This window comes from Arachis stenosperma, chromosome 4 (assembly GCF_014773155.1).
Source record: "Arachis stenosperma cultivar V10309 chromosome 4, arast.V10309.gnm1.PFL2, whole genome shotgun sequence".
NCBI classification, from domain to species: Eukaryota; Viridiplantae; Streptophyta; class Magnoliopsida; order Fabales; family Fabaceae; genus Arachis; species Arachis stenosperma.
Genome location: NC_080380.1, coordinates 148,972,427 through 149,097,074, shown reverse-complemented (window position 1 = coordinate 149,097,074; position 124,648 = coordinate 148,972,427). Strand labels below are relative to the sequence as shown.

At 31.7% G+C, this 124,648-nt stretch overlaps 21 protein-coding genes and 1 pseudogene across 31 annotated transcripts; 7 read left to right on the top strand and 15 right to left on the bottom strand.

Annotated features, from left to right (window-relative positions):
- Positions 1-3,478: 3,478 nt before the first annotated feature.
- LOC130972988 (putative glutaredoxin-C14) lies at positions 3,479-3,909 on the bottom strand. The gene has a single exon (XM_057897349.1). The coding sequence runs from the start codon at positions 3,897-3,899 to the stop codon at positions 3,498-3,500; it is 402 nt and encodes a 133-aa protein (XP_057753332.1). The 5' UTR covers positions 3,900-3,909; the 3' UTR covers positions 3,479-3,497.
- Positions 3,910-10,421: 6,512 nt separating this feature from the next.
- On the top strand, positions 10,422-11,926 carry LOC130975939 (BAG family molecular chaperone regulator 5, mitochondrial-like). The gene is made up of 2 exons (XM_057900654.1): positions 10,422-11,171; positions 11,849-11,926. The coding sequence occupies exons 1-2, from the start codon at positions 10,422-10,424 to the stop codon at positions 11,924-11,926; spliced, it is 828 nt and encodes a 275-aa protein (XP_057756637.1).
- Positions 11,806-14,384, bottom strand: LOC130976090 (uncharacterized). 3 transcript variants are annotated; one of them, XM_057900853.1, is made up of 10 exons: positions 14,175-14,384; positions 13,849-13,917; positions 13,606-13,747; positions 13,385-13,484; positions 13,230-13,283; positions 12,927-13,004; positions 12,714-12,811; positions 12,569-12,626; positions 12,329-12,450; positions 11,806-12,206 (listed from the first exon to the last, which is right to left on the bottom strand). In XM_057900853.1, exons 3-10 carry the CDS (start codon positions 13,680-13,682, stop codon positions 12,053-12,055), a joined length of 741 nt encoding a protein of 246 aa, XP_057756836.1. In that variant the 5' UTR covers positions 13,683-13,747; positions 13,849-13,917; positions 14,175-14,384; the 3' UTR covers positions 11,806-12,052. The 3 variants fall into 3 exon arrangements, with proteins under 3 accessions (XP_057756836.1, XP_057756834.1, XP_057756835.1); XM_057900851.1 differs by having other exon boundaries at positions 13,606-13,685; positions 14,175-14,378; XM_057900852.1 differs by lacking the exon at positions 13,849-13,917 and having other exon boundaries at positions 13,606-13,787; positions 14,175-14,376.
- Positions 14,385-16,202: 1,818 nt separating this feature from the next.
- LOC130973261 (ACT domain-containing protein ACR4-like) lies at positions 16,203-20,588 on the bottom strand. 3 transcript variants are annotated; one of them, XM_057897709.1, is made up of 7 exons: positions 19,876-20,588; positions 19,748-19,793; positions 19,525-19,639; positions 19,369-19,436; positions 17,860-18,492; positions 16,935-17,039; positions 16,203-16,846 (listed from the first exon to the last, which is right to left on the bottom strand). In XM_057897709.1, the coding sequence occupies exons 1-7, from the start codon at positions 19,947-19,949 to the stop codon at positions 16,466-16,468; spliced, it is 1,422 nt and encodes a 473-aa protein (XP_057753692.1). In that variant the 5' UTR covers positions 19,950-20,588; the 3' UTR covers positions 16,203-16,465. The 3 variants fall into 3 exon arrangements, with proteins under 3 accessions (XP_057753692.1, XP_057753694.1, XP_057753693.1); XM_057897711.1 differs by lacking the exon at positions 19,369-19,436; XM_057897710.1 differs by lacking the exon at positions 19,369-19,436 and having other exon boundaries at positions 17,860-18,476.
- Positions 20,589-21,341: 753 nt separating this feature from the next.
- Positions 21,342-25,183, bottom strand: LOC130973260 (glucose-6-phosphate 1-dehydrogenase 2, chloroplastic). 2 transcript variants are annotated; one of them, XR_009084094.1, is made up of 11 exons: positions 24,700-25,183; positions 24,048-24,277; positions 23,854-23,948; positions 23,615-23,729; positions 23,251-23,456; positions 23,017-23,166; positions 22,819-22,939; positions 22,500-22,729; positions 22,195-22,395; positions 21,577-21,902; positions 21,342-21,408 (listed from the first exon to the last, which is right to left on the bottom strand). XR_009084094.1 is itself a non-coding variant. In XM_057897708.1 (10 exons), exons 1-10 carry the CDS (start codon positions 24,905-24,907, stop codon positions 21,647-21,649), a joined length of 1,812 nt encoding a protein of 603 aa, XP_057753691.1. In that variant the 5' UTR covers positions 24,908-25,183; the 3' UTR covers positions 21,373-21,646. The 2 variants fall into 2 exon arrangements, 1 of the variants encoding a protein (XP_057753691.1); XM_057897708.1 differs by having other exon boundaries at positions 21,373-21,902.
- Positions 25,184-26,159: 976 nt separating this feature from the next.
- Positions 26,160-28,934, bottom strand: LOC130976317 (uncharacterized). The gene is made up of 4 exons (XM_057901154.1): positions 28,031-28,934; positions 27,474-27,714; positions 26,826-26,943; positions 26,160-26,710 (listed from the first exon to the last, which is right to left on the bottom strand). The coding sequence occupies exons 1-4, from the start codon at positions 28,699-28,701 to the stop codon at positions 26,619-26,621; spliced, it is 1,122 nt and encodes a 373-aa protein (XP_057757137.1). The 5' UTR covers positions 28,702-28,934; the 3' UTR covers positions 26,160-26,618.
- A 7,511-nt stretch (positions 28,935-36,445) lies between these two features.
- On the bottom strand, positions 36,446-40,711 carry LOC130977095 (protein LAZY 1-like). 3 transcript variants are annotated; one of them, XM_057902103.1, is made up of 5 exons: positions 40,573-40,711; positions 40,405-40,474; positions 39,071-39,969; positions 38,101-38,299; positions 36,446-36,792 (listed from the first exon to the last, which is right to left on the bottom strand). In XM_057902103.1, the coding sequence occupies exons 1-5, from the start codon at positions 40,576-40,578 to the stop codon at positions 36,773-36,775; spliced, it is 1,194 nt and encodes a 397-aa protein (XP_057758086.1). In that variant the 5' UTR covers positions 40,579-40,711; the 3' UTR covers positions 36,446-36,772. The 3 variants fall into 3 exon arrangements, with proteins under 3 accessions (XP_057758086.1, XP_057758087.1, XP_057758088.1); XM_057902104.1 differs by having other exon boundaries at positions 39,071-39,945; XM_057902105.1 differs by lacking the exon at positions 40,405-40,474 and having other exon boundaries at positions 39,071-39,945; positions 40,573-40,666.
- Positions 40,712-50,926: 10,215 nt separating this feature from the next.
- Positions 50,927-52,692, top strand: LOC130973149 (40S ribosomal protein S19-1). The gene is made up of 4 exons (XM_057897570.1): positions 50,927-51,176; positions 51,821-51,911; positions 52,048-52,231; positions 52,347-52,692. Exons 1-4 carry the CDS (start codon positions 51,093-51,095, stop codon positions 52,417-52,419), a joined length of 432 nt encoding a protein of 143 aa, XP_057753553.1. The 5' UTR covers positions 50,927-51,092; the 3' UTR covers positions 52,420-52,692.
- A 1,188-nt stretch (positions 52,693-53,880) lies between these two features.
- Positions 53,881-59,739, bottom strand: LOC130974836 (sphingosine-1-phosphate lyase). The gene is made up of 15 exons (XM_057899681.1): positions 59,413-59,739; positions 59,190-59,235; positions 58,028-58,179; positions 57,841-57,900; positions 57,187-57,411; positions 56,967-57,108; positions 56,763-56,813; positions 56,561-56,652; positions 55,961-56,087; positions 55,511-55,526; positions 55,051-55,158; positions 54,890-54,944; positions 54,655-54,801; positions 54,428-54,506; positions 53,881-54,166 (listed from the first exon to the last, which is right to left on the bottom strand). The coding sequence occupies exons 1-15, from the start codon at positions 59,733-59,735 to the stop codon at positions 54,044-54,046; spliced, it is 1,746 nt and encodes a 581-aa protein (XP_057755664.1). The 5' UTR covers positions 59,736-59,739; the 3' UTR covers positions 53,881-54,043.
- A 559-nt stretch (positions 59,740-60,298) lies between these two features.
- Positions 60,299-65,930, top strand: LOC130973396 (uncharacterized). The gene is made up of 14 exons (XM_057897894.1): positions 60,299-60,662; positions 60,900-60,973; positions 61,213-61,290; positions 61,972-62,047; positions 62,134-62,198; positions 62,902-63,003; positions 63,478-63,567; positions 63,641-63,715; positions 63,797-63,829; positions 63,942-63,995; positions 64,184-64,246; positions 64,450-64,512; positions 64,917-64,985; positions 65,373-65,930. The coding sequence occupies exons 1-14, from the start codon at positions 60,620-60,622 to the stop codon at positions 65,568-65,570; spliced, it is 1,083 nt and encodes a 360-aa protein (XP_057753877.1). The 5' UTR covers positions 60,299-60,619; the 3' UTR covers positions 65,571-65,930.
- A 1,433-nt stretch (positions 65,931-67,363) lies between these two features.
- LOC130973395 (disease resistance protein RPP13-like) lies at positions 67,364-71,943 on the top strand. Its single transcript, XM_057897892.1, has 2 exons — positions 67,364-68,176; positions 68,772-71,943. The coding sequence occupies exons 1-2, from the start codon at positions 67,563-67,565 to the stop codon at positions 71,098-71,100; spliced, it is 2,943 nt and encodes a 980-aa protein (XP_057753875.1). The 5' UTR covers positions 67,364-67,562; the 3' UTR covers positions 71,101-71,943.
- A 2,253-nt stretch (positions 71,944-74,196) lies between these two features.
- Positions 74,197-80,838, top strand: LOC130976803 (fanconi-associated nuclease 1 homolog). Its single transcript, XM_057901728.1, has 15 exons — positions 74,197-74,425; positions 74,663-74,852; positions 74,955-75,394; positions 75,603-75,707; positions 75,833-76,073; positions 76,155-76,217; positions 76,788-76,862; positions 76,972-77,090; positions 77,447-77,517; positions 77,592-77,679; positions 77,762-77,902; positions 77,976-78,196; positions 78,599-78,872; positions 79,001-79,234; positions 79,484-80,838. Exons 1-15 carry the CDS (start codon positions 74,324-74,326, stop codon positions 79,916-79,918), a joined length of 2,799 nt encoding a protein of 932 aa, XP_057757711.1. The 5' UTR covers positions 74,197-74,323; the 3' UTR covers positions 79,919-80,838.
- A 1,345-nt stretch (positions 80,839-82,183) lies between these two features.
- On the top strand, positions 82,184-86,632 carry LOC130976452 (uncharacterized WD repeat-containing protein C2A9.03-like). Of its 2 annotated transcripts, none has more exons than XM_057901324.1 (10): positions 82,184-82,291; positions 83,187-83,369; positions 83,523-83,681; positions 83,798-83,884; positions 84,451-84,585; positions 84,693-84,803; positions 85,143-85,234; positions 85,315-85,420; positions 85,643-85,729; positions 85,973-86,632. In XM_057901324.1, exons 1-10 carry the CDS (start codon positions 82,199-82,201, stop codon positions 86,384-86,386), a joined length of 1,467 nt encoding a protein of 488 aa, XP_057757307.1. In that variant the 5' UTR covers positions 82,184-82,198; the 3' UTR covers positions 86,387-86,632. The 2 variants fall into 2 exon arrangements, with proteins under 2 accessions (XP_057757307.1, XP_057757306.1); XM_057901323.1 differs by having other exon boundaries at positions 83,523-83,690.
- Positions 86,633-87,271: 639 nt separating this feature from the next.
- Positions 87,272-89,186, bottom strand: LOC130975938 (protein NSP-INTERACTING KINASE 1-like). The gene is made up of 8 exons (XM_057900653.1): positions 88,886-89,186; positions 88,651-88,783; positions 88,451-88,522; positions 88,191-88,334; positions 88,017-88,088; positions 87,843-87,902; positions 87,629-87,723; positions 87,272-87,498 (listed from the first exon to the last, which is right to left on the bottom strand). Exons 1-8 carry the CDS (start codon positions 89,046-89,048, stop codon positions 87,272-87,274), a joined length of 966 nt encoding a protein of 321 aa, XP_057756636.1. The 5' UTR covers positions 89,049-89,186.
- A 2,436-nt stretch (positions 89,187-91,622) lies between these two features.
- On the bottom strand, positions 91,623-95,355 carry LOC130973611 (disease resistance protein RPP13-like). Of its 3 annotated transcripts, none has more exons than XM_057898230.1 (3): positions 94,779-95,355; positions 92,317-94,526; positions 91,623-92,226 (listed from the first exon to the last, which is right to left on the bottom strand). In XM_057898230.1, exons 1-3 carry the CDS (start codon positions 95,273-95,275, stop codon positions 91,922-91,924), a joined length of 3,012 nt encoding a protein of 1,003 aa, XP_057754213.1. In that variant the 5' UTR covers positions 95,276-95,355; the 3' UTR covers positions 91,623-91,921. The 3 variants fall into 3 exon arrangements, with proteins under 3 accessions (XP_057754213.1, XP_057754214.1, XP_057754212.1); XM_057898231.1 differs by having other exon boundaries at positions 91,623-94,526; positions 94,779-95,126; positions 95,223-95,355; XM_057898229.1 differs by having other exon boundaries at positions 91,623-94,526.
- Positions 95,356-96,041: 686 nt separating this feature from the next.
- Positions 96,042-100,211, bottom strand: LOC130973118 (disease resistance protein RPP13-like). The gene is made up of 2 exons (XM_057897529.1): positions 99,609-100,211; positions 96,042-99,001 (listed from the first exon to the last, which is right to left on the bottom strand). The coding sequence occupies exons 1-2, from the start codon at positions 100,070-100,072 to the stop codon at positions 96,379-96,381; spliced, it is 3,087 nt and encodes a 1,028-aa protein (XP_057753512.1). The 5' UTR covers positions 100,073-100,211; the 3' UTR covers positions 96,042-96,378.
- A 2,506-nt stretch (positions 100,212-102,717) lies between these two features.
- Positions 102,718-105,387, bottom strand: LOC130975937 (disease resistance protein RPP13-like). Its single transcript, XM_057900652.1, has one exon. The coding sequence runs from the start codon at positions 105,385-105,387 to the stop codon at positions 102,718-102,720; it is 2,670 nt and encodes an 889-aa protein (XP_057756635.1).
- Positions 105,388-106,314: 927 nt separating this feature from the next.
- Positions 106,315-106,820, bottom strand: LOC130975936 (TMV resistance protein N-like). The gene is made up of 2 exons (XM_057900651.1): positions 106,755-106,820; positions 106,315-106,665 (listed from the first exon to the last, which is right to left on the bottom strand). The coding sequence occupies exons 1-2, from the start codon at positions 106,818-106,820 to the stop codon at positions 106,315-106,317; spliced, it is 417 nt and encodes a 138-aa protein (XP_057756634.1).
- Positions 106,821-107,515: 695 nt separating this feature from the next.
- Positions 107,516-116,333, bottom strand: LOC130973241 (toMV resistance protein Tm-2(GCR236)-like). Its single transcript, XM_057897684.1, has 2 exons — positions 116,243-116,333; positions 107,516-109,235 (listed from the first exon to the last, which is right to left on the bottom strand). Exon 2 carries the CDS (start codon positions 108,846-108,848, stop codon positions 107,559-107,561), a length of 1,290 nt encoding a protein of 429 aa, XP_057753667.1. The 5' UTR covers positions 108,849-109,235; positions 116,243-116,333; the 3' UTR covers positions 107,516-107,558.
- Positions 110,069-115,799, bottom strand: LOC130975935 (uncharacterized; annotated as a pseudogene).
- A 2,295-nt stretch (positions 116,334-118,628) lies between the features above and the next one.
- On the top strand, positions 118,629-120,191 carry LOC130976211 (40S ribosomal protein S21-2). The gene is made up of 4 exons (XM_057901002.1): positions 118,629-118,781; positions 119,152-119,211; positions 119,319-119,451; positions 119,965-120,191. The coding sequence occupies exons 2-4, from the start codon at positions 119,162-119,164 to the stop codon at positions 120,025-120,027; spliced, it is 246 nt and encodes an 81-aa protein (XP_057756985.1). The 5' UTR covers positions 118,629-118,781; positions 119,152-119,161; the 3' UTR covers positions 120,028-120,191.
- A 398-nt stretch (positions 120,192-120,589) lies between these two features.
- LOC130975934 (disease resistance protein RPV1-like) lies at positions 120,590-121,375 on the bottom strand. Its single transcript, XM_057900650.1, has one exon. The coding sequence runs from the start codon at positions 121,373-121,375 to the stop codon at positions 120,590-120,592; it is 786 nt and encodes a 261-aa protein (XP_057756633.1).
- Positions 121,376-124,648: the final 3,273 nt, after the last annotated feature.

Sequence of the window (124,648 nt, the reverse complement as noted above, 5' to 3'; positions counted from 1 at the left end):
TTCCCTTTTTGGCTAAGAAAACATCATCAAATAGTTCCATGGGGTGCACATGGTGTTGCTCTATTCATAGTCTTATTCTTTGCTCTATTCTCTTGTTGTGTTACTTGTGTTCCTCATTTCATCAAAAGGTTCAATAATAGGGGCAAGATTGCACCATCTACTTCTTCTTCTGATACTATTGTTGCTCATCATCATCATCAACAACAACAACAACATCATCAGCTTGTAGCCATGGTTTGATCTTGATGTTTCATATCATCATCATCATAATGCATATAATTGTTCAAACTTTAATATTATGAAGCTAAGACTCATTCATGGTTTGTGTATTTGACTATTTGTGACTGAATAAGCTAAGCTATATCTATTATATATTTATATATCGTTATTGCTAAGTTTACTTATTTTTATGATGTAATTTTGAAAAATATATCAATATAGTATAGAGTTTAATTATGATATATTTCAAAATTATCATATATAGTTCATGATATATATAAGAGGTTTTTTTTTTGTATTATTCTTACTTTAGCCTTGGACGAATTTTATTATTTATAATTTTTTTTACTGAAAATAGGGATACTCGAATCTGCAATCTCTTAGATGAGTATGGAGAGACTATGCTATTTGAGTTATAACTCGTTAGCGACGAGTTTTATTATCTTACATAAATAATTTTGAAAAATATATCTATATACTATACAGTATACAGTATAGAGTTTAATTATGATATATTTCAAAAATTATCATATATAGTTCATGATATATAAGATTTTTTTTTTGTTATATTATTCTTATTTTGGCCTTGGACGAGTTTTATTATCTTACCTCATGCATTATTTGAACAATTTATTTTGTTTTTGGTTAAGAAGGAACATGCCCAACTACTTGTACCCGTGACCCAAAAAAAAAAAAACTTTTCTCGTATCACTTTAGAGATAGAATTCTCTGAAAAGATTAAGAATAAACTATTTTGTAGTCAACAATAAATTAACATTTTTATTTTTCCTTCTTAATTAATATCTTGATTATCCACTACTTTATTGATGACGAATTGTATATAAGTTCATCATTATTAGTTATCCAATTATTTATACATAATAGCTAATAACTAATGTATAAGTGACTAAATTCATCGGTCTAAACATGGTATAATTTAACTTGAAGTAAGCCTTAAATTCAAACCGTAAAATAATTAAGTGAGCCACAACATTAAAATTTAGATAGAAAAATATATTAGCATTGCTGTAATTATCCTCGATTCGGATATAATTTTTTATTAAAATAATTCATATAAAATACATACTAAAATATAAAAATATATTAAAATATATAAATAACATATATAAATATAAAAATATATAGTGACTGATTTTTATAATTATTTATATATATATATTGTCACATAGTTATTGAAATTGAATCGGTAATCAAATTGGTTAGACGACTGAATTACTGATTCAATATGTGGGGTTACTAGTTTAACCGATTAATCTAGTCTTACATAAATAAAATTATAAAATAGTCAAAAACTTAAAATAAAAATTTAAAATACATATCTTTACGAACATTTTAACAAAAATTAAGTCTCAAATTCTAAAACTAACTAATACGAAAATAAATATAAAATTTGTTAGTATTATTATATTAGTATCTTTATTTGATAGAATAAAAATAACAATCTATAAATTATATCCAAAAAATAATTTTAAAGTTTTAGTATCTTTTTTATTTGACAGATATAAAATTATATCCTAATTAGTTTTATTTTTATTTGTATTTTTCACATAATTTTTATTATTAGATCGCTTAAAAGAAAACATTTCATGCATGTTAGATTTGGTAAAAACAAATGTAGCACCTGTCTAGCCTAAAAAATAGAGCACTTAAAAAAAGAAAATTAATAGTCACTCAAATTAAGAGAATACAATTTGGTATCATATATAACTGGCCTAAACTGTGTCATTTCAACTCTATATATAAATATTATACTCAACTCTTTAATAGGATATCAAGCCACATACATACATAAACTAGTACTAGTAGAATATATACATAACTTTTCATCCAAACCTTTGGTGAAATGAAATACTAATATACTAATATACTTACCCCTCAATAGTAGCCAAAAGTTATATATAATAAAAATGTAATGTTATAGTTTTAATTGAACGAATCTTCATTAATTTCATTTTTAATTCACCAATCAACATTATAAAAGATATATTATGAATGCAGTCCCAAGGTCACACACACACATATTTATATAAACAGATATGTGTGTATTCTCATCATTTTCTACCAAAGATAAGAACAAAAATAATTTCTTCTCCATTCTTTTCCTTCTAGAGGGAAGAAAAAAAAATAGAAAAGAAAAAAGAGAGAGAGAAAGAAGAATAGTGATGTTGAATAGCAGAGGAAAATCAGCAATTCTAGCAGTGTTACTTTTCTTCAGTACGATCTTGTCATGTTTATGTCTAATCCTAGTGTTCCATTTCATAAAGGAATTGGTAGCTACAACAAAGAACAAAGCTAGCACTACTAGTAATTATAGGAATCATAAACAGCAACAAGAAATTCTTTGGGCAGGGTTTAGTTTTGCTTTGATCATAGTTTTTGCATTTACTTTTGTTGTGATTGCCATATTTTCTGGTTGTGGTATGATTCAAGAAATTGATACTTGTAACAACAAGATTGCACCTGCACCCATCACAGATCATGATCATCACCATCATCATCCACCCACTGTTTAGCATATATATAACACTTCATTTATGCAAATTATTATTATTATTATTATTATTATTATTATTATTATTATTATTATTAATTCATGGGCCTATTAACAAAATTCTTGTCATTCTTACCGATTCTACAATGCAGAATTATTATTATTATTATTATTAGGTGAAAATTCAGGTTCAGTCGACTTCATGTGAAGTTGATAACACTGTAAATGAGATATACAAACGTTCACCTGTCTTATCTTGTTTACATGCAAAATTATATTGTTTATAGTGTAAACGAGATAAGAGAAGGATATTTATTTTGGTAAATATTTTTTAAATTATTTATTTTGGTAATTATTATAATTAATTTATTTATTAAAATAAAAAATCCCTTTCTTGGATACGTAGAGAAAAATAGTTTCAATATAATATGAACAACTTTCAATATTGGTGCAATGTCCATGTAATAAAACTGTTCCAAATATATAAATTATGTATATGCAAAAGAAATTATTATTCTATATTCAAATTGCTCGAATTGCATTATTGGCACCTTGTTAATTAAATTCCCATTCAAATAAAATAAAGAAAGAGTTTCAGTAATTGTTAAATAAAAGCTCATTAATTTTCATTTCCAAGTTTCGCATACATTAATTTTTTGCATGTTTATACAAGGCTAAGGCAAATTAAACTACAAAACAAAATCAAAGCATAATAATAATAATAATAAGGAAATTAAATTAATGAAAGATGATTAATTATTATTAATTAAAGCCACAAGGCACCAGCTTGTTTGAGAAGAGGAACAAGAGTGCCATTGATGTGAAAAGCCAAGACCCGATCCATGGAGCCAACAAGCTTGCCGCCAATGAAGACAACAGGGACGACGGCGCCGCCACTGATTCCGAGAAGAGACATCAGAGCACGCTCGATTTGTTTGCCGTTGGGGAGAAGGTCAAGATCGTGGACCATAGGGTTGACTCCCATGCCGCAGAAGAGAGTTTTCATTGCATGGCACATGCAGCAGCTGCTTATGGTGAAGATCACGACGGCGCTCTCTGACGCCAGCCTCCCCACCCTCTCCATCGTCATCTCCTCCTCCGCCACACGGTGACGGTTACTTCTCATGCTCATGTAGTAGCTCCATGACGATGATTGTTGGTACTGCATTATCAAACTATAGCTCTCTATGTTTTTCAGATTCTTGATGAGTAGTTTTCTTGTGTTGTGACAAATCGTGAAGCCATGACATCATTTATATAAGGAAACTCTTCTGCCTACGTGGATTTTTTTTCTAAATTTAGGATAGAGATTTGAATAAAAAATCTTTAGGTGAGAATGGAAAATTATACTATTTGAACTATAGTTCATTGACTATTTTTTATTTTTTAATATTTTATGAATAAATTTAAATTTTTTAAATTTTAAATTTTACTTTAAAGAGTAAAGTATAATTTATTATTATTTATTTTATAGGTAGAATTAAAAAAAAATATGAGAAATAAAACATTTAATGGTGAGAGATTTAACTTTATCTTCTAAATAAAAAATCTAAATTCTTTAATAATATGTAACACTATATTTTCAGCTGACAATAACTAATTCGTGGTTAATGCGAGTTTCATTTAAAAGTTTAATATTTGTTAATGAATTGTTGTGTGAATAAGATGAGATTTAAACTCTCCGTACTTATTTAAATATATGAATGAATTGACTACTCGATCAATTCAAATTGATTACATAAATACAATGATTAATTCTTTGGATGTGGTTTATTCATTTAAGGACAAACTAGTTTAAAATTGCTATCAAAATTAGTTATTACGTATTTATGTATAAATATATATATTATTTAATTAATTTTTAATATATATTTTATATTCTAATATATATTTTATGCTAGTACTTCATTTTAGTGTTAATTTCAGTCTACACTTATTATAATTATTACTAAATGTTTTATCTATATTTAAAAAGAAACGATTAGTTATTAATTTTTGTTTACTGCTAGATTCAAACTCTTCTCAACTTGTTAATTAAGAGACTAGGTAATTAATTAACTATCAATTACTTTATTTTTTATTTTTCCAATAGAAAAAATATATACTCCCAATAAATTGGAGGAATTCATTCACTATTTCTTTATTTTTTATTTTCTATCCTCTGAATAACAAAACTATATAATAAATTTCAAGCAATTAGTCTGCATAATTAAAATTGTAATGAAATGAAAATAAAAAGGTAAGAGAGAGTGATGCAATTGATGGGGCAGAGAGGGTGGCTTTTTTGTCTGTTGCTGTCGCAGCGCGTGTGATGATGATCTGACTTTAATGTTTTGTTGAGATTCATTGTTGTCACTCACTTGTCTCTCTTCTCTTCTTGTGCTCTGCCTTATTTACCTCCAGCTATTATGCTACATCCATGCAATTCCAACATCATAATTTACTTAAGATTATTAGGATATTATAATAAAATAACAAAACTTTCTACTAGACATAAGTCAGATCATTTGTGAGCTATGCAACAGTAAAGCTGGTGGCAAACAACCCGGGGAGTTTGTCCAACAAAAAAGAAATTCATATTAAGTAGATAAAAAATATTAAAAAAATAAACTATTAGAATAATTTATTATATATTTATGTATAAATATATTTATTATTTAATTTATTTTAATATATATTTTATATTATAAAAATTAATTATAGTATACATATAGAATGATAAAAATATATTAAAAATTAATAATAAAATTAATTGTTAATATATATTTTGTATTTAATAATATTTTTTATGAGTGATTGATTTGAATGTTAATTTTTAGTATATAAAAAATATAATTATATTTAAAAATATTAGAAAATTAATATTTTCGTTTGTATTTGTCTTGTACTTAATTTAGTATTAAATTACTAACCGATTTTGTTCACTAAAAATATTAATTCCCTAATATTTTTCTTCTGAAGTTACAATCTTAAGATTACATACCTTTTTTGTTTTATAATATCAAAGTTGTGTGTTATTACAAGATGGGATTAATGGTGGCTATCTAAATGTCCAAGAAAGAGCGAAAGAATGGATTCAAGTATTAAACAGACACAAGAATCAGGCTTTTAATTTTTAATAATTAATTTTAGTGAGAAAAGTGAAAAAAAAAATAGATGGTAACTAGGTAGCAATAGGTACACTACATAGTATATACATACAGGAAGAGTTTTAAGTATACCAAGAACACCGATATTTCAATTGTTTTAACTGTTTATCTAAATTATAAAAAATATATATAATATATATTAATTGAAATCAACGGTTAAAATAACTACCGATGTTATTGGTACATTTGAAAGTTTTCCCATACATACATACTCCATAGAGAGAGGGAGTAGTGTTCTCTTTTATGTCTTCTCACGTGACCCATGTATGGATATCCTCTTCTTTCTCCTCTATTCTTTATTACTAAAACAACATTCATCATAAATAAATAAAAATATATATAAATATATAGAGTAGTAATATCCTAAAACTAAGCTTCAAACCAAATTTGATACCTGAATAATATTTTCCTTGAAAAATGGAAGTGACGAGTCAAAGTTGTATTTCTTTAGTTTATTGAAATATGATGCTCACATACTCACACATGCATTATTATATCTATGTACCTTTTTTATAATGATTATTATTAATTTTTTTTGGTATTGTTATAATGATTATTTTTGTCTGGAATTATTACTATTCATGCATGCTATGTATGTGCGTACTTGTCCAAGTCCAACTGTGTTAGATCACAATCTATCATCATTCATTCATCATATGCATATATAATCACACAAAAGTATGCTCACTTTGCAAAAGTAAACGCTTTATTATTACTTGAAAACGACTATACTCTAAGCTATATAAACACAACACATTGCGTTTGATTTTGGGAAGAAGAGGAGAAGATAAAATATAAAAAATAAAAATATAAAATTAGTATTTTTATATTTTATTTAATAATAAATTAAATATAAATTAGATTAAATAATAAAAAGTTTAATTAATTTTATTTTTTTATATAAAATTTAAAATAAAAATATAATTATTAAAAGTTAAATAATAATAATAAAATAAAAAATAAATTGTGTTTTAGTTACGTATTTATCTATTTTTTTAAATATAAAATACATTAATTTAATATTTTAGAATATAATATTACTGTTTATATCTTATTTATTAAATATAATTTTGTGTTTTTTGCAGTTGTATAATTTTTTAGTTGTTACGGTATTCTTCGATTCGATAAGTCGAAAACTAATCCGTAACGAATTTAAGTTTTATTTGCCAATGAGTTGTTAAAAATATAGGATACGGTAGAATTTAAACTTCTAACACTTATTTAAATGAATGAGTGAATTGACCACTCGAATAACTCAATTTGTATATACTAACGTAACAATAAGCACACTAGTATAAAAATGAGGAAAAGAAAAAAAAGAGAAAAAGAATGAATAATAAAAAATAAAAATGGAATAATGTATGTCTGACATGCAAGAAGCTGCTTTAAATTGTAATAGGCATTAGCCAATGGCAGTACAAAATAAAACTGCCAGCGTGCTTGCTGCTGCCAGCAGAGTCGGCGTGATCAATTCTGGCTAATATATATAACATATAATTACTTTTAATTTAAATATAATAATTGATTTTACACTGAATATCCAGGTTTAACACATCACTTTGGAAAGAACATTATTAGTTCTGAGTTTTTTTAAATTGTTCTAAATTAGCCTACTCTTTTTGTGTCTCATAATTCTACTATAACATAGAATGTGGAATCTATTTTATATTAATTTATTATACCAATAACATATATGTTAATTCAATAATGTACGAAATTTAGAATATACAATGAGATAAAGTATTAACATGGTAGCTAAAAGTTGATCATATTGCTAACCAAAAATTTAAAAATATAATAAAAATAACAAAATATAATTTATTTTATAAATATGAAATAAATTTTATATTAATTAAATAATTCATGTAGGATAACTTTTTAGAACGTGCATGCAAAAGAATTGGAGAAAAAGTCAATATCTAAATATTTTTTGTTTTTAAAAATATTTTGGGCTACTCACGACAAAAAATTATAAACTTATTAAATTTAAAAGATGAAAATATTTTTTTTTTAATTATATTTGCAAAAACTCTTTTAAAAAATATATATCTAATTATTTTTGTCATTTTTTAAATACTTTTATCAACAATATAATTTTTTTGTATATATTTTGATAATTTACCCTATACAATAATATGAAATTAGGTTGTGAATCTAAGATAAAGAGTAATGGGATTGAAGTTGAATAAATGAAAAAAAAAAAAAAGAGAAGAATTAATTGTATGTATGGAATATAGGGGGTATAGGGATATAATATGTTCACCTAAAGAAGTGACAAAGTGGCAGTTCGATGTTGTCTAAATAAGAGAAACCGCGTGGTCTGCCCCCCTGTCTCTGCTGATATGGGCGGCGCAACCCTTCTTCACTACTTCATTATTTTCTTCCAAATTTTTTCTATGCATTGGAAATCACAAGAAAGTAAAAAGCTACTAACACATACATCGTTCCATGCATGTCTTAACTCATCATATATTCCATCAACCCTCTCAATGCTAAATATATATAGGGGTGTCTCCTCTTCAAACCTTGCTCTATCTAATTTGTTGCTTTCCAAAAAGAAGAGAAAGACATGCTCTATCTTTTTATTATACTAATAGTCAAAAGAAAAAGAGTCAATCGTCAACAAAATTTTCTACCCCTATATATGTAGGCATTGCATGACTTTAGTATTCGAGTGTATATAAGGCTATGTTTGTTTTGAAATATAGATACAGAGATATAAAATCGTGTTTCACAGATGAGATATAAATAAAGATATTATGTCTAAAGATATTGAATTAGTATATTTTTATGTTTATCACGATAGAAAGGTCATAGAGATATTTATTTTTTATTTTTTTATTATTTTTATTAATTTTTTATAATTATATTCTTTTATTATTATGTTTTTTCTAATTAAATATAAAATATATATTAAATATAAAATATATAAATAATATATAAATATACATAAATACATCATGATTAAATTTTAGTATGTACAAAATATTTTGTAATTATTTATGTCTCAAATGCATGTTGAAACTTAAAACACAAGTGATTACTCTATTAATGTTAACTTTACTATATTGACATGTGCTCGCCATTTGAAAAAAGTACAAAATTTAATTTATAAAGCTATTCTATGCAATTTTACATAAAACTATAATAGACCAACAATAACGATAGTAAAATAGTATTATTTTTTCATTGGATTGTAAAGTGAAAATGACTTTGAATTGTAATGCTCATATATAAAAGAGGAATGAGTCCTCTCAATTTTTTGTGTGCATGACGAAATTGTTCACAAGTAAAACTGGAACTTTTTTTTTTGGGTAATAAAAACTGGAGCTATTTTGTCCTTACGCACTATTGTTTTGGCTGGACTATTTATGCAATCTAAGCGGGCCAATTCACGTGGCAATTTAAATGGGCCCAAAGAATAGGGATAATACCAACCAAAAATGGTTATGGGCTGATGATCTTTAGGCCCAACAACAAACAAAATCGCAAATTTCTTTGTTTTTGTTTTCACATGGCAACACAGTTGAATTTAGCCCATCATAGTATGTAAAAAAATAATACTGAAATGTAATTCCACATGATACTCAAGAACAAATTTCATAGGATCAAAAAAAAAAAAAAACAACACATTTCTGATTTCTCAATTAAGAAAGATTTAGCTCATTTAAAATATAAATTACATTTAATTGAATAAAATTTAGATTACAAGAATAGTAATTCACATCTTATATCTTAATCTTAGTTGACTTTTTTGTGTGTGACTATCTTAGTAAATATTTGAAAACATTTATTTAGCGCAAAATTTAAATTTTTAATTCTCATTTCAAAATGTGAATACTTGATATTCTCATATCAAGTGAACAAAAATTGACAAAAAAATTATTTTACGTTTTAATTTTTATTATTAAAAAAACTCTCTTTTTTATTTTAAACATATTTAACAATTTATAATACAATATAAAAACAAATATTTAATACGAAAATGCTAATATCCAAATATAATATATTAAAAAACACAATTTTTTAGAATATATTTTTTAATCCAGTAACAGTCTCCCAAATTAAATTTCAAACCACAAGAGTTAATCTGTTAAAAAGAAGTCAAATATTCATAAAACATAAACGTTGACCAAAAACCAAAATTAATAATAACTAACTTCGTGGAATACGTTATGGATATTTTTGGAAAGCAAGTCAGATTCTGAGATTCAAGAAGATTCGACAGTTATCTAGAACGAAGAGATATTATTGGCCACCCAGAACGTGTTTATTTTATTAACTTAAAATATTTTTTATTTTAATAAGCCACGTCAGCAAAGACATAACCCAGCTTCTATTCCTTTCTTTCTTCTTCTTCTTCGTTTTTCTCAGAGAAACCTCAAACTCTCCCGAAACTTCTCGAAACTTTTCACATTCTCCAATATAAATTCCTCCATAACCTTAAACCTTAAAATCATCACACTAAAAAACAAACACACAAAAAAGAAAAAAGATATCTAAACTCAAACTTCGCATCAAATCAGAGAAGCACACGAAGAATGATGAACATGAAGAACATCATCAACAACAACAACGTAGTACCCTCGTATAGGGGCATTCCTTCACAGAGGACACCCTCTAAGGTTAGAACTATTCCCATTCACTTCGTGGGTTCAGAACGTAGTAGAGAGAATTCTGCCATCAAGATCCAGAAGGTTCTGAGAGGGTTTTTTGTGAGGAATGCGTTGAAGAGGATCATGGGGTTACGTGTTGAGTTGCAGAGTGTTGAGGCTAAGGTTTATGCTTCAATGGAGGTGATTAAGAGGGACCAGAGGGAGAGAGTGAGGGTCAGCGAGACCATCATGAACTTGCTTTTGAAGCTTGATTCGGTTAGGGTGCTGAGTTCTTGGTATGGGGTTAGGGAATGTAGGAAGAGTGTGATTAAGAAGGCTATTGCATTGCAAGAGATGGTTGAATCAGAATCTGCTTGTGTTGTTGAAGAAAATGGGGTGGAGGAGAATGATGCTATGGTGCAGGAAGAGGAGAAGGTGGTTGAAGTTTCTGAAGAGAAAGAGGAGGAGAAGATGGAGGTTATGGATGATGATTCTGGAGCAGATATTAAGTGTGTTTCAGAATCATGCATGAATTCTTGTGTAGAAGAGAAAGAAGAGGAGAAAATGGAAGATTCTGGAGTTGATATTCAATGTGTTTCAGAATCATACAAGATAGAAGAGGAAGAGGAGGGTGATGGGGAGAGAGAAGAGAGTGTAGGAACAAGTTTGGTTGAGGAGAATGAGAATAATTGTGTGGTGAAGAATGAAGAAGAGGAGGAGGAGGAGGAAGAAGGGAATGGTGATGAAGAAAGAAGAGAAGGGAAGCATAGGGAGATGTTGGAGAAGATGATGGAGGATAATGAGAGAATGATGAAGATGATGGCCAAGTTATGTGAGAAGAATGAGATGCAGACTCAGCTTCTTACTTCTCTGTCTAAGAGAGTGGAGCAACTTGAAAGAGCATTTGCTTGTGACAAGATGAGGAGGAACAAGAGAAGAAATTGTAGTGATGCCAAACACAAACAAAACATGAACAAATAATGCTTCCATCTCAGTCAATTGGGAACCTCTTACTATTTCTTTTGTTTTTTAATTAATTTGTTTGGTCTTTGAAGTTTCATTTTTTCTGCAAATCTAATGTAATACTCCTTTCTTATTGATGTTCTACAATGAAGTGGCTTGCCAATGAGTTTTGGAAATATGTTGCCTCTCAATTCTTCTGAATCTCTCTTGGTTCTATAATGTTAGTACTTTTTGCATGTACAACTTGCAATTCACTACTTTCCTGTGTGATTAAATTTTGGGTGACTATTTTCCGTAACAATTTAGTCAAATATATCAAATCAATCTAGCGATTTTCACTTATAATCTTCTATAAAGACGGCAACTATGATCACTTAAACTAAATAATTTTGAAGCTTTTGGATTTTCAGCAAATTTTGCAGAACACCATTGAGCCTTATTACAAGTTAGCATACATAGTATTCAGAATAGGACTAGGTGATGATTAAGGAGGACATATGCTTGAATTGTTACAATTGTATATATTAAATTCAACACAGAATTGCATATATAAACTCCAATCTAGATGAAAAATTTTGCTTAGAAGCAACAATAGTTTTCTATTATTCCAACTTTTAAGATGCTGAGTGGCTTTGGAACAGTTGTGTGGCTGTTTTCCCCATGATCCACTCCAAATCAGATGGAGAAAGAGATGCCTTATTGGCAATTAGATTGACAGCTTCTTTGGCCTCTTTGTAACCACATTCAGGAACAACAAATGGAAAATCACTGCAGAAAGAGTGATTTGAGATTTGTCATATGATTTGGTTACATGGATAAAACCCCATCATGAATTTGCCAATTCTGGTTAGTTTTTTTTTACAAAGTTCAATGGTTTTAAGGTAGTTTACCTGCCCCACATTACACGGTTAGCACCAAAGCTAGAGACAATTTGAGATGAGATAGTTGACAAATCCAGATAAGGATGTTTCTCTCTTGAAACTCTGAAAAGGGCACTAAATTTCACATACATCTGTTCAAAATAAAAGGATTAGAAGATTCATTTCCAAAATCTTATATTGTCAATATTTAAATTTCTTCTTATGTAAAAGGTGGGGATTATGTTCATGAAGAAACTATCAGGCACTTACTTGAGGGAATCTAGATAGATTTAAGAGCCTAGAAAAGATAAGCTGTTCTTGATCAGTTCTGCAATGTGATATTCACTAAATTCATAAATAAGATTCCATTTTCTCTGTCATTTCAAGTGTGATTATACTATATTAAATATCTCACAGTGGTGGTTTGCAGAAGGCCAAGTGATCAAGTATCACAATTGTTGAGGGAAATTCTGTGCACAGTTGTTCAATTTCTGAAATATGCAAATCAAGCCCCTGAAGTTGTTGAACCATAGTCTTTTAGTTTCATCAAATTAATCATTGGTGACAACTGAAAATACTTCTAGATTATAGTTTTGTGTCAATGATACAAGGAAATAGTGAAACACACCTTCATACACATTATGCTCACTGGTACTTTGAGTTCTCCAGCCTTTTGAAACATTGCCTTTCCAACTTCATTTGTCATCTATACTAACATTATTCAAATAAAAGAAAATTCATTCTTAGTTTTGATGCAATACAGCATATGAGCATAACATATTAACATCTTTTCTTTCTTGATCCGCCTATTGATCTGCTTTTTCATTTCCCTTTCCTGCTTTACTTTACATTGCATGTGTGTGTGTGCGAGCGCGCCTATGCGCTTATACATATATGATTTCCTTAAAAGAAATAAAAAGGGGTTGCCTACCTTCTCGCCAGATGGCCACAAATAAGGGTTAAACCGCACGACGCGATAACCATCCTACCATGAACAAAGAGAAAACTTCATTTGCTACGTCTGAATAAATCAAAGAAAAGAAAATAAACCATATGAATGATAGAAAGAAGAAATATCCATTAGACCTTCAAAACAAGATCTTCAAACTGCTTAAGCCCACTGCCATCATCAGCTGGATTAGCAAGGCAGCACCCAACAAATTTGGTTGGATATTTCTTCAAAACACTGACCAATAAACAAGAATAAGTATATGGTAACAGCTATCAGATCAAGCATAGCTCAGAAATTCATGAAATCAAGCATGTTATAGATAATATTTAAGAAAATATTTGACCTTTGATTATACCTTGTGACATAATTATGATCAAATTTATGATTAATTGGCTGCACAATGAGTGCACTATCTACTCCTGCTTCCTCCATACACTGAGCATCTCAGAATGTGTGCACAAACACAAATCCAGTCACCATCATCAGTTCCCATGTAACTAACATGAAGCAGTTACGAATTTCTTGAAATATCACCAACTATATAAACATGAAAAGAGAGATAACATAAGAAATTAAATTGAAGCATGTATATATAAACCTGAAGTAAAAAATCAGCATGTCCTGCTAAAGTGGGCTCTTGTCCAGGATGGTAAGGGAATTTAGCAGCCTTCATTTCAAAGTTAACAATAAATAAATAAGTAAAATAAAAAGTTTGCATGTAATATATAAAATCAGTGATATATGGCATGAACAAGTTTATCAAAAGATAGGGCAAAATTAGCTGAAGTTCAGTGAAATTCAACTTGATTCCTTTCTATAAGTATGCATTAATTTCCTCTAAGATTTAAGAGTCACCAAAACATGTATGATGTTTATTTATTTTTCCTAATTATAAAGAGTAGTGCGTATAAATTTAACAAAAACCTCATGAGGAGAAGCCCACACATGGAGATGAGAATCCAAGATGACTTTGGAAGCTGAAGCAGTTTCAGTGATTGATGCCATTCTGATTCTGAAGGGTAACCTTGGTTTCCTCGAATAATAACAATAATGTCTTGTTGGACATAAACCTGAAAGTGAAACCAGGGTGTTAAGCCTCAACAGTGCCACCATTTTCATGTGCAAGTGCAATTTCTTATTTTATTATTATTATTTTTTAATTTCTTATTTTTATTGCTTTGTGCAGCTTCCAAAATATTGCCACGTGTATAGATAAAACACTCAGCCTTATTGCATGAATTCTTCAAAGCATAGTTAGCAGAACCGGACCGGACCGGCCGGTTCGACCGGAAAACCGATGAACCGGACCTAGTACCGGTCCGGTTTGATATTTAGACCGTACAAGGTATAAAACCGGAACGAACCGGTCAAATTCGGAGTAAACCGGTGAGAACCGGTCAAACTCGGTAAAACCGGTCTGACCGAACCGTTTGAAAGGCAAATTATCCAAAATGTGTGATATGGGGTTCGAACCCCTATCTACTAGAAGATCAAAACCTCTCCTTGCCGCTGAGCTGTGTTGATTTTTATTAATATATATGCAAATTATAATATATATAGATATCTTTCATCAAATAGTTTACTTTTATTTATTTTATTTTAATTTTAGTTATAAACTCACTCATTTTTAAATTAATTATTTTTATTTAACAATAATTATAAACTCACTTATTTTTTCTTTTTATAATTATATAATATATTAATATTATTTTTAATGAATACATATAGCAATTTTTTATTTTACTTATATTCAATTAATTTTAATTTTAAAGTCACTCATTTTTAAATCAATTATATTTTATTTAACTATAAATTTTATTAATATATATATATATATATATATATATATATATATTAAAAGGATAAAAAAATTATTAACCATAATTTATTTTTTCTTTTTATGATTATATGATATCTATTAATATTATTTTTTCAATAAATAATTGTAGCATATAATAATAGGTAAAGACTCACATGCAGTTATCTTCATATGAAGTTAATAATTGAAAATTGTTAGATGATATTTAGTTAAACTTGTCAAATCATCTAACTGTTTTTAAATATCAACTTCACATGAAAATTAACTGTACGTAAGTTTTTATTTATAATAATACAATAATACAATAAATATAAATTAATTAATAAAGTATTAAAATTTAAAAATAATTATTATTTTTATAAAAACAAAATAAAAGTACTTATAATAAAGAAAAAATAATTAAATTTTACATAATTACTTAATTATACCGGGTTAACCGGTTCGACCAGTGACCCACCGGTTGAACCAGTAACCCAGTGACCCAGTGACCTCACCGGTTCGATCACCGGTTCGGTTCTGACAACTATGCTTCAAAGAGTAAATAAATTACCTTAATTGTAGTAAAAATTAACTCTTTACGTATAATATATATATAAATAATCACTAAATTTTTGTACAAATAATTATTCTATTAGTCTCTATAGTTTTAATAAATTTTTAATTAGGTCTCCATTTTTTTTTCAATTGAATTCCTACACTATTTTTAATTTTGTAATTACGTTATTTTCATATTAAAAATGTTAAAATTAACATAATATTTTTACCAAAATACATGCGTCAAAGATTTTATTAAGTTTTTAATTATAAATACCTTCAATTTGCGAAAAAATATTCAATTAAATCTAATATTTTTTACACTAGTAAAAACTTAATTACAAAATTAAAACAGTATAGGGATCTAATTAAAAGGAAAAAAATATAAGAATCTAATTAAAAATTTGGTGAAAATATAACAATCAACAGAGTAATTAAACCTATATATTATTAATTTATTTTTAATATCCATTCTATATTTTAATATATAATTTATATAAATGACAATTTTTATGATTAATTTTTTAATATATATATATAACATGATCGAAAATAATTAAAAAAAAAAAGAAAATGACAGATTTATTAAATATGCTACAAATAAATATGCCTACTACATACACCAAGCTCTATAATCTGACAAATTGATTACAACTTTATACTAATAACAAAGATCCAAAGAGATCAACCACAAATCATTACAATAACAAATAGAATAGAATCAATTTTCTATTTTCTATTTTCTTTCTTTCCCTTTTTTTTCCCTCCTAAGTGTACATAAAATACTCACCAGAAAAGTGAATATCACACACATACACACACACATCTTATGAAATTACAACATATAATAATATGAAATAGTTCAAGAAAAAGACCCCATGAAGCTTTTGCAGAAGAACTTGACAGACCTCATTTTAAAAAGATTAGACAAAGAAAATGTTCCACTCTCTTGGGGTGTTGTATCCTTTGATGATGAGAATGCATTCATTACATTGTTATTGTTATTGTTATCATTATTCTTGACATGAAGTATGGTGAAGCCAATTTCTTTTCTAACAGCTTCAATTGTTTCAGTCTTAACAGGAGCACCATATGCATCAGCAACATAGAACACATTCATGGCTTTACAATCTCTTGTTGTAACTTCAGCACGAATTACTGAAAATCCATTCTCTCTAAATATTCGAGTTACATCTGACAGAAGTCCAACTCTATCTTCACAACAAAATTCTAGTTGTATGCCCTGTAATAATTAATCAAGTATTAATTAATTAATATGTATCAATTATAACAAAAAGGTTATATTAGAAATTTAGAATCTATTATAGTACTTCAGAAGTTCTTCTTTTAATAGCAGCTTCCAAGCAATGAATCACTCTTTGTCTTTCTGCTTCAGAGCTGATGGGATATCCATCTATATGCCTTATATAATATTCCTGTTACAAAAGAAGAAAAAAAAAACAAAAAAAAAAGCAAAATCCTTTTATTAGTGAAGGTTAATTGTATATCCAAGAGAGATTGTTGCATGAATACGAAATCTAACACAATATTTAGGAGTAAAGGTTTAATTGAACTTGCATGCAAACGAATTTATATGTCAAATGGGTTAGTTCGACCCGTTTAGGCCTAGCTAGTCTAAGTTCATTAGTTATACAGGATGATTCGTTTATTTTTTACATGCTGACATATTACTAAGAACTAAAATTATTTGCGAAATATAAACAATTTAGTGACTAAATACGGATAAAACAACAAAACCATACAAACTATTAGGCTGTGTTTGGAAACACGACGGAGGCTGAGAGACTGAGATTGGGAGATGAAAACTGAGAGATAAAAACTAAATTAAGTCTCTATATTGTGTTTGGTATAAAATATGTTAGACTGAATTATGTCTCAATTATATTTAATTTAAGATAAATATGGAGAATTGGAGATTGAATGGTAGATTTAGAATTTGAAAAGTTAAATAAAAGTATTTTTGAAAAAAAATGTTATTAAAATTTTAGTTTTCGCCCCCAAAACTTCCAATCTCCAGTATCCTTACTTTCTAAAGGTAATGAAATTTTGAATTTTGAATCCCGAGACACAATACTAAATCCCAGTCTTCCAGTCTCTAAAAACAAATGCTACCTCAGTGAATTGGAACTTTTATGTAAACATGAAAACAATAAAGTCTATGTTGGTATGATAGAATTAGCAGGTAGAAAACTACTAAAGTATTTATCAATTCCATATAAATATGAATTCAGAAACCTGATATGCCTCTGGTCCTTCAGCAATGGCAGTTCCATGGTAAACAACATACTGCATATCAGTGAGAGTGCAAACAGCATCAAAGAGCAACTTTGGCCTATCTAGGCACCTCAAGTTCACAACAGTGTATACTTTATCAGCACAATAATCAACAGTCACAATTGGTTTCTTCTTGTTACTCTCATCACTTGTTGATCCATTACAATCCTCATCACACGTGTCGTAATCTCGATTAGCATACATCATCTGGTGCAGCCTCCTTTCCTTGTGAGTTGATCCAACAGAGACAACAGCAGTGTTGGCATCAACACCACCACTCTTGTTTTCTATGTCCCCTCTAAGAATATAGAACAAGAGCTGCTTGATCTTTGCAAGATGTTCAGGATTGTTGATTGGCAACTTTGTTGCCTCATCAGTTATGTAAAGAACTGATGCCATTCTTGAATTGTGTGTCCATACTTCTGCTGCCAACACATTGCATTTAAGGTCTGCGAGGATGGCGAAAATCTCCGAGAGTAGTCCCGGCCGGTCTTTTCCGGTTAATTCAATTGTTGTGTGTTCTAAAATGGATTCAACTTCAACTCCAATGGATCTCCTAAGAGCTTGGAAACCAAAGGCTGCTGGACCAAGTGACTAAGATGAGTCAAGAGGGGAAACAAAGATATCAGTATATGACTTATGGTTTTAAATTGTGATTAGAGTTCTAAATAGTATACAGTTTATGCAGTCTAAAACTATTTAGCTAATTCAAGTTTGAGAACTAATTACTAAAGTGGAAACTCATATGCAATTATTTTCATGTAAAGTTGTTAGTTGAGATTGTTAGATAACAATTTAGCCAAACATATCAAATCATCTAACGATTCTTAATTAAAAAATTCACATGAAGACAACTGCTAGTGAATTTTCACTTATTACTAATTAGTGCTTCTTGTATTGTTGGGTTCATTTTCAATATATTTGTGATCTAATATGCTATAAATTGTTCATAAACAGAACTATATCCTTTTTCCCTTGTATCCCATTTCTCATTTTGTACAAAAGACAAAGATTAGGAGCTTAATGGTAGGACTAGTGGTATTCAAGGTATTGCATCCATGTTCCATGATGATGATGATGATACACATATTATATGTACACCAAATATTAACTAACAATTAGTCACTATGTATTTTTTTCCAAAGATAAGGAGTCTGGAGTCTGCGATCTCTAGGAGAGTATGGAAAGACTATGTCATTTGAGCAATAACTCGTCTATAAAAATATGTATTTGATATCTAATCATTTTCTTTTAGTTATACTATTGTAAACAAGTTTGATTATTTTAGTAGCTAATTATTTAGTTGTAAAAATATGCAAATCACAAAACATGTAAGCAAAATAAGAAAATTATTAGATGGGCTCACGGCCCAAGCCTGCTCAAACCCGAAACACCATCTTTTAACAGTTTGGTGGGTCAAGTGTGGCCCAGTTTTCTATCTCAACAAAAAAGTTGGTTATTCAAATGTACCTGTTGAATTCTGTCGGCTAAATTATCTTCAAGAAGCTTATTCCCATTTTGATCCGTACAATGAAACACTGGATTGTGCATAGTGGTAGTTGAAGCCCAAAAAAAAAGGACAAAAAATATATAAAAAAAAAGGGAGAGAATTTAGAAGCTTATTACCATCCATGAACCATTCTCCATCAGAGGAAATGTAAGCTCTATTTATAATGATGTTCATATCAATCAGAGTTTGAACCATCTTCAATAATATCCCACGCCTATTTGCACCATCAACCTTCAAAAAATTCAGAATTTCAATTAAATTCAGAGTTTTTTGATGACCCTTTTGCAATGCTAAAAGGATAAACCCAAAATTTTCAAACAAGGATTCAAAATTTGAAACCTTTATCAATGTGTCTGTTTTGCTAGAACTGTTGTCCACAGTTACTCTGGAAAAAAAAAAAAGCTCAGATTAAAGAACAAGAATATAAACTTAAGGAAAATCTTAAAAAATTGATGTTTTATTTTGACCTTGGAGGATTCATCCGAATGAGAAGCTTCTCAAATTCATCGTCCGTAGGCATAGAAAAGTACCGAAAATCCATTTTGGGGTGTGGCTACGGAACAGAGCACAACAGAAGTACAGAACAGAACACAGTACGAGGTGTGTTGTGTTGTGATAACGATAACAGAGAGAGAGAGAGAGAGAGAGAGAGAGAGAGAGAGGTATACTCTGTTTATTTTGTGTCTTTTTCTTTTTTTTTTTCTTTGGTTTTGTGTGTGTATTTATATTTGCTGTTTGGCTTTTGAGATTATTATTTATATATTAGCAGAAATTATGAAAAAATTCATATCATAATGAGTAATTATATGTATATAAAAAGACTATATGTTGATAATTTTTTTTTTATTTTTATTGGTTGATATTATAAAATAACTTTATACTATATTTGATTACATTTGAGAATTAAATAAGAGGATTTAGTTGGATGATGAAGTGGTGGCTGTCTCCTAAGTAAATTTTATTATTATATTTATCTTAAATTGATGTGATGTTAAAAGAGAAAGTTATTAATTCAGTCAAATATTTGTTATGAGAATTTTGATTACTAAGTATAGATGTGTGGAATTCAAAATTTTATTTCATTTTCTTAAAAAAAATGAATAATAACACTATGGCAACAAAAATAAAGGAAAGACTTGTAAAATGAATATGACGTTATGAATAGTCCAATGTGGCATTTAATATTTCCGTGGTATATTTGGTAAATTTCTAATAACATTTCTAGAAGAAAAAACTTAGGATGTGTGGTTGGAACCCAATTTCTCTAACATGTTTTTTGTCAAAAGATTATGAAACAACGTAGGATGAGTTGGCATACATTACAAATATATTAATGCAAATGCAAATATGGAATTAATATGATTTTCTCGTGTCCTTCTTAATCCTCTCGTGCCCTTGAATTCCTGTCACAAGTAATTCATAATATTTGTAATGCATAAGAAGCATTACATAATATATGTAATTCATAATATCACATGTTATATTACTTATAATTATTTCACATTAGCGGTTATTTCTCAAATGAAAAATAACTTGCTATTAATTGTATGAAATAATTGTGTTTGCAAATCTACCAAAATTCTCTTGAAATGTAACACATTTTGAAGTTGTAGAGAAGATTCAAAACTAATTAATAAGTTGTATATAAACCAAAAGGACAAATAGTGAATTATACTATTAAAACAAATATTATAATATGCCATAAGATATTAGTTTTGTTCAACATTATTTGTTCTCTAATATTATTATATTAAGTAGATTTCTAAAATGAGTATGATTTTAGTACGTTATAAAAACGTTATTTTTATTTAAAAGCGTTACTGATTCTTTTAAACTGTTATTTTCTCTCATAAATCACACTTTTAAAATGTAGTTAAACAAATATTCTGATAAAAAATTATTTTTGACATCTTTACTAAAGTAGGCACCTGCATTAAATAGCTAAATTGATTGGGAACTACATCTGCATGAAACATCTTTGAACTCCTATTTCTTGCACCCTAAAAAACAGATAATCCAAAAAACAAAAAGAATTTAAAATCTAACGTTTTATTCTTCTGCTTTGATGCTTTACATGAATTCATGTATGCCTCAAACCTATCTGCTAGGGAAGCAACAATGATAATAATAGTATGAGACAAGCTGCACTTCAAGAAGAAACCACAAACCAGACATTTGCATTGTAGCTAACATCCAGAGGCTGATCGCGGACTGCGACAAATGAAAAAAATGTCACGATCATTGATCCGTGTCTATCCCAAGGTCACCCCACCGGACATTGTATCGGGCGGCAAGATAGTGAGCGCCAACCGGACCCCGACTACCATAAGGATAGTACTCTGGAACTACCCGTTTCTCTTCTAGTTCCTTCAATACAGGTGTAAAGAGTGACCATGCAGCATCAAGCTCATCGCTGCGTATAAAGAGTCTTCTTTCTCCTTCGATGGCATCCAGAAGTAGCCTCTCATATGCATCTGGAATCTCCTTAGAATATCTGAAATAAATAAAAGGAAAAGGTTGGCTTAAATGATCAAAGAAAATGACCATTAGAAATAGAGTCTGAAATTTCATAAGTGAGGCAACAAATAAGTTGGAAATCATAGAATCATGAATAGTGTGTAAAATATTAATGTTGACATTAGATCAATGTGACATTAAAATTTTTCCATGACCATGTAAGATGGTAACATTAATAAGGTGTCCAGGTATAATATAAAGTTATAAACACGGATGAAATTCAGGGGTCACAAACTATTTTTTTTTTTTTTCAAGTAAAAAGAAAATACCTTGCTGCATAGTGCAGATTCAGATGACTGCGGTCCAATTTCATTCCTAGACCTGGAACTTTGTTGTTGATCTTCAAATAAATAGCTTCATCAGGCTGTACTCTTATAACAAGTTCATTCGTGGCCCGATCAAGATCAGTCCCAAAAGTCCGATTGTACAAGTTGCCTGGCACATGCCTGAACTGTACCCGTATCTCAGCTCTGAACTCAAGACAAAAATTACTTAAATATTTTTAAAGAAAAAAAGTATAATTAAAGAATAGAGGTGGCATCCAACAAACACAAGATCTATTTCTTCCACTAACCCCTTTTTGTGTAATGCTTTCCCAGCCTTCATCAGAAAAGGCACTCCGTCCCATCTTGCGTTATCTATGAAAAGGGCAGCTGCAGCAAATGTTGGAGTTAAGCTGCCCTTCGGTACAGTTTTGTCATCCGTGTATGCTGGATATGTAACACCTCCTTTGGTGTGACTCTTGTACTGCCCTATAACCATAGTCCCAAGTTCCAATGGTCTCATTGAACGAAGAACTTTAACCTGACATCCATTAACCAGTGGAAACACTGGTGATGAGAAAATTTAACATTGTTTTAAACAACTCAAAGCAAGATGTATAACGATGAGACCTTTTCATTTCTAATATCCTCTGCATCCAAACTAACAGGGGTTTCCATTGCAAAGAGGGCTAGTATTTGAAGTAAGTGATTCTGCATAATATCTCTTATTATACCATAATTGTCGAAGTACCTGCACAGATAAGTAAACAAATGAGAATCCCTTCTATAGATTAGAAAGTGTGAATGAAGCTAAGGAAGAAACATTACCCTCCACGCCCTTCAGTGCCAAAATCTTCTGAGAATATAAACTGTACATTTCTTATGTACTGCCTTGACCATAATGGTTCAAAAATGAGATTTGAAAATCTGAGAACAGAGAGATTTTCCACAAGCTCTTTCCCCAGATAGTGGTCAATCCTGTATATGATTCTCCATGATTTTAAGTAGTGAAACTTACAGTCTGTAAAGTAGCAGATTACATAATCGGTTTAGGTAGAAAACCTGAAAATTTGATCCTCACGAAGATACTGCTTGAGCGATTTTGTTAAAGCAGCTGAAGATTCTGAATCTCGACCAAAAGGCTTCTCAACAATGACTCTTGTCCAACCATTACCAGAAGATGCTGATGAACTGGCACATTTTACAGCATCTATGAATATGTTTGGAGGAATTGATAGATAGAACAGGCGATTAGACGCTTTCCCATTCTACAAAAGCAAAAACCAGATGGCTAAATTAAGATCAGAAAGAAAAGCTTAGAAGAGCATACATAGAATGAAAAGAAAAGGATAAGTTCATCCATCCTTCATATGTTGATTTTGAGTTCTTGACATAAATTAAAATGATACGCCATAATTAAAATTACCTCATGTTCCTTAAGCTTCTTGTCCAGCGCTGCAAAGTTTTCCTGAGAGTCATACTGACCAGAATGGTAGAAGCATCTCTTAAGAAATTCATCCATCTTTTCACCGCAGTTCTCTCTGAAAATCAATAGAATAAATTTTTCATACATTTAACATGTTTCTTAAGCATGAAAAATAAGGAAATTAAGTTAAATAATACCAGCGTAAATGACTATAAACAATTGGTAGGTATAATGTCTACCTCTTATCAATTCTACAAGTGAGAGTCTTGCTAACCATGGTTCTCAGTTCAGCATCAGTCATCTTACTTCGAGCATAACCAAAGATGGTGAAGTGCTACCATAACCATAAAACGAACATTTACTTCTCAACCATGCAAATAGAACCAAATATTTCAAAAACTACGTCAGAAGCCATGATAAAAAAAATTCCAACCTTAGGAAGACAATCCTCATAGTAAAGTGCAAAGAGAGCCGGAAATATCTTCTTCTTAGCAAGGTCTCCAGAGGCTCCAACGACAGTAATACTAACAGACTCGTTCTCATTGTTGTAAAAGCTGGCTTCAGCTTGAGACTCCTCCGCCGAGGTAAATGACAATAATTCAGATTTCAAAAGCTTCTGAGTAGTGTCAATATCAACAGGGACTGCGGCAGCTGTGGCAGCACCTACATTCATGTGCTATTTGCATATTAAGACTAAGGATTCTCCAAACCACATAATACAACTAAAATCACAAATTCCCAACCTATCATGTATCATCTCATGAAATTGTTGCTATTAGTATTTCGTCTAAGTTTCTTAGAATCATTGCATTACCGTGTTCAATTTGGATATGAATACACACTCCTAACTTAACCATCTAGGTTAAAAACGTAACTTCAGGGGAGAAAACTAATTAAGTAAATAAACATTCAGCTAAAAGAGATAATGAAAAGCGTTGTGGCATGCTGAAAAAAGAAACAAACAGCAAAGATTCGAAATCGGAATCAACAAACAAAAGGGTATCAGAAAATGACAAACTTTCAAGAATACAAGCTAAGTCAAAGGAAATTGCAGTAGATAGCGTCAAAACCGATGAGGAACGAACCATCGCTTTGTTGTGGCTGGTGGGTGTGAACGGCAACCTGGTTGGAATCTGACTGAGATTTCAGGGACACCTTAGCTGCAAGGAACCGCTTCGATGCGGAAGACGACAGGGTCACGTGCTGCGGCACGTGACCGAGCTTAGACGATGGCGAAGAAACAGTTTGCAGCGAAGGGTATGAGCGGCAATGCGTCGAACAGATGGTAGCCATGAAATAGCGTTGAGCTGTTGCGTGCTTTCGAAGAAGTGTTTGTGTTTGCGTCAAAGGTTAAGAGAGATAGAGAGTTAATAAGAAGGCTTCGGAGAAAACGAGGGACACCTTAGGAGGGGAAAGTGTGTGAGGGAAGGGGTTAAGGATTAAGGAAGGTTAAGATTAAGGTTAAGGCCCTTGAGATCTCCGAAAGGGTGCTTTCAGCGTTGTCCCTTTTGCAGAGTTGGAAGAGAACAATGCGCTTTTTTGTTCCTCTGATTCGGTAGTTAGGTTGGCCCAAACGAAAGGGAGACACCATAAATACACGTTTTTAATTTTTATTGAGGTTTGCAATTTGCTATCTCTACCACCCTTCGAACATCAATTTGATTTGTCAATGGTCTCAACTTTTGTGATTTTGTTGACCCTGAACTTTTCTTCAAGTGATTTTTGGTCAATTAAAAATAAAAAAATAAAACACTGTTATGTATTACCTTTGGTTTCCCCCCCCCCTTTTTTTTATCTCTTATATAGTTATATATTTGTTTTATGCTTGTTATTATCATCTACTAGTATTATATTTACACTAGTTTAAGAGTTAATTGCATGGCATAATTTTGTTTAGACTATTATCTAATTATATATTGTCATATTAGCTACTATAGTTGACTATCTTGTCTTATTTAGAATGGGTTGGTTTAATTTAAACTTATCACCTATTATTTGTTGTTTTTATCAAAAACTTAAATTGCATCAACTAGCTATGAAGCCATCAACTTTTGTTTTCATTCAGTTACGCCAGCATTACTATTTATTTGTGTAGTCCTTTTCGCAGGTTTATATGTACAAGTACAAATACAATTGACAATAGTGCACTATTCGGGAGAAAAAAGAATGAAGGCTTTTATGGTATTGAGTTGTACCACAATGTTTTGTTCTTTTCTTTCCTGAGAACTAAATTTAATGGGTCTAACCAATCAGTGCTTCCAAAGATCAAGAAAGAAATTATTCTGGACAATAAGGACCAAGGCTTTCAGAGTATTATTCAATGAATTACTCTAAGAACCATTCTTTCCACTCCTTAATCAGTGCTTTAATGGCACAACTCCTTTATTCCTGAAGTAATAAGAAATGATTATGTTGTCAAAATGCACTTCCCTTGGTTTGCGACACAAACATCACCATCAATTGCTGGCACTGTTGATTTCATTCAATTCAAGAAATCCACTCGGATGTGACATTCTCTGCTGGATTGAAACTTTGAACTAAAAAGTAAAAAATGACTATGATGGCCAGAAAAGAAGCCACTTCATTAAATTGGTGAAAATATAAAAAAAAACTCAGATACAATTCTTCCGTTTTGAACAACACACTACCTAGAAGGTACACCTCTAATCCACTGAACTCAACAACATGAACAACAAAAAAAACAGAAGCCGGTGAAAAACTAGGGAAAATTACTCTAGGGGTAGTAGCTCAAACTCTGCAGGGCAAAACCTGCTAAGTCAACAAATGTCACAAGAGTCAAAGATGATTGATTCTAAATGTCAGCAACAAAATGATGAATGCCTAGGCAAAATGAGATCCTCCTTGAGGCCAGGAATAGTACTATCAGGAGAACCAGAGAGATGGCAGGCCAAACATTTTTCAAGAGGCGCCATAATAAATAGGGCAAAGGAATTCTACTTCTAAACTCATTTGTCTACTCCACAAAATTGCAGGCCCTGAAGCCTCACAGTACAACAGCAACCTTTTCTTGCGAAACAAAGGCAGATGGATGTGCAATAAGGGGCTCATAATGGTCAGCTCCAGCGCCACACCAACCTGCAATAAGGGGAATTACTTAGAAATTTCATTAGGAAACAAACACCATGGGAAGAAAAACACGAAAGGGAAAGCATGAGCAAAAATAGTTATGTACAATCTTGTTCTGCATTACCTGTTCCTTTCATGAAAAGGAAGAAGGGAAGCTCTGTAACTTGGCTCCTTGGACGGTGGGGAAGGAAGAAAACACAATTTTCTTCATCAACCATGGCATCAGAACCATGTGCTTGCACCTGAAGATGATAACAAATTCAGATGGAGAGTTTGTTGATGGATAACCACTCACAAACATGTACATAAAGTTATATTCCTGTTCATATAATTGATCCTTCGGTACATGTCTATATCATTTGCTACAATATCAGGAGCATGCAACAAATACACGATGACAAACGTGGGAAAATAAGAAATTAGGATCTCCACAAATACACCATTATAAGGGTCGTTAAGCAATGATATCAGGTCACAATCAAACCTGTAAAGAGGAGAAGTACAAAATTCAACAAGCAACAAATAATTAGATGTGTTACATTTTACACAGGTCTAACACAATAATATCCACAGTAGCAGGCCAAGACTCCAGTTACATGCTATTAAATTCAACTATGCAGTGATTCATCAAATTATAATACTATAAAAAATAATGCAACAACTTGCATCAACAAAATAGTTAGAAACAACACACATATTCACACAAGAACCTCTAAAACATGGCAACATCGTTGTGGAATATCAATCCAAAAGCTCCCCATATTTTTCTTACCACATAAATCTCACGCTTGAACTCAGTTGCAAGGCACTCAATAGCAATATCATCACCGAAAGCTGCAGCATGACCTTCTCTGTTCTCATCTACAGATAACAAACCTTCCTCAGTATATTGCAAAGTGATGATATCATATTCATCATCAGCAGAACCAGAGATCAACATGTATTTGGCCCAACTTGGACCATCATTCACCGGAATACACCTCTCTTTGTAAATAGACTCTGCCGCCATTTCTCTTCAATCATAAAACCAAAAAACACCACAAAATAAAAATCACACAGCGGAAAAAAAAAAACCACCACCACAATTGAAATTTATAATTCAACAATCTTCAAAACAAAATATTCGGAAACGATTTCATTTTTTATTTTCAAACTCAAAAAATAAAATGTAACAATAGAGATTGTGCAGAATAGTTTCACCGATGCAAAATCCAGAGTAGGCTTTTTTTTTTCTTATTTATTCAATGTGTTTTTCTACAGATTTTTCTTCAGCTACTCGAAATCGATTTCCAAGAACGAGCGAATCGTTAAGAAAGAAAGAAGCGATACCTTTGCATGCCGAGGTGAACGAGCTCTTCGATGGCCGAATCGAGGGCGAACCTGTCCTCTTTCTTGGCCAACAACTTCACCTCTTGAACGACGTGAATCCCCCAACCGTTCTTCAGATCCGGCGAGTACATGTGCCGGATCGCGTCGTCTATCGCTTCTCTCTCCTCAAATCCCGCAGATCCAAGATCCTCCAGAAACCTTGCTACCGTCCTCCGCCGCAGCTCCCGCACGTCGAATCCTCCGTCGTCGTCGCCTCCTAACATCGCTTTCCGCGACGCCGTGAAGAGGCAGTTACCGTCGGAGGAGACCTCGCCGCCGTGAGAGAGGCGGAAGACGACGGATCTGAGAGAAGATGACGACGGCGAGGAGGAGGAAGACGAAGAAGAATCGTCATCGTCTTCCTCATCCTCCGGCGGTGGCTTCCACAGTACGCCTTTAGCGTGCAGCCTCTGCAAGTGGCGCCGCTGCTGGTCCTCCAGACCTATAACGTCCTCCCAACCGCCGCCGACGCCTCCAGCGGCGGCAACGTTGGTCGGAGCGACGAGATCTACAGCTCCGATGGCGTCCATCGGCGCGGTAGATTTCGGATCCCGCCAAGGAAGAGCCGGCGATGGCGAACCTTGGAACGGTTCGGCGGCGACGGTGGTGGAATCGCAGAGAAGCTTCCCCATTGTTGCAGAGATTCAATGTGTGTGGAATAACGGTTTTTCTTTTTGTCTTTTTTTTTTCTTTTTCAAATTTTTTTTCGGTTTTCTTGGTTTGTGTGGTTTCAAAGGTGGGAAGAGTTGCAGAAGAGAGAGAGAGAGACAGAGAGAGAGAGAGGAAGAGAGAGAGTTAGGTTAACGGATAGATGGACGGAGCGGGAGAATGAGACACGTGGATAAATCTGAACGTTAACGTTATTCTGTCCTTTCTGACTGTTCCTCCTCACTCCGAATATTCTATTTATATTTTTTTCTTAATTACCGTTACCATTATTAATATAACATAAGATAAATTATTATTATTGTTACAAAAAATCTAACAAATCCCTAATGAAAAGTTTTTGTCTAATATACTTATTATTAGTTCCCCATCAAAAAAAAATTATTATTAGTTATAGTTATTAGTTTATAATAAAATTATAAAAGAATAAGAAAAAAAATAGAAAGAAATTTTATTGATTGATGTTGATTGATTGAATTATAAATGTAAAATTAAATATATATATATAGAGAGTATTGTATACGAAGATAAAAGTAAAGATAAGATAATAAAGATTAAAATGATAATTGAATTTATTTATTTTATTGGGTTAAATTTATGAGTTATGAAAAAAAATTTTATTGTTGCCATGAATTAAGGTGAAAGAATGATTTAATAGTTTATATTTAATTGTCTTTTTCTCTTACTAAAATTATTAATTAAATATTGACGATAATACTAACCAAAAAAGAAAAATCTAAAAGGAAAAATAGTAAATTGCCTATGAAAGAAAATAATGGGTGAAAAATAATTTAAAATTCTAAAAATGGTGATATGAATTACTAAGTTAAAACTCTTAATTATGCTGATATTCAAAGAATTAGTTTTAAATTATGATACCTTTCTAAATACATTTTATTATTATAATAAACGTGAAAAAAATTAAACTATTATGTATATATATTAAAAATAGTTTTAAAATATATAAAATAATAAATAAAGTGATTAATTAATTTGATAGCTGATACATAAACATTTTTAAAAAAAAATTAGTAAGTTCAGTTAACAAAACAGTGGTATGAAAGATGAGGCTGAAAAATACAGAATAATATTAATATGAAATAAGTAGTAATATTTTGGAAATAGTTGGGTTATAATATTGGCCACGAAACGTGGTTGTTGGGGTGGCATATGCTCAATGCTTCATTGGTGGACCAACGATGATTGGAGGCTGCAACACCATCAACCATACCCCATATGTTTTTTATTATATTGCATTTCGACAACTCATTTTTCTCATGCTTCATCATAACCCCACTCTGTTTCCTTCAACCTCAACGAGAGAAAAGAAGCTATTAATAAATTGTGTGTTTGAAATAGTAGTAGAATAAGATAGTCATTAGTTTTTTATGGGGCACAATATGGTTGAAACTTGAAAATAGGAATAATTTAACTTTGTGATCAATTTTTTTACAAAAAGGTATCTATAGAACCGAAATAAATCAATTTGATCAAAGGGGAATGATTAGGCAAATAATATATTTAACTCAAACTCAAGATCTGAACCATATCCATTATTATATTTTATTATTATTATCGAAGTTAATTGTGACGTGATAGAGAATTTTTTACTGTAAAAATTTACGTATATTTATTTTTTATGTAAAATTGATAGTTAAAAATTATTAGATAATAATTTAGTTAAATTTATTAAATAATTTAACAATTATTGATTATTAATTTCATATAAAAAAACTGCTATCCCAATTCATAAGGCTTCAATTCGATATTATTTCATGTAGGTATCTCCATGAGTTCTGGATAAAATTCCATCATTTTTTTTTACATGAAAATTTATTTTGTATATACAGATATAAATAAATTAGTTTTTGGTTGTTTATAGTATTTTTTAACCTGATAAATCAAAGACTAATCCATCAGACATCACAGATCTAAACTCTATTTAAGGATCTGTCGTTGGCCAATGGAAATACGGGAGAAATAAATTAGTTTTGATATAATCCCATGTGCATATTGGTAAGTTTGAAAAAATTTCTTTAAAAAATTTACAAAAAATTGATTGGACACAACTTAGCCCACAGTCTAATCTTTTTGGATTAGGCCCAAATGTGTATTTAAAAAGTAAAACATAATTAAATGAATACATTGCTAACCAAAGAAAAAAACAACAACAAAAACAACAAATGGACATATTTCTTTGTAGGAGAAATTGCTAAGAAAACTTTTAGTAATTTAACATCTTGAACGTCTTAAATATTATATTTTATATCAATGTAAATATCTAGTTGCACAATCTAGTATTCTTATATTTGGATGTAGCCCTCCATTTTAATGTTTAAACTTTAAACATTCTATTTTCGTCAATTTCTTTAAGATTTTAATAAGGTTCATTTTTAAATACTTCTTATAAGATCGAATAGTATATTCTTTAATCTTTGCTAATTAGACAAAATTTTAACTCTCTATTTTGTTATATTTTATCTAAATTGTTAAGATTTAAAATGATAACTTGTTTAATCAAGTTAACCGTATTTTTTTTTTAAAGAAAAAATTAAATGAGATACATGTTATTTTTAAAAAAGAATAAAGCCTGTGATATGCTATTTATTTAGTATCTCTAATTACAAGTTACTATCCAAGAATTATTTTACTTCCTAAAACACATTAGCATTGCCTTAGTAAATACAAGGTTTAATTATTATGTTACTCTTTATAAATTTGTTAAATTTGTAATTAGGTCTTTATTTTTTTTTCAATTAGATTCCTATTAGGAATGTTCACGGGTTTGATGAAACCAGGTTTAATGTGACCTAGATCCGACCCAAAATATATACCGATCCTATTTGTTAGATCCGAATTCGGTCCTAGACCAGATGAAACTTATATATTTTCGGCTGACGATTATATTGGTAAAAATTGGGTGAAAATCGGGCCGTTAACATTACGTTACCTTGATACGTTTTTGTAAGCTAGTATGTGAAAATATCCAAATTTCCAATACTTCAACCATTATTTGATATGGTAAAATTTACTTAGAAAAATATAACAAGAACTAACCCTTCTCTAAAATTAAAGCATAACCATAATCAATACTAATATTGTCTAATAACACCAAATATTTAAATCAATACAAATAATACAATATTATACATTACTCTAAAATATTATGCATTTTAAACTTAAAACATTAATTTATAGTCTTATAATGACTAATAACACAAATTATTAAAGTTTACAATACTTAAATTTCACATAAGAATAGTCATCATCCATCACTAATAATACAAAATATTAATTGTGTATGATGACCGGGCCAACGGACCGAATTCGGGTGACCGGAGCTATGGTCCGGTCCGACCCGAAATAACGACTTAGTATAATTTTGAAATCTTATCCGGCCCTAAACTCAGTAAAATCACACTAAATTAGTCCCTAAAATTTTTGGGACTGGACCTGGTCTTCGAATCGGACCAGACCATACACACCTCTAATTTCTACACTGCTTTTAATGTTATAATTAGGTCCTTCTTAATATAAAAAATATTTGAATTAATTGAATATTTTTTCGTCAATTAAAAGTATTTATAAATTAATATATAATTAGATATTTGACTATATGTATTTAGGAAAAAATATTGGGTTAATTTTAATTTTTTGACATAAAAAATATCAAATAACAAAATTAAAAATAATGATAAGAATTCAATTAAAAAAAAAGTATAAAAACCTAACTGAAAATTTAATAAAACGGCTATAAAACTAACAGAATAATTGAACCTAAATACAAACACTCTTATATGTTCAAATATCATAGTTATATTAAGAATCCATAAATATTATTATTTCTTATAATCCGTAAACTATATAGAATCGCTAAAACTAAAGTAAAACATATGAAAAAATATGAAATAAAAATGTATGGTTAGAATGTAGAAACCTCTATGAAAAAAAAAAAAAAAACACATATCTACATGCATACAGAATCTAACACAGTACATAAAATTCTTTAGACCACAAAATTATATCCTTTTGTGTAAAGTATGTGCAAAATAATTTAACATGTTTGTGTCTCCTGAGGTATAAGAACATGTTACATAGTATACGAACATCACACTTATACTTAGAAGGATTTTTTCTTGTCAGTGGTTGCCTAGGAAACTTGGTGTGTATTATTATGTGACAAAGGTAAAGGGAAACACATTATGCCTAGGAATCTATTAAGTACCTTTTTAGTAATTGTATTAAGATTTTTTTCTATAAAAATAAATATCTCTTTGAAGGAAAATTATTATGGAACATAAACATTGAATGACAAGACAAAAGCATAAACAAGTAAAACATTTTTATTTTAATGTAAAATGCATCTAATTTTTTATTCAATCTAATAAGAGTTTAATTTTAATATACTGACATGATAAAGAATTTTATATAATAATTTAATAATTAGACTCATAAATATACTTAAATTACTTTTAAAATAATGAATTTAAAAATTAGTCATTTTTACAAATATGATAATATATAATTAGTTATCTTTGTAGAATTCTTTTACACAGTGTATGTATAAAAATTAAATTTACCAAATAGTACCAAAAAATATAAATAAAAAGAAAAACACAATTTTTCTTATTTTTGTCTCAATAATTCTGTAACATCCTCTGAAAATACTTACTAGATGGTAAATACCATGCTTAGAGTAGTCTTTTAAGATTTTTATTTTAATTTTTAGGAGCATTATTATTTTATTGAATGGTTGGTTCTTGTGTAAAAGCTAAGCATGTAATATTAAAAGGATTTAAGTGCTTACCCTTAAATAGCATTGATGTTAAATCAATTGTAACTTTCTAACAACCGGTTTGTCACATTATGGACATTTTTAGAATAGTGCTCTTAGGTAGCGTTTGGTGGAGAGATAGAGATAGAAAGACTGAGATTAAAAGATAGGGATTGAAACAAATTTCAGTATTCTGTTTGGTGTAAAATGTGAGACAGGAATTGAAATAAGAATGAAACTCTAATTTAATTTGCACAAAAGATAAAATTGAAATTAATTAATTGAAATGAAAGTATTTTAGGTATAAAATGTTATTAAACTTTCAGTCTCCATCTCTAAAAATTTCAGTCTCCTGTGTCCCTATTTTTTGGAGGTACTGAAATACTGAAATTTTGGAGATAGAGACAAAAATTTTAGTACCAATCTCTGAACTAACAAACACGATATTGAGTCTCAGTCTCTCAGTCTCTGTCTCAATACCTGAAACAAACGCTACCTTATTGTCATTGGTACGATTATTTTTATTGGTCAATCATTTTTGGATATAATTGAAATAATAATAGAGATTGAAACCACATTTAATTGTCTATTGTTGATGAATCTGTTCGGAAAATTAAAAAATATACAGTAATTTTAGAAATCAAGTCTTTTACATAACCAAACTTAAAAAAGTCACGATATATACGTATTCTTTCGTTCGCTACTTTCATCTTTTCTTTCTTTTTCTTTTTCCTTTTTATTCATTTTTTATTTTTCAATTAATTTCTTCTTCTTTTTTTCTTTTTCTTTTTTCATCATCATCATCATCATCATCATTTTATTTTTCTTTTTTTTTAATTTTTTATTTGTATTTTTTTTTAATTTTACAAAAAATAAAAATAAAAACAGAATACAAAAAATAATAATAATAATAATAATGATGACCACGATGAAACAAAAAATGATATTAAAATTTTTTATATAAAATACAAAAATAAAATAGAAATGAAGAAGAAGATATGTTAGGAAAAATTTTAGTGTCATAATTAAAAATTTTCAATAATATTTTTCAAAAGTTTTGATATTATTTATTTTTTATAACTTTTAATTCGTTGAGAAATTTTCTATATTACTATTAAAAAATTTGGCTGTCAAAATTTAGAAATTTTTTGTATCAAGTTAAAAAAATTTTGATATTATTTTTTATCATCGTCATTATTTTATTTTTCATTATGGTCATTTTCTTCTTCATCTTCTCTTTCTTATTTCACTTTTTTATAATTTTGTTGTTTTTATCTTCTTAAAAAAATATCAAAAAAATTACAATAATATCAAAAGAAAAAGGAGAAGAAATAAAAAAAAATGCTTCAACATCAGTAATAAAAAAAGAGAAGGAAAAGAAAACACCCAAAAAAAAATACACAAAGAAAAAGTGTATAATTTACGCATATTTTGTGTGAATGCTTTTTGTTGGGTTGGATTAACTTTACTTATTAATTAATAAAAATACTTGGTTGTTTAGCGAAACTAAAAAATATAGCTAAAATTGCTACTTTTAACATGCAGGTGTATTTAGAGTGGTTACTGCCCCCTAATAGTTTAAACATTATTATTAGAGAGGAGTTCTACTCTTTTTTTTAGGTTTTTTTTTTATGTTATTTTCAATCACAAAAAAATTTCATTACCTTAGTATATCCAAAAAATCAGTTATCATATTAGCTATTGGCATAACTAAAAAATAAAATATTAAAAATAAATCATAATTACACAAATATATAATTACTGATTTAGTAGTTAATTTTTTTATGTGTACTTAATATTTTTGTACTCGTTATATATACAACATTATCTTATTTTATTATGATTATATTATTTTAACCTTTATTAATAAAAGGATAAAGCATTATTTTGGCCTCTTATATTTGGGCTAAATCTTAATTTAGTCGCTAATATTTTAAATGTCTTATTTTAGTTCTCAAAAATTTTATATAGATTTATTGTTATACCACCTTTAAATTTGATATGATTCAGTGATGTGAATATTAATAACAATTTTAATTAAGTCATTTTTTTATTTTTAGATATTAAAAAAATATAACTAATTTTTTTTAATATTTCATCTTTTTATTTTTTTTTTCTTATATAACCTTAAATCCTAACAATTAATTATTAATACTCTAAAATCAAAGAAAAATTATTTATAATAGGGATTGTTATTAAATAGTCGATTTAATTTTATTTACCTACTATAATATTATTGCATCTTAAATATATTAAATGTTCGTATTAGATTTAATAATAGAATGATATTAAATCTGTTTAAAATTTTTTGAGGTTAAAATTAGACGTTTAAAATGTTAAGACCAAACAAATAAAAAATTGTAAAAACTAAGGAGAGATAAAAAAAGATATGTATATATATACGTCAAATTGTCATCAACGATATTTTAATTTAGGTAGATCATTGAAATAAATAAAAAATAAGGTCATATCATCGTCCCTCAAATGAATAATTATAATTGAGTTCTAAATCTAATTAAAGCTAAATTCCAAATCATTAATTAGTTCCAAATCAAGAAATTAAACTTGAGATATTTAGTGAATAATAAATCAATAATTTTTTTATGATATCTGATAAAAATGTGAAAGAATAAGAAAAGAAAAGAATGCGAATTTTTATTGATTGATTAAATGCATGATTGAATTGTATTGAAGTGTGTTGTAAATTATGAGGGTAAAACTAAATATATATAGAGCATTATTTTATGAAAGATAAAAGTAAATAAAGATAAGATAAAAATAATTAAAGAGAATATAAAGATAAAATAATAAAGACTAAAATTATAATTGAATTTATGTATTTTATTGTGCTAAATTTATGAGTTACAAAATTTTTTTATTATTGTCATGGATTAAAGTAGAAAAATAATTTAATAGTATCCAAACATCATGTGATTGTATAGATAAATTCATGATTACAAGAGAAATCCTTACAGTTTCACATTGACCACCACTATGAGGTAGACAATGAAGATGTGATCATGACTACCTCAATTATTAACTTAATCATCCCAATTAAGTTGCTTTTTCTTCTATATATGATAATAACAACAACAATAACAAATAAATAAGTTCAATAATGTATGTTACAACTTATTACAAGCACTGATCATGATAAAAAATAATAATCATAGTAATAAGAACATACATATATAACATTTCCTCATCACTATCGATAGAGGGTATAACATCTTAGAAACCAGCTCAAATTCCACCTTTCCCTTTCAGAGCTCTAGAACTAAGTCTGCATTGCACACAAAATTAAATTAAAAAATGTTAAAAATAAATTTTATATGGTACATGTATATTCATTATTATAGTCAAAATTAAGAGTGTGTTTGGTTTTTATTTTGTATTTTTAATTTTTAATTTTATTATCTTTTATTTCTAAAATTTTGTAAATAAAAATTAAATTTTATTTTTTTTATTATTTTCTCTTTTTTATATGAAATTCCAAAAGCATAAAATATTAAAAAAAAACAGATTCTAATTTTTTTAACCAACAATTCACTAGAAAAATAGTAAATGAATAAAGATTTAAGAGAAGCAATTAAAAAAATGCTAGTTGTCCTTTAATTTTCAGTTTTTATTTAACATTTTTAAAGATTTATTATTGTTTTAATTAATTTAAATATTTACTTTTTACGTATTAAGTATTCAAAAAATCAGGAGAATTATTTATTTTTTATTTTCTTTTTTTTAAATTAAATAAAAAATAATATTTAAAAAATACTTAATTGCACTGAAGAATTAATAGAAAAATAAAAATGAATTAATAGAGAAAGATATTCGAGTTAGGTTCGAATTTCAATAGTGTGAAAAATGAAGTGTTAGGAGAGTTTTGAACCCTAGTGTTTGACCAGACTTGATCTCCAAATATTAGTGGTTGATATGAAAGTGGGGATCGAAAAAGAACAATTGACTAACCAACAATATTATCTGGGACCAGCATATATATAAAACCTTTTAAGACTTTAAGATTGCAATGATGAAGTTTCAGTTTTTTACCACATGCTTGCACATCCAATAATGTTTCAACTTGAAACAACAACAAATTAAAAGTCATGTTGTAAAATCATGTTAAGTAGTGCATGTGACTCATCAGAAGGTTAAACCAACAGCAACCTTACAAATTAAACTTATGGTGCTTTTATCAAGATGAAAATTCAGGTGCAGTCGATTTTACGTGAAGTTGATAATTGATAGTCGTTAGATGAAAATTTAGTTAAATCAGTCAAATCATCTAATAGTTCTCAATTATCAACTTCACATGAAGTCGACTGCACCTGAATTTCTACCTTTTATCAATCAAAATACTGTAAATTAATTTGTACCGAAATATATCAATAATATTTAAAAAACAATAAAAAAAAATTCATCCGAACAGTTTTAAATTGTCTTCTTTAATATTTATTAGTTATTACTAAAAATAAATGTGATGTCAAATGTTATGTGTATAAAATAATTTTAAATATTATTTCTTTAATATTACCGAAATATTTCTTTAATTATTTCGAAATGAAGAGAAAAGTGTATTAAATTTGATACTTACAATCTGCATCTGTTTTGATCCAGTGCTCCCTGTTGATGAATGAATCTTCATTTTCATCATAATCTGGATGAACCATTTCACTACCTTTGATGTCACTCATAATCTTCTTCTTGTTCTCATTTTTTCGGTGTTGTTTAGAATATTTATGTGCAGCTGTTGAGCTTTCTGGATGAACTTTCTTGCGAAACATATGCAGAATCTACATATATACATGCCAGAGTTATAGTTATATATATGCATTATATTTATGTAAAAAAAATTATATTTTACACATAAAATAATATTTATATAATTTTTGTGTATATTTTAATATATACAAAAAATGTAAAAATATTATTTTTTAACCTTTTATAAAATTTATTATAAAAGGTAAATAGTATATACTCTTACATTAAAAAGATATCATAAAAAATTATTATAATTTACTTAAATTTACAAAATAGTAAATTTCTTAATAAAAATTCTTTTAAAATTGACTAATATTATACATAATGATTATAATATCTCTTAGATGACTTATTATGTATACAATAAAATTGTCAATATATATAATATATTATAATAATACAAAATACAAGAATTTGGTCAAAAAGCATGCAACACATTATTCCTTCTAATGAAGATATCATTATTTGTTACTGTTTTAATACAATAATATTAAAAGTACATATAATAGGATATGATAAGTTATAAAACATGAATAATAATAATAGATGCATATTATGGTACCTATATATATTTAATTAATTTATTAAAAAAAATAAAAATTAATATTTAATTTAAAATATATATAAATAAATAATTTTTAAATATTTAAAATTTATCATAAAAAATAAATTCGACAATTTCAACATCAAATATATAAACACCAAAAAATTTGTCATAATAATAATAATGTGCATTATAAAAAATTCAACCTATTTTTCTATTAGTCATGAATACATATATATATACAACTTTTGATATCTACCTTATTGAGTTTTGTCTCAGCAGCACAGGAAGAAGAATCATTCATTGATGTGGAGTTCCTTGAAGAAGCATGATGAAGGATCCTTTTCTTCAGCTTCTCTTTCACCATATTCATGGCAGACTTATCACCTTCTCTTTTCTCTTCCTTATTTTCATTATTGTTATTATTCTTTGCGCACTCTTCAGCCAACTTGCTTCTCTGAAACAATTCTCCAAGTGAAGTTCTGTGCTCTTTCTTTGTCGTCATCGTTGTCGCTGCTGCTGTTATAGTCGAAGAAGAAGAAGAGGAGGTTCTTGTTGTCTCGGACAACTCAATCGCTGTTCCAAAGAGATAACCCTGGAGTGGACAAACAGAACCACCATTATTGTTGTTGTGAGTTTCTGTTATCGGTTTTCCACTAAGAGTGATTATGCTGACATGGCTACTCCGTCCAGTGCTGACATGGCTATTCCGCCCAGTGCTGACGTGGCTGTTCCTTCCGGAAGAATAATAATCAATGCTGACATCATCATTTGTTTCAGCCCCGAGAACTTTTTCAAGCTCATCGTTAATGAGCTTGAGATCGTTCTCGGTGACTTCGTCTTCTTTCTGAGTGATACTTTCGACAGAAATGGCGAAAGTCGGAGTGGATGTCGGGTCGGAAACAACCTGATCCGAGGAAGATCCAAGTGTTCCTATTGCTAAGAACCCAGGGAAGAGATCATCATCACACATTGAAGATGGTTCAATATAATAGTCTTCAGTTTCTTTTGTTGAATCTATGCCTGCAAAGGATTTTCTCATAACCTTTTGATTCATCATCATGTTCTTGAAAAGCTTGACACCATGGTTGTTTGGTTTGAGATAGTTTTGTTCATCATCAAGTGGTGATTGCCCTGAAAGACAATTGCAAGAGTTCCCTGTGACACAAAAAAAAAAAAAATGTATATATGGGAATGTTTGAATTTGTGAAATTGACTTATTTTTCTTATAGTAATAATCCTAAAGTTTATAAAATACAAAAATTTTCATTATAAAAAAAAATTAAAGAAAAGAAAAATTCGTCACAAATCCCAATTTAAACTATTTTTCTTTTTCTTCTGTTTAATACGAAAAATGATATTTATACTATTTTTTTATACGTCTTTTTTATATATTATTTATGGTATAAAAAATCAATATGTTATATTCTCTTATTTGTTACTTCTTATCTAAAATTAAAAAAAATGTATAAGAAAAAAATAAAAAGAAAAATGCATATAACATTCATCTTCTTTGGTTCATGCTATACAACAGCTAAATAATATGATGATGTTTTAGAAGAAATATGTATATATAAAATATCTTATTATTACCTATGACCAAGTCTTTGAATGGTTCACTACTATTATTCTGGCGAAATTTCCTATGCATCCAGCCAAGTAACTGTATATACAGCAAAGAAATAATGTAGAAACAAACTTAGAAAAAAGGGTATAAATTAAACTTGAATTTGCTTCTACTATAGGCAAAATTGATCTTACCTTCATCTTTTGGTGATGATGGTATTCAAGAGAAAAATCTTTGCTTCAATTCGCCAACTTGTATGTGTGAGGATTATTAGTTGAAGAAAGAAACTACTCTTTTTATCAAAGCTTAATATGATTGTAGTTTATAATAATAATAGAATATATAAGAAGAAATTGATGAAGAGGAGTAGTGATGTCTTATACATTATATTTGAGAAAAAAACAGAGAGATACTTACAAATATTATTTGCTGTTATTTCTCAACATTAAATCAGCAAGTGGGTCCTAAACATTGCCATGCAAAGGTCGAATTCATAGTATAAGGCTTATAATTTTTTTTATGCATTTGTAGTGTGTGAAATTATATTTAATTTATTTGTTAATTCTGGAGTCCATAATAATTATTTTTTCATTTTTGTCATATACACAAGTTGTCTCATATCTTATGTGTTATATATATTTTCAGCAAGCATATTGTTCAGTATTGGGAAAATATAATAATTAATTAGATTTATTTAAGTTATTATTATATATTGATAAATTAATCATTAAAAAAAACTCTAACACTAAAATTAAGTCAAAAAAATGTTCTGAAAATTTTAAAATTACAGCTATATATAAGAGTAGGTACAAGATATTTTAGTTCTGAGAGATGGAATTAAAAATACTTCATAGAACATAAATTTGTAAGATCTAAAATGTAATACTCACTCGTCAAAACACATCATGTTAGAGACAAGTATCCACACCCTTATAAGACATGTTTCGTTTCCTCTCCAATCAATGTGGAATCTTACATAAGATTGGAATACAAGATTGACACAAATTTTTTTATTTCGGGTCAACATCTCTACAAGAATAGGAGTGTATTAGTAAGATATATTTGTAAGAGATTCCGACGCTCATGTCAAAAGAGTTTTTGAGTAAAAATAATAATAATATTATGAAATTATGAATGTATATATTGTGGGATGTGAGAACTGCATATCTAAATAATTCTCCTATTTATATTTGTTGTCTCTAAAAAAATGATGAATTCAGTTAATATTTTTTATATTTTTAAAAAAGTTTAGATAAAATAAAAAATATCTCTTTAAATATAAAAATACAATTCAAATATAAAGATATGAACTCATATTTAGAATAATGTTACAAAAAATACCACTCTTTTTAATGTATTGTATGCAAAACTCTAATGCAGATCTAATTCATTGAAACGATATCACTACAGATCTTTGGTATTCTCTTTATGTCTAGCTCATTTGGTTCTTTTCCATTATGAGGAAACATTAGATATATGTAACAATATCTCACACATAAACAATTATCTCTCTTTAATAATGCACATACATTTTAATTTTATTATTCTTCCTTAACATAAAGATAGTATGTCCTAATGGTCCCTCTGTCTTATAATATTCATTACATCCCCAATTTGGAAAAACATAGTATGTAGTGTACTATGAAGTAATAGACTAAGCTTTTTTTTCATATGAAAAGGAAAAAAAAGTCTATATTTCAAAGTCGTTAATAATTTAATATTATAATGCTTTAATAATATTTTTTCTCTTATAAAATTTTTTATAATTTTTTAAATATCTCTAATCATTATTTTAATTTTTGATATTTAAAATAATTTCATTTTAGTTCTAATATTAATTCTAAAATAATATTTATATTCTAAAATCAGTCATTATATTTTTATTGTGTATAAATATATACATATATAACATATTTTTAATGTATATTTTAATATATATTTTATTTTGATGACTGATTTTGATATAACTACCACTCTCTCACCAACAATATTTTTCACTCTAACTATTAAGCTGCATTGAGTACATGACAAAGATAAAATATTGAGAATAAGACATAAAGATTAGGGATATAAAATTTTGTGTTTTGTATTATATTTGGTGATAAATTAAAATAAATTAGGGGAAAATAATTTATTTTTATTTTTTTCATCTAAAAAGTTTGAGAAGAAAAATATAATAATAAAAATATATAATTATAAAAATTTAACAAGAATAATAAAAAAATAAAAAATAAATTGTGTTTCTTATTAGTGTCTTTGTATCTTTTCTGTTAGGATAGATACAAAATATACTAATTTAATATCTCTAGACATAATATTTTTATACGGGATCCTCTCCCCTTTGATCTATTCAGCTTTGTTGCCTCTTTCAAAAAAATAGATGTAAATAGCCGACTTCGATGACTTTTCTTCAATCGGGCCTAGTTAGAAGTTAGAACTCTAATTATCACTTCTTATTTATCTAAAGCATTTATTTTATAGAACGACTTGCCCTAAACAAAATAATCTCTCTAACGATGAGAAATTGAATCTTCAATGTCCTATCCTTATAAACAAATGCAACCTATATAACAAAGTTATTATTTTTTTTTACTTTTACTCTTAATTCATGAAAGTAAATTATTTTCCAAATGTGATTCTGCATAATCTAGAAGCCTCATATATAATGAAAAGGTATAATATAAGAACTGTTAATGTCTTGATGGTTAGTATTTCTATTCTTGATTGCCTTATGAATCTCGTATGACTAATACCTAAAGAAAAGTCATATAAAATAAACATCTGAAAATTTTATTTTATAATGAATTATTATTCTTCCGTGATAATAATTTATAATAGTTAATTTTTGTTGTGATGATTTTCCTAAAATAAATCATTTGAACAGGAGGAAGAAAGAGAAGGAGAGCAGTGATAGTAATAATAATGATAATGTTGCGCTGGTGTATTATTGACAATCATGATAATAATAATAATAATAAAGAATAATAATGCCTTGAAAAAATAAATTAAAAAACAAAAATAATTAGCTAATTGGTTCACTATAAAACAAAGAACTTAACAAATATAATTAACACGATTCAAATATGAGAAACACAATTTAATCAAAGCAAAGTTTAATAATATTTAAAAATTTTAGGGACAAAAATATCTAATAATATGCTGTCATGCATCATGTGTAGAATTCGTGGTACATTTTCTATTAATTAACTTGTCAAACATTATTATTATTATTCCATTATTGAAAGTAATTATATAAAGATAGCAACAAGAAATGACTTATATATATATATATATATATATATATATATATATATATAGTGATTAATTAACATGGTGTCATGTCATCATGTGTGTAGAATTCGTGGGACGTTCTATTAATAAACTTCTCAACATTCGATTATTGAAGCTAAATTAAAGGTAGCAAGAAATGACTTATAACTTACAAGTTACAAGACATAAAGTGTTTAATAATTAAGTGATTAATCTAGTATATATATCTAATAAGAGCACAATAATGAACTTTGTTGTGCCACGTAGAATATATGCAAACCTTTCAAAACATGCTGGAGAGTTCAGGGTTTAGTGATGTTCAGCCATTGATGATTGGATAATAAAAATTAAATAATTGAGACATACAATAGGAGTATATTTATATGGATGCCTATATATATGTCAACATGTTAAAATATAATTCACAATTAATTAATTCATTATGAGAGGAGGCAAAAAAATATAATATTAAAATGAAAAATAACATTGTTTAAAGACTTTTTACCGTGCCTTTTTTATTAACCTAAATTAATTATGTTCTTAATAATAAAATATTTAATTATTCTATCGATCTATATAATTTTATTAAATTTATAATTAGATTCTTATATTTTTTTAATTAGATCTTTATATTATTTTTAGTTTTGTAATTATATTTTTTTATGTCAAAAATATTAGTAACAGAATATTTTTTTTTAAAAATATGTGATTAAAGATTTAATTATGTTCTTAATTATAAATACTTTTAATTTATAGAAAAATATTTAATTATCTTTAATATTTTTTATATTAGAAAGAATCTAATTAAAAAATTAAAATAAGTGTAAGGATCAAATAAAAAAATTATAAAATTTAAATACAAATTTACTAAAATTATAGAAATTATCAGAATAATTAAACTATAATAAAATTTAAATAATAAATTCATAATCAATTGTATGGATGTGTGTAAAAAGAAACAACATTCTTATATCTATAAATTCTAAATGATTGTAAACCAAAAAAAATGTAGTCACGCATATTTAAAAATATAGTGATACCTTTAAAAAAATAATAGAAGTAAATTAAATAGTAGTATATCTTATCTTAAAATCTCATTTTTTATTACTATTTGTAGGTATATGATGAACCATATTTTTGATGAAGAAGGCAGGAAGTCAGAGTAGTCAACATCATATATAGTTGAGGCCACTTCCTAGTTCCTAGTGATTCATCATTCATCAATGCCCAATTTGCATTGCAACTTGTGTTATTTTCGTTTATTATAGGGTGAATTCTATGATGCCTTATAATTTAGTGTCTAATTTTTGTTTAATTTATTTTTATAATAATTTTTAAATATTTAATAATTATTATTTTTTATATTTTTAAAATTAAATATTAATTTTTAACTCTTTTTTAATAAATTAGACAAACACTTTTAGACGCCATAACAATTATCTTATTATATATTGCCGTGTGCTTTTGAAGCTATGTGCTTCTCTTCTGGTATTGTAACTCGTAACAAAGTTTTGACAAGTAGCGATCAGGGATGTTTGCGTTGCCATTTGAATAGTACAAAATTTATTATATTCAAATACTAATTTTATTTAGAGTGTAATTTAGATCGGATGATTTTTTTTTTTAAAAGAATTTGATTTGATTTGATCTAATTTTAAACTATTTAAATTGAATTTGATTTGAAGTTTTATAAATTAAAAAATTAAATATATATAAAAATTTTAATATTAAATTTTAAATAACTAATACTGATATAATAAGTCTTAATAATATCTTAAAAATTAATAATAATATAACAATAAAAATAAAATTATAAGTTAGTTAAAATAAATAAATAAATAAATAATATTTTAAATATAAAATATTTATTAAATAATAATATAAATAATAAAAAACATATAATAAATTATACATATTATAAATATAATTATAAATATAATAATAAAATAATATTATCCAAGTATTATGTGATTTGAATTAAATTGATTACAAAGGTAAATCTGATATCTGATCCGATCTAATAATTTACAAAAGATAAAATTTAATTAAATTTAAATTAATGTGATTTTAATCGATTTTTAATTTGCATTTGATTGATTAGTGATTTTTATTCGAAACGAATTTTTTAACGATTGACTAATCTGTTTAGATAAGATCTATTTAATTTTTTTATCCTATTATCTATTTTGATTACGTTTTAAGTTTATTAAAAAATTAATATATTTAGATAATCTATCGTCTATATATGTTGATATTATTTAAATACATTAATTTTTTAATAAATTAAAAATAGAGAAATTAAATTTATTTTAAAATTGAAGAAGGATCGTACTGGTGTTTATCCTAATAGTTGATTTGAGCTTTGCACGAATGAAATTCCAAATCTGTTTTTGTACTGTAACCATTATTTCATGATTTGATATCTTATCTGTTGTTACTATGAGATAATGTGAGTTCATTATAAATTAAGAGATAATATTACATACAAATTGGGTTGTTTTTTAATATATTATTATATATGTTGTATTGGTGTAAAAGACTATTTAATTTATTGAAAAATATTTTGAGTATTTACATAATTAACTTTACCTACTGAACAAGCAATACAAATATACATTTCGGCTTATTAATTAATTAATCTTTTAGTCCGGCGAACATATGTGTGATAGTGATATAACACTTTGAGTTATCATTCACATTAGTTATTAATATAAAATATATATTATAATATAAATATACATTAAAAATAAATTAAATTATATATATATTTATACATAAATATATTAATAATTAATTTTAATGTATAAATAATATTTTTATAATATTTTATATATTTTTTATTAATTTAAATTTTTCAAATAAATAAATTTATCTTAGTACAAATTATTGCGCATTTTTTAATACACAAAATAAGATAAAAACAAAATACAATTCTCTTCGATCGTTCTTAAGTAACATCTTTTTAGTGGAAAAATTAAGTGGCATCAGGAGTAGTTCTCAATAATTGTATTTCTTCATCAGAATAAGATAAAGTAAAATATTAAGAAAAAGATGTAAAAAATAAAAATATAAAAATTTATATTTTTTATTTTGTTTGATGATAAATTAAAATAAATTTATTTAAAAAGATTTATTCTAAAAATCAAATTTATTTTTATTATTTTCATTTAAAAAAATTAAAAAAATATATAATAATAATAATAATAATATAATTATAAAAAATTAATAAAAATAATAAAAAATAAGTTATGTTTTTTGTTAATGTCTTTTTTATTAAAATAAATACAAAAATACACTAATAATTCATATTTTATTTATTAAATATAATTTTATATCTTGTTACGGACCACCCTAGGCCCAGTCCACCTACTTGTCGGGTCGAAGCAACACCTCCGACCTAGACCTAAACAAACAACAAAGGAACCCGACAGATCGACTCTCGGATGTCCGACTTGGGTAGCATACGGCCACGCTTCTTGTGCGGACCAAACCACCTAGCTAAAACGGTCGGGTCGGAATTATCGGAATCGGGCACGAATCCTCGACCCGATGGTTAGGACTGCCAACGCTTCCCCACATGGACAGGAGCAGCACAAAGTATCCTGAACAGTGGGCCAGATTACCTTTAGACCCACCTAGCACGGTATATAAAGGAAGAGTTCAGCACTCTCCCCAAGGTACACATCATTTTACTTAATTTGGCTACCAACTCGTACGGACACTGACTTGCTCGTTGGAGTGTCCTTGCAGGTGGCCGCTCCCCCCTGCTCAACACGCTTCCTCTGACGTCATTGACATCCGAATCCTCGCTTCACGTCAATCCAGGGTCTCATCCGTTCCTCCCGTGTCTAAGCACCCGACCTCTTCAAAAGCCGAAATCTCCAGATAATCTTTATATTTCTGTCTCAATATTTCATCTTTGTAAATAAACACATCTTATAATGTGAGGTGTATATTTATTGTATATAATTCTTTCTTTGATGAAAATGAAGAAAAACAAGTTCATAATCAATGAACAGCACATTATGTGTGGCAAGTAGGAGAAGAACATGTATCAACTAACATTGGCGCATTGCAATGTGTTTTTTCTTGCACTGTTGATATGATGAAGCCTCTTCATGTATCCATATCCATATGCATATGCAACTTAAGGAGACCCCTACCCTACTTTATGGAACTTGCAATGTGTACCTTAATGTATGACGTCAGCAAAGTTGTTGTTACCATGTGGGATGTGGCCTTTAATTATTTGCACCTTCATTACTTACTATGGATTATTATATTCTCCTCTTTTCTATCAAAAGCAACCAATAAATTGTATTTGTGAACCAACTTTCATATTTCATACTTTATGTCAAATGGTTTTTGTGATGATGCATTATTGATGAAGCCAACACATCTTTTCTTAGCTTAGATAGGACTACAGTGTTTCAAAATAATCAAGCCTACTAGATGAATAATTCTTTTTATACATGTCATTAAATTATTTATTTTAATTTTTTTCAAGCTAATAAGAGTCAAATTGCACATTTTTTCATAGAAATTTGGGTAATATATATCATAAAATTATTTATCTACAAAATTAATTTACTTAATAATTATTATTATTATTATTTTAAAGTATAGTTTAATTTTGATGTACTGACAATATAATAATTTTATATGATTATTTAACTAAATTCATAAGTTTAGATATCTTTTCAAATAAAATAAATTTAAAAGTTCGTTATTTTTTATTGTTGTGTTAACACATGAATAATTGTCTACATAAAATTCTTTTATGCTAATCGTATATGGAAATTAAAATCCGTAAATTGATAGTAAAAATTGATTTTAGTATTAATTCATATCATATTTTTATTATTATTTTTAAAATAATCGATATCCAAATATTTTGTATTTGCATATGATCACATAATAATATAATAATTTAAATAAATTAATTACTTTCATAAAAATATTTTTAGAGAAAATGATAAATAGGTTCTTGACCGTTTGATCTACAGACATTTAAGTTTTCGAGAATTTAAAAATACATTTAAGTCATTGACTTTTCAAAATCTGAACATATTGATCCCTCATGTTCACTTGGATCAGTCAGACTCAACAGAAAAATCAAACGTGACTCCCGTTATACTGATGTGCTTGATATAGATGCACACGTGAGAGAATTTTTAAAATTTGATAAATTAAACCCAAGGATCGATATGTCCAAATTTTGAAGGGATAAAATTCTTAAGAACTTAAATGTCTACAGACAAAAAAGTTAGAGACCGATTTATCCTTTTCTTACATTTTCATATAAAAATAATATTATAAATTATTAAATAATTTAATAAAATATATTTAATCAAATATATTAAACTATTTAACTATTTACCCTAACTAATAAATATTCAACTACAATTAGTTTCATATGAAATTAATAATTAAAAATTATTAAATAATAATATAATCAAATCTGTTAAATCATTTAATTACTCTTAATTATTAACTTTATAAAAAGTTCACTGCACCTGACATGAGTTTCTAACATATTTACACTGTCATTTGATTAATTTCACTGGAAAATGCGATCCTTAAAGGCAGAAATTATTTTTAATATGGAAATAGAGATGGTATTTTGGTTGAATATCGATATTTAAAGTATATTACAGTATTGTGGAACTCATTCAACACGCCCCCCACGTGTTGATCAATACGCTGTCACGTGTCCAACACGTCCCCCACGTATTGGCCAAAATACTAACACGTGTCCAACACGCCCCTCACGTATTTCATCACACTTCCCACGTATTGACTTTTCACCTACAAAATCTATCTATCTGTAATTATACCAAATAATTTCATTTCCCAAAAAAACACCAATATTTCGTTCATATAAAAAAAATCAGCCCCTTAAAGGAGCCACCTATTTGAACAAATTAAATCCTGTGGGAAAGATGCAAATGGTAGATGTGATTGCGAAGCACTACCCTATATATATGAGAACAGTGTCCACGTTGGCACATTCTTTTCTGTCAAAGATTTTGTTGGCAGCAAAAGTTGACATTTTTCTGTCTATTGTCTAACACACGCTTGGAAACAATCGGAGATATATATATACCTTTATGTGTGTTTGTGATAACTACATTTGCATAAACCAACCTTCAAATTTGTCAAACATGTTACATTCAATGAATCAGATTCAACTACCAATACTTGTGTCAAAAACAATAGTAGAGTTTAAATCAAATTAAGACTTTATGCATACTATCATCAAGTCATGTTATTGTTAGATTAATTATAGTAATTTAATAGATAGATAAAAAAAGGTAGTTTATAACAATTAGAGATAATTGACATAACGTGAGAGACCAATACAAATTATAAACTATACTATTCATATATATAGGCAATTCCACTTAAATGATGAACACTTAGATGATATTTTTGTTGTAGCCTAATGTAGCTTGGCTTCTATGAAAATTTTTGTTCTTTCTTTAGGAATGTTTGGGGTCAAATTTTTTTGCTTTTATGTGTAATAATTATTTATCTCCTTTTTTTAATGATAGGTTTTGAACAAAATATGGCATTATAGCATGAAAATTTCATTACTTTTATTTCTGAAATCTAAAACCTTAAATTCTAATTATACTAAAAGAGATATGTAATATTTTTTTCTTTGAAAAATATATATGTCATTGTTATCTATTTAAACTCTCTTTTTAGTCACAAAAAAAAACTCTTTTTTTTTTTATTTTAGAAAGATCAAATTAATTTTATATTTAATTTTCTCACAAATAAATTATTGTAAAATAATATTATTGAGACTAAAGTGAAGACTCACATACAATTATTTTTACATGAAGTTGATAATTAAAAATTATTAAACAATAATTTAGTCAAACTTTTCAAATTATCTAACGATTTTTAAATATTAACTTCACATGAAAAGAGTCTCCATGTGAATTTCCACCTGAAACTAATATAATAAACTAGATTAATAATGTAAAAAATTTTGATAAAAATTTAAGATGCGTTTCATTTGTGTTTTTATTTTCTATTTTCATATTTAGTGTTTTTTATTTTTTAGATTTTGTGAAAAAAAAAGTAAAATCAGGAGGTAAAAATAGAAAACAGAAATTTATTATTTTTGTTATTTATTTTTTTTCACAAAATCCAACAAACAGAAATAGAAAACTTTTTCATAAAATTCAGAAAATAAAAATACTAAGCAAATGCATCTTATTTTTTGTAGGAAAATTTTTTTTATGGGTAGTGCCACCAACTCTTGAAAACAGAAGAGAGAGGCCCAATAGAATCGGGTCGAGCAAAAAACATAAAACGAAAACCCGGAACGAAGCAAAAACCCTAATTTCATATCTGAGGCGCAGATTCTCCATCCTCTCTTGCGAGAAATTCGGAGCTGAGGTTAGCATTGTCTGTGCTTCGAACTTCAGCCATGGCAACTTCAAGGACCGTCAAGGATGTTTCGCCTCATGAATTCGTCAAGGCTTATGCCTCCCACCTCAAGCGTTCTGGAAAGGTTCGATTTTTCCACCTTAATCATCACTATTCTCTATCTGGATTTCTCTGATTTCACAAGTTCCTTCATTTCAATGCTCAAATTCATTTGGGGCTTCGTAGTTCGCCCTGCTTTAGGTTATGTTATATGTCTCTATTGTTTGGGTTATTTTGATGATGTGAGGTTGGAGTGTTCTTAGGTTTTGTTTTCACTTTTGTTCAAAAGATATGGTAATGAATAATCTTAATGTTGATAATTAGATGTAAAGCAAGTTCTTGCTTTGGATTTAGTTGAAGTTCAACGAGGTCATCTATGTGGAAGAAAATTTGGATGAAGTAGAGAGTGAAAACTTCTTGGTCTTTAATGGTTCTGGTCTCACACTCTAGAGCACATAATGATAGCTGCTAATGCTTCTGTTTCTCTTTCAGTATTTGGTCAAAGTATTTCAGTTATAATTCTGCCAAGAGATAGCAGTGAACTCTTTCTGTATTTAATTGAATGAAATGTTGTCCATTACTTCCATTCCTTTTTATTTGTTACTGAAAATTTGGTGCTTCTTTGAGTCAATGTAGCAATGTGTATGTTAGAATGTAATAAAATTTCAGTGATGGATTAGGGGAATGAAGTTTGTACATGCTAATTTATTGACTCTAATTGCTAAACAGATGGAGTTGCCTGAGTGGACAGACATTGTGAAAACTGCAAAGTTTAAGGAATTGGCTCCTTATGATCCTGACTGGTATTATATTAGAGCTGGTGAGTTTATTCTTTTAACTATTAGGGTGGAACTTTGTTGTACATTAACATGGTTGCATACTCTCTATATGATTCATTCTGTTGGTAAATGTTAACGTTTGCTGTTAAGACTGATGGAATTCTATAATTGTTGTAGCTTCCATGGCAAGGAAGGTTTATCTGAGAGGTGGCCTTGGTGTTGGTGCTTTTAGGAGGATCTATGGTGGAAGCAAGAGAAATGGAAGCCGTCCCCCGCATTTTTGCAAGAGCAGTGGCGGTATAGCCAGGCACATTCTGCAACAGTTGCAAAAAGTGAACATCATTGAGCTCGATACAAAGGGGTAAGCTTTAATGAAAGTTATGAACCCCTTTAATGGCAAAACATTAAACAAAAAAGTTCCATTACCTAATATAATATCTATGGCATAAACTTGATTTTGTTTCTATGGGTTGTAGGGGAAGAAGAATGACTTCTAATGGTCGTAGGGATCTCGATCAAGTTGCCGGCCGCATTGTGATTGCTCCTTGATTGGTTTTTACTGAGAACTAAAGCTGCATTTGCATGTGCTCATAGGAATCAAATTTGGTTATTATTAGTAGATGGCATTAAGGAAAAGGTTAAGTTGAACAGCTTTATTTGCTGAGCGTTTTGCAATTTATATCTTGTATTTCAAAGTTGATCCTTTTACACTAGTTTGGAGTTTTTGTTTAGTAAGATTTTGATTTGAATTATCAATACATTGTCATTTTAAACGTTTTTAATGGTATGGATAATTGGGAACGTTAGTGATGCTTCCCCTCATATTGAGAGCCTATTTTTCACCAGAGAAACAATCTATTTGCTCTTTGAAAGAAGCATGCAGCATGAAAATCTGAGAGCCCCAGACGAACAATTCACTTTTACCTTCCCATTCTAGCGTCTTCATTCTATTTCAAGACCAGATATTTAGTTCAAATAAATTATTTTTGATTATTTTGGATTTAGCAATTAAATAATGTATTTTCCTTTGTTTTAAAATGATATTCTATAACACGTGCATTTTGCTGGTTTAGCAAAGAGAGGTAAAAAAAAAAGGGCAACCTCATGACATTGAGAGTCTAAAAGGACAAACCGATTTTCTCTTCACCAGAGTTCTTCAATTCAATGTATAATGAAATCGTTATCATCTAGAGGAATTCATGTAAAGTTAGGCACAATTTAGTCTAAGGGACCATGGGTTTAGTGTCTAATATCTTTGTGTGTCTAGTAATCGTTATGAAAAATTGTGTCTTAATGAACCATGAGTTTAGGATCTAGTATACTAGAGTTCAATTTGATGTATTAGTAGATTACCATCATCTAGACAAATTCAAATAATGTTAGGCACAAATTTGGTTTCGAGGGACTATAAATCTCTCTACTAGAATTGATAATAAATTAAAATACACTGAGCAAAAACGAAAACAAACAATAAAAGATCATAATTTAGACTCTTGATATGAACTAACTATTTCTGTAATTTTCGTATTTTTTTTATAATTACATAATTTAGTGTAAAAAATTATGATATTAATGCAAAATTAGCTATATAAATGTTATTCTCCATGATGCGATATGCCGATAACTGCTATCCTTTATATTGTTACAAAATATATTTAACATGACAAATTTACAGAAAATTTGAAATTTGAAATTTTATTAGATTCATTATATTATTACTTTAGTCTCTCTTTCTGTATATTATCTTTTCCAAGTATATATAATAAAAATATGAGAAAGATTTGGTTAGCAATCTTTTTTTATTCTCTTTAAAATATTATTCATTATGTATAATCTATAAAATATAGTTATTTGTAAGACTTAACTTAAAATCCTTTACATAGAATATAAGAGTTTTACTATCTTGATTAACCTCACATTTATTATTATTAACACGTTTAAATTATAAAAAAAGGATTAACAAGTACTTTAGAGCACCTATTAATACACTCTTAAGTAGATAATAGATGGAACCCAAAACAATAAACAGAAATTGGCTTTATTGTTTACCATTCGAGTCCCCAAAGCATGAAAGAATGCAGAGTATAATGGAATATCATTTGAAAAGTATCAATTACAGTACATGTTGTCAGAAAAATCTGGTAAAGGATATCTTAGTATTTGATGAGAGCCACTAGCAGGTACCGTCCATATAATCCACCAGCAAGTCCTGGACCATGCCTCTATCTGGCATCTTCCCTGCGGCACCATATATCGGTGCTAGGCCTCCACTTATAGGACCAGGATTTTCCTTCACCTTAAATTGGACAAAGAAACATTGAATGGTTGACGAAACAGAAAATACAAAGTAAATACAGACAATTGCTCTGAATTAACCTAACTGTCACATCAACTGTCTCAACTACAACCACCCTGCTAGTGACCTGGAAAAACACTATCGCAAATTGCATGCATGACGTAATTTGCGATCCAATCATAGTAACTATGATACCATGCATGGCAGAATTAGTGATCCAATCAGAATAACTATGATACCAAATCAAGTAAAAAAACTTACAGTATTAACGGATTCCTTCAAATCAGTGAGGAAGTCTTCAACAACTGGCACATGCTGCAGTGTCACGCAGATATGGATGCTGACGAAAAACCAGAATGCAAAAGAATAAATATCTTCAGTTCCTTAAAAAGATGAGCCATAATAATCTATAAGTTGTTTAATCATGAAATGTGTAGAAATAATCCTAATACTAGCCCAGTGAGCTAGCTCTCCCAACCCAGTCCAACCTGTTGGGTCTCTGCAAAGCATTCAAATGCCACCCTTTGGATGTCATCAAATCATTGACTTCAAATATGTCCAGGACATTAGATCCAAAAGCCACAATGGTCATGTCAGGTCTTCCAACAACATACAACTCAGAAATTTCTTCTATGCTGCACATGGCAAAACAATTACTTTGAAAATTTTTTGTAAGGTGAAGGCAAAACGCCATAGATGGATCAAGGAACATAGTATATGTACCCTTTCTGTATTCTTTTTGTTGCTTCCATAATTGTTTTCGTGTTTTCCAAGTAACCTGTAGTACAAAATGACCATTGATTTGCCATATACCATGAATTAAGAACTAGAACTGGAAGAAAAGGAAAGCAAATCATTGGAAGGCCACTGAGATAGGCGGTTACCTTCTTTCCCTAGAGATATCATTGCTGCCCATGCCCCTGCAATTAGTCCCCCAGGCCTGCTTCCAGCTATGGTTGGAGACACATACAACCCACCACTCCACTCGGTAACTGTCACAATGTAGAATTTGGAAATTAATTTTTAAAACCAAAAGAACTAATCCTAATAACGAACAAAGCAATGCAAACAGATGCATCACTCTCCATTGTCTAAAACTTAGGCTAGCTCTTATTTTATCTCAGCACCTATATTTGTTTCCTCTTCTTTTCAGGTTGCTCGTTATGGGAAGTTTTCAATTACTTGAATATAGAACACTAGTAAGCTTCCCATATTATAATATTGTTTAAGCAGGATCATACATTTACTCGTACATACACGTGGGTATTTCTATGCACAGTGTACACTCTACAGTATAAATAATCTCAAGACACAATATTTGTCAGAAAGAAATGGTAGACTTACCAGCAACAAATTGATGCTGCAGAACCCAGATGGCAGAAAGAAAATAAGTACATTAGTAATCAGCTGCAAATAGGTCAACAAACAATATTCCAATAACAGGAAGAGAAATTGCAGAGAACTTAATCCATAAAATAGAAGGAACAAAATAAAGGTGATAAGGGGAATATAAATGGAAGAGAACTGGGTTGTAATAAAAAGAATTTGTCATTTCGTTATAGAACATGGAATCTGACAAGAAAACAGAAGATTACAATAGGGTCACAAGCTATTCTGAAAAACAAAACAAATCCTGATTCACAAGATATTCTATAGGTGCTTCAAAAATGCTGGAAAAAGTTAAGTGCAAACATATTCGTTAACCAATGTTTGGATGCAAGTGTAAGCTTTTCAAAAAAGAAATTGCATCACCTGTCACTACCCTAATACTTTATGACCAGGCCAATGACTTACCTTTCTGATTTCATGGTCTCTATACAGGACTATACTTGTTCCTTTGGGAGCTAAACCATATTTATGCACGTCCACTGATATTGAAGATACTCCTTTAACAGAAAAATCAAAAGGTGGTATAGGGTACCTAGGTAGAAAAAGGTTACAAATTACTTAAACTTATATCAACAACCTCGGAACAATCAATCATTCCAATACAACAGTCCAATTTCTGCGATTTTGCATGGATTGTGTCATTCCATATGCAGCATGCTTAATATAAAATGAATTGTGAAAACATTATAGACCCTAGTTTGCAAACAAAAAGATGAAAACAATACTCTGCCAGTTACATAATGGCAAGACATGCTAATACAAGAAATTGGGTTTGTGCATTTGTGATATTGTCAAGTAATTCTTGGAAAGCTTCTCAGTATGAGAAAAATGGAATTATTGTCAACTAGAGAAGAAAAAACCCCACAGTGGCAGATTTGGATCCAAAGGGCAGGTTTAAAATTTAGAATAGAACCTAAAACAGTAACAAAGTAAGAACCGAAGGTGAGCGTATACTGATAGCAGCGCTGAAAGAATATTTATTGAAATAAGCTATGCCATGCATACCCAAGCTCACGGGCAAAAGGCAATACAAAGCCACCCAGGCAAAGGTCTACATGGAGACAAATACCAAAGCTTGATGCCAATTGACCAAGTTCCTACAAAAGAAAGTTTCACATTATCTATGTTATGAAATTCATCAATAAAGTTTAAGTTATGTTCACTTTTAAGCAATTAGATCAAAATAAAATAGTAACAAAGAACTTACTTCAATGGGGTCAATTATCCCATGAGGAAACCCTGGAGCAGATCCAACAATCTGTATTATCATATGAATGTCAGTTACACTTAATAGCAAGAATACAAGTTATTTGAAGTTTGCATACAGTAGAACCTCCAGCCAAGAATGCAAGAACTTTGAATCTTTGTAATGGAATTAGCACCAGAAGCATAGAAGAATAAGTTCGCATACCAAGATGGTATTTTTGTTAATATGGCGTCGAATTGCTTTTACATCCGCTTGGAAGTCTTTGTTAACTGGAACACGCCATAGTTTGATATTGAAATACTGTGCAGCCTTGTCATATGCTGAGTGTGCAGACACAGGAATTATCCTACAATTGAAAGGAAAATTAATTTAGGAAGATAAAAAAGATGGAGATTCACCAAAAGTCTAGTAATGAACATGATACATTTCAGGTCTTGTAATTCCTTTCTTAGATTTCATATAATCACGAGATGATTTGACTGCTAATAATATACTTTCAGTCCCTCCTGATGTCATATTGCCACATACTTGTCCTCCAGAACTTTTTTCCTGACTTCCAAGAAGTGCTGCAGTCATTGCAACCACTTCTGCCTCAAAGCGTCCAACACTCTGGAATACATCCAAATGCAAGGGATTGGTATGTGCAAACCTGAAAGATGCATTAGACTCAGAAATATATAGATAACATGGTTTTTTAACATTCAAGTGAAAATCTCGCCAGCAAAGGTTCAAGTTTATGTATATAAAATCAAGAGGCATAACAGTATGATAGTTTCAAATATTTTAAATTTACAACAATGAGAAAACTTACAAGTCGTAAATCCCAAGGAAGACTATTAAAGAAGCCAAATCAGAGCCTTATAATAAAAATCAATAGTCGGAGACTGAAAAGAAAATGAACTCAGGTTCTCTGAACAAGGTATGCTGAAATTTTAAATATATTCAAAACCACTGAAATATGCCTAAATCCATCTACAGGTAACTTAAGAAACTTGAATATCATATTTGGCAATCAATATATATCAAAATCATTGACATGAACAAAAAAGTACTGCTTAAACACTTCCATGTTACTAACATTGAGCATGCTTCATTTATCAGAGAAAAATGTCCATCAATTTCACTTCCACCAATGTAGCTGCAAGAAACAAATAAATCGAAAAGAATCTATGTGTAAGTACAATCATATGGACCAATAACAAAATGGATGCCAAGAAAAAATAATCAGACATTAACATCTAATGTTACCAAAATTACTAACATACACTGTACCAGAGCATTTGCCTTGCCAAGCCACATCTTTTCTTTTCTCCTCTTTCATTTTCTCAAGTACTAAAGTGCCTAGTCCTGTGCTTGGCAACTCTGTTCTCCAACCTTCTCTTTTAGATTTACCATCAGACTGCATTTTATCCACAACCTGCACCCCAAATGACCAGATAAACAACAAAATAAATCACAATCCATGTTTCATGACTCAGAAAGCAGCAAAATATACACCACATTGTTGACAAATAAAGAAAAAGCAATATGTGTAACCCCAAATGCTTAATGGCATTCCCAAATCTCAGTAATCATCTTGTGCTTATGGAAGAGATTGAATCTTTCCGTGTCTGGATTTGACAAATATCCTCAGTCGACCAACCTAGCTGATCTCTCAACCAACTGGCAGTCAGGAATTCATGAATAAATTTTTATTGCAATTTTACTCTTAATATTTTATTCATAAATTTCTTCCACCCCTGTTTTTCCTCTCACCCAAAAAAGTGAAGGCCAAAAATTTTGTGGGGACCTATATCTGTAAAACCCCTCCCTGATTTTTTTACTTATTCCTTCTTTTATTTTTTTATAAAAAAAACATCGCACAAGTTTCAACTTTCAAGTACATACGATGGAAAACTAGCGACATGCACTGACTGACTCATTCATCCGTCACTGTCAATAATTAAAAACCGCAAAGAAAAAACCAAAAAAAAAACTGCATAACATCAAGTCTCGATGTTACCTACCGTTACTCAATTTTAATATACACAAATAGATAACACAACAATTTGATGGGGACTCGTAACCAAAACGGCATAGACATACTCCCGCAAGGAAGAAACTCCCCATCTCAGAACATTTGCAACTTCAAAACCACTGAATTGGTGAACTAACCCAATCACTAATATCGTAAAGGATTAAGGATTCAACTCAATACACTCTAATTCTCTAATCATAACAAACAAACAAAAATGGTGAAAAATCACAGCACAAATGCCAAATCACAACCAGAAGAAATGAATGGCTCAACGTGAACTAGACACTAATCCAGGAAACAAACACGTAACTTGCATAATTGATTGCCACACCAGTCACAATGAAAAACGAAAATAACAGAGTTCAATTCAAGTTTCAATGTCAATCCAGCAAAATTACACTAGACCTGACCTTCTGCTTTTCTCTATCAATGTAACTCTTCACTCCAGGGATCAATCTGCCAAACCAAAACACAGATCACAGATCAGAAGACAGTCAAATTTTTGCGAATTATTATTACTATAATAATCAATATTGAGCTGATTTCTTTTATTTATTTATTTATTTTTTCTCAGCTGATTAAATAATAAAAAATATACATAGAACTAAAATGTAGCTACAGTTTTTGGTTTACTTGACAGAGCTCATAAGAAACCCTAGGAGCGAAGCTTTGAGGCCTCTTTCATGGATGAGATTGAAAAATGAGCGAAGCAAGTGTGCGAGGATGAGAGAGAAGAGAGGAGCGAGAAGCAGAAGAAGAGGTTCGTATTGTGAGAGGAACGAGTTCGCTGAAGCTCTGAAGCTATTGAAATGAAAGCTCAGAGAAGATAACGAAGAAGAATAATCCATTGGAGTTTTTCTTGTTTTCTTTCGTGAATTTTTCGTGTAAGAGACGAAGGAATATAAAGTCTTCAGTCTTTTGATCCGTAATTTGTATTTTCGGGTAATGATGAACATGACGAAGACGGAAAGGAAAAATGGATTGGTTGGTATTTTTCTTTGTCTCTTTGCGTTGCGTGGCGTGGAAGAAAGTGATTAAAAATGCATTAAGCTTTGCGATAGCGTGGACCGTGGAGTCTCTTGTGCGATGTAATTGGGCTTTTGATTTGGGCCTTCCTATCCAATAATTCGAAGCAAGTTGTGGGCTTTGATTTCATTGGACCCCCTTCCCCACCCTCGAAAAACGGAGTAATACGTTCAAGGTTTTAAATTTTAGGTTATGGTTATGTTTAAAATTATTTAAATTTTTTCATAGAAGGATAATGTATGATTTTAAAAAATAAAAAATGAATTTGAATTTGAATTGAATTAAACCAAATTTTAGAACAGATAAGTATAAGTATAATTTATCTATCAAGAAAACAATAATAAAGACTCAAAACAAATATTTATCTAACCTAAAATAAAAAATCGCGATATTTTTCAACGCAAGATAAAAGTTGCTTATAAACGAATAAACTATTAATTCTTTTTAATCGAAAGGGGAATATACTTATTTATTTATTTATTATTAATTTATTATGCTCAGCTTTAGCTAAGTGAGAAAACTAGGGTGGAATGAAGAATAAGGAGTAGCAACCAAACCAGAGAGAGAGAGAGAGAGACTCAAGGGTTCGTCCTTCGTTCTCGTTTTTCAAATCAAAGCAAAACTCACGAATTCCCAATTTCGTAACTACTCTGCTACCCGCGAAGAAGAAGAACCCTCGTTTTCTCGTTCCGTCACCAACAAATCACAATCGCACAAATCTCCGAACCCTCAAAACGCCTGCGTTTCACGCTAAATGCTTCACCACACACTCATCCTCCGCTAGTTGCTGCTTTGCTGAGCATCACTCTCTTCCATGGCTCTTCCATTCGGCAAGATCACGATCCTCCTTGGTGCAGGTTCACACTCGTCTCCTCTGATTCCTTCTTCTGTTTTATTAATTTTTAATATTAAGTGTTTAGCTTCGATTTTGTTTTTTACTCACCGTCATTTTCGCATCTATGTTTAATGTTTATCGTAATTTAGCTGCGTTTATGGTGATGATATCTGAAACCGGAGTTGGTTTGATTGGTAGGGTTGTGTTCCTGTGAAATTACCTTTCTGACCTCGGGGAAATCCGCTTGTGTGTATTGTAGGTCTTGTTGGTTCGGTCCTCGCAAAGGAGGGGGGTCTTCCTGATATCTCTAGTGTTGTCTCCGGTGCTTACAAGGTTAGTTTTACGGTTGTGATGCCGGTTTCACATTTTGTTTTGGTGCATTTAAGCATTTGATGAATGATGTAATTATGCGTATGATTTTGCTCGTTGTAGAAAATTGATTGATGAATGAGATTGTGGTGTATTTTTATCTTATGTTTACTTTTATTTATCTTATGTTTTTCAACAATGTGGCCCAGAAATTGTTCATGTTTTGTGTATATGATGCAGTTTCATGTTTTTTTGCACTCCAGGTTTTTTGGAAGCTAGGTAAAAGCGAGGAGTCTGCTCCAGCTGGTAAAAAGCCACATAATGATGCTTTGATTGCTCAGGTTATCTTTCTGTTGTCTTTTCAATTTTCAATGATTTAATAATATTGATCGTGAACAGCATTTGGTATCATTAACTCTAGTCTACAAGGTTACTACATTTAATGAATCTTATACTAAATGGAAATATATATTTGTTCTAGTTATGACCATTAAAGAAACACACTGGCAAACTTGTCTATTCAATATGGTCTGAGCTTTGCTGCATGTCGTGCTTGTTAATTATTGGAATGTTTGTATCCTGTGTGGGACAGTTTGCCACTATATGATCTAAGTTTCATTAGCAATAAGATTTATCTTATAAGATGTTATTCTAGCATTTTTACATAAAGGGGAGGACGAGATGTAATCTTGTTTCATTTATAACTTAAAACATTAAAATGGTTATGCCCAATATGCACTATCTGGTAAAGGGCGGATGGGTGTGATAGGCACTACTTAAGAAGCTATGTATAGTCTCTAGCTATTAGCTGAATGTTTTTCTCTCACATTCATAGAATTGAATAAAAACATCACCATGTTTCACAGTTTATATACAAGCTACAAAGAGTTAAAGTATAGTTAAAACAAGATTGATATTTTCCCCTATTGACGATTTGAATGGCTAAAAGAAATGGTGATTTTGTAATTATATATTCAATATCAGGGTAGTTGACAATGTTCATTAATCCTTTACATAAACAGGTTAACAGCCTTCGGCAGGAACTACAACTCCTTGCTAGAGATAGATCAATCACAATTGTAAATGCAAGTGGAACAGGTTCTAGTTATCTACTTCCTCTTACACATTTTGGGGTCCTTTTTTATTTTACAATTTACATTATTTCTAACTTTTACAATACACAGGTGGGAAGAAATATGTCACAGTGCTTGTTATTGTTGTGGCAGGATATGGCTATATTTGGTGGAAGGTAATGTGTTTTTTCTTGTGATTTATTTATTATAAAACGCAAGAAATTACATCAACCTAAAACTGAGAGAGGAAACACATACTAGAAAACAACTCAGAGTTAAAAACCAAGAAAATGAAATTGTGGGATGTGGAAGATTTGTCTTTCTAGACGTACACATTCCTTTAAAGCCAAATCCTCCATTTCTGTGAATTGTTGATTCTATTGTTTTGTTTTAGTTTTTACTGTCTGATTTTTGGTTGAGTCATGCTGCTACTTGCTATCAAATATTTTCCATGTCATTTTGAGCAGAATAATTTGCATTATTTCCAATTAAATGATGTTTAGTTGTCTGGGCTGTACAAGTGATAGATCTTGAAACTTTAGTCTATGGGAGTAAAATCCATACACGACAAATTTTTTATACCCAAGGGGGGAACTGAAAATTTAATGGATAGTAGTACTGTTTCTAACCACTTGTGTCGCTACTCGCTACATGTAAGCCTGTCTCTGTCTGTAATACACTATTCTAGAAACGGATGATCATTGACCTTATTATAGTTTTTCAAAATATTGTTTAACTTTTTTATGGTTTAAATGTCAAACACTGTACTCTAAAGATAAAAGAAAAAGAAGTTAATCATCGTCACTTCATTCCTATCTCCACATATGCTCTCCTTGTTGATGTTCGGTATGGTGGCTTGGTTATATTTGCACTTTGCAGGGATGGAAACTTCCTGATTTGATGTTTGCGACAAGGCGTGGTTTATCTGATGCTTGCACATCTATTGGTAATCAGATGGGGAAGCTATATGAATCAGTTGAGGTACTTTTTATTGTTTGGTCTTCTTATTTTGTCAAAACCCGAGCAGTTGCAGTTAGTATTGTATATTTATATATGCATAGTTGCATACATGTCTTTGATGACCATAATAGATTCCTTTATGAGTGTAATTGCTGTTGATTGTTATTGATGTTTACTCATAATCAATTTGATTTTTTTCTCATAACAAAATGATATTCTTTCTTGATTACTATCAAGCTGGTGTGTATTAATAGCTTTTGTTTAACTATTTTTCTTACAATTTTAATTGCATAACTTGCATTCGTTGTTTTTCCCATTATTAGTATGGTTATTTCCTGTAATTCAAATAAAATAATTTTTGAAAATAGCACTAATAATTATCATTGATATACTAGTCGTAGTGATAGTTGTGGCTTTTGTGTTATGCTCAATTTACGTTTTGGCTTTCTGTGAAAGACTTAGGAATGGATGTTTGCTTATATGCAATGGTTTCAGGATGCCAAAAAGAAGTTATCTGCTAGAATCAACCGTCTGGATAAAAGTTTAGATGAATGTGCTTCCCTTACTGAAACTACCAGGGAGGAGGTGAGTAAAGAGTTCGCAATTTTTTCTTTTCTGTTTCTTCCTTGCTGTTTAATAATGTTTTCTTCTATTGTAGATCTCGGTAATTCAACAGGAAGCAGATACAATAAGCGGAGATTTCAAGTCTGTGCGAGTTGCTGTCCATGTCCTGGTAAATTGATTGCAAGTTAATGTTATTTCCTTTAGTTTTAATGTTGGATTTTGAAACTAACCCTAATTTCTTGCTTCTCAGGAATCGAAAATCAAAGAAATAGAAAAGAAGCAGGTATAATCAATTAAATTCAATTCATTGTCTGCTGTTTGGATAAACATTTTTGTTTTTGTTTGTGGGGAGTGATATTATTTAGACTCATGGTTTACTGTTTTTATCTGCCTAGGTGGCCACAACTGAAGGAGTATATAGGTTATGCAATATTTCTACAGAGATTCAGGCAAGAACATGAACTAAACTTCCGTTTGTCTAGATTTCTTTTATTTGTCTAGACTTAAAAGCCTAAATCTCAAATGTGCCTTGTTTTATTATTTTAATTATCTTCTTTCCATTTAATTGTTATATTAATAATAACTTTTTTTTCCCTTTTCTCAAACAAATCACCTTTTTTTTTTTGTAATTATATAGGCATCTTTAATCAATTCTCCCAAGCCTGCAAGTGAGCTACCACCAGTTTCCCCTTCTTCTAGGGTAACCACTTTCTCTCCACGTTTATTGATGACTGCAATTATGCCCTATTTGAAAGTAGTAGTATCATGCATTTGGAGTTTGAACTCATAGTGTATTTGGCTATAAATCATTAGGAATTTCAGCTCCTAGTTTAACAATATTTACCCCAAATTTTACTTTAGAACTTATTCTATTGTTAACTTTGTAATCCTATATTTATACAGGCTACGCTGCCGGGTCCTTCAAGGCTATCTCTTGAGCCACCATCTGCTACACCATTGTCAAGGGTAATATATCTACCTTAATTGCGATTAGGAAATCAATTTGAAGCATATTGTTAAGTATCTAAGCAAAGTGGGGAATGAAACTTTAAAAGCAAGAAGTCAGTATCGATTTGATCTATGTCCTTAATTGGAAGTACCAAGGAGTTCTAAATGAATAATAATTTAACTTAATAGTCCAAATTAAGGGTGGGGCTTAGTAGTTAGTGCTATAATTTGTTTATTCATTCCTTTTACTCCTCATTAACATTTAACACTTCATGCCCCTTTTCTCTCTCCCTACCTCATCAAAACATATGGTAAAGGATATATGCACCTTTTGGGGTGGTGCTTAGCTTTTTAGGGAAGTCTTTACTGCACCCTCCCATTGCATGCTGATTATTAGTTCCGACTATCTCTTTTTTCAACAGAATGGATCTATGCCTCCGGCTTTGTCAATTGATCCTCCTTCTCCATCGAATTCTGCTGGATCTTACCAGGTTTGCACTTTTCTTACTAATCGTGACAAGCCTCCTTTAGAGAAGTTTGGCTGTGTGCCAAAATGATTAATCTCCATTTTTTGTTTGAAATTTTAGAAAATTGTTGGTTGCCTATCTGCTTGTGGTTAGGCATGGTTGACAGTTGTTTGTGCCTCATTGTTAGTTGAGATAAAATATTTTCTTCATGAACTGTTAATCCATTTGCATTTCTACTGATGTGCTTCATTTGCATTTAAAAAAGGAAAAAAAAAGGGGGCGGGGGGCGGGGATTCTTTTTCTTTTACTTGAAATTATCATCCTAGTTTTTTTCGATCTGTTTTCTTGAATTTTGCTGCCTATGTGTTGCTCCTTGGTCTCATATTTAAGCTCCTCTGTCTGTCTTTTCAGGAGGATGCTGAGATTTCAGAGGAGATGAATTACACAAATAATCGCACAAATTCAAGCATAATTCCTCCTAAAGATGTTCAAACCCACAGTTCCAGTTCTGGCTTGTTTGGGAAGTTTACCGGCTATGCACCGTCGTTTCTGACGAGAACACGCAGTGCAACAGATTCAGTTGTACAGCAAATCCGCTCGAGTAGTTAACAAAAACAGGCCTGTTTTTGTTTTTTCAGTGACATCAATTATAAGTTGTGCCCAAGCCAGTCTTGAATAGAAATGACTGGGCAGTGAATTTTTGTAGAGCTTCTGTTCCATTCAGCTTCATGAGGATTAAACTTCAAAAACTATTAGTTTGTTCCATATTGAACTGTTAAATCCGAAAAGAGGTTTAAAAAAGAAGAAAGGGAAAAGTCTATTGAATTGTTTTGTTCACTTTAGTTTTGAATAAAGTACAAAATCTATAGAACTTTAGTTTAATTGTCGGGCCATTCTTATGCCCTTGTATATGGTATTCATGGTTCCTTAGCTATTATATTCAAGAAGACCTCGATTTTAATTATGAAAGTGTTTGTCTATAGATAGTTCACAGTATGAATACGATTTACGAATCAACCAAAGATTATCTAAGTCTGAATTAGTAGTTTTTTATTCTCGAGAATTACTTTTTTCTATGAAAGCACTTTTTTGGTATGAAAAACCTTTGGGGCACCCGAGTTTACTATCTTAACTAGATTAACAAGTGTAGACATATAGATTACTGTGTTTTAATTCGTTCGATGAAGGGCAGGGGGCAAGTAATTGTTAAAATTAATGCTTAGTGGCACGACTCAAAAGACACGCATCTCAAGAAAGTTCTATAACATCAATTACATGTTTTAAAATATACATATAAAATAACGTAAATTGTAATTAAAATATTTACAATTTAGACAGAGTCTACATTTATAATGACTGTACTTCACCTAATCTACATTTCTATGTCCATTATTCTCATAACTTTTGTAGAGTACTCTTGGTTATTGCAACTAAAAACTTGCAAAGATTGTTACCATGGGAGGTTCATCATCAACAAAAATAAGGTGCAGCACTACCATCACATTTCAGGTATGATGTTTTTCTGAGCTTTAGAGGCTACACAAGACTCAGATTCACAGACACACTCTATCATGCTTTGATCAACAAAAGAATTGACACCTTCGAAGGTTCTCTTCTTGAAGCAATTGAAAGATCAAGGATGTCAATTCTGATACTTTGTGATAAGTATCCAACTTCGTGATGGTGCCTTGATGAACTGATCAAGATCATGGAGTGTTCGGAAAACGGAAGAAAGCGACCGGTGTTACCAGTCTATTTCAATGTGGCAAAATCAGACGTGGAGTTTCAGCTTAATGAATATGGAAAAGCCATGGCTACGCATGAAGAAAAAGGCAGATACAATCACAAGTTGGAAGCATGGAGGTCAGCTTTGTCTCAAGTAGGCAAGATTTATGGTCAACGCTGTGATCACAATAAAATATAAGTATTTATTTTGTCTTAAAATAATATTATTTAGAAATGTAATTATCTTATATTAATATTTGTTAAATTTATTTATTTAACGTATATAAATTTTGAAAATCTTAAAAATAAAAAAATATATTAAAGACTAAAGAATTTAATTTAAAATTAGTCGAAAATAAATTTGAACGATTACTCCAAAAAATAATGTATGAAATTAGCTATTGCCAAACACCTCATTACTTTATCACTTATTCCAAGTTAAAAAAAAAAAGCATTTAATATAATTATTAGAGGACTCTCCAAGTCAATCCACGAGAGTTAAGCAGCTTCTCCATAGCAAATAAAAAACGCATAAAGCAAGCAATGCTTATAATAAGTCATAACCATTAAATATTGTATGTTTTTAACTTTTTATACATAATGTAAGTGCAAATTGCAATTAAAATATTTAGAATTAGCAACTACAAAGAAACTTGCTCCGCGTTTATTTGGTTGTAATCACTTCATTGATCACCTAATCTCCGTTTCTATATACATTGCTCTTTCTTTTGTTGACTCTTGTGATTACTATTCCGATTACGATTAAGCCTAGCATGATCGCAAAGAGCAGTGTTAGTAACCAGCAGATATTGTGATTTATAACTATTAATTAGTTATCATTAGTGTTTTTAATTGTGTAAAATTACATCTAACAATATGGGATTACTCACCTTCTTTTTGCTGGATAAGTGCTGGCCAGATTTTAATAAAAATGCTGCCCCTCTCGACTTTCTCGAATCGCAAATTAGCATGACAGGTTCATCATCAGATCATGATGCAACACCATTGTCATCAGATCAAGGTGCAACACCATTGTCATATTTCAAGTATGATGTTTTCCTGAGCTTCAGAGGCCACACCAGACGCGAATTCACAGACGCACTCTATCATGCTTTGGTCAACAAAAGAATCGAGACTTTCAGAGATAGCGAGAAGCTCAGAATAGGTGAGGAACTTGAAGGTGCTCTTCTAGAAGCAATTGAAAGATCAAGGATGTCAATTCTTATACTCTGCGATGAGTATCCAACTTCCAAGTGGTGCCTTGATGAACTCGTCAAGATCATGGAGTGTTCCGGCAACGGAACAAAGCGACCGGTGTTACCGGTCTATTTCCGCGTGGCAAAATCAGATGTGCAGTTTCAGAAAAATAAGTATGAAACAGCCATGGCTGCTCATAAAAAAAAAGGAAGATACAACCACAAGTTGGAAGCATGGAAGTCAGCGTTGTCTCAAGTAGGCAAGATTCACGGTCAACGCTGTGATCAGAAAACGTGAGTAGTTAATTAGTTATTTACTTTGTACACAAAGCTTTTTAAATGTTTATGCATGCTTTTGAGTTCTGATTTTCAATTGTATATGATCATCAATGTTTGATATACTGTAATTACCTAAATTTATACGAGCTTGTTTAATTTCTTTTAAAGTAACATAAAAATATTTATCAATAGACTAAAACGAAATGTTAGATCTTTATTTTTAAAAGTTTAGTTAAAAGTATTTCTTACAGAATTACTTATTTTGATGTTCAAGAGACTAAATTTTGGTTTAACCCAATTTTACTGAGTTTATGAGATCTGAGTTAATAATGAGTTAAGAAGGGAATAAAAAAGAAAACTTTTTTTTTCAATGCATTAATAATCTATTTAATATATATATATTAAAACATTCTACTTCCATAAGTGCTTATTTAAGTTCTCTGTTAGTGAGACAACATTTCTTTTATTATGTTTTGATCTTTGTTAATTCCGTTGTAAAATCATCTCAATTATTTTGCTATGATTCTCTTGCTTAATAGTAGTATATATATTTGTATAAAAGAAGAGAAAATTAAAATGAAAAGAAAATGTGCTTTTATGTTGGCTGCAGAGCATGGGGTGAGGCTATTGACAACATTGTTGAAGAGGTCACAAAAAGACTTCCTCCTTTGCCTCTGTACATCGACCGTCCACTTGGATGTGATTCTGATCTTGAGGAGGCAAAATCACTTCTAGAAATTGGTTCTCATGCTACCTGTTTCATGCTGGGAATCCATGGAGATGGTGATGAAATAAGCAAATTTGTTGCAGAGCTGTATAACAAGATTAGGCCTCACTTTGTAACTGCAAGTTTTCTTTCCAGTATCAGTGAGAAAACAAATGAAAGTGGTGGTGGCCTAGAACATCTACAAGAAACTCTTCTTTCTGAGATGGGAGAGGAGGTCAGGACTAAGATTGGAAGCACATTCAAAGGATCCTCTGAAATAAAACAAAGACTAGGCCAAAAAAGAGTTCTTCTGGTTTTAGATGATGTTGATAGTATACAACAACTGGATTCACTAGCTAGAAGAACTGATTGGTTTGGTCCTGGTAGTAGGATCATTATAACAACAAGATATGAAGATGTGCTAGATGATCATATTTTGAACAATGGTGTTGAGGTTAAGAAATATTGCATCGCTGAAGGAAGTAGTTCTACTGTGAAGGAAGAAAATGTAGTGGGATTGGAGAAAGATTTTGAAATTGTGATTAATCAACTCAAGGAAGAAGATTCTCCTGGGAATGTTGTTTCCATTGTTGGCATGGGTGGGTTAGGCAAGACCACCCTTGCTCGAAAGATCTACAATAGCGATGAGGTGAAGATTTTATTCCGTTGCCGGGCATGGGCAACTGTTTCCAAGGATTACAGTGGAAAGGAAGTTTTTAAGAGCCTTTTCAAGTGTCTGAAGCCATCTGCATCTAAATTGGAAGATTCAAGTAGTGAAGAGGAGCTAAAGCAGAAGGTGAAGAAATGTCTGGAAGGAAAAAAGTACTTGGTAGTCCTTGATGATGTTTGGGACAGTAAAGCATGGCGCACTATAAAGAATTGTTTCCCAGAAAACAACAATGGTGGCATGATACTAGTAACTACTCGTAATGATCAGGTGGCTTATGCTTCAGAGTCAAAGGAACCTCATCACAACCTTTCCTTTATGGATAAGGAAAGAAGTTGGGAACTGTTTCACAAGGAGGTTTTCTGCAGAAGAAGTTGTCCTCCTGAGCTAGAATCTATTGGCAGATCAATTGTTGAAAGTTGCAAGGGTTTACCATTGGCTATCAAAACCACAGCTGGGCTTGTTGCAAAGAGGGAGAGGTCAGAGGATGCATGGGAAGAAATCATGAATTTACTGCCTTATTGGAGTGTTGCTGATGAGGATAGTAGTGAGGAGATGATGGAGCTTTTGAAGTTTAGCTATGATGATTTGCCCAACAAAATGAAGCCATGCTTTCTATATCTTGGAGTGTTTCCTGAAGATGAAGAGATTTGGGTTAGAGACTTAATCCGTCTATGGATAGCAGAAGGGTTCATAGAGCCAATTCAAATTGGAAGATCAAAATCACCCCCACAGCTTGAAGATATTGGTGAGCAATACCTGAAGGAGCTAGTGGATCGAAACTTGGTACAAGTGGCCAAGAGGAGGAGTGATGGCAAAGGCGTGAAAACATGTCAGATCCATGATCTCTTCCGGGAATTGTGCATATCAGAGAGCAACAAACCTGATAACAACAATAACAATGCTCGTAGACTGTCCTATCCCAGCAACGTAGGAGCCTATGCCAGTATAGTAACATGTAATGAATCTTGCACTTGTTCCTTGTTCATTTATCAAGATGTTGAACATGTGTGGCCACATCATATTCCAGAAGATTGCCAAGTTAATGTGCTATATTTTCCAGATTGGTTCACTGATATAAATAGAACAGCAACAGATGAGTATTTGAAGGGGTTGGTCAAAAGCCTCAGGTTCTTGAAAACGGGCTTTTCTGAATCATATGAGTTATGTAAATTTCAGGGTTTAGAAACATGTGATTCCTATGTTCACAATGGCCTAAGTATTGGGGGCTTCAAGAAACTGAGACATCTTCGTAGTGAGTTTGGCGTGAGTTTATCAGCAGATGAAGTTGGAGTAAATGATAAAATGCAGAATCTCCAAACCTTAGGTTATGTGTCTGCCGAATCACAACTAGGGAGCTTACTTGACAATGGTTGCTTTCCCAACTTGAGAAAACTGGGTTTAAAAATAGCTGAAGAACATGGTTCCACAGAAGATAACTTAAAGAGACTGCACTGCCTAAGCAATCTACGTAAGCTGGTACTTATGTTTGAAGAATGTCGGGCTCCATTAGATAGAGTTACATTTCCTTCAAATCTTATCAAAGATTACCTTGTCAGGTTTTAAGGATTTGAAATCTAAAGATATGAATACATTGGGACAAATTCCCAACCTTCAAATTTTGAAAGTGAGATATGGAAATTGTGAGGAAGAAACTCTTAATTGTGGTACTGCTGGGAGCTTTGTGCGGCTTCAAGTGTTTATCATGGACGGTGTGAATATCACACGTCTGTCATCAGAAGAAGGTGCGATGCCTCGTCTCCGCCGTGCGGTCTTCTATAACTGCCCTGACTTGAAGGAGGTTACTAAACAAATGCGTTCCTTGGGTAGAAACTTGGAGTTTATAGAGTATGTTGATGATCATGGTTTATCTCTTGGGTAGTAACTTGGAGTTTGTAGAGTATGATGATGTTTTATCTCTGAGGCATTTGCTGTCAATGTCACTGCTGCTTTCCAAAAGCAGGTATATATTTCTGCTATTTAGTTACTATTAAAATATCGGTTCCGCTATGTTACCAACAACATATCTGCCAACTTCTGCCAACTCTTATTTATAATTGTGTTTCATAGAAGTGTGTTCGTGGATGTGTCTAATAAAAATGTCTTTTTTATAACTGTGTTTAATAGAAGTGTCTTTATAGATATATTTTCTGGATGTGTCTCTTTATATATGTGTTTAAAATATATTAATTATTAGACACATCTACGGACACACTTTCATGAAACATAAATATAAATAAGAGTTGGCAGAAGTTGGCAGATAATATGTTGGTACCCTATACTTTTCCTTAAAATATTATTAGAGTTGTTAGTAATTGGGAGTTAAGTCAGTAATAACTAGTAATTAGTAGATAGATATTTATAAAACTAGTTGAAAATATTTTTATAAATAGCATGATTTTTGTATCATGTAAAACAACTTCAATACAACAAGTTCATATAATATTATCTTCTTTTATCCTGCACTTCTCCCAGAAATTTAACATTTACCTTTTCATGCAAGTTAGTTCTTTTCTATGCTGTTGTTGAGATAAATCATTCTAACTTGTGGTCCTGCAATCTCACTTACTCTTGGCACAATATGAAGTGACTATGTAGTATTCACTTTCACTATATCTGTCTATACTTCATAGCAATTGTAACTTCATAGCAAATTGAAGGATTTGATCCATTGCAAGGAAAATCAAAATACCATCAACCAGGACAAAATCAATTGAAAAGTCCAATAAATAAATACATAATGATATGAACTATCTACCTTCTTATTGTGATGATTCACTAGCAATCCATCTAGATGATCTCCATCAACAATCATTAGCTTACGGTCTCGACTGATTGAGGTGTGCTGCATCAAAAGCACATAGCTAGGAATCAAGTTCATGTGAAATTGCCATCAAAACTAACTCAAACATTTAATTTAAAAGATTAATCTGTACGCAAATAAATTTTGAAAATCTTAAAAATAATTAAAATATATTAAAGATTAAAGAAAGTTTGTTGGGAAATGTTCAATTTAAAAATACAATAAATATGTTTGTTTTGTACCTTTTCATCTAATATAATCATTTCTAAGTAAAGAAACTCTTCTTCATTTGTGGGTGTTAATGTTTTCTATAGACGAACCACGCAAACTTTGATAAACTAATTGTCTATTTGTTTGGTGATACTGTTCAAAGAATGATGCTCTATTGAGTAAGTTTGAAATGTTATGTAGTTTGAAAATAAATTTCTTGTGCTTAATTTGATGTTATTTGAATAAATAATGATAAGAGATTTATATAAGAAATTCAAATAGTATGGAATTTGAATATTTGTAACATTAAATTTATTATGATTAATATATTAAGATTATTATGACATTTGTAACATGGATGTTTATTATATTTAATGAGTTATTTATAAAAATTAAAAAATTAATTATTGGGGTTATAAATTAATTGTAATATTTATAATGGTAAAATATAATAAATATAGGGATATTGATTATAAATTTAGTTAGATACTATTAATTTCTAATTATTGTCATTGGTAATTTTGTAGCCTAATTTGCATATATTTTTATTACTTGTATATGTTTTTGTATATTTTATTTGTTGCTGATTTAGAAATAATAGTTGATTTGGCAAATTTTGAGTGGTTAAATCTAAAATTTTGTCAAATAAATAATATTGCTGACATAACATTAGTAGAAAGAGAAAAATGTCTTACGAATAATATAAGTAAACTTATGTATCTACTTTTATATATTAAGAATAGATAGATAGATAGATAAATTGAAATATTAGTTCTCCATCTTGGGGACTAAAGTGCTTAATTACAATATAACATAATTTCATAATGATGATAATGATAATCATAAATCTTCATAGTATCATGTTGGTGTTGGAGTTGGAATTTTTAAATATTGTCGTATCATATTTATTTAACTGCTCGCTAATTTAGTCTTATAAACGCAAATAGTAATTTAACAAGAATTTTACATATTACGTATATCGATTATACTAAAAACTAAGTAAATAATATTATCAAACAGTATATATTCCATCGACGAGTTTTATATATGACTTGTATCTCAGATTATATATTATTATTAGATTGTTAAATTGTGAGATATATTATCTCCATTTTACTTGCCAAAAAAATTACCTACTATTGTGAAAAAAAATAATAGATTTAGATGATGAAATAACTGATTTGTTCTCCAAAAAAAAGAAAAAATTAGTAAAAATTTAGGTGCTAAATGAAAATTTAATCAAATTTTTTCAATCATCAACTTCACTTTAAGTTGAATTTTTAGGCTAAAAAATTTAGATATAAAAATGAGATGTGTGATATACTGTAATATAGCAATTTTTGATGTTTTTTAAAATGGTGGGATGCACACAAATTAAACTTTTCTGAGTTGTATTTAAAAAATTTTAAAAATTTGGAATACACAAATTAAAAGATCTGATTTGTATTCTAAAAAATCAGACGGTCTGCTTTTTATACCTCTTATAAATTGAACCGTCCAATTACGTAAAACACACGTATACTCCATAATTACTTACTACAAATTCTCCCTTCCATATCTAAAATTAAAAATTGGAATTTTTACCAAAGAAATTACACCTTCCAGACAAAATTTATAAAAAATTGGCGCAAATATAAGTTTGGTACGCGGGAACTGGAAAGGGTGTGAGGGTTTTCATTTCCTTCGGTTCCTGAAAGGTTGAAAGTTGAAACTCTTCGGCGCGCTTTATTCACCTTTGATCATGATGATGTTGCTGTAATTCAGTGGCGATTTAAGATGCTGACTGGAAGAGAAAGCTTGGTTCGTTTGATCGGAAAACGGCGTCGCTTCCTTCCCAATCGCCATTCCATTCTCTCCCAAACTCTTCCTCCTAACCAGGCATACCATCCTATAACCTCACTTTTCCATTTCCTTTATCTTTCTAATATGAACTATTAATGCCCACCAACTGTTTGAACTTTGAACTCCCAAGACAAGTAGCATCTCACAATTTAACATGTTCTTAAATTCCGTTTGCCTTTGCAGTTTCAACTTTATGGTGAATGATGATTTGATTATTTGGTCATGTAGATACAAATGTTTGTTCTTAACTTATTTTAATTTGCTTGTTCTCAGAGCTGCTTTGATATTTGTTCTGATAATAGCGGTTCTGGAATTCAGTTGGGGAAGGATGATGACTTGAAACGATTGAAGTCTTTTGGGGATAATGAGCATGAGAACGCACTGTCTTCAAGTAGTGTTGTAGATTGTCCCGTATGTGGGTCTAAGATTCCTGGGAATAACAATGAGATCAATTCTCATCTGGGTATGTGGTTTTTGATTTTGGGTCTTTGATTTGGTTGCTTGATTGATTGAACTTTGAATATCCTGCAAGTGTGAAGGTCTCATGTCGGTTTATGTTTCTCAGATGCTTGTCTGTTGCGAGGAACTAAGCGAAAACTAACTCAACGCACCCTCCTTCAGTTAAACTTCAGCCCTGTATTATCCAAAGTCAAAATTGTTCCTGATGAGTTGGTTGAGTCAAACAATCCGGGTATTGTACCACTGTCACCACCTGAAACAGTTGCTCGGGAAGAAATTGAGGATAGTGAATCTGAAGAATTGACTGGAAAGGAAAACCTGCTCATTGATAGCGAGATTGATTGTATGGTTAGCAGCTCATCCTTTTGCCCGAAGAATGAGATGGCTGAATTGCCGATGGATGATTGTAAGCCTGACACATTTGAAGCTACACTTGATACTTTTATTGTTGGCCGGAGATATGCTGATCGTGAGGAGATATCTCCTGGTCTTACCATTGCTCTTTCAAGAGATCCTCATAATGTCAAGGATTCCAATGCCATAAAGGTTTGCAACTTTTTATGTTCAATATATTTGATGGATATTTCTTTTATGCACAAATGGAGCACATGCCACAATCAAGTACTCCATCTTATCACGTCACCCATCATATCATGTAGGATCAGATTATCTGACTTAATAGTGTTGCTTCTGATTTTACTAAATTATCCACTATGTACAAATTTAAGTAACTGGTTACTCCTTTTGGGCTCAGGTTGTTTCTTCGGATTCTGCAGGCTGTAAGTTATTAGGTTTTCTCCCCCGTGAGCTAGCACAATATATATCTCCTCTAGTTGGCGAGTATGGCTTTCATTTTCTGGTAAACAGTTTGAGCTCAAATTTGAAATATTAACAAATCTATCTGAACTTGAGGAGCCAATAGTAAATTTTGTTGAAATACTTGCTTCATGTTCTCATAATTGTACTCATTGGGATTTGTTCCAGGGAAGTGTCATTTCTGTTCCTGAAAATTCTCTTGAAAATGTCCCAATTCGACTCCAGAGAACATCGGATGGTGAAAGAAACTACGGAGATGAGACATTTAATTGCTTATGGAGAAAAGCTCAATCTGTAAGCAGGAATCCACCTCAATCTGCAAAGTATCAGCTGAATTTTTGTCTTATGCTACAAGAGGTGTTAAGAAATAATATTCACCTTCTAACAGAAGATGAAAAAACCTATCTGGGTATTAATATTAATTGTTGAGACTTACCTTTTCTTTCAACCTTTTCATCAGATAGTTTAAACATGTCTCATCCATTGACAGAGTCATTCACTTTACTCTCAAATGACAGTCAGAGGCTCTTTATTCGGCTATACACCAGAAAAGGTTATTTGACTATTTCTAATTTTACCAACTTCTCATTCATTATTTGGATATTCATAATTTTAACTTCTCCTTTTTGTTATAAGTTGCCGTCTTCTGTAGCTGATTACTTGATTTTCTCTTTTTTTCCCTATAATTTCTGTTAAATGGGGGATAGTAGTTCCAAAATATATGTAGGCTTGTTAACCATGGTGAAAAGGTAGAACCTTCTTGGAGAAATGAACCCATATACGGAGTTTAGCTTTTTAATTGCTCATGTTGGAGCTTTGTTACAAAAATCGTCTGAAAACCAAAAGGGGCATAAACAGATTGAAACAGTTTTCTTCTGCAACATATCCTTGGTCAGGGATGTCTCAAATATGTAAAAATCAATGAGTATTTTACTCTACCTAAGTTTCCAAAGGAGATGCATCTTATGCACCTGTAACATAGTTTGATTTTATTGTCTATATGCGTAGATGCTCTTCTAGATGTAATTTTATATACCCATGTTGTAAATTGCTTGCCTGGCTAATAATGTTGTTATTTTGTTTTTCAAAGTTCATATGTTATTGATATATGGTTATAATGCAGGTCCTTGGTTTCGCATGTCTAGTATATCATATCCTGAAATAATGGATGTTCACAAGGCAGTCAAGGAACTCGATGGTAATTATATATAATTAATTAGTATGATATTTATTGTTTCTCTATCTATACTCCAAGCTCTTCTTACTACCACTTTTGTACCTGCATTTTTTGTACGATTTATTTTCAGAGAAGGGATATATGTGTTCTATGGAAGAAGCACATCAACTGTCTGAAAGTGATGTGAGTGATATCTTGAATACACTATCCGTCTCTGAGCTACGCGAAATTTGGCGTATGCTTGAAAAGGTTAGAAATAAATTGCTACTTTAAGATCCATGATATCATGAATAGACTATATCCATGTGCGTTCTTTTATAAGTATGTGGAGCACTTTGGATGGATCCTCCTAAATATGGTTGTTTCCATAGGTGTGCTCCGAAATTGATGATTGGCTTCTGATGACTACATAGTCAAAGATACCATGTGGACAGATACGGGCCAAACATTTGAACATTCTGTTGTGTTTTCTCTATTTATGTGTTAGTACAGTAGTATTAGCCAGGAGGTAATGCATCTCCCATGTGTAATTTGCTCTGTCCCACAAATAAATAAGTTCTCGCATGGGCTATCTATGAATTAATTATATTCTATTGATGTCTTAGAGTTGTGGTCGTGGGATGAAGAAGCAAGATCTCGTGTCATCTCTGGTTTCTACATATGCAGATGGACTATGGTATTCAAACATATAATATCCATACTGTGACTAAATTACTATTTGATTTAACACCTGGTTTTTGTTTGGATCAGGCCTGGCCTATCCATTATGATTATGAGTAGAACTGGCTCCTGTGTTAGAATTTCTTCAAAAGCTGAATCTCTCATATGGCGTACTGAGGTGCATCTGTTGTTTCTATTACTTAATTGCAGAATAAAGTTCATTGAGTTTATGTCTGATGTAAATGGTATTGCTTCTTCAGAGACTTTTCTTCTTAAATGGAGAGCAGGATCTCTCATCCTTTCTGTTGGTTGATATGGGGAAAGTGAAGTATCCAACTTACAACTGCATCTTATCGGAGTCAGTTTTTTCAAGTCGCAGGGATCTGCTCTCATATGAAGAGGTACATGTCTGAGTTCAGATATGCTAATGGCCTTCTGTTTCTTCTGCTATTTTGTATGACATTAGTTATGCAGGCCATTGAAGTGGCCCAGATTATGGATGAAGCTCTTGGTGCAAATAGAACTGACACAGTGTTGAGGTGTATAAAGATTGCTGAATCTCATGTATCTGCTGCTTTACCCATCCAGTACTTGACCTCTGAATCTGTAATTACAATCCGCCATTTATTTACTGCATCATGGGTTTACTCCAAGGTCGTCATATTAGGGATATCCTTTCTTGAGCAAGAACGCAGGTATTTTATTTAGGTAATCTAATCTGGATTCAGGCAAAATGAATGTATAATGTTGCTGCACATAAAACCTATATGAATTTGTTGGGCTTTGGCTACAAGTCTTAAAAAACTTATGATTGGAATAATTACCCCTGCGTTATCCTTCATCTTAAGATAATTTGATGTTTAGCAAATGTCTTCCATAGTTTTTTGATGGGCATAATTATGTTCAACAGTCCAGCTACTAGAATTAATATTAAACATTTGTGCTCATGGGGAGTCTTCTTGCTTCTGCAGTATGCATAATATGTGGAGCGTGTAACTGTTATTAGTGGTTAGTGGTTACATAGACATGACCATGTTGCAGTTGATTTAGTGAACTCTTTTCCACTGATGTTGATAGGAGTGGTGTCTGTTTCCCAGGTATAGGGATGCAATTGACTTACTAAAGTGGCTGCTAAATTGTTTCACTTGTGATGTAAGAAGAGGGTATTGGACATTGAGGTTATCAGTTGACCTAGAGCACCTTGGCTACACTGAGGAGAGCCTTCAAGTTGCTGAAAATGGGTTGTCGGATCCCTGGATACGTGCTGGTTCAAGAATGGCATTGCAAAGGCGAGTTGTTCGCTTAGGAAAACCACCAAGGCGATGGAAAGTTCCTAGTTTTTCAAGGTCTGCTATGAGGAAGATCCCTGAGGTAATTGCTTTATTTTATTATTCCATGGTTCTGATTTCTGATTTACTTTTTGCTTGTTGCATATCAAGTCAAATTAATCATTAATGACCTTGTCACTCATTGTCTTTGTGACTGCTATAATGGTTCAGGTTTATGTTCAAGGGAGACCCATAAATTCTGATTTGGGAGCAAAGAGCAGGTTCTACAATGAAGAGGGGGAGCAATGTGGAGTTGAAGAACTTGCTTTGTATTATTATGCCGGGGAAGGAGGTGGATGGCAAGGTGTCCACACAGAGAGTGGCATTTGGTTAACCATTTTTGGGCTTCTAATGTGGGATGTCATATTTGCTGATGTGCCAAATGTCTTCTATACTAGATTTCAGGTACATATTTTTTTATAATTTTAAGATGAATCAAACTTCCATTTTTTCCTAACATGATGCTGTATATATATTCTACTGCTACGTTTTGCTTCACCATGTATATTCCTTTTGTAATTGTCACCTCTGGTGATTAACCCTACTGATTTTTACTTAATAATTTGTGGTGTTGGGCACTTTGTATTGTCTATTTATTATAAAACCGCATATAGGTTTGCTTATTAAACCGATAAAATGTCTTTGAATTTACAGAATGCTCCTTTGGATTTGGGTACTGATGGCTTTTATTCAGTGAGAAAGAGTAGCATAGAATCCCATCTGCAGAAAATTCGCGATGGCATGGCTGAGGAATATCTAATCAAGTCATGGGAAACCCATAATGGAACGGCTTGTAGAGGGGTTAATTGGGACCGCCATACCTTACACGAGCTACGTGCTGCTGTTACTTGCGTCGGGGGCCATTGTTTGGCTTCTCTTTGTGAACTTCTTGCTCAAGACTATCGGAGCTGGTCTAGTGGAATGCCTGATTTGCTGCTATGGCGTTTCAATGGAGAATACAGCGGTGAAGCCAAGCTTGTTGAAGTGAAAGGCCCAAGGGATCGTCTCTCCGAACAGCAGAGAGCATGGCTACTATTGCTCATGGATTGTGGATTTGTCGTTGAGGTATGTAAAGTGAAACCTTTGTAGATCTACACATTATTACAGGTGCTTGAAGTTTAAGTTAGAGGAGAAACACATTGTGGAAATCACCTCCATCCTCTAGCAAAGTTTTCATCACTCGTGAAGAGTTCATCTTCTAAAATGTTCATTGTCAAATTATGAGCATTACTAGTATGTGGTTAGTTAGTCTGCAAAATGAGGATACGTGGAGGTCATCCATGAAAATTTCCACTCCATTTTTATCCCTGAACCAAACATATCCTGGTAGATAAAATTGACTGCTATGGCCAAAAAATTTGAACTACTCTAGACAATAAAGTAACGAGATATGTACAAGATGAATAAGGACAGTGAAGCATTGGATCCCAGCTAAAAAAACATATTGATCCTACATAATATTGTTTTGGGGTAGTTGTTTCAGATTTCTGTATTATATGCAAAAGATTGCTTATTGAGGGAAATCTTCATGCTCAAGTCTAATTTTCTGTTTGTGTCAATTGAGAGTTTGAGATTTGTATTCCCCTTGTGTAATTGAAATTCATGTTATCCTTACATAAATCAAATTCAAAGCTAAAAGAAGCTGTGAAAAATTCATCCACAGTTAGTGTAATTTTTTCTGTAATTTCATTTAATTTGTAGCATAGATTCAGGTCATGTTTCTAAAGATACCCCCACTTGATTTATTTTAGTCCTCAATTCAATTCAATATGGTAGTTCAACTCCAAAGATCATTCACCCTAAAAGTCTCATGTTCTAGATTGGCGGCGGCCGCATACGAGATATATAAAATGTATGTATTTTAATATCTCGTGGTTGTGAATATTGCTGTGTAGAAGCTTCCAATTATTATTAAAGCCAAATCTAAAGTTCCAAGTCAAAATAAATGTAATTCAATAACAGATTGCTACTCTCACAAGCAACCGAAACATTCACGGTTCGTAATCAACTAAATATCTAGGTATGAGGTATCATTAGCGGAGCCATCCTTATCTAGAGAGCTCTCTTTTACTGTTTTACTTTTACATCACTTTTAGTCAACTCCATACTAATCTTTCCAAAAGAAATTTCGGAACATAAATAAATTACTTTTAAGGACCATTTATAAGGTTTAATTATTAAAGAGATTATTTATATTTAAATTTGTAAGGATTTATTTAAAAATATTTAAAGAAATTATAGATAGATATAGATAATAGATAATAATACTCTAAATGTGGTGGTTCAGGCAGAACGTGAAAGATGATTTGAAACATTTGTATGGAGAATTATATGGATTTTCTAAAATAAAAAAATGATAAAATAGTAAAATAAAAATAAAAAATGTTATATATTTGTATATAAATACATATATAATTTTTTAATGGATAAATTTATATATAGTTTAATTTATTTTTAATATATATTTTGTATCTCAATGTATATTTTATATTAATAATTGATTTTTATATACATTTGATATAATTGATAAAATAATACTTTAATTACTTTTAAATGATAACTTTAATTATCTGTGTATCTCATGCAACTTCTACTCATATATATGATTCCTTGCAAGAAAAAAAAAAACAAAAAAGGATTGATTATACAATTTTGAAGTCGAAGAAGGAAAAAAAATCGAGAAAATTAATATAAAGATATTGTTGCTTATTTATAATATAAATTCGATTCTTCTACTTAAATATTTTCCCAATACATCCTTCTTAATAATTTAAATATAAATAATCTCATTTAATAATTAACTCTTGTTAGGTGTCCTTAAGAAGAATTTTTCCTTTTTTCCCCTCCAAATTCTATTTATAGAAATCTAAATGGCAGACAACACCTCTTTTAACATCATCATAGTTTAAGAATTTCTATTTCTATTTGTTCAAGTCAACTTGATGCAAAATCTATTAAAAAACTAAATTAGTATCTAGAAAGATAAATTACTCCTCACATTTTTCTCGATATGGATCTATTACAATTATATATATAATATTGTGTAATTTACCTAGACGATACTTCACCACTAACATGAATTATTATAAAACCAACTAACAATGTTTCATGCTTCAAACTTGGCATGAAAAGACGAACACAAGATAGCAACGAGAAATAATAAAAAATGAAATCATGATAAGGAACGTATATAAGACCTTATATAATAATGTTACTACTAATATAAATTAGTGGGGGCCACAAATATTTGATGAGTGTAGAAAGAAAAAACTAAAAAGTAAGAGTAAGACATCACAAGACCCATTCAAGTGCCCCACAAGAGGGGTCATCATCTCTCTTTTCAACCACACATAACAATAACACTAACACATGCTTCCTCATTCCTTTCCCTTTTTTACATTCATTCATTCATTCTTTTCCATCGCAATTCGCAAAGCTATAATTCCCATTGCGTGCCTTATGGTATTATACCAAAATCTCCTGCTTTACCCCACATTCTCTCATCTTATCTTCTCATTTTATTTCATTTTTGCCACTTACTTGCTTGCTTAGTTATTAAGAGTGATCGCGTGCAGTGCAGTTTGGTTCAGTTTTAAAAAAAAAAACTAGTAAACAATATTTATTAGTTCTTTCTTTTAAAAATATCCATCATTTTAAATACAATTATTTATTCATATACTAAATATCAATTGTTATTAATTATTATATATAAAATTATATATTTAATATCTTATAAATATTTTTTTGTTTATTATAAACAAATTTAATTATTTATTTATTATATATTTAATTATTTTGCTAAAATATATAAATTAATATATATAAATATATACATAATTACATACATAAGAATTAATTTAGTATTTTTTTAGAGTATATAAAATATTTTTATTTTAAATAATACTTTTTTAAGCAAATAATTTATACAATTTTTTGTTTTTATATTGTATCTATTAATTTTAGTTTTTTTAACTAATATAATTATTTGCTAAATTAGAGAATAATTTATTTTTATAATCTTATATATCGAATATTAGTATAAACTAGAGATATTATTATTATTATTAGAAAGGGTAAATTAGGAACTTCAACTTCGATACTAAAATTACTCTAGATATTTTTTCTATGAATTATAAGTATAAATATCTTTTGGCAAATGATTTTAAAGTAAGTAGAATGTGAAATTATCAATGAGTAATTGTTTAAATGGTATAATTTTTTCATACTCAATTAAGAAGTTGTGGGTTCAAATCTCATATATTTGGTAAAAAAAAATAGAATGTGAAAATACTATTTTTTTTATTATTATTTAGAACATAGTTTTCTATTAATGCTGTTGCCCAAAAACCAACCACAGTGTGCAAGTGCTAAAGTAGGCCCAAGCTTTGAACTTGAAGGCACTCACAGCACCATGTCCTACAATCACTTGTACCCATTTGATGCCATGGAAGAAGAAGAAGATTTCTTTGATGAAATGGACGAAAACAGCCATGCTGATGGTGGTGTTGCCGACGATGATGCTCTTGATGAGTATGAGATGGTAACCCCTTTTGTTTTTCTGTTTCTCTTTCTTTGAACCCTTTCAGTTATTCATCGAGCTCATATAGAAACCTTTTTTTTTTAATTTGTTTATTTAAGAGAAAAAGGGCGGTATTTGTTTTCATGCTCATAAGGTGTTTGATGATTGTTGCAGCTCACTAAGGTAACTGATACATCAGCTGCACAAGCAAGGAAGGGAAAAGACATTCAGGGTATTCAGTGGGATAGATTGAACATATCAAGAGATAGTTACAGAGTTACAAGGCTTGAACAGTATAAGAATTATGAGAATATTCCTGCTTCTGGGGATGCTGTAAATGAGGTTTCTTTTTTTTTTTTAATATTTTTTGTTTTATCAAACCCTTTTCCTTTGGGATTATGGGGCGCAGGGAAAGATGCAGAAGTAAATTTTGTTTCTTTGTCTCTCAGGATTGCAAAGGGTCTGTGAAGGGTGGAAAATACTATGACTTTTTCTATAATACAAGAATGGTTAAACCTACCATCCTTCATTTTCAGGTTTGTTTGATTTTTCACATGGTGCTCGAACCTTGTTGCTACTTGATTTTATTCCTATTATGTTTGTTGTATTGTTGATAAGTATTGTAGTGTTGCTTGATGAGATTACATGGCTGAAAAGTTAAAAAATGAATGTAATTCTTGATGAAAGCCACTAATTAACCAGTTGTGGAAGATATAAGCTGCTATAGATTCAATATATACATAATATTCGGTGGTTCTGCAGTACTTGTTTGGCAGTCTTGTCTTGTACAGCTGCATTTCTTCATATGATTTTATTTCACTTGTTGGTATTTCATTATTGAGGAAACAAAACCGATGATCTTCAAATCTATTATTGTTTTCTCTAGCCCTTTGAATGCTGTACCGGTATGTTATAGAAATTGGATTAAAGTTGTTTTTGTTGCTATATACATAAAGATTCAAACATTTATCAATTTGCATTTAACACTCTATTGTTGCTTCTTTTTTTAGCATATGGTTTTATTGATGTAGGTTTGGGCAGTTTATTAATTACTTTTCAAGCCTAATGAGTGATGATTTGTTTCATTTTTTGTGGGATTCAGTTGAGAAACTTAGTATGGGCTACTTCAAAACACGATGTCTACCTTATCTCCAATTACTCGGTCATGCATTGGTCATCATTAAGTGGCAATTTGTCGGAGATATTAAATTTTGCTGGACACGTAGCCCCAAGTGAGGTAATGAAATCTCTTACACAACTTTGTTCAATATTCATGATTTTAGCTTTAGTTGCATATACATTAATAGTTTTGTCCTTTACACTATGCATCCTTTGGTTTTGTAGAAACATGCAGGAAGTCTGTTGGAAGGATTCTCACAGACCCAGATTAGTACTCTGGCTGTCAAGGATAATTTTCTTGTCGCCGGAGGCTTCCAAGGAGAACTTACTTGTAAGGTGAGTCGACATGCTTTGGGACTTCATTATATGCATAGCTGTTTTGGCCTCTTGATACTTCATTAAAGATGAGGTCACTCTATCTATTCATTGAGGATTACTCCTTTACTATTCTTTTAACTGGTCATATATTTAATGCCAAGCTGTATGAATTATTATCAGTGTATGGGTTACATATATTCATTTTTCTGTGCTTTTGGTTATAGTTTTCCCTGTTTCTCTTGATAGTGGTGTCATCTTGTTCATGGCTGCCAATTGTATTGGCTGTACATACTGTTTTTCCAGTTTTGCTCTTAGGAATTTATTGATCAGAGTTTATAATGCTTATATTGAATGCAGTTTTTGGACAAGAAGGGAGTAAGCTTTTGTACGAGAGTCACTCACGATGATAATGCTATAACAAATGCAATTGACATATATGACAGCTCGAGGTATTATATGCCATATTTTGAGTATCATACTGAACTGTCCATTCACCCTGGAGCATTGTTTGACATGAAAACTTTTGCAGCGGTGCAACTCACTTTGTAGCTTCCAATAATGATTGTGGCGTGAGAGAGTATGACGTAGAAAGCTTCCAGCTTTTGAATCACACTCAGTTCCCTTGGGCAGTTAATGTGAGCACTCTTTCAGTATTCTAACTGATGCAACTTATTTTTTTTCATGTCATCTCTTGTTTTTAATTACTTCTCAGCTCACACACTAGTTATACTTCCATCTATGTTCATCAGATTATCTTATATGAGTTTTCTTGCTTCACCATGAACTTCAACTGTTTGAGTTAGTTTTGATCGCAATTTTGTATGAACTTGATTCCTAACTCTCTGCTTTTGATGCAGCACACCTCAATCAGTCCAGACCGTAAGCTAATGATTGTTGTTGGAGATCATCTAGATGGATTGCTAGTGGATCATCACAATGGGAAGGTACATAGTTCATATCATTATGTATTTATTTATTGGACTTTTCAATTGATTTTGTCCTGGTTGATGGTATTTTGATTTTCCTTGCAATGGATCAAATCCTTCAAGTTGCTATGAAGTTACAATTGCTATGTAGTATAGACAGATATAGTGAAAGTGAATACTATGTCATCACTTCATATTGTGCCAAGAGTAAGGAAGCAGCTTCAACTGACATCTTTGTGAATTGTTTGATTATTATTTTAGACCGTCTCATCTCTCGTTGGTCATCGAGACTACTCCTTTGCTTCTGCATGGCATCCTGACGGACATGTCTTTGCAACGGGGAATCAGGATAAGACTTGCAGAGTATGGGATGTAAGAAACTTATCATCTCCAGTTGCCGTTCTAGTCGGTAATCTTGGAGCAACCCGGTCTATTCGATTTTCGGCTGATGGTCAATTCATGGTGGTCGCTGAGCCTGCAGATTTTGTGCATGTTTATAGTACGAAGGCAGATTACAGTGAAAGGCAAGAGATCGATTTCTTCGGAGAAATTTCTGGTGTTACTCTTAGTCCTGATGATGAGTGTATGTATATTGGAATCTGGGATAGGACTTATGCAAGCTTGCTACAGTATAATAGGAGGCATTCCTATACACATCTTGACTCCTACTTTTGATTTCCTTCCAACATCTGGATAATGTTAATTTACAGAGCATTATCAAATCCTAGATCCTTTTCCATTTCTTTTTTCTTTCCTTTTTTTCTTGCTAGTGTATTTTATATTTTTATGTAGGTCTGTTTGATTAATGAAGAACCACAGTATCATAAGATGTTTCTGTTCAACAGTACATTTTTGTATAGTGCATACTTACTACTCATAGTTCATCAAAGAAATCAATCACTGTTTTCTTTGTCTTTCTGATATTTTGGTGTGAGCTCACTTGCTACCTATCTGAACTTTTTGATTACCTTCATATGTAACTTTTGTTAGCTATACCAAATTCTGTGACATAGATAATTGTGCTGGCTTATCAGCAATAGTGATAATATGAGGAGTTTGGTGTCAGTGTTCAAATGTAAACCGATTTAAATTAAATTGCTCATTCAATTTAATTCAATTCAATTTAATTGATTAAACTTGCACTAATTTAAATTTATTCAGATTATATTTTTAACAAATCGGATGAATTGGATCGAATTTTAAATATACTTTTTAAAACTAATACAATCTAACCAGCACAATGAATATAATACTAATATTTGTTGAGTTAAGAATATAACTGACATATAGCATACCTATTTCATCATTCAATGAATAAATGAACATTTTTTCTTCATTCTCCTTTTTATTTGAACAGGTGCAAGAATTTTAATATATATGTTGTTTTAATATGTATTTTATATAGTTATTTTTTAATACATATAACATGAATTTAAACGAGAGAATAATTAAATGAATATAACAAAGAGTGTATATATATAGTACTAACAAGAGTATATACATAGGATTTGATTACTCCTCCCAAGCTCTTCTCTTACTCATATATATCAAATTTTCTAATTACAATGTTAATACTAAATAACAGAGAAGAAGGAGTTTATGCAAGCTTTTGTAGGAGGAGGAGCCAACAGCACTAGGACGAGGAGGTGGAGGTGGATGCCGAACTCCTCCTCTTCTTCTTCTACTTCTTCCTGTAGATAGATCACTTATTCCAACATAATAAGGTGCTCCACTTGGATTCTTGCCAAAAGCAGCTCTTGCTCCTCTACTATATCCTCCCTCATCACCTGCATATAGTAGTCATACATTGAGTTTCTTGTCATTCACTTATATTGATGTCAGTATGAAAATAATGACACAATTTCACAATTAATAATTCGAAAAAAAGATGAAACTCTTGAGAGATCTTATTGTTACCTTCAGTGCTATTTAAGTTCATGGACATTGGCATGAGCATGCCATGGCAGTTTGGTTCTTTTCCAGTTGCACAAACAAAGGGATTTCCAACAATGCTGAAAAAACATTAACAAAAAAAATAAGAACATTCTCTTGTGTTAGTATTGAATTTTTGGTTTCTTGAAGCCTATTAGAAACAAATACACCATATAATCAAGAAAACGAGATTTATTACTTGAAGGATTTAGCTAAAATTCTTGGTATAGGGCCACTGATGTTGTTGTAGGACAAGTCACTGAAATTGATAATCACAAAAACAAGATAACCATGATTAGAATAAGAGAAAACTTTAAAAACAGAATTATTAATACACAAAAAGAAACCAAAGAAAGAGTTCAATGAATATTACAGAAAAGCAAGCTGTGTCATATTAGCCAATGATTCTGGCAATTCACCATGAAGACTGTTATTATTGAGCCTACTGAAAACAGTTTAAGCAAATTAAACTCTTGAGCAGTTAGACATTAAAATCAAAGACTATAAGCTTCCAAAAATCTTAGCTCATATGATATAATGAGCTTACATGTATTGCAAACTTCTCAAGTGACCAAGTGAGGGGGGAATTTCACCACCGAAGAAGTTATTAGAGAGATCAAGAGTTTGAAGCTTAGGTAGTTTTCCCAACTCTGAAGGGATTGGTCCAGTTATGTTGTTATTCTGAAGCATCCTGAAAAAGAAAACAAAAAAGCAGTTAAAAAACCAGAACACTCATCTAAATTTGTAAGCTTCAATCATCAAATTAATGATACTGTAGTGTTTTTCTGATTGTGATTAATTACTTACACAATCCGAAGGTTGGTTAAGTTTCCTATGGTTGGAGAAAGAGTACCAGATAAAAATTGACTTGGAGTACCCCTACACAAGGCAAAACCAAACTTCATTTTCAGGAAACATTTTAATCAATTTGAACCAAAGAAACTAGTACTTCAACACTTGTTTTGGTTTTTCTACTTCAAATAGAAGATTATGAAGAAAAAACTTACAATCCAATCACCAAGTTCTCTGCAGAACAAGTAATCATAGTCCAGCTACAAGGATCAACAGCATCAGAATCCCAATTATCCAAAACACCATGAGGATCCACCAGTGAGTTCTTTATCCCCATTAAAGCTTGAACTGCATTAAAGAGATATAGATATATAGAGAAATAAGACACCACCCCATTTCATAATTCTGCATACTGAGCTCATATATGAAGGAAAAAGTTTCAATTTTTACCTTCAAAGTTTACTCCTTTGGGAGAAAGCAAAGCAGTTGCAGTGATAAAAAACAAGAAAAATGCAACAGAACATGGAAGAAGAAGAAGAACTCCTCCTCCTCTTCCTCTTCCTCTTCCACTTGCTCTTCCTCTTGGAGTCCCCATTGAAATTGGAGCTTCCATAGATCAGTTACAATAGACAAGTACTTGAAGAATTAACAGTGACGTTAACTGATAAAGAAGTTGTTTTGAAACTTTCAACAGTTCACTTCTCTCAGATATGAGTGTGGTTGTTTCTTCTTTCTTCACACTGTGTGAATAAGTGTGATGATGATGTTCAAAATAAGAAAAGAAACTAAATATCAATGCTTTCCATGCCAGAATAACGAATCTCATTCACCAAAAATCTTGTGTCATCAGAACCAAAGAGAAAAAGAAAAAGTATAAAATGGAAACTTAATCTAGCATGCTTGTCACTATTTTTAGGAGATGGGTATGGAGGAAAAAACTTTATTCCCATCAAACAACATAAGAAAATAAGACAATGAAAGAAAGAGACTCGTGCCTCTTTCATGCATGGTTCCTTAGGCCACATTTTGGTTCCAATATACCAAAAATTGAAGTGAAGGAATGAAGCCTAACTATACCCAATACGGAAACCCTCTATCATCTTCCTTAATTCATTCATCACATTAAATTCATACATTTTCCCTCAAAAACTAATAAGAAATTAGAGGCCTAGCTAACCAAGTGCATCTTGACAAATTTTAATTCTATGTACTTGAGCTCTTATGCGTTAATGATGTAATAAATTTATAAAAATTCCTGTGTATTGTGAGATAATTCATATACTTATATCTAATTAGATGCTACTATATCTCTAAGTTCATATAAATATTTAAAATAAAAACTTTATCTATATGACAATACCTTATTATTATAATGTAAAAGGAATTTAAATTCACATGTATAGTATGGAAATTAAACTTTTGATGATTGATGATGAAGATGATTAATAAATCAATATCAAGAGCTTAATGAAGTATGACAAGTCTTATTAATTAGTCCTTCCCCACCCATTCTATATGTTTATATCTTAGTATATATAGCACAAAATGTTAATTGGGTAATTATATATATATATATATATATATATATATATATATATATATATATAGGGCTATTATTAATTTATTATATTCATATCGTACTTTTAAAATAACAGTTTTAATTAATGCATTCCAATATAAAATTACATAAATATATATAACTAGAAAAATAACAAGTATATGAGATCTGATATTTTGTTATTGAATTTTACTTGGTTATTTTTTCTTCAATGCTCTGTTTTCTTAGCTTAAAGGACAAATTCCAGTGAAGATTGTAGTTTGTTTGTCGACTATGGATTGAAAATATGTCTTAGAATTCATGTTATTATTATTATTATTATGAGGGTATCAAACTATAGTGAATTAAAGTAGATTGAGGGAGGAATCATGAAATGTATTTGCTTATTTAACCTTGTTTGATTCCTAAGCATTGAAATTTCTGGCCTCAGAATTATTAAAACATATCGGAGTCTATAAATAAAACCTTTTCTCTTAGTGGTTTGTACCCTGAGATTTTGTCATGGTAATTTAATACTTCACCTACTAGTATGGAAAATTAGTCTTAAAAATTCAATGTCACTTTTGTTTGGTTATGTTATTTCATAAATTGCTAGCCATCTAGCTACCTCCCTTTGGAATAATTGTTGCAGTGTGAATATTTGGCTATTTGGTTTCTTCCCAAATATAGAAAAAAACAAAAATTATTAATGAATGGTAGGCCATGGAGTCCACGTTCAGTTGTCTGACATTGCAGTTAGGGGTGGCAACACTATCCGAACCTGCGGGTACCCACCCCGCCCCTACCCGCTCGGGTGGGTAATTACCCCCCACACCGGGGCGGGTTTTAACGGGGCGGATTCTTGGGCGGGGCGGGGCGGGTTTAGGTTGAACTGTCCCTACCCGCTCCGGTATATATAATATATATGTAAATATATATATTTTTAATATATAATATACGTAACATATATAAAATAATTAGTAAAATGATTAATAATATTATATTATATATAAATTTTTACTTTAATTTATATTATGTATGTAAATGGTGGTTATATAATTTTTAAAATTTAATTTTATTTGTTGGATTTAATAATTATAGGGGCGGGTTAGGGTTTAACATTTTACAACCCGCGGGTAGGGTGGGCGGGTTTGATGCGGGTTTTCTGTAGGGCGGGGCGGGATCGGGTAGAGCAAAAACCCGCCCCTACCCGCCCCGTTGCCACCCCTAATTGCAGATGCATGTGGTCTTGTAACATTTTTTTTTTTTTTACTTTTTCTACATTTGCATGAATTTTTTTTTGTTTTATTAAGTGAAGAATTATACTTATCTTTTTAATTTATTACACATATGCTAATTTCTCTAGGAAGAGATGATATTATGAACCTGAAAAGCTTGCACTATTGGTTGTTCTTACTGACTAGTAAGTAGCTCTTGACACTTAACTAATTAATATGCCGGATAAATAAAACACAAAAATCTATCCAAGTTAAAGAGAGAGAGTAAATTAGAATATTCTGATTTTGCTGTACTCTATGTGCAATTTGGTCTTCAATTTATGAGTAGAGGAAATTGGTTATGTGGCTGTGGAAATTAAATATGTATTTCAGATTAATTAATGTTTACAAGGTTAGAAGCTATGGGTTCTAATGATTTCAAATGGCATGACAATATGGCAACGGTAGTTTGAATGAGGTTCAAGCATTCCTCTGCTTTATTATGGTGTGAGTACTGAGTAGTTTGAATTCCATGAACATAACATTTAACATACCTTGATAAACAATCAAACATCCTAATCAAATAAAATTTTTAATGAAAACTCAGGTGCAGTTAACTTTACGTAAAATTAATAATTGAAAGCCATCAGATAAAAATTTAGTCAAATCAATCAAATTATTTAACTGCTGTCAACTATTAATTTCACTTAAAATTGACTATAACCGATTTTCTCAGTCCCAAACACTCTTTGTAAACTCCAAGTTACTACCCAAGGAACGCATTTGTTTAGTAACCTCCTTCAAGCCAGGGCACTTACAGAAGACTGCACGTCGAAGACGAGGCATCGCACCTTCTTCTGATGTAAGACGTCTGACAGCCACACAGTGCATGATAAACACTTGAAGCCGCGGAAAACTGCCAGCAGCACCACAGTTAAGAGTTTCTTCAAAACAAGTTCCATGAATCAGTTTTAAAATCTGAAGGCTAGGAATTCGTCCCAGGGTATTCATATCTTTGGATTCCAGATTATCAATGCCTAACAAGGAAATCTTGATAAGATTCGACGGAAAAGCAATTCTATCTAATGGAATCCAACTAAACCCTTTATAATTAATTTTCAGCTTACGTAAATGGCTTAGGCGGTGCAGGTTCCTTAAGTTTTCTTCTGCTGAACCTTGGTTGTAACGACGTATATATAAACCAAGTATTCTCAAGTTGGGAAAGCAGCCATTGTTGAGTAAACTCCCAAGTTGTGAATCGGGATGCACATAAATTAGGGTTTGGACATTCTGCATTTTATCTTTTACTACTTGTTCATCTGCTAATAAAACCACGCCAAATTCATTACGAAGATGTCTCAGTTGCTTTAACCCCCCAATACTAAGGAGGTCAGAGTACTCCATATGACATGTTTCTAAACTCTGAAGCTTACATAAGTCAAGTGATTCAGAAAAGCCTATTTTCAAGAACCTGACGTTTTTCAACCACTTCACATACTCGGTTAGATCTATCACATCTATGTCCCCATCTGCAAAATATAGCACATTAACTCGGCAATCTTCTGGAATATGATGTGCCCACCCGTGTGTACGATCTCCATAAACGAACAAGGAACAAGTGCGTGATTGATTACATGTTACTAAACATGCATAGGATCCTACATCTCTCGGAAAGGACAATCTAAGACCACTGTTATTGTTGCTCTCTGATATGCACAATTCCCGGAAGAGATCGTGGATCTGACATGTTTTCACGCCTTTACCATCACTCCTCCTCTTTGCGACTTGTACCAAGTTACGATCCACTAGCTCCTTCAAGTATTGCTCACCAATATCTTCAAGTTGTGGTGGTGATTTTGATCTTCCAGTTTGGATTGGCTCTATGAACCCTTCTGCTATCCATAGACTGATTAAGTCTCTCACCCGAATCTCTTCATCTTCAGGAAACACTCCAAGATATAAAAAGCATGGCTTCATTTTGTTGGGTAAATCATCATAGCTAAACTTCAAAATCTCCATCATCACCTCGCTACTATCCTCATCAGCAACACTCCAATAAGGGAGTAAATTCATAATTTCTCCCCATGCATCCTCTGATCTCTCCCTCTTTGCAACAAGCCCAGCTGTGGTTTTGATAGCCAATGGTAAACCCTTGCAACTTTCAACTATTGATCTGCCAATAGATTCTAGCTCAGGAGGACAATTTTTCCTGCAGAAAACCTCCTTGTGAAACAGTTCCCAACTTCTTTCTTTATCCATAAAGGAAAGTTTGTGATGAGGTTCCTTTGACTCTGAAACATAGGCCACCTGATCATTACGAGTAGTTATTAGTATCGTGCCAGCATCGTTGTTTTCTGGGAAACAATTTTTCACAGTGCACCACGCTTTAGTGTCCCAAACATCATCAAGGACTACCAAGTACTTTTTTCCTTTCAGACATTTCCTCACCTTCTGCCTCAGTTCCTCTTCACCACTTGAATCTTCAAATTTAGATGTGGAAGGCTTCAGACACTTGAGAAGGCTTTTAAAAACTTCCTTTGCGCTGAACTCCTTGGAAACAGTTGCCCATGCACAGCAAGGGAATAACTTCTTCACCTCATTGCTATTATAGATCTTTCGAGCAAGGGTAGTCTTTCCTATCCCACCCATGCCAACAATGGAAACAACATTTCCAGGAGAATCTTCGTCCTTCAGTTGATTAATCACAACTGCAAAATCTTTCTCCAATCCCACTACATTTTCTTCCTTCACAGTAGAACCACTTCCTTCAGTGATGAAATATTTCTTAACCTCAACACCATTATTTGACACATAATCATCTAGCACATCTTCATATCTTGTTGTTATAATGATCCTACTACCAGGACCAAACCAATCAATTCCTCCTGCTAGCGAATTCAGTTGATGTGTACTATCAACATCATCCAAAACCAGAAGGACTCTTTTTTGGCCTAGTCTTCGTTTTATTTCAGAGGATCCTTTGAATGTGCTTCCAATCTTAGACTTTACCTCCTCTCCCATCTCAGAAAGAAGTGTTTCTTGTAGATGTTCTAGACCACCACCACTTTCATTTGTTTTCTCACTGATATTAGAAAGAAAACTTGCAATTACAAAGTGAGGCCTAATCTTGTTGTACAGCTCCGCAACAAATTTGCCTATTTCACCATCTCCATGAATTCCCAGCATGAAACAGGTAGCATGAGAACCAATGTCCAAAAGTAATTTAACCTCTTCAAGTTCAGAATCACATCCAAGTGGACGGTCAATATGCAGAGGCAAGGGAGGAAGTCTTTTTGTGACCTCTTCAACAATATTATCAATAGCCATACCCCAAGGTCTGCAAAGAACACACATACACATTTTCTTTCTATTTTAATTTCTCTTCTTTTAAACAAATATATAAATTACTATCAAACAAAAGAATCGTATCTTACAATAGAACTAACAAAGACCAAAACATAATAAAAAGAAATATCCAGATGAACATAATGTATAGGTCTATACTGCTACTTTATATATCAAATGGGTGATAATATTTAAAAAAGCTATGTTTACAGAGTAAAGTAAGTAACTACTGATCAATACTCACGTATTGTGATCACAGCGTTGACCATAAATCTTGCCTACTTCAGACAAAGCTGACCTCCATGCTTCTAACTTGTGATTGTATCTGCCTTTTTCTTGATGAGCAGCCATGGCTTTTCGATATTCATTAAGCTGAAACTGCACGTCAGATTTTGCCACATTGAAATAGATTGGTAACACCGGTCGCTTTCTTCCGTTTTCCGAACACTCCATGATCTTGACCAGTTCATCAAGGCACCACCGCGAAGTTGGATACTTATCACAAAGTATCAGAATTGACATCCTTGATCTTTCAATTGCTTCCAGAAGAGAACCTTCGAGCTCCTCCCCTATTCTCAGCTCCTCGCTATCTCTGAAGGTGTCGATTCTTTTGTTGATCAAAGCATGATAGAGTGTGTCTGTGAATCTGAGTCTTGTGTAGCCTCTAAAGCTCAGAAAAACATCATACCTGAAATGTGATGATGGTGCTGCACCTTTATCTGACGATGATGAACCTCCCATGGTAACAATCTTTGCAAGTTTTTAGTTGCAATAACCAAGAGTACTCTACAAAAGTTATGAGAAAAATGGACATAGAAATGTAGATTAGGTGAAGTACAGTCATTACAAATGTAGACTCTGTCTAAATTGTAAATATTTTAATTATAATTTACACTTACATTATTTTATATGTATATTTTAAAACATGTAATTGATCTTATATATGTTGAGATGCGTGTATTTTGAGTCGTGCCACTAAGCATTAATTTTAACAATTACTTTCCCCCTGCCCTGCATCGAACGAATTAAAACACAGTGATCTATATGTCAACACTTGTTAATCTAGTAGTTTTTAACGCAACCAGTCACATGGTAACTACATGTTACATACATTCTTAATTAATCTTAGATTCTTTCATCTCCAACAAACATATTTCATGCAAAAAGCCAAAAACTACTGATATTTTAATCCTTACTTCTAACAAGTTGATATTAAAATTAATATTAGTGTGAGATGAACGTGGACATAATTGTTTATGACAAGTTGGTTTTCTAGTAAACTCTATTCAGTTAGTCTTAACATACAATAAAGAATCAACTTCTTGCCATCTCTTCTTTTTAACTACTTCTCATCCCTTCAATTTGCTACAATTGGAAAGAGTTTGAAGTTAGAATTGCTATATAGTATAGACAGATATAGTGAAAGTGAATACTATATTGTTTACTTCATATCAAGCCTAGAGTAAGGAATGTTAGAAACTTATCATCTCCAATTGCTGTTCTTGTTGGTAATTTTTTGCATGTTTATAGTACAAAGGCAGATTACATGTCACTCACACTCTCAACAAAGCATGTTCAATGTGACAAAGAGGTATAATACAAAAGTGCTCAAGGAATTAAAATAACAAAATACAGAGGAAAAAAAGGAGAAGAAAGAAAAACTGTGTAATATTACAGGTTCACACAATCACACTACATTACAGGACCACAAGTTAGAATGATTCATCTTAGCAACCGTATAGAAAAGAACTAACTTGCATCAAAAGGTAATTAAATACAAAGACATTGAATGTCAATGCCTCAGAGATCAAACACCATCATCATACTCTGCAAACTACAAGTTACTACCCAAGAGATAAACCATGATTAACATCATATTCTATAAACTCCAAGTTACTACCCAATGAACGCATTTGTTTAGTAACCTCCTTCAAGTCAGGGCAGTTATAGAAGACCGCACGGCGAAGACGAGGCATCACACCTTCTTCTGATGTTAGACATGTGATATTCACACCGTCCATGATAAACACTTGAAGCCGCAGAAAGCTCCCAGCAGCACCACAATTAAGAGTTTCTTCCTCACAGCTTCCAAATCTCAGTTTTAAAATCTGAAGGCTGGGAATTTGTCCCAAGGTATTCATATCTTTAGATTTCAAATCCTTAAAGCTTGACAAGGAAATTTTGGTAATATTTGAAGGAAATGCAATTCTATCTAATGGAACCCAACATTCTTCAAACATAAGTGCCAGCTTACGTAGATTGTTTAGGCAGTGCAGGCTCCTTAAGTTTTCTTCTGCTGAACCTTGTTCTTTATTTATACTTACACCCAGTTTTCTCAGGTTGGGAAAGCAACCATTGTCGAGTAAGCTCCCTAGTTGTGAATCGGCAGATACATAACATAGTGTTTGGAGATTCTGCATTTTATCTTTTACTACTTCTTCATCTAGTGATAAATTCAAGCCATTTTCACAACGAAGATGTCTCAGTTGCTTTAACCTCCCAATACTTAGGTCTTTCTCAATGATCATCATCACATGACACGTTTTTAAACTCTGAAGCTTACATAACTCATATGATTCAGAGAAGAACATTTTCAAGAACTTGAGGCTTTTCAACTGCTTCAAATACTCATTTAGATCTGTGAACCCATCGGCAAAATATAGCACATTAACTCGGCAATCTTCTGGAATATGCCACTCTTGTGTATCATCATAAACGAACAAGGAACAAGTGCATGATTGATTACATGTTACTAAACATGAAGAGGATCCTATATCCCCAGGAAAGGACAGTCTACGAGCATTGTTATTGTTGTTATCAGGTTTGTTGCTCTCTGATATGCACAATTCCCGGAAGAGATCATGGATCTGACATGTTTTCACGCCTTTGCCATCACTCCTTCTCCTTGCCACTTGTACCAAGTTACGATCCACTAGCTCCTTCAAGTATTGCTCACCAATATCTTCAAGTTGTGGGGGTGATTTTGATCTTCCAGTTTGGATTGACTCTATGAACCCTTCTGCTATCCATAGACGGATTAAGTCTCTCACCCAAATCTCTTCATCTTCAGGAAACACCCCAAGATATAGAAAGCATGGCTTCATTTTGTTGGGCAAATCATCATAGCTAAACTTCAAAAGCTCCATCATCTCCTCACTACTATCCTCATCAGCAACACTCCAATAAGGCAGTAAATTCATAATTTCTTCCCATGCATCCTCTGATCTCTCCCTCTTTGCAACAAGCCCAGCTGTAGTTTTAATAGCCAATGGTAAACCCTTGCAAGTTTCAACAATTGATCTGCCAATAGATTCTAGCTCAGGAGGACAATTTCTTCTGCAGAAAACTTCCATGTGAAACAGTTCCCAACTACTTTCTTTATCCATAAAGGAAAGCTTGTGATGAGGTTCCTTTGACTCTGAAACATAGGCCACCTGATCATTCCGAGTAGTTATCAGTATCATGCCGCCATTGTTGTTTTCTGGGAAACAATTCTTTATAGTGCGCCATGCTTTACTGTCCCAGACATCATCAAGGACTACCAAGTACTTTTTTCCTTCCAGACATTTCTTTACCTTCTGCTTTAGCTCAACTTCACTACTTGAATCTTCAAATTTAGATGCAGACGGCTTCAGACACTTGAGAAGGCTTTTAAAAACTTCCTTTCCACTGTAATCCTTGGAAACAGTTGCCCATGCACGGCAAGGGAATATCATCTTCACCTCATCGCTATTGTAGATCTTTCGAGCAAGGGTAGTCTTGCCTAACCCACCCATGCCAACAATGGAAACAACATTCCCAGGAGAATCTTCTTCCTTGAGTTGATTAATCAAAATTTCACAATCCTTCTCCAATCCCACTACATTTTCTTCCTTCACAGTAGAACTACTTCCTTCAGCGATGCAATATTTCTTAACCTCAACACCATTGTTCAAAACATGATCATCTAGCACGTCTTCATATCTTGTTGTTATAATGACCCTACTACCAGGACCAAACCAATCAGTTCTTCTGGCTAGTGAATCCAGTTGTTGTATACTATCAACATCATCCAAAACCAGAAGAACTCTTTTTTGGCCTAGTCTTCGTTTTATTTCAGAGGATCCTTTGAATGTGCTTCCAATTTTGGTCCTGACCTCCTCTCCCATCTCAGAAAGAAGAGTTTCTTGTAGATGTTCTAGGCCACCACCACTTTCATTTGTTTTCTCACTGATATTGGAAAGAAAACTTGCAGTTACAAAGTGAGGCCTAATCTTGTTATACAGCTCTGCAACAAATTTGCTTATTTCGTCACCATCTCCATGAATTCCGAGCATGAAACAGGTAGCATGAGAACCAATCTCTAGAAGTGATTTTGCCTCCTCAAGTTCAGAATCACATCCAAGTGGACGGTCGATATATAGAGGCGGAGGAGGAAGCCTTGTTGTGACCTCTTCAACAATGTTGTCAATAGCCTCACCCCATGCTCTGCAGCCAACATAAAAGCACATTTTCTTTTCATTTTAATTTTCTCTTCTTTTATACAAATATATATACTACTATTAAGGAAGAGAATCATAGCAAAATAATTGAGATGATTTTACAATGGAGCTAACAAAGATCAAAACATAATAAAAAAATGTTGTCTCACTAACAGAGAACTTAAATAAGCACTTATGGAAGTAGAATGTTTATATATATATATATAATAGATTATTAATGCATTGAAAAACAAAAGTTTTTTTTTTTATTCCCTTCTTAACTCATTATTAACTCAGATCTCAGTAAACTCGGCAAAATTAGGTTAATCCAAAATTTAATCTCTTGAACATCAAAATAAGTAATTTTCTAAGAAATACTTTTTAACTGAAGTTTTAAAAATAAAAGATATAACATTTAGTTTTAATCTATTGATAAATATTTTTATGTTATTTTTAAAAAAAAATTAAAAGTGCTTGCCCTAAACTTTTTCTTTAGGTAATTACAGGTATATCAAACAGTGATGATCATATACAATTGAAGATCAGAACTCAAAAGCATGTATAAACATTTAAAAAGCTTTGTGTACAAAGTAAATAACTAATTAACTACTCACGTTTTCTGATCACAACGTTGACCATAAATCTTGCCTACTTCAGACAACGCTGACTTCCATGCTTCCAGCTTGTGGTTGTTTCTTCCTTTTTCTTCATGAGCAGCCATGGCTGTTTCATAATTATTTTTCTGAAACTGCACATCTGATTTTGCCACGCGGAAATAGACCGGTAACACCGGTCGCCTTGTTCCGTTGCCGGAACACTCCATGATCTTGACGAGTTCATCAAGGCACCACTTGGAAGTTGGATACTCGTCACACAGTATAAGAATTGACATCCTTGATCTTTCAATTGCTTCAACAAGAGCACCTTCCAGTTCCTCACCTATTCTGAGCTTCTCGCTATCTCTGAAAGTCTCGATTCTTTTGTTGACCAAAGCATGATAGAGTGCGTCTGTGAATTCGCGTCTTGTGTGGCCTCTGAAGCTCAGAAAAACATCATACTTGAAATATGAAGCTGCCATGGTAATTTACGATAGTACTAGGCTTAATCGTAATTGGAGTAATAATGACAAGAGTCAAGAAAAGAAAGAGCAATGTATATAGAAACGGAGATTAGGTGATCAATGAAGTGATTACAACCAAATAAACGCGGAGCAAGTTTCTTTGTAGTTGCTAATTCTAAATATTTTAATTGCAATTTCCACTTACATTATGTATAAAAAGTTAAAAACATACAATACTAATGGTTATGATTTATTATAAGCATTGCTTGCTTTATGCGTTCTTTATTTGCTATGGAGAAGCTGCTTAACTCTCGTGGATTGACTTGGAGACTCCTCTAATAATTATATTAAATGTTTCTTATGCAAGCTTGCTACAGTATAGTAGGAGGCATTCCTATACGCATCTTGACTCCAACTTTTGATTTCCTTCCAACATCTGGATAATGTTAATTTATAGAGCATTATCAAATCCTAGATCCTTTTCCATTTCTTTTTTCTTTCCTTTTTTTCTTGCTAGTGTATTTTATATTTTTATGTAGGTCTGTTTGATTAATGAAAGATTACAGTATCATAAGATGTTTATGGTCAACAGTACATTCTTGTATAGTGCATACTTATTACTCATAGCTTATCAAAGAAATTGACGGTGATAAGTGGCTAAGACTTTGGCTTTTTTTTTTCTATTGTATAGTACTCTTACTTTTTTATAGAAATTTAAGAGATATTTTTACTTTTATCTCGTATCGAGTTAAGAGACATTTTTATTTTGTCTCCTAAGTAATATAAATAGAATTGAAGTAGAGAAGAAGAAGTAACACCACATGTATCGTGATTTAACTACTTTGTGTAATGTAACCTACATTCAGTCCCCATCATAATAATAATAGAATTTTACCATCTCTTTTTTAAGATTACAAACACCAATGTTGTCCTAGAATCTACCCACTTCTATCTAAAACAAATCTAGATTCTAAACCTAATCCGAATTTGACTAAACCTCAATCTAGCTTTTAACAACAAAGTGCTAACCCAACTTGTAAGGAAATCCCCACAGGATCATGACACAAAACAGAAAGATGTATAAAGAACTTCTGAGACATTTTATGGCTTTTTCTCACTATTTAACTCACTATCTTTTACCTTTCATTGGCTTTTTCTTACAAATCTCACCATATTTGCCTTTTACAATAAGACTCAGACAGATCAAAACTAAGAAAAAAAAATTTAATGAACTACATGAAGGAGAAGAACTCTAACAGTTTTGGTATCTATGAGAGTGAACTCTGTGCTTTTCACTTACTCTCCTTGCCTTCAACCTTTGCCCGTTCACCTTTAATATAGAAGGGTGAAACTTCTAAGGTTGAAACAAGTTCAACCTTCACATGTCTTCTTCTTCAACTCAGAATAGCAACGGCTTCATCATAGAGGAGAGAGAGAACTGAGTCTGTTGCATGCATGCTCACCTTTTCTCTCCATCATTTTTCTTTAAACTTCTTCAATCTTGACCTTTGAGTTGACTTTGGCCCCAAGTTTTGATTCTAAGCATTGATGTGTTTATGACCCAAAGTGGCTTCACGTTCTTCATTGTTGTTTCTTCCATGCCTGAGAACTTGTAGCTTTTTTCTTCGTTCCTCGATGACGAAGCACAAAAGATAAAACAAACTTTTGATGTGCTTTGACCAAGAGAGCCTAGCTACTAGACCGAAGCATATCTTCTTTGCTTTGATTTGACAACAATCTTTTTGTCTTTCTTCAAAATTCTTCCTTTTGTGCATTCCATTTTTCTTCTTTCTTCTTCTTTGAATGAATGATATGACCGAAGCTAGAGAGGAGAAAGAAGAGAGAAGCTTTTGGTGAAAGTTTTAATGAATTAATTGAAATGAATTTTAAGTTTCAGTTACCAAGAGTTACCAAGAGTGGAAGTAAGTATGAAGCTTGTGGACTATTGGATTTCTTCCTTTAATTTTTCATACTTGGTTTATGGACTTGTAATTGACTTGACTTGACTTTCATAAACCAAGATGTATATATAATTTGGATCATGCTTTTAAAAATTATGTTCCTGCACACTTAACCCAAATTCACCAAACAAGCAATTGGTAATAATTTTAATAAATACTTAAAAATATTTTTAATAATATTTGTTCATCATACTAATTTAATATTAATTTTTTAAACCCAACAGAAATCAATCATTGTTTTCTGTCTTTCTAATATTTTGGTGTGAGCTCACTTGCTAGTTGCTACCGATATGAACATTTTGGCTATATTCATATGTGACTTTTGTTGGCATAGATAATTGTGATGGCTTATTAGTTATTAGCAAAAGTAATAATCTGATGTGCTTGCTATGTCAATTGTCCTAATACAGGAGCAATATGATTTTTTTATCAAAGTATATATGATGGAGTGATTTTGAATCTTAACCATGATTGAGGATTTAATGTCATACACTAATACAAATATGCTCAAGGAATTACAATAACAAATTAAAGAGGAAAAAAAAGAGAAGAAAGAAAAACAGTGTAATATTACAGGTTCACACTTCACACTACATTACAATGAGATTGCAGGACCACAAGTTAGAATGATTTATCTCAACAACGGCATAGAAAAGAACTAACTTGCATGAAAAGGTAATTAAATAGCACAAACTCAAGTTACTACCCAAGAGATAAACCACGATTATCAACATACTCTATAAACTCCAAGTTTCTTCCCAAGGAACGCATTTGTTTAGTAACCTCCTTCAAGTCAGGGCAGTTATAGAAGACCGCACGGCGAAGACGAGGCATCGCACCTTCTTCTGATGACAGACGTCTGATATTCACACCATCCATGATAAACACTTGAAGCCGCAGAAAGCTCCCAGCAGTACCACAATTAAGAGTTTCTTCCTCACAATTTCCATATCTCACTTTCAAAATTTGAAGGTTGGGAATTTGTCCCAATGTATTCATATCTTTAGATTTCAAATCCTTAAAACCTGACAAGGTAATCTTGATCAGATTTGAAGGAAATGCAATTCTATCTAATGGAGCCCGACATTGTTCAAACATAAGTACCAGCTTACGTAGATTGCTTAGGCAGTGCAGTCTCCTCAAGTTTTCTTCTGTTGAACCTTGTTCTTCAGCTATTTTTAACCCCAGTTTTCTCAAGTTGGGAAAGCAACCATTGTCAAGTAAGCTCCCTAGTTGTGAATCGGCAGACACATAACGTAAGGTTTGGAGATTCTGCATTTTATCATTCACTCCAACTTCATCTGCTGATAAACTCACGCCAAATTCACTACGAAGATGTCTCAGTTTCTTGAAGCCCCCAATACTTAGGCCATTGATAACATAGGTCATATCACATGTTTCTAGACTCTGAAATTTACATAACTCATGTGATTCAGAAACGCCCATTTTCAAGAACCTGAGGCTTTTGACCAACCCCTTCAAATACTCATCTGTTACTGCTCTATTTACATCTGTGAACCAATCTGGAAAATATAGCACATTAACTTGGCAATCTTCTGGAATATGATGTGGCCACACATGTTTATCATCTTGATAAATGAACAAGGAACAAGTGCATGATTCATTACATGTTACTATACTGGCATAGGATCCTATGTTGCCGGGATAGGACAGTCTACGAGCATTGTTATTGTTGTTATCAGGTTTGTTGCTCTCTGATATGCACAATTCCCGGAAGAGATCATGGATCTGACATGTTTTCACGCCTTTGCCATCACTCCTCCTGTTCGCCACTTGTACCAAGTTACGATCCACTAGCTCCTTCAAGTATTGCTCACCAATATCTTCAAGCTGTGGTGGTGATTTTGATCTTCCAGTTTGAATTGGCTCTATGAACCCTTCTGCTATCCATAGACGGATTAAGTCTCTCACCCAAATCTCTTCATCTTCAGGAAACACCCCAAGATATAGAAAGCATGGCTTCATTTTGTTGGGCAAATCATCATAGCTAAACTTCAAAAGCTCCATCATCTCCTCACTACTATCCTCATCAGCAACACTCCAATAAGGCAGTAAATTCATAATCTCTTCCCATGCATCCTCTGATCTCTCCCTCTTTGCAACAAGCCCAGCTGTGGTTTTGATAGCCAATGGTAGACCTTTGCAAGTTTCAACAATTGATCTGCCAATAGATTCTAGCTCAGGAGGACAGTTTCTTCTGCAGAAAACCTCCTTGTGAAACAGTTCCCAACTTCTTTCCTTATCCATAAAGGAAAGGTTGTGATGAGGTTCCTTTGACTCTGAAGCATAAGCCACCTGATCATTACGAGTAGTTACTAGTATCATGCCACCGTTGTTGTTTTCTGGGAAACAATTCTTTATAGTGCGCCATGCTTTACTATCCCAGACATCATCAAGGACTACCAAGTACTTTTTTCCTTCCAGACATTTCTTCACCTTCTGCTTTAGCTCCTCTTCACTACTTGAATCTTCCAATTTAGATGCAGATGGCTTCAGACACTTGAAAAGGCTCTTAAAAACTTCCTTTCCACTGTAATCCTTAGAAACAGTTGCCCATGCACGGCAAGGGAATAACATCTTCACCTCATCGCTATTGTAGATCTTTCGAGCAAGGGTAGTCTTGCCTAACCCACCCATGCCAACAATAGAAACAACATTCCCAGGAGAATCTTCTTCCTTGAGTTGGTGAATCACAATTTCACAATCTTTCTCCAATCCCACTACATTTTCTTCCTTCACAGTAGAACTACTTCCTTCGGCGATGCAATATTTCTTAACCTCAACACCATTGTTCAAAATATGATCATCTAGCACATCTTCATATCTTGTTGTTATAATGATCCTACTACCAGGACCAAACCAATCAGTTCTTCTAGCTAGTGAATCCAGTTGTTGTATACTATCAACATCATCCAAAACCAGAAGAACTCTTTTTCGTCCTAGTCTTCGTTTTATTTCAAAAGAACCACTGAATGTGCTTCCGATCTTATTCTTTACCTTCTCTTTCATCTCAGAAAGAAGCGTTTTTTGTAGATCTTCCAGGCCACCGCCACTTGCATTTGTTTTCTTACTGATACCGGAAAGAAAACTTGCAGTTGAAAAGTTACACCTAATCTTGTTATACAACTCCGCAACAAATTGACTTAGGTCACCATCTCCATGAATTCCCAGCATCAAACAGGTAGCATGAGATGAATCGATCTCTAGAAGTGATTTTGCCTCCTCAAGTTCAGAATCACATCCAAGTGGACGGTCGATATACAGAGGCAAAGGAGGAAGTCTTTTTGTGACCTCTTCAACAATGTTGTCAATAGCCTCTCCCCATGCTCTGCAACAAACATACATACACATTTTCGTTTTATTTTAATTTCTCTTTTTTTATACTAATATATATACTACTATTAAACAAGAGAATGAAAGCAAACTAATTGAAGTGATTTTACATTGGAATTAACAAAGATCAAAACATAATAAAAAAATGTTGTCTCACTAACAGATAACTTAAATGAGCACTTATGGAAGTAGAATGTTTTAATATATATATATATATATATATATATATATATATATATATATATATATATATTAAATAGATTATTAATGCATTGAAAAACAAAAGTTTTCTTTTTATTCCCTTCTTAACTCATTATTAACTCATATCTCAGTAAACCTCAGTAAAATTGGGTTAAACCAAAATTTAGTCCCTTGAACATCAAAATAAGTAATTCTCTAAGAAGAATCGAGTACTAGGATAATAAACATCTTTCCAAAAGATTAAACTGATTTTGGGTTCACCAAAGTTCGAATTTTTGACCTTTCGGATCTAATGCTCTAATATCTTGTCATGATACCACTCATCCCAAAAACCTCAGCTGATGGAAAAAGGTAACACTAATGATTATATTTCTAATACTCCATAAATCTTCATTGTACACATTGTACAAGTATTCCATTGGCTCCTTATACTTTTCCTTAAATTTAAGATTAATTTACTTTTTTAATCTTATTAATTCACATTGTTCAAAAATACTGTTGGTTACCTATACTTTTCCCTCTAACAAATACTTTTAACTAAACGTTTAAAAAAAAAGATATAACATTTAGTTTTAATCTATTGATAAATATATTTATGTTATTTTTAAAAGAAATTAAACAAACTCGTATAAATTTAGGTAATTACAGGTATATCAAACAGTGATGATCATATACAATTGAAAATCAGAACTCAAAAGCATGTATAAACATTTAAAAAACTTTGTGTACAAAGTAAATAACTACTCAGGTTTTGTGATCACAGCGTTGACCATAAATCTTGCCTACTTGAGACAAAGCTGACTTCCATGCTTCCAACTTGTGGTTGTTTCTTCCTTTTACTTGATGAGCAGCCATGGCTGTTTCATACTTATTTTTCTGAAACTGCACATCTGATTTTGCCACACGGAAATAGACCGGTAACACCGGTCGCTTTGTTCCGTTGCCGGAACACTCCATGATCTTGACGAGTTCATCAAGACACCACTTGGAAGTTGGATACTCTTCACACAGTATAAGAATTGACATCCTTGATCTTTCAATTGCTTCAACAAGAGCACCTTCAAGTTCCTCGCCTATTCTGGCTTCTCGCTGTCTCTGAAAGTCTCGATTCTTTTGTTGACCAGAGCATGATAGAGTGCGTCTGTGAATTCGCGTCTTGTGTGGCCTCTGAAGCTCAGAAAAACATCATACTCGAAATACTCGAAATATGACAATGGTGTTGCATCATGATCTGATGATGAAGCTGCCATGGTAATTTGCGATAATGCTAGGCTTAATCGTAATTGGAATAATAATGACAAGAGTCAACAAAAGAAAGAGCAATGTATATAGAAACGGAGATTAGGTGATCAATGAAGTGATTAATTACAACCAAATAAACACGGAGCAAGTTCTTTGTAGTTGCTCATTCTAAATATTTTAATTGCAATTTGCACTTACATTATGTATAAAAAGTTAAAAACATACAATATTAATGGTTATGACTTATTACAAGCATTGCTTGCTTTATTCGTTCTTTATTTGCTATGGAGAAGCTGCTTAACTCTGGTGGATTGACTTGGAGAGTCCTCTAATAATTATATTAAATATTTTTTTTTCTTTTTAAACTTGGAATAAGTGATAAAGTAATGAAGTGTTTGGCAATAGCTAATTCCTTACATTATTTGTTGGAGTAATCGTTGAAATTTGTTTTCAACTAATTTTAAATTAAATTCTTTAGTCTTTAATATATTTTTATTATTTTTAAGATTTTCAAAATTTATTTACGTACAGATTAATCTTTTCAAAGTTTTTAGTCACTTTTTTAACACATTTTAATATAAGATAATTACGTTTCTAAATAATATTATTTTGAGACAAAATAAATACTTATATTTTTATGCTAAAATTTGTCGAAATTACAATACAATGCATTTCTCTTACATGATTATACATGTTAGAATGATTCACATTGGCAGAAGCATAAAACAGAACTTGCATGAAGAGGATTAAATAGCATACTTGTCTATGACATTGATGAGATCCAAATCAAGATCCAGTTTATAATCATCATCATCATCAAAATAAACATCATCCGTCATTTGATAAGAATCTTCACACTGTACATACTCCAGGTTACAACCCAAGGAACTCATTTGTTCAGGAAGGTTCTTCAACTCCAAGCCAGGGCACTTATGGAAGACCGCACGTCGAAGGCAAGGCATTGCACCATCTTCTAAGGTAAGACGTTCCACACTCACATGTATCATCATAAACACTTGAAGCCGCGGAAAGCTCCTATCACTACCACAATCAAGGATTTCCATACAATTTACATCTTCTAATTTTAAAACTTCAACTCTGGGAATTCGTCCCAAGATTTTCATGTCTATGGACTCCAAATTTTGAAATCCTGACAATGTAATCTTGATTAGATTTGAGGGAAATGTAATTTCATCTAATGCAACTCGTTGAAACCCTAGATTAGACTTAAGTTTCAGCTTACGTAGACTGTTTAGGCGATGCAGGCTCCTTAAGTTTTCCTCTACAGGCTCCGAAAATGAATATGGGTCTTCAATGATCACTAAACCAAGTGTTCTCAAATTGGGAAAGTAGCCATTGTCGAGTAAGGACTCTAGATGTGAATCGGCATACACATAACATAGGGTTTGGACATTCTGCATTTTATCTTTTACTCCTTGTTTTTCATCTACTAATAAATTCATGCATCGTTCACAATGAAGATGTCTCAGTTGCTTCCACCCCCCAATACTAAACTCCTTCACAAAATGTTGAGATATATGTAAAGTTTCTACACTCGGAAACTTGTTATATCCATCAAAATAGTCCATTCTCAAGTACCTGAGATGTTTCAACGTCTTCAAATACTCTTTCTCTGTTGCAGTAGCGATTACCCACCATTTTGTAAGATATAGCACATTAACTCGGGAATTTTTTGGAATATGATGTGACCACCCTCGTGCATCTCCATGAATGAGCAGCGAGCGAGTGCATGATTGATTACATGTTACTGAACATGCATAGGATCCTATGTTGTTGGGAAAGAAAAATCTACAAGCATTGTTGTTTCCATTATTGCTCTCTGAAATGCAGAGTTGCCGGATGAGATCATGGATCTGACATGTTTTCACGCCTTTGCCATCACTCCTTCTCTTTGCCACTTGTACCAAGTTACGATCCACTAGCTCCTTCAAGTATTGCTCACCAATATCTTCAGGTTCTGGTGGTGCTTCTTCTGATCTTCCAGTTTGAATTTGCTCTATGAACCCTTCTGCCATCCACAGATGGATTAAGTCTCTCACTCGAATCTCATCATCTTCAGGAAAGATTCCAAGATACAAGAAGCAGGGCTTTAATTTGTTGGGCAAATCATCATAGCTAAACTTCAAAATCCCTTTGAAAGAACACTGACATTTGAAAGAACACTTGCAGCTACAAAATGAGGCCTAATCTTGTTATACAACTCAGCAACAAATATGCTTATTTCATCACCATCTCCATGAATTCCCAACATGAAACATGTAGCATTAGAATCAATCTCTAGAAGTGATTTGGCCACTTCAAGTTCAGAATCAAATCCAAGTGGACGCCCAATATACATAGGCAAGGGAGGAAGTCTTTTTTTGACCTCTTGAACAATCTTGTCAATAGCCATGCCACTTGGTCTACAAACCACATACATACACATTTCTTGTATATTAATTTTTATTCTTTTATACAAATATATAAACGTGTTAAGAGACAAATTAATGGTAGCATAATGATTGAACTGATCTTAAAATGGAACAAACAAGGATCAAGACATAATGAAAAAAGGAAGAACAGAATACGTGGTCGATTGGTTTTTGTGCTATCATCTGAAATATTTGGCCGGAAATAAACGACAGGAAATTCAGGAATCAAAAAGCAAGGGTTGTAGAGGTTATCAACAAGACGATTAGGTGTGTGTTTGGATTCATGATTGGACAAACTGGAGTTTGAATGGAAGTGATTTTGTAGAATTGATTTTGTGTAGAAGTGAGTTTGTGCCAACATGATTTATGTTTGGCAATTTTTTCTAAAAGGTGGGCAGATTTTGATCCTTCTAGTTGTTAATGACAATGTCAAAGATGACTACAGATTAATTTTCTATTTTGATACTAGTAACTTTGTGCTTTCTAACTGTTCTACCTTATTGTGTTAAGTTTTTTGTTTCTAACTATTCTACCTTATTGCTAATAGAGGAATTAATATGAATAATATAAGTAAAATGTTTTAATATATATAATGCTTTTATTTACTAAATGGGTGAATGCATTAAAAAATAAAAATTTTTACCTTATTCTTTTGAGCAAAATATAAATAAGTGTCTAACTTTTTAATTTGAAGACACACAAATCTCTAATTAGTTGAAAATACAAAAATATTTTTCACTATCTAAAATGCAAGACATTTAAGTTTCTCCCTCCAAAATATATAAGGACAAATAAGTCTCTTGGAAGGACTTTAATATCTCGCTTTTTTAAAAAATGAGAGACGTTTTTGTATTTTCAATTAGTCGAAAATTTATTTATCTTCAAAATGAAAAATCAATGACCTATTTGTCATTTTTTTTGTGACTGAAATAAACTAAACAAAGAAAAACAAAACAAACAAAACAAGGAACTGCTTAAATAGAGGGACAGTCCCGTTTAAGACTACTCTTAAACTCCTCCCAAGGTGAAAGAAGCTCCACATGCGAAAGTTGTAACTTCATCGCCATCTTTGCCATAGTATCTACCACCGTGTTTGCATCTCTCATAATCAAACGAAAGTCAACACACCAATTCCAATGCATGATATCTCTTATTTTGAGCACCAATGGATCAATAAACCCCAAACCATCTTGAGTAACAAGATTAAATGCTTCCACACAATCTGTCTCACAGATAACATCTCGTTGATCCGCATCCCAAGCTAAGAGATATCCTCTCCAAATAGCAAACAATTCTCCTGGAAGAATACTATTACTCTCAATCATTCCCAAACACCCCCTTTACCAACTCCCATTACAATCTCTAATAACACAAGCAAAACCAACACGATCACCCGAACAAAAATAACTAGCATCACAATTAATCTTAAAAGTACCAATAGACGGGGGATTCCAAAAACCATTTAGAGTAGAGGGAAGAGACATACATTGTAATTCAAAAATATTCTTAAGTTTCTTTTCTGAAGTTAATGGCAGATAAATCACTTTTTTCGGAGGCCAAGTTTCATGAGGATTAAAGATGTCATTATTCCTTACTCGCCATATCCACCAAAATTCCGAAAAAAATTTGAACGGATGCTCTCTGCTATGATACAAGAACCAGTTCTTCAAATCCAAAGGATGACAAGAAATATCCAACCTATGCCAGACAAGCTGAGCTTTTGGACAATCCCGAATACAATGTAAAACCGATTCCTGACTAGAAAGACATCTTGGACACCTATCCGATGACGACATCCCTCTTCTAAAGCGAAAACTTGCAGTAGGAAGAGCCTCCTTAAGACATAACTAAGCCAAAAACTTATGCTTTTCTGGAACAAGCTGACGCCAAAGCCAAAGCCAATTCTCCCGCTCCTCCCAACCAAACAGCTGCTTACACAACCACAAGTAACCATTGCGTGAGTCATAGACTTTGGCAGCAGACCCACACTAATACCAACCCACTTCCGAACCTGCTTGTTCTTCTGGATTATAAGAGAGAATATTACCTTTCAGATTTTGAGATAAAGGAGAATAAAGAGTATCCAAATGCCACCTACCAACCGACCAAATATCCTGTATCCGGAGATTCGAATCAGAAATGTGAACATAATCCATCTCATTAGATAACTGTCCTTCTCTCCTCCAGCTAGAAAACCAAAAATTCTGGTTCAAATCTCCAATACACCAAGTAAACCCATCCTTCAACACTTCCCAAGCCTTGCAAAGACACCTCCAAATGGGAGAGTCCTTGGTCTTAGGATAACTAAAACAGTTATATAGAGATGATCGGTATTTGGCATCCAACAATTGGACCCATAGCTTACTTGGCTGCTGGAAAAAAGTCCAAACTAGCTTCCCAAGAAGAGCAATATTTACATAATAAGGATCTCTAATCCCCAAACTTCCATATTTTTTTGGAGTAACCAGTACCTTCCAACTAACAAGATTCAATCCGTTTCCATCAACTTGTCCTTTCCAAAGAAAATTCTTCATCATAGACTCCAATTTAATAATGATTCCTTTGGAAAAAATAGAGACCTGCATCTGATACGTGGGAATAGCGACTGCAACAGAATTAACCAAGCAGAGTCTACCAGCCCGATTGAGTAAACTCACTTTCCAGCTTGCTAGCCTACTTCGAATCTTATCCAGGACACCATTGAAAGCTAAACGAGTCACTCTAGAATGGCTAAGGGTAACTCCAAGACATTTGCCCAAGTCTTGGACAAATCTGATAGAGGATACCCCAGTGAAAATCTCTTACCTTGTTGCAGAGACGTTCTTGGAGCAAAGCGCTTTAGACTTCTCCACATTAATCTTCATCCCAGATGCTTTGCAAAAAGTCTCTAAAACCAACATCATATTTTGCACTTGTCTCTTTGTAGCTTTACATAATAGAAGCAAGTCACCCGCAAACATTAAGTGGAATATTCTTGGTCCCCCTCTAGAAATAGCAACCGGCTCCCACAAGCCCAAATTAACCTGATGACTAATAAAGCATGCCAGTCGCTCGATACACAACACAAAAAGATAGGGTGACATAAGGTCTCATTGTCTAAGACCTCGACTAGGAGTAAAGCCATTCAGACGATTCCCATTCCAAAGAATAGATAAAGAAGAAGTAGTGACACAATTCATAACCAAATTAATTGTAGGAAAGGAAAACCAAAGCTCTTAAGGGTATGAGCTAAAAACCGTAAGTCAACTCTGTCATAAGCTTTCTCCAGGTCAATCTTAAAGGCCAGTGTGCCTTTCCTTGATTTAGTCTTCTTTATAAAGTGGAGGACTTCTTGAGCAATAATGATGTTGTCAGGAGTTCCTCGTCCCGGAATAAATCCTCTTTGAAGCGGGCCAACAATCTCCGCAAGATGAGGACGAAGCCTATTAACAAGGACCTTCGTGATGATCTTGTAAATTACATTGCAGAGACTAATTGGCCTGAAATCTTTCATAGATACCGGCGATTCAACCTTTGGAATAAGAACCAGTAAAGTCTCCAACATTCTCGGATCAAGAGTAAAACCGGAGAATGCCTGCTTAACCATCTTCCAAATATCAAGACCAATGATCTCCCAATATTATTTGAAGAAGAAAGTTTGAAACCCATCAGGACCCGGAGCTTTAAAAGAGTTCATGTGAAAAACAGCTGTTCTGACTTCCTCCATAGTAACTGGTGCCGTAAGATTATTGCAAGCTTCCTCATTCAGAGAAGGAAGAGGCACATCACCAAGGCAACCCAAATCAACATCATCCAAATGACAGAATAAGCTTTTATAGAAAGACTCTGCTTCTTGACTTAGAATCTCTGGATCAGTTTTCCACACTCCATCCTTGAGAAAAAGGCCATGAATCTTATTATTCTTCCTTCGCGCAAGAGTTTGAATATGAAAGAATCTTGTATTCCTATCCCCAAACCTTACCCACTGCTCTCTAGACTTTTGGAACCATAGGAACTCTTCTTGCACTAAAGTATTATTATAATCATCAAGCAACTGTTGCTCTTTCTAACGCAAATAAATAATATCCACCACTTCCAAACGCTTTTGTAAATAATTAATCGGCTGCTCTAATTCACATTTCTTAACAAAAATGTTACCAAATACCTTTGAGTTAAACTCTAGTGAATTCTTCTGTACTTCCGAAAGCTTGCCATGAATCCCTCTATTACCAGACCACCATGACTGATTCACAATATCCCTATACCCAGGATGAGTAGCCCAAGCAGCAACAAATCGGAAAGGTCGATTCCCTTTAGGCTGAGGACGACCTTTACAATGCACCAGAATATGGCAATGATAAGATTGAAGCCTATTTAAAACTTCTGCATAAGCCTCTGGAAAGATAGATAACTAACTACTATTTATACAGACTCGATCAAGCTTTTTTGCCACGTCAACATAATTTTTCACCTTTCTGTACCAAGAAAACCGCCTCCCAATAGTCTTCAGATCAAACAAACCAGTATCCCCTAATGAAGTAGCAAATATGTCTGCTTTTTGGTGAGAAAATTGACAACCCTTAGATTCATGAGAAAATTTGACTTCATTAAAATCATCAAGAACAATTCAAGGTCCTTGAAAAACCATGGATTGTGCAACAAGATAATCCCAAAGGAGAACTCTTTTATTAAATTGAGGACTGCCATAAATACCACTACACCTCCAAACTAAATTATCAAATTGAACCTCAACAGTAACACCCTGATCAAAAACATCAATGAACTTATAACAAATACCCTTCATAGAGGATAGAAACCAAATACCTCCCTTATGCCCCTCTGCTTCTACTATACCAACAAAGTGATACCCCAACCTTTCCCAAAATAATTTTAAATGCTGAAAAGGAGAGTGAGTTTCAACCACAATAAAGAAAACAGGTCTAAATTTTCTAACAAGTTCCTTACAATGCACCTGGGCTAACTTATTAGAAGCACCCCTAATATTCCAAACAATCATATTTAAACTATCCATAAATAACAGGGACAGAATAAAAAAGAACATAAACTCTAAACAGAATCACCAACCTCAATAGGTGGTTTGTCCTGCGGTACTGACACACTCTGATCCTCAATAATTGCCACCTTTGGAACCCCTAACACTGCACCTGTCATGTTTCCATCTACTAAGGTTTCCTCCGTTGTGCCACCATTTTTATCAACTGGCGAGCTCTGCAGGGAGGAAGGCCGAGGACGCTTACGTAGAGAAATTCTACTACGTGCAGGAGTTCTGCGCGATGGAGATGGTGCAATTTCATGTTTTTCTCGCTTCCCCATCCTAATGCCAATTGATTTGCCTTCATCACCATGCAAATTGGGCCTTGGAACCCTTCTCGAACCATACTTTTACTGCTTTCCATCTTGGTCCTTCAAACCTGATGACTGGCCCATTGTGAATTTTTTCTTACGCAGCACTTGTTGCCAGCCTTCTCCATCATCCATGCATGCCTCATTAACATGACCATCAGGCACGTGAGGAGCCAATAATTCCGTAACCACATCCTTCCCTTTAATAACTCCTAAATTCTCACCCAAATCACGAGCTTCTGATTCAGCCTCTTTATGAATCTCATGATTGTTGTGGCGCTAATGTCGGGGCTTCATTATTTTTTCCATCACCAAAAGAATTTGCGTTTCCTTCCAAGGACTCCTTCTCCATGCACAACGATTTATCATGCCCATACCGTGCACAAGTAGCACAAATCAACGGTAAACTCTCGTACTCCACTTCATGAGTCACACCCTCCACTATAATATGTTTGATTACAGGCAACCAAGATTAATTTGAACACAAGCTCGAGCATATTTTCCTCTTTCTGCAAGTTTAGTGGCCAAATCTACTTTCACTGGAACCCCTATTGCAGAAACAATTCGCAGCATTGCTTGTTCCTGGTAGCACCAAATTAGAAGTCCCGAGACTCGAATCCATACCAGCGTTGATCCAAAGGATTTTTCGTATGGCCTAAAATTCACATCCCATGACTTTATTGCAACATAGTTACCGTCTATCAACCACGGGCCACCAAGAATGACTTTCTCACGATTCGCAGCAATATCAAATTTAACAAAAAAATATCCAAACCCCACATCCAACAAATCAAACCCTCCCTTGATGCGTCATACTATCTGAAGCTTATGCATGAGAGTCGTGTAGCCATAATGCTTATCCAACACCTTGATCACGATAGCTTCCTTATAAGGTTCAGCTAAATAGCTCTTTGCTTTCTTGGTAAAATTGACACTTGGTGGACGAGAATCACCCTGCTTATTTGTCACCGTCGCGATATCATCCCCAGATAAAGACCCTATTAATGCAAAGGCTTTAAACTTTTCTGCACCAATGACTTTATCTCTAAAAGAGACTTTAGATGACTTTTCTGACCCCTCTCGAGAAGAAGCCTCCTTAACATCGGATGCACACCCATCCACGCTCTCCCCCTTATCTCTTCCGATGGCATGACCATCTTCCTTACCGTGTTTCACCCTCAACCGCTCGCCCCCGCTCTCTCCTTCTCGCATTCTCTGCTAGGGTTTTTTTCGAAAATCAGAAGTTTTATATTATTTTATTTTATGACATATTTGTCATTTAATATCCTTTAGATATTTATCAACTGATTTCACAAAAAAAAAAACTCCGAATTTGGCTCACTTCTTTAATTATATTTAATATTTTATTTTTTGTATTTGCTTCATTGCAATATTACAAATTAGCTTTTGGATATAGTTAATTTTATTTTATTATAATTAAATTTTATAAATATTTATATTACTATTATTAAAAGAAGTAAACTCATACTAAGTTAGGTGAAATCTTGTGTTTGATTCTACTATATCAAATGATGATCATATAATAAATTTGACAATATATCAGACGCAATTGAAAATATCAGTCAGCTAAAGCATGTAAAAATATTTGAATAGCTTTCTGTACAGAGTAAAGTAAGTAACTAGTGAGTACTCACGTTTTGTGATCACAGCGTTGACCATAAATCTTGCCTACTTGAGACAAAGCTGACTTCCAAGCTTCCAACTTGTGGTTGTTTCTTCCTTTTACTTGATGAGCAGCCATGGCTGTTTCATACTTATTTTTCTGAAACTGCACATCTGATTTTGCCACGCGGAAATAGACCGGTAACACCGGTCGCCTTGTTCCGTTGCCGGAACACTCCATGATCTTGACGAGTTCATCAAGGCACCACTTGGAAGTTGGATACTCATCACAGAGTATAAGAATTGACATCCTTGATCTTTCAATTGCTTCAACAAGAGCACCTTCCAGTTCCTCGCCTATTCTGAGCTCCTCGCTATCTCTGAAGGTCTCGATTCTGTTGTTGATCAAAGCATGATAGAGCGTGTCTGTGAATCCGAATCTTGTGTAACCTCTAAAGCTCAGAAAAACATCATACTTGAAATATGACAACGGTGTTGAATCGTGATCTGATGAATCTGCCATGGTAACAGTCTTAATGCTAGGCTTAATGGTAATTGGAATAATAATCACAAGAGTTAAAACAAAGAGTAATGTGTATAAAAATGGAGATTACGTAATCGAGTCATTACGACCAAATAAACGGAGAGCAACTTTCTTTGTAGTTGCTCATTCTAAATATTATAATTTAATTGCAATTTGCACTTACATTATGTATAATTAAAAGCACACAATATTATTAATGCTTATGACTCATGACTATTGCGCTTACATTCTTTCTTTGTGCATGTTGGAGAGTCCTCAAATAATTATATCAAAGGTTCAGTTTTTTTACTTGGAATGAATAAGTAATGAAGGTATAATTACTTGTTAGGCGATAACTAATTCCTCATACATACATTATTTTTTGAAATTTTAAAATTGTTCTCCTTTAAATTTTAAATTTTAACTCTAATAACTTTTATTATTTTAAAAATTCTCAAAAATTACTTCAATGAGACAATAATTTTTTCATAGTTCTTAATAAAATTTTTAATATGTACGATAGAGGAATAGATTCTTAACAAATTTTAACATAAAATTATTAGATCTTAAAGAAATATTATTTACAGACAATAAATATGCTCTCAAAAAAAAATTACTACAAAATTTTTGAAGGTTGTTGGTTGAAAATGAGACAGAGTTGAGGGCTTAATTGAGAATATTATACAGCCTTCGAGATATATGACACCATAATTCTCTTTTCATAATTTCCAAAAAAATAATAAAAATAAAAATATATTATCTTTAATTTCTTCTTCTCTTAGTTCTTATGTTACTTATTATTGTGTTGAGTTTGAAAATGTAAAATAAAAATATAAAGTAAAATGACAAAATTATTTATAATAAAATTTAAAAAAAAATAAAGTAGGACTCAAAAATTGATTTGATGTATAAAGATATTGTTAAAAAGAAGAAGAAAAAAATAGAAAAATGATTCAATTAATGTAAAAATATGTCTTTAAAAATAAATAAATAAATAATTTAAGAATATATTTTTTTAATAAAAAAATTTGATCCTTTTTTTTAATATTTTATTAATTATTATTTTTTAATAATTTTGATAAAAATAAATCTCTTTTAATAGTTAAATCACCTTAGTGTTCCTTTAGAATAATTTTCTCTTTTTTTATCCTTAAATATTAATATACTATTAAATAGGCGATCACTTTTGCCAATAAATTATAAAATAAAGTAAAATAACTATATAAATTTTAAAATTATAATAGATTCTTTAAAATATTTTAAATGAATGCATTTAAATTAAACTCTTTTATTAATATCAAAGAATTAACAACAAAATATATAAATATATAAATAAAAATCAACGATATCTTGATTAAAAATCACAGAAGACAACAAAATAAATATAACCTTACGAATTCACTATTTGTAAATATAAGAGCTTATTTATATGCTATTACATTATTAAATTGTTTAAGGTGGAAACTCAAGTGCATACGAAGTTAATAGTTGAGAGTTATTAGATGAAAATTTAGTCAAATTAGTCAAATCATCTAATGGCTTTCAGTTATCAACTTTACGTAAAGTTAACTGCACCTGATTTTTCACTATTGCTTTTTATTAAAAGAGATTTTTTATTTTTAATATATTTGATAAATTTTTAATAATAAAAATAAAAATATTTAAATATAAAAATTTTAAAAATCTATAATTTATATCTTTTATAAAAAAATTAATTTTATGTAATTTTTTTAATATAATAAATTAATAAAAATTATTTTTATATTATTATACTAAAAAATAATTGATAAATAAAATATTTTTTTTGGTAATTTTTTAAAAAAATTATTCAAATATAAAATTATTGGAAGCATGAGTAGCCCAAGCCCAACTGGCCAACGGGCCAATCCATTGCCCATACAGAAAACCCTAGAGAGTATATATATGACATTCATAACTTGCCAAACCCATTGCCGAGACAGAGAACCCTAGAGACTTTCTTATCTGCCTCTGCGCCTGCCTCCTCCCTCCAAACCGTGACTCGTCGGCGACGCACGCTTCTCTGTTCTGTGAGTTCTCTTCTATTTTCTGCTTGTTATATCTGTCTTTGTCACTGTCATGCTGTAAATTATTATCTGCTTGGCACTCTCTTCTTAGTAGATTTGTATATGCTTCTGTGATTATGTAAATGATCGATGTTATTATTGGTCCTATTCTTTTTATTTATGTTTGCGTTTATGTTTCTGTTTTAATTTTTATTGATGTTTTTTCAATTTGTTTTTGTAATGTCAATCCACACATGCATTTACCAAATTATTGATGTTATTCTCTTAGTTTTCTGAAAAGTATAACTTAGTGTTGATACTCTCTTGTTGCAATTTGAATTTAGGTTTTTTTTTGTGTTGATCTCTAAGAAAGAGTGTTTTATTTTGCCAACAGAGAAAGAAAGATGCAGAACGAGGAGGGACAGATCACTGAGCTCTACATTCCTAGGAAGTGGTAAACACACCTTTCTTCTTTCGCTCACTGATTTTTCTTTAAGAAAGTATAATATGTATTTGAAATTTTGCACCTTTATACTGATTTCTGTTAGTGTTATGGTGTAGCTCTGCAACAAACAGGTTGATAACTGCAAAGGACCATGCGTCAGTTCAGATCAACATTGGTCACTTGGATGAGAGTGGTCTCTACAATAACACCTTCTCCACATTTGCCCTCTGCGGCTTCATTCGTGCTCAGGTATTTTCTTATTATTATGTATTCATGTTGTATGCATATCCATATGAAAGTTTCAATTTTAGTTGATTTAGGTTTATTTATTTTGGATCGTATGGACCATTGGAACCCGTCTACTTAGTATTTATTGCTTTTCTATTATGGGAGTTGAAGCATTTTGAATTGAATATGTCTTTCTTTTTTTGTTATACAATGAGCTAAAGATAATAGTAACATGATTTAACTATGACACGGGTTGATGTTTCTTAATCACTGAATCTTATTGACTACTTGTGTGCCGCCTTTATATGTTTGTGGATTTAGAATGGTGAACTTATTGGGTTAACTGAAATTAATTTTCAATTACATTGTGTCTTGTATTAAATAGACATTGTCTACTGCCATTGCATGATCTTTTAAGAATTAGTATCAAATTGAACTTTTTAACTGGATATCCTTTTTTGGTCTTATATATCATTCATTCTTTGCATTTAGGAATTTTGTTTCATACTTAATGCTATCATATGTTGGTTCCAGGGTGATGCCGACAGTGCACTAGACCGCTTGTGGCAGAAGAAGAAAGCCGAGAAGCAGCAGTAGAGATGTTCAATGATAGTATTTTTTTTATGGACCAAGTTCTTGCTAGAGATGTTGAGTATTACTATCTTTATATTGTAGAACTTCTAATTTTTCTCTGGTACCCTAAACAAAGGTGTTGCTTTTGAATTATTTTCATCAGTGCATTTGAATTATTTTTATTATCATCTACTGTCATGCATAAACTTCTGTTTCTTTAGAACTGGCGTTATTGTCAATCTATGATGAATGTTTATATTTCAATAGTTGAAAATGGCTGTGCTAGTTTCGGTTGTTTTCTCTTCGTCTATCAATCCTTGATATTTGAATCTTAAGAGGGATGCAAATTAATCGAATTGCCAAGTTTTTGGTGTTACAGAGAAAACATTCTTCATTACAATTTAAATTGCAATTAATCAATTGATTTACAAAATAAAAATCACATAACAAAATTTGAACGTCAAAAGGTAACGTGATTTGATCCAATAGTTGGAGTCAAATATATGTCAGTGGGTGAGCCATCATAGTCACCTATATGTGTGGCCATACTAGAAGTGCCCTTCTGACATTCCTCTATAAAACCTCTTCATTTTCGGGTATAGCTGTGGATGGCATCAAAGAACGATGAAGGCTTGAGAAAACATCTTTTCTCTATAATCTTTGGAAACAGTTGCCAATGCACCGTGAATATTTCACTGACAATTGAAACAACATTGCTCCTCATTGAATTTTCTTCTCTCAGTTGATTAATCACATCGATGAAATCTTTCACTACATTCCTTTCCTTTACAATCCTATTTCTGCCACTGAATTCACCTTCACCAAAGCAATGTGTCTTAAGCTCAACACCATCCATCACAGGATGATTCTGAAAGAGATCTTTGTTTTCTGTTGTTATGATGATCCTACTACCAAGACCAAACCAATGACCTATTCCCATTCCCACTAGAAACTCCAAATGCTTGTCACTATTAACCCCTTCCAGAACCAGAAGCACTCTCTTATGTTGCAACTCCTGCATGGTTTCCACACCCATATCAGAAAGAAGATCCTTGTGGAGATTTTCCAAGCCATTAGCGGTGTTTTTCCTTAACTGTTTAATAACATCAACAAGAAAACTTGCCGCTCTGAACTTGTATTTGATCTTATAGTATAGCTCAAATGCAAATGTTGTTATGTAACTTTTGCCTATTTTAGGATCTTCATAAATTCCCACCATACGAACAGTATCACAAGATTCAAGGTTCAAAAGTGGTTCGACCGCTTCAAATTCAGAATCAAATTTATCCAATAGTTGTTTGATCTTTCGATGCTTTGCAAAGACTTGTTCAGCAATCTCACCAATGACCTCAGTTTCATACCTACAAATCATAAATGTACACAAGCTAATAAAATAGCAAAACTTATCATCAATCATTGAAATTTTATAGTTACCCTAACGCTTAACATAAAGAAACAAACAAACAATAGAGAATTGATATATGCATTATTTTTTTTATATCTTCTATTATATAAAAGATAAATTTTTGAATTTTATCCCACCTTATATCAATTATTTTTAATAAAAAGTAATAAAAAATAAAAATATATATATAAAAATTCAATCATTTTAAGTATACACCAAAATTTATTATTAAAATTAGTCATTAGTATAAAATATGTTACATTATAAAATACACATTGAAAAATAAATTTAACAATATATGTAAATACATATATATGGTGACTAATTTTAATATACACATAACATTGATAAAAATTATGCATATAAGTGGATTAGTAACATGATTCATGCTTTATAACTCCTAATTTAGCCCATCCCAAAATATTTGAATGTCATTTTTCACTTTAGATAATTCGATATAAGATATGATTTGATCCAATAGATTGGAGTTATTTTTAGATGGTTTATGGTTGTGGCAAATGAGTGTATGTTATGCTGGGATTTAATCGAGTCTGAGCTTATGTTCAGCTCTTTTTTGTTTTGGTATTCTTATGTTCAGCTCTTTATATGAGAAATAAGAAATAAGATTCTGTATCAAGCCTTTTTTATTTTAGGTCAGGGACCCAGGCCAAAACTGGCCCAGACCCAAAGCATAAGAACCAAGACCACAACCCGACCCGAATTTCAAGCTGATTTAGTTCTTGCGTATCTGCAGTGGTTTGGATCCGAATTATGGAGGTTGTAGATTGGATTCTACTGATTTTAGTCGTTTAATAGTTTTGATTTTTGACAAATTGAAATTACAAAGTTTGAATATTTGTTGAACTAAATAAATAACAATGTTACATTGACATCACCAATTAGCCACCATATAGATATATGTATTTGGTAGGGGTGTGCATCGGCCGGGTGAAACCGGGTTTGATGTGATCCAAATTCGGCCCGAAATATATACCGGACCTATTTGTTAGACTCGAACTCGACACTAGACCCGATGAAACATATACACTTTCGGGCCACGATTATACTGGGTAAAAACCGGATGAAAATCGGGCCGTTAACATTATATTACCTTGATACCTTCTTGTAAGTTAGCATGTAAAAATATCCAAATTTTCAATACTCCAACTATTATTTGACATGATAAAATTCACTTAGAAAAATATAATAAAAACCAATTTTTCTCTAAAATTAAAGCATAACCATAATTAGTACTAATATTGTCTAATAACACTAAATATTTACATCAATACAAATAACACAAGATTATGCATTAGTCTAAAGTCTTATGCATTTTAAATATAAAACATTAACTTATAGTCTTATATATAATGACTAGTAATACAAAATATTAAGGTTTACAATACTTAAATTTCACATAATAATAGCCATCATCCATCACTAATAACACAAAATATTAATTGTGTATAATGAGCGGATCACCGGGCTAATTTCGGGTGACCCGAGCTATGGTCTGACCCGACCCGAAATAATGACCGGGTCTATTTTTGAGACCCATACCCGGCCCTAGACCTGATGAAATCACACCAAATTAGTTCCAAAAGTGTTCGAGACCGGGCCGGGCCGGTCGAGCCATGCATACCCCTAGTATTTGGTGTTTGGGAAAAGATTTGATTATATCTTATTATTATACTATAACAAATTTAATTATTCTGGTGATGATTTCTCAAATAAGTAGAAATTAAAGAAAAACAACTAATCGGTTGGGTTATCATCACTATATACACATATATTGGAGGAAATCTACATACACACTAATAGAGAAAAACACCAAGATAGCAGGACCACATAACACTACAAACTAAAGCATACTACGAGTACTGCTTTGATTTAATTTAGAGAGATATATCCATTATTAATTTCCATGGTAGTGTATATATTTTTATGTAGGTGTGTTTGATTAATGAAGGACTACAGTATCAAGATATTTCTGGTCAAATACAGTACATTATTTTTGTATAATACATATTTATAGTTCATAGAAAAAAAAAGACAATGATCGTTTTCTTTATCTTTATCAGATTTTGGTGTGAGCTAACTCGCAATCTGTGAACTTTTTGGTTATATTCATATCTGATCTTTTGTTAACTATATCAGGTTTTGCCGGTATAAACTAGTGTGATGGCTTACATTTAATAACAATATTCCGAGGAGCTTGCCATGTCATTGTCCTAATACAGAGCAATAAGTTTTTTTGGGGTCAAGAAAAACTGATATATATCAAAGTAGACATATGGTGGAGTAATTCTGAATCTTAGCCATGCTCGATGATTTAGGGTTTGTTTGGGTGAACTTTTAAGAAAAGATCTTTTTTTGAGTTATCTTTTTTTAAAAGATCTTATAGAGAAGTAAAAGTAATTTTATGTTTGAATATCTCATGTAAAAAGATCTTTTTATTTATCAATTATGTTTGGATATAACAGTATAAAAGTACTTTTTTGTTTATTTATTACACGAAAAACATCTTTTTTTAAAGAAAAAAAAATCTTTTAAAAAAAGATGTAAATTACAGCTTCTTAAAAAAGATATTTTTTTATTTTACTAGTACTTTTACTTTTACTACTAGAAATTTGCCAAATACATTAAAAAATAAAAAAAATATTTTTTCATTGAAAAAATATATTTTTTAACAAAATAATGGTGTCCAAACATGCACTTAATGCTATACACTAATAATATGAACTCATCTCATATTTATTTATAACATGAAAGGAAATACATGTCATTCAAACCCTCAATATGTTCAATGTAACAGAGAATCATAATGCAAATGTGCTCAAGGAATTACAGATACCAAAATGAGAACGGAAAAGTGTCATTCTAAAGAAAAACCATTACAATATAATGAGACTGCAGGAGCACATATAGTGATATGTATGATGGAGGAGAGTTCTGCACAAATTGATTATACATGCATGCTGTTAGAATGATTCAACATTAGCAAAAGCATAGAAAAGAAGTTGCATGAACAGGTAATTAAATAGCAAAATCCATGCCTGTGTCAATGAATTTCAGTAAAAGAAACATATACCTGCTTTTGGCATCCAATGCCCCAGAGAAATCAATCATTCATCATCAAAATCATCAAAGTCGTGGTCGTCGTCATCATCTTCATCATCATCATCATCATAACAATCATCATCTTCGTCATCCTCGTCGTCGTCATCATCATCATACTCA

Excerpts from the sequence above, each read along its gene's own strand:
- LOC130972988 (XM_057897349.1), bottom strand. The coding sequence starts at position 3,899 with ATGCAGTACCAACAATCATCGTCATGGAGCTACTACATGAGCATGAGA.
- LOC130975939 (XM_057900654.1), top strand. The coding sequence starts at position 10,422 with ATGATGAACATGAAGAACATCATCAACAACAACAACGTAGTACCCTCG. Across the intron at positions 11,172-11,848 it reads AGAATGAGAATAATTGTGTG|CAAATTTTGCAGAACACCAT; the intron begins GTGAAGAATGAA and ends TTGGATTTTCAG.
- LOC130976090 (XM_057900851.1), bottom strand. The coding sequence starts at position 14,369 with ATGAAAATGGTGGCACTGTTGAGGCTTAACACCCTGGTTTCACTTTCA. Across the intron at positions 13,918-14,174 it reads TGTGGGCTTCTCCTCATGAG|GCTGCTAAATTCCCTTACCA; the intron begins GTTTTTGTTAAA and ends TTTGAAATGAAG. Across the intron at positions 12,207-12,328 it reads AACCGTGTAATGTGGGGCAG|TGATTTTCCATTTGTTGTTC; the intron begins GTAAACTACCTT and ends CTCTTTCTGCAG.
- LOC130973261 (XM_057897709.1), bottom strand. The coding sequence starts at position 19,949 with ATGGATTTTCGGTACTTTTCTATGCCTACGGACGATGAATTTGAGAAG. Across the intron at positions 18,493-19,368 it reads TAGCCGACAGAATTCAACAG|TCACTTGGTCCAGCAGCCTT; the intron begins GTACATTTGAAT and ends GACTCATCTTAG. Across the intron at positions 17,040-17,859 it reads AAGGACCAGAGGCATATCAG|GAATATTATATAAGGCATAT; the intron begins GTTTCTGAATTC and ends CTTTTGTAACAG.
- LOC130973260 (XM_057897708.1), bottom strand. The coding sequence starts at position 24,907 with ATGGCTACCATCTGTTCGACGCATTGCCGCTCATACCCTTCGCTGCAA. Across the intron at positions 23,730-23,853 it reads ACTTGTAGAATTGATAAGAG|AGAGAACTGCGGTGAAAAGA; the intron begins GTAGACATTATA and ends ATTGATTTTCAG. Across the intron at positions 22,940-23,016 it reads GGCACTGAAGGGCGTGGAGG|GTACTTCGACAATTATGGTA; the intron begins GTAATGTTTCTT and ends TTATCTGTGCAG.
- LOC130976317 (XM_057901154.1), bottom strand. The coding sequence starts at position 28,701 with ATGGGGAAGCTTCTCTGCGATTCCACCACCGTCGCCGCCGAACCGTTC. Across the intron at positions 26,944-27,473 it reads TCAAGCGTGAGATTTATGTG|GTGCAAGCACATGGTTCTGA; the intron begins GTAAGAAAAATA and ends TATCATCTTCAG. Across the intron at positions 26,711-26,825 it reads CCTTTTCATGAAAGGAACAG|GTTGGTGTGGCGCTGGAGCT; the intron begins GTAATGCAGAAC and ends CCCTTATTGCAG.
- LOC130977095 (XM_057902103.1), bottom strand. Across the intron at positions 38,300-39,070 it reads CTGAGACAAAACTCAATAAG|ATTCTGCATATGTTTCGCAA; the intron begins GTAGATATCAAA and ends GTATATATGTAG. Across the intron at positions 36,793-38,100 it reads GATCAAAACAGATGCAGATT|ACTTAGTTCTAGAGCTCTGA; the intron begins GTAAGTATCAAA and ends TGTGCAATGCAG.
- LOC130973149 (XM_057897570.1), top strand. The coding sequence starts at position 51,093 with ATGGCAACTTCAAGGACCGTCAAGGATGTTTCGCCTCATGAATTCGTC. Across the intron at positions 51,177-51,820 it reads ACCTCAAGCGTTCTGGAAAG|ATGGAGTTGCCTGAGTGGAC; the intron begins GTTCGATTTTTC and ends ATTGCTAAACAG. Across the intron at positions 52,232-52,346 it reads ATTGAGCTCGATACAAAGGG|GGGAAGAAGAATGACTTCTA; the intron begins GTAAGCTTTAAT and ends TATGGGTTGTAG.
- LOC130974836 (XM_057899681.1), bottom strand. The coding sequence starts at position 59,735 with ATGTTCATCATTACCCGAAAATACAAATTACGGATCAAAAGACTGAAG. Across the intron at positions 57,109-57,186 it reads GGAATTACAAGACCTGAAAT|GATAATTCCTGTGTCTGCAC; the intron begins GTATCATGTTCA and ends TTTCAATTGTAG. Across the intron at positions 56,653-56,762 it reads GGATAATTGACCCCATTGAA|GAACTTGGTCAATTGGCATC; the intron begins GTAAGTTCTTTG and ends TTTCTTTTGTAG.
- LOC130973396 (XM_057897894.1), top strand. The coding sequence starts at position 60,620 with ATGGCTCTTCCATTCGGCAAGATCACGATCCTCCTTGGTGCAG. Across the intron at positions 62,048-62,133 it reads TGTAAATGCAAGTGGAACAG|GTGGGAAGAAATATGTCACA; the intron begins GTTCTAGTTATC and ends TACAATACACAG. Across the intron at positions 64,513-64,916 it reads CTGCTACACCATTGTCAAGG|AATGGATCTATGCCTCCGGC; the intron begins GTAATATATCTA and ends TTTTTTCAACAG.
- LOC130973395 (XM_057897892.1), top strand. The coding sequence starts at position 67,563 with ATGGGATTACTCACCTTCTTTTTGCTGGATAAGTGCTGGCCAGATTTT. Across the intron at positions 68,177-68,771 it reads CAACGCTGTGATCAGAAAAC|AGCATGGGGTGAGGCTATTG; the intron begins GTGAGTAGTTAA and ends TGTTGGCTGCAG.
- LOC130976803 (XM_057901728.1), top strand. The coding sequence starts at position 74,324 with ATGCTGACTGGAAGAGAAAGCTTGGTTCGTTTGATCGGAAAACGGCGT. Across the intron at positions 78,197-78,598 it reads TTTCTTGAGCAAGAACGCAG|GTATAGGGATGCAATTGACT; the intron begins GTATTTTATTTA and ends TCTGTTTCCCAG. Across the intron at positions 78,873-79,000 it reads CTATGAGGAAGATCCCTGAG|GTTTATGTTCAAGGGAGACC; the intron begins GTAATTGCTTTA and ends ATAATGGTTCAG.
- LOC130976452 (XM_057901323.1), top strand. The coding sequence starts at position 82,199 with ATGCTTCCTCATTCCTTTCCCTTTTTTACATTCATTCATTCATTCTTT. Across the intron at positions 83,885-84,450 it reads CTACCATCCTTCATTTTCAG|TTGAGAAACTTAGTATGGGC; the intron begins GTTTGTTTGATT and ends TGTGGGATTCAG. Across the intron at positions 84,586-84,692 it reads GACACGTAGCCCCAAGTGAG|AAACATGCAGGAAGTCTGTT; the intron begins GTAATGAAATCT and ends TTGGTTTTGTAG.
- LOC130975938 (XM_057900653.1), bottom strand. The coding sequence starts at position 89,048 with ATGGAAGCTCCAATTTCAATGGGGACTCCAAGAGGAAGAGCAAGTGGA. Across the intron at positions 87,724-87,842 it reads ATTTTAGCTAAATCCTTCAA|CATTGTTGGAAATCCCTTTG; the intron begins GTAATAAATCTC and ends ATGTTTTTTCAG. Across the intron at positions 87,499-87,628 it reads GAACTTAAATAGCACTGAAG|GTGATGAGGGAGGATATAGT; the intron begins GTAACAATAAGA and ends TACTATATGCAG.
- LOC130973611 (XM_057898229.1), bottom strand. The coding sequence starts at position 95,275 with ATGGGAGGTTCATCATCGTCAGATAAAGGTGCAGCACCATCATCACAT. Across the intron at positions 94,527-94,778 it reads CAACGCTGTGATCACAATAC|ACCTTGGGGTATGGCTATTG; the intron begins GTGAGTATTGAT and ends TGTTCTTTGCAG.
- LOC130973118 (XM_057897529.1), bottom strand. The coding sequence starts at position 100,072 with ATGGCAGCTTCATATTTCAAGTATGATGTTTTTCTGAGCTTCAGAGGC. Across the intron at positions 99,002-99,608 it reads CAACGTTGTGATCAGAAAAC|AGCATGGGGTGAGGCTATTG; the intron begins GTGAGTAGTTAA and ends TGTTGGCTGCAG.
- LOC130975937 (XM_057900652.1), bottom strand. The coding sequence starts at position 105,387 with ATGTGTATGTATGTTTGTTGCAGAGCATGGGGAGAGGCTATTGACAAC.
- LOC130975936 (XM_057900651.1), bottom strand. The coding sequence starts at position 106,820 with ATGGCAGCTTCATCATCAGATCATGATGCAACACCATTGTCATATTTC. Across the intron at positions 106,666-106,754 it reads TCGAGTATTTCGAGTATGAT|AGACAGCGAGAAGCCAGAAT; the intron begins GTTTTTCTGAGC and ends CGAGACTTTCAG.
- LOC130973241 (XM_057897684.1), bottom strand. The coding sequence starts at position 108,848 with ATGGCAGAAGGGTTCATAGAGCAAATTCAAACTGGAAGATCAGAAGAA.
- LOC130976211 (XM_057901002.1), top strand. The coding sequence starts at position 119,162 with ATGCAGAACGAGGAGGGACAGATCACTGAGCTCTACATTCCTAGGAAG. Across the intron at positions 119,212-119,318 it reads CTCTACATTCCTAGGAAGTG|CTCTGCAACAAACAGGTTGA; the intron begins GTAAACACACCT and ends GTTATGGTGTAG. Across the intron at positions 119,452-119,964 it reads GCGGCTTCATTCGTGCTCAG|GGTGATGCCGACAGTGCACT; the intron begins GTATTTTCTTAT and ends TGTTGGTTCCAG.
- LOC130975934 (XM_057900650.1), bottom strand. The coding sequence starts at position 121,375 with ATGATTTGTAGGTATGAAACTGAGGTCATTGGTGAGATTGCTGAACAA.